Genomic DNA, 144,179 nt, shown 5'->3' with positions numbered 1-144,179 from the left:
AAAATAAAGCTTATTGGAACATTTATATTTGCTCAAATCTTACCATATGTCGAAAATTGTATTTACACAGATTAAATGCCCGATTTAATGTCTTCTATTAGGCTTCTGTCTCAGCATGAATACTAGACATATTCAAATCAAACCTTTTATTCCAGTTTATTACAATTCGATACCCAGGTGTTTCAAATATATTTTAAGCTAGAATATAAAAGCAATACGATGCATATTGACAGTTATTTTTTTAAAAACAAAGTACAATTTGGAAATTCACAGACATCAGAGAAACAAAGGAGTTGAAGTCTATTTTGATTTTGTATTCTTCAAAACTAGAAATCAATATTTTCAGTCTGTAATTCAGACCACGAATTTCATTTTCATTAAAGATAACTTAAAACACAGTTACTTTTGCGTAAACTTATGATGTCAGGACCTGCAGACACTTTCGCTTTGCTGAACTTTGTAAATGGACCCTGAACTGACCATTTTGTGAAATTCCGCACATTATGTTTGACTTACCAAGTACAGGGGAAATCATGAGAACCGAAAGTTTGAGTCTTTAATGTTACAAATTGACTAGTTGTTATTGATGTCATAACTAGAGATCATAGCCATTAGTTCTCAGATAGCAAACAAAGGGTTGCGTTTTGCAATTAAGGCTTGCTTGAACGGAAGAAAAAAATCATTACGATTGGATTTGAGACAATTAAAAGCGCGTGCAAAGTTTTCAAAGAAAGCTATTCTAATAAGCCACTTGATTTTTTTTAAGAAAAAAAGCTTTTGTGCAATTGCAAAAACATATAATTCATAGATCTTTTCAGTCTTTTATATGGTTAGAAAATAACAAAGTTTAATGATTTTGTCGACAGTCTTCTGTTTAACATCGGAAAGAAATATTGTTGGAAAAAGTTATCGTTCATTTTTCGTTACATAATCGATTCTGTTATACACGATTAAATCTTTTAGGACGGGAAATGTTTTTTAAAATCTGAATAGATGTAAAGTAGCTGGAGTGAGATGTGGCTATGTTATCAATGACCCATTCAATAGTTCAAAACAAACGTATTGTTTCATTTCAGCATTAAAGATTTTTAAAGTGGGTAAAACTGCACAACATTTCATGTGTTTCGTTTGTAGTATGTTGAATTCAACAGCTATTTATATTGTTATTGGAAAAATCTTTCACAGTTCGGATTATTCGACAAGAAATTTCAACATTTTCAAACTGAACCGTGAATAAACCTATATAGTACAAATGGTAAGTAAATTCTGAATACACTTTACTTTCAATATAATCTGAATACTATCATAGTTTTTCCTTGGTTTTCTATAGACATAGATCAAACATAGAAAGCAATGTGAACGAATGTAGAAGTCGTATGTCTCCTTTAGTTGACGCGATAAGAAGCAGGCAATATACATGTATGATAGACAAGCTTAACGGACATAGCTTTTTCTATCTGTTTCTTTGCCGACATTATATGAAGTTTATGGTCGGGACAATGTTCGGTATATCCATATATATTTTGTCTCGCTAATGACAAAATTGTCATTTTTACGACGTTTTTTCAATGATGCTAATAGTGAGAATGTACATGTTCTTTGAATAAACAATATTCTTGTTTCAGGAACACTTAATATTCTAAAACCACTTTTCGATTTGTTTTTTTCTTGCTCTCTAATATTTTGGTTTGATAGCTTTTTAAAGATCAACATAAATTAGTTTTATTTGAAAAAAAATTACAGATCTTTAGTATTTGTTGATGGAAAACAGCTTTTTTGGATTCGTGAATGCCTAGTTACTTAAATATAATATGTACTGTTTAAGTTGACTATGTTCAATGTAAATCTATCATAAGGGTTTATTCGAACGACACTAAGCTAGCTTTTCGCTGACCTTAAAGAGAGAAAATAACATACGATACGTCTTTGATATGGTTTTCTGTAACCCCTTGCTCGAACAGAAAATATTGAACGACATATGTACAACTAGGATTGATAGTTGCATTGTCTCGGAATATGCACCATGCTTAACCTAACCAAAGAATTGATACCTGTGTATATGCATTGGATGAACGTTGTTTTCCCATATGGTATTTGCATCAGGTGGCATTTTTTATCTTTCGTAACATGTTTTAACATATTTCATTTTATGTTAATCAAAATGACTTCAAACAAGTTTTGATATGATATCTTTAATATTTTTCCGTTATCAGTTATCTTAGTGCAAACAGAAATACGTTATGCTGTGAAATCGATTGAAAACATCACATAATGTCAAAGTGATCTTGCATTTTTTAACAAAATATCGAGATTATCTAACGAACGAACATCAGTTGTAACAGATGAAAATACATAACAGTACTTTTCCGTAGGATATTAATCGTAATAATAACATAAATTATCAATATAGTTTATCTTGTGATAAAATAAATACAAGAAGTGATCATAAACCAGGCCGTTAGTTTTCTCGTTTGAATTGTTTTACATTTGTCATATCGTGGCCTATTATAGCTTACTATGCGGTATGGATTGAACTCACTGTTGAAGGCCGTACGGTTGTTAACTTCTATGTCATTTGATCTCTGGTGTAGAATTGTGTCTGGCAATTATACACATCTTATTTTATAGTGTTTTCTTAACTTTCTAGATCTTAACTGCTAATAACTACTGTAAACTACAAGTAAAAAGCAATAGTTTATTTATGTTTTACACTGTCAAACTGTACGTAAAACTAGTTTAACCACATTACACGTTATGCCTGTACAAAGTTAGGCTATTTGTATTGTTCAGACAATTCGCTTGAGGTCAATTAAGATCTATTCAGACTATATTCAGATTGTTCAGTAGCTGTTATTTACATGTTCACATCATCGTCGTACTGAATTATCTGAAAAGCTACTGAACAGTACTGAACTGGCCGCAAGCGAATTGTCTGAACATAGATATAAGAAGATATGGTGTGAGTGCCAATGAGACAACTCTCCATCCAAGTCACAATTTGTAAAAGTAAACCATTATAGGTCAAAGTACGGCCTTCAACACGGAGCATTGGCTCACACCGAACAGCAAGTTATAAAGGGCTCCAAAAATGACTAGTGTAAAACCATTCAAACTGGAAAACCAACGGTCTAATCTATATAAAAAACGAGAAACGAGAAACACTTATGAACCACACCAACAAACGACAACCACTGAGCACTGAATTGACCGCAAGCGAATTGTCTGAACAGTACTGAATTTATCTGAAAATTGACTGAAAGACTACACATGACTGAATAATTCATTGTTCATACCTTTTAGATGATGTTAAATTAAAGATCAAAATGGCCGTTTAAGACTTATATTCATTTACTAGTGAAATTTATTTTGTGGTAAAACTACAATATAAAATAAAGAGATGTGGTATGATTGCCAATGAGACAACTATTCACCAAAGTTCAAATGAAGTGGACATAAGCAATTATAGGCAACCATACGGCCTTCAACAATGAGAAAAACCCATACCGTATGTCGGCTATAAGAGGCCCCGACATGAAAAATATGAAACAATTCAAAAAAGAAAACTATCGGCCTAATTTATAACAAAACAACTTACGAAATCAAATATGACAGACAAGAACCAACGACAACCACTGAACTACAGGCTCCTGACTTGGGATAAGCACATAAAGAATGTGGCGGTGTTAAACATGATTGCGAGCGCTCAACCCTCCCCTAACCTGGGACAGTGGTGTAACAGTACAACATGAGAACAAACTATAAAAATCAATTGAAAAAGGTTTAACTCATCAGATGGATACAAATAGAAATACATCCAACAAAAAAAACGTATTTATTAGAAAAAACAACGGTATAGATGAAGTATATAAAAATCAAAAAGCCTAACCAAACAAACAAACACAATTTTCCGTTAAGACAACAAAAGCTATTTATTTACATATGGTGCTTTGCAGAGAAATTTATTTTCTCATGTACGGCTTCTTTTAATATTTTTTTACAAATATTTTAACAATGATTGACTATTAGACAAATGAAAGATTTAGTGTAACATATTTTACCATATTTAAGTCTGTATATATACCAAGTGGCAGTCACAATACTATTTGATCACCATACTGCTGTCCCGGTCTATAAAAGATATACCCATAGAAATAAGGGGATATGTACTGCTTGCTTATATAAGACAACAAACGTGATCAATAAATACCAAAGTAGAACAGGTCACCATTTGGCCTTCATTCATGAGAAAAAAAACGGATAGTAACCTATAAAAGACTCTGGTATGACAAATAGAGAAATAATTCAAAAGAAAAAAGACCCAACTATCTGGTTATACTAAAACAAAGAAAGAAATACAAATATAACCGGCAGTTACAAAAGACAATCACTAGATGAAAGGTTCCCGGTTTAGGACAGGAACATATATATGGCGGGGTTTACATTGTTGTGACCGCTCATCCTCCCTAAAATATTTTTAAAAAGTTTGGACTATCAAAATGAAAGAATATTAGTAAAATGTTATATTTGCTTAGGGCGTATCGACATTTTGAGTTAAAACTGCAAATAGAAATAAGAAGATGTGGTTTGAGTGCCAATGAGACAACTCTCCATCCAAGTCACAATGTGTAAAAAGTAAACAATTATAGGTCAAAGTACGACCTTCAACACGGAGCATTGGCTCACACCGAACAGCAAGCTATAAAGGGCCCCAAAATGACTAGTGTAAAACAATTCAAACAGGAAAAGCAACGGTCTAATCTATATAAAAAACTACAAACGAGAAACACTTATGAACCACATCAACAACGACAAACACCGAACAACAGGGCCCGTATGCATAAAACTACTTAAGTTAACATTTTCCTTAGTAAACACTTAAGTTAAGGAAACTCCGCCCTTTTTACCTAAGTGGTATGCATAAAAAATCTTAAACTAAGTATTTCCTTAGTAAATTCTTAGTTGGTTTAAGTCACGCCCACACAACTTAAGTGGTATGCATAAAACCCCTTATACAAAGAAAACGCCTAAGATTATACTTAAGTAAAAGGGTCCGTATGCATAAAACATCTTAACTTAAGTGTTCCTTAAACTTAGATTTCACTAAGAATTCCTTTAGTTAAGTAAAATTCTTAAGTGGTATGCATAAAATTACTTAACTTAGGAATACTTAAATCGGAACATTACCGTATGATATATGTTAGCTCATCGCATGTACTCGTCCGTGTAAAAGTTTGTTTTGATTATTTACATTGATTGAACAATACATACTTTTATTAACTTGGTTTAAATGGATGTTGGTGTGTAAAACAATTAAAAAATACGTAACCACTTTAAATGTCCAAACAAATAAAAAAAATGACGCATAAGAGAAAAAATATTTGTAATGCAAAACTTCCCCCTACTGTTACTAAAGGAGAGATGAAACGGGCTTGACAGGAAATTGATTGATGTATTGATGCTTGCCTAAAGTCCAATGGCAAATATGTGATGCATCATCAGGACGAGAACAAATAACCAATACCAATATCTCTCTACACAATCCCAATTTAATTCGATATTTTTTTTGTTGATATTTTACATTTATCACGCCATGCATAAGTTGTCCCACTTCTTTTAGATCTCTTCAAAATCTCTCCTCATTTAATGTTCTCTACTTATTAAATTGCTTTATATTTGTTATTTTCTTCTATCCCTAAGAGTGACTGGCAAATAGAAATACGGTCACTTCGGTCTATTTCCGACCGGCAGTAAAACCCTTGTCAAAGTGGGGCGTCCGTTTTTCCAGGATGTATAAGTTCGCAACTACGTACGGTCAGTATTGGGATCGTGTAGAGAGAGATTGGTAATGATATATACAAATCCTTGGACTGACCAACTGATCGTTTTGTGTACACATGCATAACTTACTTTTTGTAAAAATGCAAAAAACAAAATATATATTATTTTATGTATTAAAAGAATAAAATCCATATTGAAAAAAGTAAATGCAATGTGTAATTAAACTGCTGAGATCATTAATAGTAAAGATTTATCATGGTGGGCGGAGTTTTGACCATATCAGTAGCAACTGACTTACAGCAAGGTCAATAATGATATAACATCTCCCGCCAGATCTGATTTTTGATGCATAGGGTGTGCATTTTCTTTATATATTTAGAATTGCTGAATTGGAATGCTTTCTTTTTGGTCAAAACCTAATTGATTTATGATTAAAGGCTAATCCTGAAGTATCCCCATGATACATGTGTGAATTATATTGAAGTTAATGGGGTACAAGTAGGAAAATCCTTATTTATTCAATTGTGACACATTCATTTTTGTCATGAAAATGCAGTTTTAAATGAAATTAGCTCCTAGATGGGTGCCCTATATGCCTGATTTTCACACATGTTGTTCCTTGACCTTATCTTCAAAAGGGTGTCTCAGATTTCCAAAAACATCAATAGAACAAATTTTATACCGAATTTAATTTAGTGATCTTATATGAACTGAGGTTGCAAACTTCATTGAAGGTTTATGAGAGAATGAAATACAATAGGAAAAATCTGAGACACCCTTTTGGAGGTCAAACTGTGTTTCACAAGAATCTATAAAATAGAAGCTAATTTCTTTCAAGTGTGGACATCATAATATAGCAACTAATTACATAATAATTAATTATGTAATAATCATGTCATAATGAAATAATCACAATTTGAAAGATTAATCTTTCTTCTTTCTTTTGGTACCTCATTTATAAAATTTAAAGCTGGATGAAAGAAATTACATCAGTTTAAAGTTGTCTCATTGGAGGTGAAAAAAATCTTTGTATTGTGCTACCTTAAGATAAAATATTTGTATAATGTGATATTTTACAATATTTACCACACAATATTTTTTCCACACAATATTTTACAAAATAATTTTAAATACACTTTTTTTATTACTATAGATGATGATTGACGTTTCACTTAATAACCGGTTTACCATTAATGTCACAATAACTATATCCATAAATAATATAGCCGTTATCGTGTCTGTTGTTTAATGTTTAAGCATTTAAAATGGTGGAACGGAATTGTAAGTTTAACTGGAAAAAACTGTTTTATATCAATCATCAAATGATATCTTAAAAGCATTCGAAAGATTTGAGTAAAACAAAGGGAAAATATAACAAACATTAAAATGCAGACGAAAGAAATATTGTAAATGGAATTTTCTGCAACTCAGCCAAATGGAATAGATTGCTAAGTGCGAATTCTTCGAACAGTAATGAATATTGGTATTTTCAAGTATATTCTCCCAAAATGTCTCAAAAAATTTCAAATGTAAGCTATGGGTCAATGCGATTCTTTTTTCACATTGTATTTCATTGTGCGAAACCAACCATATTTATCAAGTAATTAATTACCACCAACTTGAATATGTTATATTTGTACCCTGTTGAACAATATGTAGATTGTTTAATCTGAAGCAGTTCAAAGGGTATTTATCGAGGATGTACTTTAGTTCCATTATTTTGTTGTTAATATGAAGTGTATATGGTGCTTGATAACCACAGAAAATTGTTAAAATTCTATTTCAATTTAAGCTAGGAAGTGAATAGAATTACCCTATTCATTCTCAAAAAAGTATTGGTATAATTAAATTAAATGCTTGCCATGACCTTTCAAATTACCTCTCTCTGTAACCACAAAATAACCTGCAAATACAATATTACAATTTTGCAGTTAAATTTAGGAAACAAAAACCTGAGTCTGTTTTTATATTTTTATTTCATAAGCATTACTAATGATCATATATATTTTTCGGATTAAGTGCAATGAAGTCTTTTTTCAGTCACCAGAATCTATTTTGTATGAAAAGTGATGACGATTTCAGTTGGTTAACACAGTCATGTTTCTGAAATATCTAAATGTGTCTATTAGCTTATGAAGTTTTTATATTTTATACAATATGCTATACAAAAATTTCTAAGAAAATTGTAACCTGTTGTTACTGAAATTGAATTTGAGTTAAATAACTATTCATTCTACAGTAGAAACTATGTTCTGTCCATTTCTCATTGTGTATTCCATATCTCGTGTCATCTCGTGTCATCTCTACTTGATTCTTGTAGCCATGAAACATTCCGATTAACCAAGAGGTGTAAAACATATAAGAAATAAGAGGGAAAAGTAACTAACAGACTGAAATCTCCTACTTGAAAAATTGATTATGACTGAAAAAAAAAAAAAAAAATCATATCATTGATTACATGGAGGATGTTGATCAGTGATCCACTAAACTGAGGTCAAGGTCAGTTGTCCGTTGTAGGACAGACGTGTAGACCTTACGACACACTTTAGTTCTATAGCTACATAAAGCTTTATAGAAATACAAGAAGCTTATGCATGAGATGCCACCACTGCATAAAATTAACTCGATTGACAAAAGGGTGTGTATATATGTAGATATCTATACTTGCAAACCATTCGATTGTTTATAGTTAAAACATATTTGTTAGTGATACCCATATATAGTTGTAGTCTTTTCACTAACTTTAGTTGTTCAGTGATTGTTTTAGGTTTTAGATTTCTAAACATTTTCATGTCGTGCATGGCTTAAGGGCATCCGATACAGTTTCACGTTATATTGTCATTTTTATAATTTTGAAATATGTTGTAGGCCTGGGCGAGTTATAAAAAAAATCACCAAATACAACATAGGTCACAGTGCTTGCTTTTGCGAAAAATTGAGGCTGAAAATTGGGGATTTTTGCACTTTTGTAAAAAAGTTAAGCGAAGTTACAAAACTTTTGGAGTATATATTCATCGTCACAAATTAATAAGATTGGATTCAATCCGAACCTGTAGTGAAAATAAGGGGGAAATAAACCCTACAAGAATGACTAATTAGTTATTAAAGCCATGCCTAAAATTACCGATAAGATGCTCAAAGTGGGATAATTTTTTTTACCTCAAAATGAGGAAATCGTGAGGTTTTAATAATGTCATATTTCTCATTTTTCTGCATTAACTGCACTTTGTCATACTTTCTCTAAATAGCAAAAAAAAAAATTAATGTCACCGTGCTGGATTCGAAGATAAATAGCGTTTAATCCTAAAAAAATAATTTAAAGACTCGCGGTTATTTAGAGCTAAACATTCCGGTACTGTGTACACACGCGTGTATTCTTTAAGACTATATGTTGACCTCTAGATGGTTTTTTTTGGTTTTGTTGGTGGGTTGCTGTTTCATTGACACACCCCAAAACATCCTTTTATTTACATTTTAATATTTTTTTTTAAGAATTTCACATTTATTCATAAAATCAGACTGTTAATCGGGTGAACTTACAATATTTTTTCATAATTTTTTATCTGCAAAAATGGTTGAATTTATATCTGGATGACGGGACATGTTACCTTTACTTCCCCCATAACTTTGGTTTATGATTTTGTGTCCTTTTTATTCATCTCTCAAATTTCCATTGTATACCGAAATGATTACAATTTTAAAGCAAGTCACTTAAAACATTTATAATCTGGTTTATAGTTGTTTTGTAAATGTTCCGAAATATCACATAATGTTTTAGAAACCTCAAATTATAGCTGTGATGATTGTTGTACAGATTTAAGACCTTTAAAAAAGGCCATCAGTGTGTTTTATATTTATGGAAAACTGGTTTTACCTCTTTTGTTTTTATACTATTATATTTGCATACTTTTTTGTAAAAGCTTCGGTTCAAATCAGAATACTTTCGTTATAGCATAGTTTTGTAAGTAAATAACTATATATATTTTGAAGTTGTTTCATCGTTAATAATGGCGGCATAATATCATTACCTCGTCCTCTCATATTTGACATAAATAAATGGAATAAAATGTTCCGTGAGGAAATTTACTTCTTTTGAAGTGTTGATGTTTTTTTTTATATATATATATAAAAGGGATTACACTAATTAAAACTGGATTTTGGCGCAATCTGAACTTCCGATATAAGATTTTAAATATCGTTGACACAAATTGATATTGACTTTGCTTGTAACTTAAATGCGCTGTAAAACTATTGTTATGCGCTGTCGGACTAACGGGCTGTCAGAAAATCAGATAAAAAAAATTCTATCAGGGATGAATGAAAATAAAATTGATAATTGGCATGCATTATGTTAACACCAAAGAGGTCAGTCGTCGTGAGAATGATCATTGTACGATATTATATTGGCTTCATTGTTGAATACCTAACAGAAGCTTCAAAACGAAGAACAGCAGAAACAGTACTATGTGTTTTTAAAAATTCTTATGATCTAACTAGACTTTTATCCCGTGTATAGATCTATATGCCCAAAATATTAGAATCAAATGCACTAATCTGGAGGGCATAGAAGTTGACGTGTGTGAGAAACATAAAATTGAGCATTCGTTTATACTAATAACATCGTTCAAGCGAGGTTTTTTTTTATTGCTGAAAATTACACGAATGACGTTCCACCAAAAGTAACTTTTCGGGTGAATTCGAACGCTTAACCTTGACACCTATTCAAATGTGCATCTGGTGCAACAAAGTTGTACTCTTAATTTTATTGTTCCTTTCAGTAAATCTCCTGAATTGTTATTATTATGACGTTTAAATAAACAGCAAAATTTCTTACGTCGACGATCAATCTATTTGCCTCTTCATGAGAAGGTTCTAAATAAACTCATCATAGATACCAGGATTGAAATTTTGTATTAGCGCCGTACGCGCGTTTCGTCTACAAAAGACTCATCAGTGACGCTCGAATCAAAAAAAGTTAAAAAGGCCAAATAAAGTACGAAGTTGAAGAGCATTGAGGACCAAAAATACCTAAATGTTTTGCCAAATACAGCTACGGTAATCTATTCCTGAGGTAGAAAAGCCTTAGTATTTCAAAAATTCACAAAGTTTTGTTAACAGTTAATTTATAATTTTGACCATATCAATGATAATTCATGTCAACACAGAAGTGCTGACTACTGGGCTGGTGATACCCTCGGGGAATAAAAACTCCAACAGCAGTGGCATCGACCTAGTGGTTGTAAATAAAAAGCAAATCTTGTATTTTTGAATATCAGAATTGTTAGTGCTTAAACTTAGGGTCAAGTTACATAAATGAACGACGTCACAGATGCACATAAGATTTGGCATTCAAAGTCGACGCTTTAAACTTGAACTGATGAAAAAGAAAAAGAAATGCATTAATTAATCTCTTTAATTTCAAATCAATTATTAAACGAATATACTTAAAATGGATTCATTTTTGTAAAGAATGCACTAAAAGTCGGTGTTTAATGATTTTAATGTTTTCTTAAAATCGTTATTCCATAATAACTTTATTTTCATAAAAAATAATATGTTGCTGCTAGATAAATTTTCTATTAACTGACGTGAAATAAAAAAAATCTTTTCTGGGCCTTTTATAGCCAACTATACGGTATGGGTTTTTCTCATTGTTGAAAGCCGTACAGTTGTCTATAATTCAAGAAAACGAACCAACAGTACCAGATAGAATATTTAAACAACTCTTCACTGGTGGAAAGTTGTCTCATTGGCAATCATACAACATCTTCTTTTTTTTTAATTAAATGTGAATAGAAACCATTTAATTCCATTGAAAAAACATTTTAAAAATATGATTGTGTACTGATAAAACATCCAGATGAACAAGCATTTATTTAATATAATGCGTTCTAGATTACGATTGCATTCTCATATTTATTAATTTTCGATTATAACCACGTGATAACAGAAACAAAAAAAATAACTTAGAATCTAATTATCCTCAATTATAAAAACGTTAATTTCATATTATATAGTGTTTTGCTATTCCTTTAACCCTAAATCAAGTTTATACAAAATGTAGTTTACACTATATTACATGACTCTGGGAATATATTATGTCTCAGCATGACTGTATAAACACGATTGTATAACAGGTTACTACGAAAGCCGGTTAGTGTCAGGGTTGAGTTTTATTTTTAAGTCGTTATAACGACTTAGCTAACTTGTTATAACAACTTAGCTAAGTTGTTATAACGACTTAGCATATCTATCTCGTTATAACAACTTAGCTAACTTGTTTTAACGACTTAGCTCACTCGTTTAAACAACTAAGCTAACTCGTTTAAACAACTTAGCTAACTCGTTAAAACGACTTATCTAACTTGTTTAAACAACTTAGCTAACTTGTTATAACAACTTAGCTAATCTATCTCGTTATAACAACTTAGCTAACTCGTTTAAACAACTTAGCTAACTCGTTAAAACGACTTAGCTAACTTGTTTAAACAACTTAGCTAACTTGTTTAAACAACTTAGCTAAGTTGTTTAAACAAGTAAGCTAAGTTGTTTAAACGAGTTAGCTTAGTTGTTATAACGAGATAGATAAGCTAAGTTGTTATAACAAGTTAGCTAAGTTGTTTAAACAAGTTAGCTAAGTCGTTTTTACGAGTTAGCTAAGTCGTTAAAAGAAGTTAGCTAAGTTGTTATAACGAGAAAGCTAAGTTTTTATAACGAGATAGATTAGCTAAGTTGTTATAACAAGTTAGCTAAGTTGTTTAAACAAGTTAGCTAAGTCGTTTAAACAAGTTAAATAAGTCGTTTTAACGAGTTAGCTAACTCGTTATAACAACTTAGCTAACTCGTTAAAACGACTTAGCTAACTTGTTTAAACAACTTAGCTAACTTGTTTAAACAACTTAGCTAAGTTGTTTAAACAAGTTAGCTAAGTTGTTTAAACGAGTTAGCTTAGTTGTTATAACGAGATAGATAAGCTAAGTTGTTATAACAAGTTAGCTAAGTTGTTTAAACAAGTTAGCTAAGTCGTTTTTACGAGTTAGCTAAGTCGTTTAAACAAGTTAGCTAAGTTGTTATAACGAGAAAGCTAAGTTTTTATAACGAGATAGATTAGCTAAGTTGTTATAACAAGTTAGCTAAGTTGTTTAAACAAGTTAGCTAAGTCGTTTTAACGAGTTAGCTAAGTTGTTTAAACGAGTTAGCTTAGTTGTTTAAACGAGTGAGCTAAGTCGTTAAAACAAGTTAGCTAAGTTGTTATAACAAGTTAGCTAAGTTGTTATAACGACTTAAAAATAAAACTCTACCCTGACACTAACCGGCTTCCGTAGGTTACTATCTATTTACACTCACAATGTATCCTGTTGTCAAATAGAAATTGATAGAAAAACAAAAAATCGCTTACTTTTAAATCAAATTTGTAGCAAGAAGAAAATAGCCAATTTGAAAATAAACTACACCACGTTAATTTTTAACTTTTCATCTTTTTCATGGTTGCAACAGCTAAGGTATATCATCAATAAAAGTATTTTATTTATTTTTTCAAAGCTGACCACTCTTCCGACTAATGACATTTTCCTGTAAGAATAACGGCAAATGTAAGCCATTTAACATCACTGTAAAAAATCCAAATTTGTAGCAAGAAGTTCAAACTTTATTTTAAAACAATTTATATCATTAAAAAGAAGACACATTAAGAATTTTGGAGATTGAAGCAACTGAAAAAACACTGAGAAGAAAATAGAATATCGTCTTGTAAAGATTATTTTTCATATAACTTCTATATAACGATTTTATCCATGTAGGATATCTGAATTCACGCATGCGCAATATCGACCGGACTGATTCTTGACAATGCGCTTACATCCATTTCATTTGAATTTGATGGCTAGTTGTCTCATTGGCAATCAAACCGCATCTCCGTATTTTTGCAATAGGGTCTTAATGACATGTATTTACCGTTTAGTGCTACAATGCATTTTCTTTGTGAATAAACCACCTTGATGGCTTCGTGGTGACATGCTCGCCTCGAGTGCGGGAAGTCGTGTGTTCGTTAAAATTGGTATTTACTGATTCTCCGCTAAGCACGCGACATCAAGTAGTTAGAGCAAAGACTGGTTGGCTCGGAATCAGAATAATGTGTCATGGTAGGGTAACATGTCTTCTTTTGGACTGTTACTTTGTTTACTACATGTTACATATTCGACTCAGCGTGTAGGTCTGGTACAAACCAGGGTTCATGTGTATATCTCATTAATATGTTCCGTCCGTCCTGAATATGCATTACATTTGCCGCTGGACGTTAAACAACCATCCATCCATCCTTCTTTTATTTTATTTTACATCGCATATCTCTCCATTAACATTAACTCTGCTTTGAACGATGGATCGTGGAAAACGAAATCTGTAACCCGATAATTATTTAATATCATTTAAACTAAAAATATTCGGTCAACAACAAATCGTTTAAAATCATAAACTCACATTCAGTGTTGACGACAACTACACTATGACATCATAAACAGGACGAAATTGACATGTTTGACCAAAAATTGCCATTTTACATAGTTTTTGGACAAAAAATGAATGAGCCAAGTTTTTTCCTAAAAAAGATTATCGTCTGTGTTAAATACAATTTGTAACAAAATATCTTTTTTAGTAAAGCCTTGATTCCTTTCTCAATATTAATGACATGGTTACAAATGGAGGTTATTTCGTCAGTTTTTGCAATCTTGCACTTTTTCAAAAATTTGAAGCTTAAATGCAAATATGTAATGAAAACTCCAAGTCTATAAGTACAAATAGCTGTCAGGCTAAGATCTTATGAACATCTTAAGGGTCTTATTAGGATTATTTATTATTTATTTTGCTTTCCGAACTCAAGGGCCAAAACAGTGGCTTTATCATGCCTCCTTCTTTTCTTTGAAAACATCCAATTATTGTAGGAATACAGAACGAATATTGAAAAAAGAGCCCACCTAATTTTTTTTTCAGTACAAACAGTATTTTGAGGTCATTTGGGAAATAAAACTTGTTTTAACTTTCTGTTAAGTAGCATTTGATGACCAATTCAAATTTATAAAAATGCGAAGAAAATTTTAGCTCTACCTACAATAGTCTCGCTAAAAAATGTACTAGTAATAAGCTTTTTGGAACAAGCAGTACAAACCTATAAATTATTTTTTTAAGTGCGCAATAAATATCATTAACTGGCAATTTCCAGTAAAGATACATTTGTTGAAAGATTAATACTATTGTAAAATAAAAACAAGTCATGAATATATTTGATCGATCACAGATTTTAATGTCAATGTTATGAAATCTTGTTACATTACATAATTAAAGATAACATAGAAAAGAAGGAAATATATAATTGCTTCCATTGATAAAATCTGCACTTGCCATATGATTTTCATCTATTATGCATAAAGGTTTAATTTAGAAAAATAATAATATACCTGTTGAAAAATGAGTTGATTATTTTTCATCGTTTGCTTGTTCATAAAATGAGTCAATCACACTTATCACTATAGTTTTGTAAATTTGAATTTGTAGTTTATTTTTGATAGATAAGTAGCTTAATCTTAAGCGTTTACATGTATTATGTACTATTTTCTTATTTCCGATTTCCATGTTTTAATTGACATGTCTTAATAATTTGGCAATGGTACAGCAAAAATAATCTATAATTGACCAAGATCATATAAAGTTTTATCGGGATTACTATGGTAAAATGAATATACGATAGATATCATAGCACTGGCAGATTCAGGGGGCGTAGACAAGCTGTATACATATATACAACAATCGACAATCTTATCGAGTAGACACTTGCAACGTCAGTAAATAATCTAATTTAATCAATTATAATGACAAATATTGGAAAAATTAAAACTGTCTGTCAAAATGGTTCAATATTATGATCAGTATCCGAGAAAAATCCAAATTTTTAATGCATAAACTACTTTTCTCTTAAAAATATCGTTCAATATTACTGTTTTAAAATAGTTCTTAAAAGTTATTTTTATTTAGTTTATTCAGAAACTTTGCAAAAATAGAAATATTTGTAAACATTTGATATTTTGGATCGTGAAAGATCGGGCACCGCATTTTGATGATCATGAAAAGGATCGTGAAAGATCTGTTACCGCTTATTCGTTATTGCAAAAATCCACGAAAACGATTAAATCTTTCTTAAACAAATGTTAATTTATATTTGTAATTGGTATAACAAAAGATTGGATTTGCATGACTTATTCCGCTTCACTTTTGTTTGTAAATAGGGCTATGATGGTTCAATGCCATTGGATCAGACTAGTTTTCTTATAACAATATAAGTTCGTTTGTCCGTCCTGCATAAGTTTTATGCTGTTTGAAAAATTAAGATTGTGTCATCTGATTTCAATGAATTTTTTTATGCAGTCATATCTATTAAACGAAAATCCTTGTTGTTTTTTGTAACAATTGGAAAAAAAACATTGTTTAAAAAACCGAAGGATAACAATTGTCATATTCCTGACTTTGCACAGGCATTTTACTTAGACAATGGTGGGTTAAATGTGGTTTTCTAGCTATCTAATACGCCCACTTGTATGATAGTTGTTTAATATTCCGTAATATTACCACATTGGGTGAGCAACCCAAACAGACTCAATTGGTTGACGTGGCCATATCTGGGATCCAGCAGCCAAATCTGTGCCTCTTAAGTGTCATGTAAGTATAAATATTTTCGTTTGCTGGAGATTTAATTTGGTGAGCACAAGTTTGAAAAATCGTGCACACGACTTTGAAACTCGTACGCACGACTTTCAAACTTGTGCTTATGACTTTCGAACTGGTTCGTATGACTTTCAAACTGGCGTGCATGACTTTTAAAACGCTGCGCACGACTTTCAAAATGGTGCGCACGACTTTCAAAATGCTGCGCATGACTTTCAAGCAAGCGAAAATATTTATTTTTACATGGCACTTAAGGGGCTCCGTAAGGGCTCCTGACATAATGACCTATACACTTTCCCGATGAAATACAAAATAAGTAAATATGAATAAAAGGGTATAAAAATGAAAACAACACTATAAAAACCTCATTTGTCCAAATCGCATCTCTGGACCCACCTGCAGAAGGAACGCCAAAAGCCAAAAACATGAGAGCTTGATGCACTTATACCGAACCACGTCAAGAGTCAAATGGAACATAATAGTACAAAGACAAATAAAGGATAAACTGCAAAGTTGATAAAATGTTAAACAGCACCTTTAATTTATAACCCAAGACCATCATTTGTTATTTGTTAAGTAGACACTAAATATTTAACTATTATGTATTGGTACTTTCCAATTAAATTTTTGAGAAAAAGGACGAAACGTTCTTGCACAAACCCCTAGCTCATTAAATTTTTACTCCGGCACTGATAACGTTTTACAAACTCTGAGTAGCAGCTGCAAGCTCCTGAGAAGTGTATACTCCATTCGCGGATGAAGTTGGTAAATCGCTGCTAAGGTGAGGAAAATTTATCATTTCAAAATTGAAATCATCTCGTTTGTCATATACTCTGGTATTGAGGTGACCGATGTAGTCAAATTTGCGGTATATGTCTTAAAATGAGGCAGAGGAAGTTGTATATGTGGTGTCTGTAATCTCTAGTTCTAAAAGACAAAAAGAAAAAGCACCTTGCGAAATTCTTTAATTTTACTTTCCGATATATTGATGATGTCCTACCATTGAATAACCCTTATTTCAGCCAATACTTGCATCTCATATATCCCAGTGAACTTGAAATTAAGGATACTACTGATACTAGAAGGACTGATTCATATCTTGATCTTTTCCTCAATATTGACACAGATGGACGACTTCACACGAACATCTATGATAAACGGGACGATTTCAACTTCCCAATTATCAATTTCCCATTTCTCAGCAGTAACATACCCTCTGCCCCTTCGTATGGTGTTTACATATCTCAGTTGATACGTTATGCTCGTGCATGTTCACACTATACGGACTTCATATACAGGAGTATGCTCCTAACGCAGAAACTGTTCCAAAAAAGTTATGTGCAGGACAGATTAAAAATGACACTCCGTAAATTTTACGGACACCATCACGAATTGGTCGATCCATACCATGTGTCTTTGTCCAATCTAACTAAGGACATTTTCACCACGTGTTAGATTGTTACCGAACGTGACTTATTCCCGATTGTGACTGTTTTGCTGAGTGTGAATTCGCATTGCTATAAGACGTGTCACGGTACCTTTCTATCCAAAATTCATGTATTTAGTTTTGATGTTATATTTGTTATTCTCATCGGATTTTGTCAAATGTCTTATCAATTGTAGTTGTAAATCTTATTTTTTTCTGTTGTATTCGTGTGTTATGGTAAAGATTATTAATCACCCTGTTCGTTAATTAGGGATCATTCGTAATATTTCTTCCTGTAGACATCACTGGTGTTCCATAAATGGTTGTCGGAAACGTTTTAATCACTTTGACGCTTGAATCGCATTACGTTGCACATGTTTACATTAGTAACCACAATCGACACTCGCTAATTTCACCAAACTAAGCTTCAAAATTGTTGTGTCCCCGGCTGCAATTATTCTGAAGGGGGACCACAGATTCCCAAAAGACCATGAACTTCTTTTGAAATGGAGAGAAGGCATCAAGAGAGTTGATCCACCTATCAAAAATATCTTGGGAAACCCGGCGGAAAATTCGACCAAGTTTGCCATAACCAGCTGATAACCATGTCATGCCAGGAGATTATATAATAACAGGATTAGGTTATTATGTATTTATATTTTTCTTATATTTAGTACATTATTAAACCTCTTTGTTTTATTTTTTTCTCGATTAAACAGACCAATAATTTGACAGGTTATTATTTATTAAAATAGGGGGATCACACTTTGTAAGTTTTTTCCTAGTCTTCACATTTTTTCACCCTTTTACCTTTGTTTGCATTGTAATTAAGAAATAATAATTATGTTGTGCACTTAATTATAGCATGTGAAATATATTTCCCTGACAAAACAATGCATGAAAGGAAGAGAACTACATGTATACATGTATAGGGAAATATGACAATCCCTATATTGCATTCTAAAAAAAACCATGGTACACATGAGCATAATTGTTTTATTTGTTTGTCGCAATAAAGTCTGAATGTTCTAAGGATTTTAAATTACACTTATGGCAAAAGCTGTCAGAACAATTTTTTTTAATTCTTCAAAGTTGGAAATCAAGAGTATTATTGTGAGAGAAAAACTTCCTCGCATTAAACGCTTGTCCTTTATGAATGATAAGAAAAATTTCTGAACCTGCAGTTTATTAAATAACATGATGCTTTGTGGTTTCCTGTTTTAATATTTCAGAAGCCATCATGGATAACAGACTTTTTACCCAACCATGAAGTGATGGATGGGATACATCTTTATGTTTGAAATGAATTCATGGTTAAAATCCAAGTGGCTGCAAGTGCGAGGATCAATACCTCTGTCAGAACCAGATGTAAAAAAAATTTTGACAAAGGTGACAACAAATGGCAAATAGTGGAATTATGGAACAGGATGTATTTACTTGCCAAGACAGTTCCTTATAGTAGCACACAAACTTTTCTGAAAGGGAAATTCCAACTAGATCATACGAAAGTAGTTTGTGATAGAAAAGTGTTGGCCAACCGAATTCACATTAAAAGAGTCCTTGTATTGTCTAAAAGTTACACAAGGGTAAAACTTAATGCCCCTCCTCCGCTATGGCAGGGGAATAAAAAATCTGAAACATGTTATTCCACGTGGAAACTTCTAATTCAACTTGGTTCCAGAATTATCTATGTTTGCTGTGTTCTTTCTAATTTCATAAAAATACATTGTAAATAAATATGCATAAAAGATGAAATGGATTTACATGCAATTGATTTTATTATTTGTTCTAATGTGGTGCTGTTTCACCACTGCTTTCCCAGTTAGCACCAAAAAAAATAGAAAAATGTTGAAAAAATATTGTAGAAAAATATCAAAATCATGCAAAAATGTATGGCGTTAAAAATATTTTCAAAACATTTTCATGATACTTTTAAAACATCATTAAAATGTTACTGAATTTTGACGACAATGTTTGTAAAATGTCTTATAAATGATTTGAATGTGTTTGTTAATCAAATATCCCTGAAACATTTTAAAAACATATAAAAATTCATTTCTGCAGGATAAAATGTTTTGAAAAAGTTCAAAAAATAATTTTTAAATAAATGTTTTAAAAATCTTCATATTCTCAAAAAATCATTAAAAAAAATCATTTAAATGTTATACGAAATATCATTATAAAAATGTTTTCTAACATAATCTTTCAAGTCTTTTTATAAAATATTCAGAAACATATAAACAATGTTTAATATCAGAGACAGATTTAGGAGTGGGGTGCCTGGGTCCCCCCTTTATGGCCCTTATGGAGCTACATTTATGGTTAATTCAGATTTTATTATTACTCTCAAAACTTTGTCTAGTTTGAGGCCTGATGACCCCTTTTTATGCCCCCACAACTGAAAGTTGCCTTGGGGGGCATATTATTTTACCCCTGTCTGTTCTTCTGTCTGTCTGTCCGCCCGTCCCATTATGGGTATATAGTTATTCAGCACAACTCCTCCTACAGTTAGAATCCTAGATAGTTTTCATTTTGATGTCTGTTTGTACATATATTGAAGATGTGCATGTAGTCAGGGTTTTGATTTTTATTAATAATTGCTCTTTTGGGAGATAGTTGAACTTTGTCATTTTTGGGGTATAAGCGGTTAAATGATAAAGTTAAATTTTAAAATAACACTTTGCATCTACCGGGGCATCAATTGTGTCTCCAAGACACAATAATATCTCAAAGAAAGTCCTACATTGACTTTGTTTTAATACAGTTACTTCAGAGTGGAGTGGGGGGGGGGGGGGGTCACTTTATCTAGATTCAAAATACTGGATCCACATTGAGAAAACAACTGCCGTCATACTGGCTTCTGTAAAGAAAATGTTAACAAATTAGTCCTGTTGTTTAGTGAGTAAACTATTGGAGATAATTTAAATTTCATCAAATTACACAAGAAAATTTTATTTTAATCCAGTCTGGTTTCATAAAAATTTATATTGAAAGGCGACATCTAATCAGTGTGGCTGGATTCGGAAGGAATATTTATAGCTATTAGATATACACGTACATCTGTGGAGTTTCAGGTGTATTATTATCATACGAGTCTGTGACGGTAGAGTTCACCAGTACTAAAATAAAACTGTACAGTACCATTTTCCCAAATGAGATTAGGACCTGTAACCTTTACTTGGTCTTACATAATATCAACTCTCTTAATGGTAATTGTATATTTTAACATAAATACATTTTTGTGAAATAGATTGAGGCTATAAAAGGATAAATACCTTCACACAATCTGCTCCTCCAGAATGTTTTGAATCTAAGCTTATAAATTTTGGCTCTTCTAATTGATTCTACAAAAGATAAAAAAAAAAGTCAAAATAATAAATAAAATAGTCAAGAAAAAATCACATTGTACTAGTCAGCTACAAAGGTCACAACATTCAAAAATGAAAGAAATTCAAACAAGAAAACTAATGGCTTGATTTAAAAAAAAAATATTAAGTTAGGTTAGTTTTCATAATTATTTTCTAATCAATTTTGCAGAATTTGAAATGATTCCATATCTAAATAATTCCTTGTTTGAACTTGATTGCAAATAAAACTTCATTATAGATGTACATATCTTTTAAAATTTCCAAAAATGGCCCCATCATGTTATATGTAAAAAGTTTGCAGAGAAGGGCCTTTATATTTTTTTTACAGTGTCTTTTTTTTTTAAGTTGATGAAGCTGAGACATATTAAAAGATTTAAAGCTTAAAACTGTAGAATCATGTCTTGTTTAAAAGTGGTATTGGAGGATTTAATACTTTCCTTGTGTAATTGTCCCATTATCAAAAGTAATAAATTGTTTATATATAACTGGGACTATTATACTATTAGTATAATAGTCCCAGTATATAACAAGTTAAATTTAATTTTCCCTTGCCCAGTCTGCATGGTCTGTATCACATTTCATGGCCAACAGATAACATCTGTATAGAACCCCTATTTTTAATTATTAGTATACAAAATCATTTAAATGTATCGTTGAAAGTTTAATTATACATTCATGACTATTTATATGTTCAGTCGGGTTTTTTTTTCTAACTTGGGGTACATGTATTTGTCACTTGGTATTTCACACTAAATATTTCATATAAAATTGCATATCAAAAGATTATTTAGGGGACATTTCTGATTTGATTTTATGCAACTTGGTACCAACAGCAGAATAATTATTTGTTTATTTTCATTTTCTTCTGAGATAAACATAAATATTAATGTTTATTATCAGAAGTCCATTACTAGTCTAGTAATGGACTTCTGCTATTATAAACAATCTTGCTATATATTTATATTTTAACCAAATTAAATTGTAAAAAATAGTATATATGTGTTCACATCAGGAGAAAATAATGACAGAGCTATGACAAAACAAACAAATACTCTTTATATACAATTCAGCGTTTTTCAACACATATTATTTGTAAAATACAACCATAAATGCCTCCAATAAACGTGTTTTTATATGAAATATATAGCCCAAAAATGTAGGTGACGAAATCTTTTTGGCCATGTACTGTAGCGGCGTTTCCGCTTATAATAGAAGAAATCTCAATATTTTTTAAATACATCGTTTACCTTTCTATAAGATTTATATTTCTGTCTCTTGTGACAGCTCCACGTAACGTTAGTTCTGGAACAGACCAGGTGATGTAATCATCGGATGCCATTGTTTACGTTGTAAATACAGATGCAAGCGTTTTACGTGATTGAAGCGTTCAAGTAACCACTTATGGAACCGCAGCGCCGCCACGCGTGAAAAGTCGTGAATGATTCCTATTAGATTTTAGTTTGGGTCAACTAAATTTATACGATATATTTGGTTTACAGTTTGATTTAGAAGAAACACCGACATAGCTAGATAATACTATTAATTATCTTCTTACTACCACATTTTATATTAATTACTATTGCAATTTTCATTGTTATTGATAAATGTTATATGAGTATTATAAACCAAATCTTGAATTCTATCCTAATTCTATCCTATTTTGGGGAAATTTCAGAAATTCAAATGTGACGTCACCTTTTTATAGCGTTGATCTCTTTGGCTAACTCGGCTGTGAATTTTTATGTGCTGGTTTATGTTGTTTTATGTATCCGTTTTTATTCTGTAGTTAGTCGCCACTTCGGTGTTATCATGTATATCTTTTATAGTCATTTTTATAAATTTACTGTTTACAAAAGTATGAATTAATCTAAATAATTAGGATTTTCTTATCCCAGACATATAACCTTAGCCGTATTTGGCACAACTTTTTGGAACTTTTGGTCCTCAATGCTCTTCAACTTTGTACTTGTTTTGGCTTTCATACTTTTTTGATCTGAGCGTCACTGGTTAGTCTTGTGTGGACGAAACGCGCGTCTTGCGTATTAAATTTTAAACCTGGTACCTTTTGTTAGCTATTATTCGTATGTTTCTTTGTCCTATATGTTCTCCCATTTATTTGTATTGTAGTCCTGTCATGTAATGTTGTCATTTTAATGTTATATTTAACATTGCCATAAAAGCGGGAGGTTTGGCTAGCCACAAAACCAGGTTCAACCCACCATTATTTTCTTAAAATGTCCTGTACCAAGTCAGGAAAATGGCCATTGTTATATAATAGTTCGTTTCTGTGTGTGTTACATTTGAATGTTGCTTTTCTAAATCTACTGTTGCCTTTATTCTTCAATCAGAAAAGTGTGTATTGTTAATGGAAAGAACATCTTCAATACACCTGTATGTAAAATTAAATGATATAGCTTCTTTGATCTAACCCTTACGAAAACAAAAACGTACACATTAAGATATTTATAGGGGAAGACCACCAGACCCTCTCTCGCTTCACTCATTCATGGATGCAATTAGCATTATATATATACAAAGATATTTACTTTTCGACAATTTTCGCTCCTGGAGGCCCTTTTATCTTGGATGTCTTGTTACATAAAGCATTGACTCTTAAATGAAAACAGGTCTAAATATGGGATATATATAATTTTATAGATATCACCAAAGACATGAAAGCATTAATTTACCTTCTTAGTAAGTAATTACATGCTTCAACCATTGAAGTAATATAATAATTCCATGCTTCAAGATATTACAAGTATATCAATTGGTAAAATAAATGTTGTTTTCTGATCATTAAAATAATGCGTTGAGTGATCTTTCACGATCAATTTTGATTAAAAATCAACGAAATTATACTTTTTCAAGTAATAACATACTTCTATTTTACTGGACTATCTGACACAATAAAGATTAAGTTTCAAATATATCATGATATATTGGAACGTGACCATTATAGATACAAAACGTGATTTTTTTCTCAATGATTCTCATAGGATCGTATGTCGCCTTTTGTGTTTTCTTAATAAAAACTGCATTTTTTCTTTAACTAAGTGCACAGTATTATTAATTGAGTTCAATAATTTTGACAGACATCATCTTTTTTTTTTTTTTATTTGTTTCAACTTTTGAAAATACAGTAGATTTTTCACAGATTTTGAAGTAGAATTACACTTAATTGTATTCACGATCCGATACCAGATCTTTCACGATCTGATCGCAATGCTTGACCACGGTTAGTTATTCTTTCACGATCATTTTCTCGATATACCGAATGACATCCGTGAAAAAGGATGGAAATGAAGTCAAACAGTATATTTAAACGTGTATTTCTTTATAACGCGATCAACTATGTATTTAATTTTCCTTTTTTCGATGTCTGACTGTTCAAAGTTTCGGACCAATACATATCCATAAATATTAAATCATGTGCTCATGCATTTGTTTTTAATATATAAATGCCTTTAACACATGTTCCCTTTGTAGGTCCCTCGATACAGTTCGTGCCGTTAGTAAGAATAACCCAATTGGTGATCGTAGAATAACGCAAAGGAAAATGACAACTAATCTGTTCGGTTTCAGTGTCAATTATAAATAACTATGTAGCTGTTGCAATCTGCGTCTTGACTTCTTCTCTAACCATATCATTGAAGTGCAAAATAGATATAAAGCACTGGAATGATTTATTATATTAAAATGTACTTTTAAACATAAACTATGATCAATGAAAAATTATTTATGAACTGATAATTTCGAACCAAGTGGTATTAAAAAACCATACCAGTGTCGTAATAATTGCATACTTAAGTCTACTTCTTTCTGACTATTATTATTGGCGAGGTAATTGTGCATGTTTTGCGTTCTGAAAAAAATACGGTTATCTTATTCTCTGAATGTAATTAGTTTCTGTAAAAATGGCAGAACTTTGATATTATTTCTAGGTAATAAATGATGTTGACAAGTGTCATATTTCTCTATTAAGTTTGCTGTTTTGTGTTAAGTAGCTGTGAGAAATGATAGAATGCGAGTAAAATTATGATAACTTGTTACCGATTCCTTTGTTAAACTGGCAAAAAAATATTTTAAATCTATGAAATGAAACCCAAGTTGGACATCTATCAATTTGGGTGTTCACAATGAACTGCACATAATTTTATACGCTCGTTTACGGGACGTATTATGGTAAACCGTCCGTCCGTCCGTTGTCAACATGTCGGACAGTAACTCAAAAACGCTTTTAACCAATTTTCATGAAACTTTGGTGAATTGTTTAAATCTATTGACGTTAGCTCCATTTCGATTTTTATAGATTTTAGATTTTAGGTTTCCGAGTTATGGGATTTTATTCATAAAAAATGGGGGATTTTCCAGTTTTCTGACTATAACTCAAAAATGCTTTGAATAATTTACAGGAAAATTTGGTGAATTGTAAATATTGACACAAGTTCCCTTTCGATTTTTCAAAATTTCTGATTTTATATTTTTGAGTATTGGGACTTATTCATAAAAAATGGGGGATTTTCCAGTTTTCGGACAATAACTCAAAATGCTTTGAGCAGTTTTCATGAAACTTTGGTGATTAGTTTAAATCTATCAAAATAAGCTCCCTTTAGTTTTTTTTTATAAATTTCTGATATGACTTTGAGGAGTTATGGTTTTTCTTAAAATGTCCTGTACCAAGTCAGGAAAATGGGCATTGTTATATTATAGTTCGTTTCTGTGTGTGTTACACTTTAATGTTGTGTTTCTGTTGTGTCGTAGTTCTCCTCTTATATTTGATGTGTTTCCCTCAGTTTTACCCGGATTTTTTTTTTTTCTCAATCGATTAATGAATTTCGAACAGCGGTATACTACTGTTGCCTTTATTTATGGAACTTTATTTATTGAAAAAGCGAAAAAGCAACGGGCGTATCATGCGCTCATGAGGTTTGTTCACGTTTCTCTAACATTTGATAATTAGACTAAAACAACATTAGGGATTAGGGGGTTCTCTTAAGAACTGGCACCTTGATATTTACCCGTAATTTACCTGTTTCAGTTCTTAACTAAAATATTGTTAAAAGGGGTATTTTTTTAAAGATTTATTGTAAAATATTAAACAAAACATATATTATTATTTGACAATAATTGGTTTTTCATATATTTAAAAAAAAATAGTTTTCCAAGATTTTAAAAGTAGATATAATCTACCACAGTGAAGGAAATTTTAGTTTTACTTTGTTTTCATATTTTTTTCTCTATTTTCCATAATAATGTATAATTGATAACAATGTTGCGATCTTGAATAAAAACAAACATTTTTTTATTCTGAGAGCTTTTGAGAATTTATATAGCTTGAGACATCAACCTTATATAAAAGTATCAAACACTGCTTATTAAAAAGATGTTGCATATTTGAATTATTATTCAGCTTGCATTAATTGTCCAAAGCTTACGTGACAAATCGAGACTGCTTGTAGCTCACAATTCAACAAGTCAGTTCCCTAGTTAAACACCATACAGTCCCCAATTTGTATTCTCCCTTTTTCGTGGAAAAAGTAAACAGATATACGACTGACTCTTCCATCTGCTTAGGACAGTATGCCAAGAACACTGACCTCAGCTCTTATGATATACAGACAGAACGACCAGGTAGATGATATATGGTTCTTCGCACAGAAGAATACAGCTTTCGATGACTATATACGTACATAAAACTTCGTTGTTGTGCATCGTTTTAGATTTGGATATCTACATTTATCATATATTTAGTAGTAAATACAGTAGTTTTGAATATTTGATAAATAGCCTGCTGTTTAATCCGTATCGCTCAACTTTGATGCGCATCCTTTATCACATCCCTTTATCGCATGTCTACCCTTTATCGCACCCCTACTCGGATTTCTCGTTCGTATTCTATACGGAGTCTCTCGGACAGTTCCTATATACTCTCCTGTTTAATATATGATAAAGCGTATAAAACATGGCAAAATCCGTATCACATGCCGTATCACCCTCGACCAATATCATCTCTAGGGCCTAAAGGCCCTCGGGTTGATATTGATATCTCGGGATGATACGGCATGTGATACGGATTTTGCCATGTATTATTCTCTAAATAACACAAATACAAAAACAAATCAAGTAAAAGAATAAATTACTAAAATAAGGTAAGAAAAACAAAATTTTTCTTCAAAAAATCATTGTGAGATTATTTCTTGATAAATTTTCACAGTTGAAGGAGAAATGTTTGAATTTTCCTTGATTCTTTATAGATTTTTTTTGTTGAAAAACTTTTTAATTTTATAATTCAACCAAAAATATATGAAAAACCAAATATTGTATAAAAAAATATGTTTTGTTAATGTTTTAATATATATGATCTTTAAACAACTATATCCCTTTTTACAATACTTTAGTTAAGAACCGAAACAGGTGAATTACAGGTAAATATCAAGCGGTGCTTTGCTTTTGCGCTAATTGGCATTTCATTTGCGCCAAAACAATCTTTCATTTGCGCCACAAACCATATTTCATTTGCGCCAAAGTAAAACATTTCATTTGCGCCAATAATACAGGTAAATACCGGTAAATAGTATAAAACAATAGACTTATTCAAAAGAGACTTTTAATTACAACTTTAAAACACAGTTTTTGTTTGCATAATACAACATAATCATCCGAAATCAGTCATCATAACCATAATGAAAGCACTATACACTAATAAGTTCTTAAACAGAGACTTTTCATAATAATGTTAAAACACAGTTCTGTTATAAATTAACGTGATTATTAAACCTAAAAGGGTAAAATAAAGAGTCTGTTCTATGCACTTTACACTGAAGTAAAACCAAAAGTTTGTTTTGGCACAAGACTTGTAAGCAACGGTCCGAATGTACTCATGTGTGGTCATAAACAAATACAGGCTTAGACCCCGTTCACACTAGCATTTTTTTTTATCGTTCTCATTTGAATCGATCTAAATAGAGCCAGTTAGCGTTCACATTATCTTTACTCCTAACGATCTCTATCGGTCTAATCTGAACCACTGCGTTCACACTACAATTAAAAACGCAATCGATCTGACCTAATTACCCGTAAAACTATAAACATTGTGTATAAATAGAAAATAATTAATAAAATTTATGTGTTAACACACTGATACACATACTTGAAAAAAAATGGACGAAGTTATTGTTTCTGTTGAATGCCAAGTTCAAATTTTGATACTTGTGTTCTTCCAGTTTTTATTCATTTTAAAGCAAACAAGTGTAGCAAGGAAGTTGCAAAATGAAGAAATGCTGCGGTTCATAAAAAGAAAAAAAAACAGCAAAACAAAAGAAGACAAAGATTTCGTCAATATATGCTTCGGCGAAGAAAACTTTTTTTCCGTTTGTTTGCACTTGCCTGTACCCAAAGGTCTGTCCACAGAGGAATATGGGTAAAACAAAGAACTACTGATATATACAGGGATGTTATGAATTGGACACCAAATGATTGGTATGAAAATATACGTATGTCTCAACAATCGTTCAATCATATTTGTGATCAGCTCTCTGTGTTTATTGCAAGAAGGACTACGAAATTTCGATCTCCTCATCCAGTTGGAAAACGTGTTATGGTGACACTTTGGCGTCTAGCAACGAATATTGAATTCAGAACATTGGGTCATTTATTTGGGATGGGACGTAGTACAGCCTGTATGATATTTCATGATGTGGTTGATGCAATTAACTCTATTCTTCTTCCCAAGTATTTTTAAAAAGTTTCCAACAGGACAAGCCTTGCGAAATACTATCGATGGATTCCGCACGAGATGGGGATTTCCACAATGTTGTGGGGCAATCGATGGGACCCATATACCAATCATCGCACCAAAAGAACATCATGCGGACTATTACAATAGGAAGTGCCATCACTCTGTACTTTTACAAGCTGTTGTAGATTATAACTATAGATTTACTAACATAAATGTTGGACATGCAGGGAAGCATCATGATGCACATGTTCTTCGTGAATCATCGGTGTTTCTGAAAGCAAGTGCTGGTGAGCTATTACCCAATTGGACTGAAAATTTAGACAATGTTGAAGTACCACCTTTTATAATTGGTGATCCTGCCTATCCGTTACTAACATGGCTGATGAAAGCATATCCTGGAAGCAATTTATCCCAGGAACAAAAGGTTTTCAACTATCGTTTAAGTAGAGCTAGAATGACCGTCGAATGTGCTTTTGGTAGACTTAAAGGTAGATGGCGTTGTCTCATAAAAAGATTGGACAATGAACTGTACAGTGTGTCGGGGATTGCTAAAGCCTGTTGCACTTTACATAACATTTGTGAAGTGCACGGAGACTTTTTTAATGAAAATTGGCTTGAAGATATCGACAACAATGTTAATGTGCTAGCAAATCGGAATGACGACAATGCAAATACTGATGCTAAACAAATACGAAAAGCCATAACCAACTGGCTCAAGGACTATTAAAACAAACAGTTATTGAAAGTAGTTGTATTCAAAGCTCCCATGTCATCTATTAGTTCTAGCTATCAATAAACTTAACGTCAAATATTTGTCACTGATCTAAAATGAACTCGATCAAACATTAATCGATTATTTTTAATCATATTTTTCCAGAAAGTGAAATGCACAAGAATTTCGTTACTAGTATCAACAATAATCTTAGGAAAACATCAGTATTAGTTGCTCTTTTTAAATAAGTTTAATAATTGCCTTCCTATGAACATCAGAATTCCATTTGAGTTCTCACATTCTTTAAAACATCAGATGTCTGATAATTGCCCATGTTTGACGCTTGCATTGGCTGCATTTCAGTGAAATGTTGTTGATTCGGAGGATTTGTATTGATTTGCGGAGGCGGTGGTGGAGCTTGTTCCTTTTCAGTGTAGTGTGGTTGATACTGGTGATTTAAATTGATAGGCGGAGGTGGAGCTTGTTGCATTCTCATTATATTCATCTGCATTTGCATAAGATTTGCCATGAATTGTCTGTCAGCATTCCTTTGTCTATCTTCTCTATCTGCCTCTTCCCTTCTTCTTTTTTCTTCCTGCTCTGTGTCTAATTTTAAACGTTTTTCCTCAAACTCTCAAAATTGTTTTTCTGATGTTTTCTCCATTTCCAAAAATTGCTGCATAATTTCAGCTGGGTCTTGTTTTTTTCGTTTAGTTGTTTTCATTCTTGTTCCTAGAAATTACAATAGAGTGTAATCATATAAAATGTGCTAGTATGCAAACGTAGTTTAGATTACATTATCTCAACAATGATTTTTTACCTTTTTAAAAAAAAGAATATAAAAAGGTTCAAAACAAAATATGCGCAAGAATGTTTGTCGGGTTATATCATCACAGCATATGATTATTATGTGAGATCTCTTTTTTAATATATTGGCATTATATTTAGAGTGAAGTGAGAGTTTTTGCTCCGCGTGGAAGTCAGTTAAATGAAGAACAACAATTAAAGCGCTGTTTCTTTGCTTTTTGCGATTTTCCCTGTAATTTTTTTTTTGTCTCAAGGACGGATAGACCATATCTTTTCTTTATAATTATAGTACTATATTTCACCTCTGCTTGTTTGCATTCCTGAAGACCCTGGTCTGGATGGTGCTGTAGTTCCAGGTCTTGATGGTCCAGGGGTTTCTGATCTTGGTTGACTCTCAGGTTTCCTGGGCATGTCACTTGTGTCATCTTCGTCTACAAGTTCTGTGTCTAAATATATAAAGTTTCAATTCATTTTATATGGAATACGAAGTGTGTTCATTCATTAGAAGTAACTGTAAGCCCCTAGCCAAAATGATTGTGACATCTTGAAAGGCTAGTTAAAAAAAAGTTATGTGATGCCTTCTATACATAAATGATCATAAATAAGATGTGGTATGATTCCCAATGAGACAATTCTCCACAAGAGACCAAATGACACAGACATTAACAACTATAGGTCACAGTACGGCATTCAACAATGAGCAAAGCACATACCGCATAGTCAGCTATAAAAGGCCCCCAAATGACAAATGTAAAACAATTTAAACGAGAAAACTAACGGTCTAATTTAAGAACAAAAAAATGAACGAAAAACAAATATGAAACACATCAACAAACGATTACCACTGTTAGCCCTTTTGAAGTTGTTTAATATTTATTTTATTTATATGTTCAGATGCGTATCCAGTATATATGTAGTTCTATAAGGGGGTGGGGGTACGGGTACCCCCTTTCGATCCGCTTCTGTTGTTTAATGTGATCTGCATATACATAAATTCCACAACATATGTTTATGAAATTATTAACGGGATGCACAGAAAAATTGTTTTTTTTATGAATTACAATGTAATAATGTTATCACCGAGGATAAGTGCAAAAATGTATTGATATTTCGAATACGCGTTTAAAAATGCAAAAAAGGCAAAATAAATACACAAACCTGCAATTGTTTCATAGGGATCATTTCCCCCGTCAGTATCACTCTCGTCATCCAGGGAATTTAATGAGTCTGATAGTGCGACAGGATTCACAGAAGGTTGTGTCCCTAGTATGGTGTCCATCCTCTCGTGGTACGGGGACGAATTTTTTTTTCCTCCAGACTTTTTATTCTGTCTTTTTACTTGGAAATACTTTGTTTTTAATCTCTAAATCCTCCCTCTACAGTCCTGGGGTGATCGACTGAAATTCGATCCTTCATATCCGTACAAATTCTCCGAAAAACTTCCAAATTACGTCTTGGGGTATTTTCAAAAATGAGAAAAACCCATACCGTATATTCGGCTATAAACGGCCCCGACATGAAAAATATGAAACAATTCAATTGAGAAACGGCGTGTTTGTCTCAGAATTGACAATGTCCATCTTGACAACTCAAACATAAGAACACTATATAATTTTAAAACTAAGTGACTCTCAGTTTTATATTAGAAATGAGTATGAACTTATTTAATTACTAAGGGGAAATATTCTAAAAAAAATTCTTATTACCGATATAGCAATCAATATTCAAACTTTTCTGTTATATGTTATCTGTAAAATGGCGCAAATGAAATATAACCTTGTGGCGCAAATGAAAGATTGGATTTTGTAAAAATTGGCGCAAATGCAATGCGCCCTATATCAAGATGCCAGTCCTTAAGAGGACCCCCTAATCACTAATTTTGTTTAAGTCTAACAAAGATGGTCTGTGAGAAATCTAAAGTAGTGTTATCGTCAGGATTTCAGGTTATTTCGTTTAGTAATCGACGTATGTTCTCAAAAAATTAATGATACATATAATATATACAAACATACCATATATTAAACATATAATATATACAAACATATTATATATTCTACATGTAATATATACAAACATATCACATCTTCTAACAACTTAAGTTCAGTTTATGTTAGAAGCTTATTACATAAACACAATCACAAGTAAATCAAAATTATATTCATCGAAAGTTTTGGTGAAAAAAATAAAATTATAATAATATTAGAACACGTAGTGTACTATGTTTGCGGATAAGCATATGAATCATGATTCACAGTCGATTTAGAGTTAGTGTGTCAAGTCTTACTAGTAGTCTACCTATTTCTCTGCAAAAACAACCACTGGACTAATAATTGACTATAACTGTTACTTAATTTATTCTTTACAATTTTATTTGGTAACCGGCTTCATGTACCTCAACATTATCTTGTATAGTATAACTATCCAGTTATCTCTTGATTGCCCTTTAGAGAAAATAACAGCATACTTACATGTAATCATTAAAATCCTTAATAATTGACACACAATAAATTCAAAATTGTTATGTTGAAATTAATAAATTGAAAAATTGATTTAAGCTTTCCAAGCACTCTATAGCCACGAAAAGAATGATGAGTTAATGAATACTCAATATGTGAATATTTATATATTTTATCACCTCCGTATAACCAAGAAAATGATATTAGATCTAACATAACCTCCTTGGTTTAACTCAATGATAAACGCGGCAACTATATCAATCCTTCCAAACTGTTATATGAATGCTCAGCAGCTGAAGACCGAATCCTCGGTTTCAGATTGTCAGAGTTTGCCTCCTGTCAGAACTGTCTTCCCTCTCACATTTCGTAGGTAGAAGACATGTCCCGTTTGTCGAAAAAGAAACGAAGAAGTTTATTGTAGCATTGAACACATCGTTAGTTGCGGAAAGCATTTGTTTTTAGCTGTTTTCTACTTGACTTTGCATTAAAGGAAATTTTGTATAACTCCAATAGTCATTTCCTGGTTACAGGGAGGAAATCAACAATTTGCATGTCCCGAAAGTGTTTGACAAAAGCCTAAAATTGTATCCGAAAGTATTATGCCGATACACATAGTCTGAAAAGTGCATTGACTGTTTTGTGGCCTGTTTAATATTTTTTTTGCAGAATAACAATGCCCATTTTCATGGACCTTTAGGCATGATTATTTTTATGCTATTGACAGGCTTATAATGCTCGACTTTTTTTGTTATGATGCATTCCAAGTTATTGTTATCCATCCACCTGACCTTCCACCAGATTTAAACCTGGGTATGAGAATTGTTCAAACTTGTATAGAATGTTTACGTAGCAACACCACATTTGCTTTGATTTTAGCTGAAATAGCAATATGCGATGAATTACGAAGAATAACACCTTCAGAGGCCTGTTATACGCGGTTTTCTATATTTATATATTAAAACGATAGTGTTTACTTGTATCTTATTAATACGTTTTTGAGAATTTTTGTTATCTCAAAGTTTGTACTTTAAATATCTAAGCTGAATAATTTGGATTAATGTGGGAAAAAAATTTAATAAGATGTGCGTCTATTGTCATTTTATATAAAAGGACAATCAAACAATTATTAGATAAGTATACAAAACAAGCTAATTTTGTGACTTTAAGCGTTACAAAATGAATTTGTAAAGAACAACTCATCAAAATAATTTAAAATAAGTGTACCAAGCTAGATCATGATGTGCTATGTGAAGTGTTACCAAATAAAATTGTAAAGAAAGAATTAACAAACAAAAGTCAATTATTAGTCCAGTAGTTATGTTTGTAGTCTTTCTATAAGACTACTAGTAAGACTTGTCACACTAACTCTAAAATGACTGTATAATTGAAAATACATACTGGCGCTGTAATTTGTACACTGCATGTTCGATTAACTTTTTTTAAAAATACAATGCAAATGCATTTCTTATCAAGGATGAGCCTACTATCCATACTGACACATCTTGGCCTACAATTTAATACATGTATGTATCGACATTAAAAATTTTAATTGACCATCAAATTCAACGAAATTAATTAAAAATTGTGGTATTCGTATATAACTTTTGAAAGTATCAGAACTCCAACGACCCATTACTTTAACTTGCTCGTCAGAAAAACCAAGCATAGTTGCTGAAGTCGCACCACCGATTTTAAATGAATGCGTCGCATACTTTGATTGGTCAGAACCAATATACCCCAGTGCTTTTTTGAGCATCCCTGAAAACTGATATCGAGTCAGCGGGGATGAGTCATGAAAGTGGCAATATAATTGACCATTAATTGGAGGTCGAATTATTATATATTCTAGCAAAAATTTTACCGGACAAATTTCTTTATTTGATTGTTGGGCCACAATAATTGATGTCCCTCGACCTAGCTGATCTGTTTTTGAAGACGCCAAGTATATTTTGATATGATTAGTAACCTCCACATTTCCAATTTTAATGGCATGATTAGTTTCATTAGACCCTTCCCTGCAAGATGCAGTTTCCATTTCACTAACTCGCAGAAATGCAAGAATCCCATCGAAAAAGCAATAGAAAATAAGAAAACTTCATATCTGGAGATACAAAATGCGGGCAAAATCTTCATAATTTTTCTAATAGATTAATAGTAATAGGTAATATACAGTCGGGTCTCTTTTACTTTGACCTTGCCATTTCATCAATCATTTTTCTTACAACAAATGATTGAGACAGATCTTCGTAATTATTAATCTTATTATAAAAACTGATAGCTGAGATATAACACTTCACTATAGATGGAGCCATGTCCAAGCAAGACATGTATGCAATGAACTGAATAATGTGGATCAATGGTATTGGAAAACTAGGATCTAATTCAAAACTATCCCTAAATTTAGCCAAAGCATTTAAAGCTCGTTGATAAGCTTGAATTGAATTGCCCCGGGTGCAAGGTGTTTTTCCACAGATTCCATCATATTTATAACTATAGCATTTATTCCCATGACCACTAATGTCATTAATATTACTATTAGTTACATTTGAAGATACATTTGAGATAGAATTCACTGGTTGAATATATAATAACCAAAACTCATTGTCTATATTACTCCATAACCTAGATGGTTCTTGAGCTTTTCTTAGTCTGTATTGCTCATCTTAATTTTTCCAGCCAAGCCCTTGGTTTCTTTGTGCCCCAAGACGTATTGTATGCATGTACTTTAACAATTCCCTAAATTGGTTTATGTGCACTGAACAATAAATATAAATAAAAATGATGAAAGCATCTGTCCATTTTTCAATATTTGAAATTTTTGATTGTTGAGACATGGGTTGTAAAATGAATTCCCCGTGGACCCATGTCAGCTTTTGTTTGTCAGAACCTGTGTTAACTGAATTATTTAGTAGACAAGCTAAATCTATGTATTCCCCTTTCAATATTTTTTCTTTAATTGACGTGTTACATTTATGCCTAAATTCTCGTGAACACTTTCAATTCTATTAGGAACTGGTAAATAATCATTAATGGTCACATTGCCTGTTTGTGACACAAACTGTGTGTTATCTCAAGTTGGCTGGGGGTCTATTGCCCGTTTTTGTTGCCATGGTAAAATGTCCGGAATGTGGACGGCGTTGTCCGGATTGCTAGAAAGTGATGGCATCAGCATTCTTGTCGTTGATACTGTTGCCGGTGTTGGTATGGCAACGCCTTCAGGTCCAGAAGTTGTATATATAGCCTCAGGTCTTACATCCCTCAGAATTGATTGTACTGACGTCAGTGACGATACTCCGTTCGAAACCACCGGGGTCCTTCTTACACCTGCTCTGGCTGATGCTGTATTCTTCCTGGTACCTCTTCTCAACATACTGAAACTCACAAATAGATTTATTTATTTACTTATTTACTTATTTCAAATTAATTCGTTTTGTTTGTGTGTGCAACCAACAGTCTCTAATCAATATATCTTAAAGCTGTAGCCGTTCAAACGATGTATGTATCGTTCTTGTTGAATTGAGAGAGTTTGTCGTGTTCTACCAAGTAATTATTTCCGCAGCAGAATCACTGGGTGAATTATTCACCAAATATATAATCACAACAAAAATATCATTGCTTTTAACTTTAGTCGTACTTCAACTTCTAGTCAACTTCTGGACCTGAAGGCCTTGCCATAACAACACCGGCAATAGTATCAACGACAAGAATGCTGATGCCAACACTTTCTAGCAATCCGGACAACGCCGTCCACATTCCGGGCATGTTACCATGGCAACAAAGACTGAGAATAGACCCCCAGCCAACTTGTGATAACACACAGTTTGTGTCACAAACAGGCAATGTGACCATTAATGATTATTTACCAGTTCCTAATAGAATTGAAAGTGTTCACGAGAATTTAGGCATCAATGTAACACAGTCAATTAAAGAAAAAATATTGAAAGGGGAATACATAGATTTAGCTTGTCTACTAAATAATTCAGTTAACACAGGTTCTGACAAACAAAAGCTGACATGGGTCCACGGGGAATTCATTTTACAACCCATGTCTCAACAATCAAAAATTTCAAATATTGAAAAATGGAAAGATGCTTTCATCATTTTTATTTATATTTATTGTTCAGTGCACATAAACCGATTTAAAGAAATAGTTAAAGTACATGCACACAATACGCCATGGGGCACAAAGAAACCAAGGGCTTGGCTGGAAAAATTACGATGAGCAATACAGACTAAGAAAAGCTCAAGAACCATCTAGTTTATGGAGTAATATAGACAATGCGCTTTGGTTATTATATGTGCAACCAGTGAATACTATCTCAAACGTGTCTTTAAATGTATCTAATAGTAATATTAATGACGGTAGTGGTCATGGGAATAAATGATATAGTTATAACTATGATTGAAGCTGTGGAAAAACACCTTGCTTTTATAGCCATTTTTGTTTAAGGTGTAATGGCTCACATCCAATTATAAACTGTCAAAGACAATATAGAAATGTGAGACCACATGTTGGTAATACACAATATAGCACAGGCTCTCAGTTTCAGTTTCGGGCACCAGGGGCTCAGTATAGAGCAGGGCCCTAGTTTCAGTTTCGCCCAAGGAGCGCTGAATCAAGGGTCAGATTTCCCCCCAAGAAATGCCATACAGTTCACACAAGCAAGATCTACACCAAATATCAGAACTATGGCAACATGGTAGAAGCCCTATTAAGATTGGTGTTCTGAATGATATGCTGAGGGCATATCCGCATGCAGGTGTAGCAAAAGAATTATATGAAGGATTTTATTCGGTTTTCCTTTGAAATATTCAGGTCCGAGAATTTCTTTTATTTCCAAAAATTTACAGTCGGCAAATTGTCATAAAAGTTGAAACGTTGGATAAGTTAGAATAGGAGGTAAAAGCGGGTAGGATGGCTGGTTCCTTTTTAGAAAGCCGATTTCTACACTTCGGACTTCTCCTATCGGTCTAGTACCAAAAGAGAAAGGTTGGAGGTTAATATCTCATTTGTCATATCCGCAAGGTTCAGGGGTCAACAATTTTATTGATCGCGATGAATGTTCCGTTCAATATGCATCTTTTGATGAAATTATACAAATGGACAGTGCACTCGGAAAGTCTGCATTGATGGGGGTCCGGGACATAAAGTCCGCTTTTCATTTGCTGCCAGTGCATCCATCAGATTTTGAATTGTTAGGGATTTATTTTGATGAAAAGTTCTTTGTAAATAAAAGTATGGCTATGGGATGCTCAATAATGCAATTTATTCAATAAGTTTTCGACCTTTTTACACTGGTTAGTAGTTGAACGGAGTAGAGTGAAATCACTTGTTCATTATTTGGATGATTTCTTATTTGGAGGCACTGAGGATACACCTGTATGTCAAATGATGCTCGACACTTTTTCAGATATTTGTGAGGAATTAGGTGTTCCGATTGATTCGGAAAAATCAGTTGGACCTGTTACATCTTAAAAATTTTTGGGATTGGACATTGACACTGTTGAAATGGTTTTTAGAATACCAAAAGACAAATTGTTTAAGGTAAAGTCCTTACTTAAACTGATTTTGTTGAATAAAAAGATTAAGCACAAGGACTTAGAATCAGTAGTGGTTTTGATGGCTTTCTGTTCAAGGGCGATTACTTCGTCTAGGGCTTTCCTTCGCAGGTTTTAATACGTCATAGGTTCTATAAGAAATAAAAAGCCTTTTTATTCAATTAGAATGAATAAAAATCTCAGAGAAGATGCAAAAGTTTGGCTGATTTTTCTGGAACATTTTAACGGATATTGCTATCTATCAGAAAACGCATGGATAACAAATGAAACGTTACATTTGTACACTGACAGCTGTGGTAACTCTGCTTTAGGTTGTGGTGCATATTTTAATGGTAAATGGGTACAATATAAATGGCCGGAAGCATGGTCAAATATGCCAATCATGAAGGACATTACCTTTTTAGAGTTAGTTCCAATTGTTTTAGCTATGTTTATATGGGCATCAAATTTCAGAAATCGAAAGATTTTATTTCGAATTGACAATATGGCATTAGTTAGTATTATCGATAAAAGAACTGCCAAGTCAAAGCGTGTGATGACATTTATTCGCCCCCTTGTTCTTTTCACAATTCAGCACAATATTCAGTTTAAAGCACAACATATTGATGGTTTAAAAAATGAAATTGCAGACTCGATTTCTCGATTTCAGTTGCACAGATTCCGGGAACTAGCACCCGGGGCAGAGTCGGTTCCAGAAAACAACCCAGAAGAGTTCAGAGATTTGATATTGAGTCTGAAACAAACAGATTAATTAATTGTTCGCTTGCAATTCAATTCAAGCTTATCAACGAGCTTTAAATGCTTTGGCTAAATTTAGGGATAGTTTTGAATTAGATCCTAGTTTTCCAATACCATTGAACCACATTATTCAGTTCATTGCATACATATCTTGCTTGGACATGGCTCCATCTATAGTGAAGTGTTATATCTCAGCTATCAGTTTTTATAATAAGATTAATAATTACGAAGATCTTTCTCAATCATTTGTTGTAAGAAAAATGATTGATGGAATGGCAAAGATCAAAGTTAAAGAGACCCGACTGTAGATTACCTATTACTATTGATCTATTAGAAAAAATTATAAAGATTTTGCCCGCATTTTGTATCTCCAGATATGAAACTTTCTTATTTTCTAGTGCTTTTTCGATGGGATTTTTGCATTTCTGCGAGTTAGTGAAATGACAACTGCATCTTGCAGGGAAGGGTCTAATGAAACTTATCATGCCATTAAAATTGAAAATGTGGAGGTTAATAATCATATTATCAAAATATACTTGGCGTCTTCAAAAACAGATCAGCTAGGTCGAGGGACATCAATTATTGTGGCCCAACAATCAAATAAAGAAATTTTTCCGGTAAATTTTTTGCAAGAATATATAAAAATTCAACCTCCAATTAGTGGGCAATTATATTGCCTCTTTGATGGTTCCCCGCTGACTCGATATCAGTTTTCAGGGATGCTAAAAAAAGCACTGGGGTATATTGGATCTGACCAATCAAAGTATGCGACGCATTCATTTAAAATCGGTGGTGCGACTTCTCAGCAACTATGCTTGGTTTTTCTGACGAGCAAGTTAAAGTAATGGGTCGTTGGAGTTCTGATACTTTCAAAAGTTATATACGAATACCACAATTTTTAATTAATTTCGTTGAATTTGATGGTCAATTAAGATTTTTAATGTCGATACACACATGTATTAAATTGTAGGCCAAGATGTGTCAGTATGGATAGTAGGCTCATCCTTGATAAGAAATGCATTTGTACACGCAAGAAGTAGAACAGGTGGTGTAAATTTAGGTCTCCATAGAATCGGAGTTAAAATTTGGTGGCAAGGGTATGGTGGCATGGGTTTGAAAGATTTGGAATCAACTATAAGAAAACTGCTGAAATATGAAAAAAAAACCCGAAATATGTTGTCCTTCATATTGCAGGCAATGATTTGGGGAAGACGAAAGTAGGTTATTTAAGAAATGAAATAAGGCCACCTTGGAGAAGGTACACGGTTATTTACCCAATAGTTCGATTGTTTGGTCTCAGATTTTACCGAGAACAAATTGGCGTTATTCAGAGAGTCATGATAGCATGATGGCATGCAGACTTAGGATAAATAGTGCCATAGCATCATTCGTGTTAAAGAATGGGGGACATTATATAAGGTATCCAGATATACTTCCTAATAGTACCTTTTTAAAGGAAGATGGTGTTCATTTGACAGATCTAGGAAATGACATATTTCTGAATAATTTGCAAGTTGCGCTTGAAATGTTTATTTGTTCTGGTTCTTCGACATATCCAGATAAATTTGGTAGTATGTATATATCTTAATTATCTTTGAAAACAGTATTGGCCATAGTCCTATCGCAGCTTCATCCCCAGTTAAGTGGCGGTTGATCCGGTACGGTTGAGTTTGATACTAGTATATACCGTACCTGATCAAATTGGCAACTTCGCTGCGTGTGATAAACTACAGTTACAGTTGTCTATATTTTAGTGCTAAAGTACATTTTGTGGATCGCTGTATCCCAGGATCCAACAGCTAAGTTAGTTGATCGCTGTATCCCAGTATCATATATATATCTATCTATATATATATATATATCTATCTAGTTTATGTAGGTTGCCAGAGGTAACCAAAAAATGATCTATACAAAAAATTAGTAATCTATGAATCTATCTAGTTGAACAATATATATCTTTGAATCAATCTAGTTGAATAATATATATCTTTGAATGTATCTAGTTGAACAATATATATCGTTGAATCTATATGTGTGTAAATATTTAAATTTGAGTTTAATAATTAAAAAGCTGTGGCCAATACTGCCAATAAATCTTAGTTTTACAAGCCATCTCGACCAATACTATTATATGGCAGTCAAATACGGGGAATGTTTCGTATTGATTCAGCTGCATGTAAAGAAGATAATGATTATATATTAGAAAATGTTTTTGGTGAGGATTCCTCTGAAAAAGCTCATAATAGATTTACGAAATATATTCTTGGTGTAAACAGAAAGTCCAGTAACATAGCTGTGATGTCAGAGCTTGGTAGATTTCCTATCTATTTTACTATGATTTTATCCATGTTAAAATGTTGTCATAGACAGGTTTGAAAGAAGGATTATTATTTGATGCATTCATATATTGTAAACAATTACATATTTCTAATGTTAATACATGGTACTCTAGTATAGATTATATTCAGAGAGAGATTAAATTACCAAATTTTGACCAATCAATTGGTTCTTTATGTAAGTATGTTTAAAAATAAACTATGTAAAAGTTATTTAACATTTTGGAATAGACTGAAGTATCAAACAATTAACTCAGAAAAAGGGAAGCTTTGTACTTATTTTTCTATAAAAAAGATTGTTTTAAAAAAGAAAAATATTTAGAACTACAGGATTTAAAAAAAAAAAACAGTCAATTTGTAAATTAAGAATAAGTGCTCACTCTTTAAAAATTGAGACAGACAGATATTCAAAAAAACATATAGATAGATCTGAGCGTTTTTGTTTAAATTGCTTACTAGGTAAAGTTGAGGATGAGCTTCATTTTTTGTTAGAATCCCCACTTGATGATATCCAAAGGGAAGATTTTTTTAAATTTTTTTTTTACGTTTGTTATAATTTTAAAAACTTAAATAAATCTACCAAATTTTGATGGCTCTTAACCCAAGAAAATGTATCTCTTATGGAACAAATGGGCTGTTACATTGGTGAATGTTTTGAATTAAGGAGATCAGGTATGAATATTGACACTAAGTCTAGTAAATAATTTGAGAATGAATGCATATAATGTAATTTTATTCTTTTATTCACCATATATATATTGTTGATGGCTCTGATTCTGACCAATGCTAATATACTAAATATATATTTACATGTACACTGTGATGTTCATTGTTGTAATTACCAATAACGTCAATCAACTGTATCAGATTTTATGCCCTTTATGGACCCTGTAATTTGAGAAATAAAAATATTCTATTCTATTCTATATAAAAAAAGATAGTGTTTACTAGTATCTTATTAATACGTTTTTGAGAATTTTTGTTATCTCAAAATTTGTGTTTTAAATATCTAAGCTGAATGATTTGGATTAATGTGTCCCGTCTATCAAAAAATTCAATAAGATGTTCGTCCTTTGTCATTTCATATAAAAGGACAATCAAACAATAATTAGATGAGTATACAAAACAAGCTAATTTTGTGACTTTAAGCGTTACAAAATGAATTTGTAAAGAACAACTCATCAAAATGATATTAAATAAGTGTACCAAGCTAGATAATTTTGTGCTATGTGAAGTGTTACCAAATATAATTGTAAAGAATGAATTAACAAACAATAGTCAATTATTAGTCCAGTGGTTATGTTTGTAGTCTTTCTATAAGACTACAAGTAAGGCTTGTCACACTAACTCTAAAATGACTGTATAATTGAAAATACATACTGGCGCTGTAATTTGTACACTGCATGTTCGATTAACTTTTTAAAAAATACAATGGGCTTGTGGTTTTAACAATTGTTTATTATCAAGTTTCCCCTAAATTCCTTTCAACATTTTCAGAAAGTTCTTTCAATATATTTTCTATCATTGACAGAATTGATACTTTATGTTTGTACTTTGAGGTTTTTAACAATATTGTGTCATGTTTCTGATCATGTATTAACACAAAATGATTATAAATACTGACAAAGTGGCTCAAAATACAATGTTATAAAAAAAATGAATAAAAAGGAGATAATTAGCCAAAACTGTGCGGAAAGTAAATCTCCGCCTTTCAGTGTATATAAAGTGCATCATAAGCTCTAAAGGTTAGTTGGTATTAATATATGTTTATTGACTATATACGTATGTTTAAATTGTAATATATTGTATTTTATGTACATATACCAAGTTGTACTTTGAAATAAAAACATCTATCTATCTATAAAAAAAAAATTCCTTTTTGGTCAATGATGTCTTTCGGTGCAAAGTTTACAACAAAAAACGGGATTAAAAAAAAAGAAATTATCTTTGACAGCAATATTTAAGTTTAAGTAACATTTTACCTTTATTAATATTTGTAAAACTGAGACATCGTCAAAGTACATTAACTTATTTATATTGCTTTTTACTGAAATTCACCTGGACTAGTTTTCATCAGCTTTCAAATTATTACGACCCAATATATATTATATTCGAAGTCTCACAATTATTTTGATTATTTGTAATAATTATTAAATATAAAATATCGTCCGATACTGTAAGTTTGATTTATTGTGTCTGGTTACATTTTTCTACTGCATTTCTGTTAAGAAATTATTTAAATATAATGCCGTCTATTTTTGTTGCACTGTTTAGACTGAAAGATATTAACAAGTGATAAAGATTATTGATGTGATTCATTGTTACAGGAAACCACATCATTCGGCAATAATTTATCTAATCGAAAAGTGCAAAGAGATCTTCGGCTCTTCTGCAAAGATGTGCTGTTAAACAACATCTGTGGTATCTATAAATAAATTACCCATATGTTTTAGAATATTATATAGGACTGTGAACGCTCGGTGTTAATGATTTATTATAATATTAAGCCATAAAATAATAACGCTTTCAAGTTTGTTTTTTTTTATCGCAGATATCTAAATTTCTCAAAATTATAGATATGACAGTGTACAAAATGTTTAAAATTATTTCAGTGTTCAACCAAGTGTATTCGAACATCATATATAATTGAGATGTACATATGTATTATATCCTGAATTCTTATCATGGTTTTAAACGAATGATATAAAGTTTAATGAATTCCAATGTTCATACTTTTTGGTATTATCCTCACCAAGTTAAAAGCTCAAGACCATAAGCTTGGAAACTAAATGTATAAAGTAACATTTATAAGACGTTTCTTGTCAATATTAGAACGACTACAGTGTATATTTGAGAGCCAACATTAACATGTAAGAAAGGAAGCAATACATACTTTATTGATTAGATCAGTTTATTACAGAAAAACAATAGTTATAAGAAAAGAAAAGTTCTACTGATTTCAGCTTTCCAATTGTCAACTTTCCATTTCTATGTAGCAACAGGCAAGCGATGCTGGTATATATAGAGTATAGCTCTTCCTTTGATAAGTTTTTTCTAGAGAGTGCGTTTCCTATCATGATTTCATTGATAGAAAGGTGTTGCTTATAAGGAAACTATTGAACCAAGGGTTCCAGGTGGTAAAAATTAAGTCATCCCTTTGAATGTTTTACGGACGTCTTTACGAGTTAGTTGATCGTTATGAAAAATTTGGGCCACATATGATCACGAATATGTTCCAATTGTCTTAACCACAACCACTACCTCTTTTACTCAAAAGTAAAATAACAAAATACCGAACTCCAAGGGAAATTCAAAACGGAGAGTCCCTTAACAAAATCAAAAACTAAAACACACTAAACGAGTGGAAAACAACTGTCATATTCCTGACTTGGAACGGGCATTTGCTTATGTAGAAAATGGTCGATTGAACCTGGTTTTATAGCTAGCTAAACGTCTTACTTGTATGACAGTCGCATACAATTTCGTTATATTGACAACAATGTGTGAACAAAACAAACAGACATAATAGGTAAAAATGTCAAAAATAGTGGTTTACCGAATCATACTTACCACCAAATTGTACTTACCAATAGCAACATGACGAGTGCCACTAGTGTATCAGTATCTAGTGGAGCAGTATCTGCTTACCCTCCCGGATCACCTAAGTTAAATATGGGGCTCGTGTTCCCCAGTATTCAGTTTTCTATGACTTGTTTGTCTTTTCGTCGTTTTGTGGTTTTTTTGCCATTACTTTGTCAGTTTCTCTTCGACTTACAAGTTTTGAACGTCCCCGTGGTATCTTCCGCCTATTTTAATAGGGCGCTAAACATTTCTAAAAAAGCTAAATTTATGTTCCATTTCTTCTTAAAGACACAGTAACAAAACGTCAGCAAATTTTTGTTTTGTGCGTATTACAAATAACATCTATACACGTTTCATAACGGGTTTGATATTAAACAAAACAGATGAAACATGTCATATGTATATCATTAAAGTGAAACCGACAAATATTTACAAAGTAATTTTGAATACTAGTATAAAAATGTTTTATTTTTATTTTTGCTAGTCTGAGTTTATTTCTTTTCATTCCATTAGACAAGGGGTTATACTTTCTGTAGCATTTACTATGTTGGTATAAGAAAAAAAGAAAATATGGGTTTATACTAAATTTGAAGATAAAAAGTTTATCAAAAGACCGTTTCTTTCTTAATGTTACAATACATTCAGAGCCTTCTTCAATAAACAAGTCTCCATTTTCCATGTTCACATACGGCAATTCAGAATCTTCTCCAAAACATCCGAAATATTAAGACAGATCCTTGATTACATCAGTTCAAACAATGTTTATTGTTTTTAAATACACAATTCAATGTATAAAAGAAAACTTTTAAACATTTTGTTTGGCAATATAGGTTTGAACCTACGACTTTTGCATTTAAAACTCACTTTTTGGAAATGGATTTTAATTTTTGTAACTTACATGTTGAAATATTCAAGAATCTGTCAAAGATATGAGACACATGAATCTAATACAACTTGTGTAAATTCAATTTCACGGTTATAATAAGATATGCCCATAAATAAATAATATACTTAGTTTCATTAGACAATAAATAGTGTGACAATACCGTAGGGAATAAAACATTATTAGTCGAAGAAAGAAACACCATGGTCAAGAGAAAAAAGACAAAAAAAAAGAAGCTTTAGTCCACAACCCTAAACGGAATATTTAAGATTGGGCGATACAAACTCATCGTTAAAGGAATACACTCGGTTGCTACAGAAGGATAAGCAGTTCCTGCTGCACTAGTGATACCCGCCGTGTTACTCATAATAAGGTCAAATTTGTGATACAGCATCCATCGTGCAATAGAGTCATAGTGGATGTTTCTTGTCATATCCTGAATACACATTACGAAATTCATAACTATCGGCACATTTGAATGAGTTCAGGGCTTCGGAAAGTTCAGTATTTTCTGCTTCCTTACATGCACCCGTTGTGTTACTCATTGCAAGTAAACAAAAAGAAAATGGAAAAAATTCCGTGATTATCTGTGACAGATATTTCGAGAAAAAAATTCAACCTATGTGATGGTGATGGTGACATCGGTAAATCTCTGAATCGATGATTTCAACTTTAACACGAAGAACTCTTGTGTGGTAAGTTTCTTCTAGGCCGCAACCCTCATTCAATGAAACAATAGGAATAAACTCATCATAGATACCAGGATTAAAATTTTGTACGCTGCGAGAAAGCGCAATCTCAAGAATATTGTATCAGTTGGAAGACACATATTCCATTTACACGCTAAATTGGTACCGTTAATGTTATTATGCTAAATTGGTGCCATCTAAAGATGGATATTTACGTCATACTTTTCACCTTTCAGTGATCAGATAAAGACTTGAAAATTCACTTTTCACTGCCTTTGTAGTTTTACTTAGGACGTGCATCTATTCAGCAGTATTAGTGTTGTATTTTTTTCAATTCTTCTTTAAATTTAATCATAATTTTCATGTATAATTTCTTATCAATGATATTATGTTTTGAATGAATAACAAGGTAGAAACGTGAGATTTTTCCTTTCCTCAAGTACTGGCCTTGCAAAATTTAGATTATTTAATCATATTTAACTGTAAACAATGTCGACGGATTTTTTTTTTGATTTTTTATAAATCTCATATAATAATTTTGATTGATTCTTTTAACCAGTAAAATCGGGTCGGCGGATCCGTAAACGATTTATAATCAAAAGACCTTTTTCAAAGAGAATGCCAACATTGAAGTGTAGATTACTGTGAGATTTTGGTTGGATGTTACTTTGCTTAAACAAATTGTTTTAAGACTCCTTTAAGGTTTCTTGATTGTCGTGTAAGAATACCTTTTTGTCCTTCAAACGGCAAAGTCGATGTATGTTGAAATTAGTTACAGGATGTTCTCCTGAAATTGATTTACATTGAATTATGTGCATGTAATTTATTGCCTTTTTTGTATAATATTTTGAAGATTATTTGCTGATACGTGATTATTACAATATTCCAACATTAACCATATGTGACATCAAGGAATATTTCCGAAGACTTCTCATATAATTCTCTCTTATCGTTGAATGATCTATTGGAAGATATAACTAATTCTTTATTTGTTTGGTCTTGCAAAATATTACTAGTTGGTGCTGCATACTTGAAATAATCACACCGAAATTAGTTTGTGTGAAGCATCAAAGTAACAGCTGCTCAACAAGCAAAGTAGGAATAACAACAACTACAATGAAGTCTCAACAATAAATATACAATGGTAAGTGCAGTTACTTCACTCTTTGCGTTATTGTATGCGTTGTCAATGTACTAAGATGTAAACTCCATAAACCACCAAAGGAAGAGATAGGTTAAAACACTATTTTTAGAAAAACAACTTACCTAAACCAAAAACGATTTCATTATCAAAATCAATTTGTTAGAAAGTATGTTGCCAAAAACATGTCATATTTTTAAAAAGACATTGTTTATTTGGGATGTAATGTCTGGTGAACAAGCACTAGTCCATCGTTTAATATTAGATAAAATTGTATTATGCCTTTGTAGTTTTTTTGCCCTATTTTTTTTTTTTTTTTTTGTTGTTGTTGTCCTCTGAGACAAACATTGTAGATCAAACAATGTTTAGGTCTATGTAGATAGTGTAGAATGAAATTGTTGTACCTTTCTTATAAAAGAGGTCAAAATTATGTTTTGTTTCTTTTTTGATTGAAACTATAATAGTATATAATATATAGTAATAACTTTAAGAATTTGCTCTGTGGTTTTTGACAAAAAAAACGTTATCTGAAGTTTCCTCCAATCTATACCTATTATTGACCTTGACACAATCTTAACTTGTAGATCATAAATTCTGGTGAAGAATGCAAAAGAAAACGTTCTTGTAAAGCTTGGTTCTATTTGGCCTTGTTATGCCTCTGAAACACTAAAATGTATAATAAAGCGGACGAACGCAAAACTGCAATGTTTATAAAGAAGACCTATAAAAGACCAGTCGTAAATTTATAAAGGAAGCTTAAAAAACGAAGAAATAAAGTACTAGTAGTCAAAACAAATTTATGAACGTAAACCCTACTAATGGGGTAATACCATAATGGATTAAAATACAAAACTATACCATGGGAATTTAATCACAATGTATGGTATAAAATAAATCCGGACCATTAATAATACTAAATGAGGACGATATTCTACGCTTTTAACAACAGATACCCTGAGGAAACTAATGCCAATATCTGTTGCAATTTAATATTTTGGTTTTTACTAATGAGGTGTCTATATTCTCTCACGAAACAGACATTCTCACTTTTGCTTTTGTTGCACAATTATAAAGGTTATAATTAGCAATGAATTATGAATAGATATATTAGACTAATCTAAACGAAAATTATAAATCTGGATTAAGTAGGGAGTACTACTATCAATAATTATACGAACGCTTAAGTACATTCTTGTTATCATATAGCACCTGCTAGTATATAGATCGTGAAGTAGTATACTTGTTACCTAATATTTTATTACAAATCTGTCTGTTGTAAATGTCTTAGATAAAACAGAAACGGAAGAGGTTAAATACATCTTTTGTGTTGAATTTGATCAAGAAGTAAAAGTAAACAATGATGTTCTTGATTACAAAATTTAAAAAAGCATCGTCCATAACTGTACCATATTGTCTCTGAATGTTAAACAAATTAGGATTTTTTTGCCAATATTGCGGGGTAGCATAGTTCATAGTGTAGTTTTAAATAAAATGGTTTTATGTCTTTGTAGTTTTTGGGGGGTGTGACGGAGTTTTATTGTTATCTGATTTCTTAAACACATCGTCAAAATAAGAGAAGCTAAACGTTAATGAAACATCTGACCATTTAAGAAAAAGCAGCTTTCCTCTTACATATACATTGTATATCAAACAATATTAAGGTTGATGTTAAAATCTGTAGAATGAAATTGATGTAGCATTTGTAATTAAGAAGGTCACATTATGTTCTGTTTCTTTTTTTTTTTTTTTAAACTATAATAATATATAACATAAATTTACAAAGGAAGCTAAAAAAAAACACACCGAAGGAATGAAGTAGTCAAAACAACTCAATGATGGTAAACTTTACCCGATGGGTTAATACCATACTGTATTAGAAATGCATAAATCTACCATTGGAATTTAATCACAATGTATAGTATACAATAAATCCAGACCATCAATAATACTATATGAGGATGATACCTTTGGTTTTAACAGCAGATAACATGAGGAAACTAGAATGAATTTCTTACAATGTGGACATGGGTACCTTGTATTTGAATGTTATTGTGTCGGTCATTGGCTGTCGACAAGAAAGACTTCACGCAATTAAAGTATGTGAGGGACCTCTCAATGGGAATGTACGTAATTACTATCCATATATGTCCATTCATAAAATAAAAGTTTTTGCATGAAAGTTTATAGGAATTTGTTTTGAATATATTTATATACTCACAACAAAAAGTTTCTTTTGAAAGAATGAGTATATTCAGAGTTCATATCACCAAGTAATCAAGAAAAAAAAACGTTATATTTTTTCTTGCACAAACTTTCTGTGGTTCGTTAAAAAATACGAAAACAGTTATTCGTACGAGTTAATGTATAGTAACCTACGATCAGTTTTTTTTCTAAGATTATTTTTGTTGGTAATAAAGACCCAGGACCTTCATTAAAATCATTTAGTCCTCTGGGCTACATAATGTTTTGCATCGAACAAATTTGAATTCCAATCGAAGACTCCAACGATAAGATTTTCGTGAACATTTAAATATCATTCTAACAAAAAATAACTAGTGGAGATATCATGAAGCATATGAATCCGGTTTCATGTACAAAGTGTACGTTGATTGGAGTCTTGATATGTCATTAGGTCAGATATCAAATGCACCATACAAATATCTTGTATTTCGACAGGTACATGATGCTGGATTGGCCTAAACCTTTTTAAGTTTCATTAGCAGTTCTCTTCTGAAAAATCGGCTTTATTTTCAATAAGTTACTCAGAGTAACTTTTTGTTGAAACATTGCTATTCATTTTAGATTTTTTTATTACCTGACCACGTATAACAAAAGTTACGGGATCTAAATTCTTTTACTAGAAAAGAAGCAGGTAATTTCAATGAATTTGGTCGTACTCAACTATTTTTTTGTTATTTGAGGACGCATATTTTAGACAATTTTGCATACATGTTTATTTTATTTTTTTTCATGCTGATTTCAAAGGCCTCTTGCACATCCATCCCCTTCCTTATTTTAACTGAATTAGGAATGGTCTCCTCCTTACAATTTAAAATTGTACTCATTTCTTTTTCGGTCTTTGTGCTTCAATATCTATCCATGAATTTAATGATATGCTCACAATACATCTGTTTTGGAATAATAAATCAAGTACACAAGACTAAACTGGTCAACTGTAACACGCGATAATGTACAGGTTATGATGTCAAAAGAACCCATAACAGTGTAATAATAACCTTTAAACTGGGTGCTATCGTTTAATTATTTTAATATTAAAGGTATTGTGAACATATCTAATGAAACACAAATTAAAAAAAAGTAAGTACAATTCTAAATTTAATTGTTGTGATCCGTCCATTCGTTTTTCAAATATACAAAACAGCTGCATTTAACAGTTCGGACACATTTCCTTATACGGACATGTATTATTTAGCATACTTATACTTTTGCATCCTGGTATCTATTATGAGTTGATTCACGGTATGTATTAGTGTTTAAAACGTTTAAACCCGTTGCATTTGTTTGCACCTGTCCTACGTCAGGAACCTGATGTTCAGTGGTTGTCGTTTGTTGATGTGGTTCATAAGTGTTTCTCGTTTCTCGTTTTTTATATAGATTAGACAGTTAGTTTTCCTGTTTGTATGGTTTTACACTAGTCATTTTTGGGGCCCTTTATAGCTTGATGTTCGGTGTGAGCCAAGGCTCCTTGTTGAAGGCCGTACTTTGACCTATAATGGTTTACTTGTACAAAATGTGACTTGGATGGAGAGTTGTCTAATTGGCACTAATACCACATCTTCTTATAACTATTGTATACAAATAAAGCATTTTTGTTGTCGGGAGGGGGGAGGGGGAGGCAATTGACCTATCCACTGAATGATTTGCAATGAATGATTAACTATTATGCGTTTACAGTTGTCTATAAATGACATACTACTTAATTTTTTACTGATTTCCAGAAAACGATTTTCTTCATTTGTGTTTACATTCACAGAACACGATATATATTTAGTTATACGCTCATATTCGGGAACAGTTGTTTCATTTCTTAGAAAAGAGTATTTCAAACCCATCATATTATGGATAAATAAACAAACATAAATCAGACATTTGTTTATGAGACAGCAATCATACGACAAGAAATCCCTAAAAAACATAAGTTGAACTTACATTCTGTTTTCCAAAACAACGGAAGTAATTTCGTAAAATTTAGAAAACGAGTGACAAATATCCGTAAAATGAACTCAAAAATGTTGTTTTGACACACAATAGATTTTATGATCTACCATTTCAAAAATCAAATTAGCAAATTAGCAAATAAAAGAGTCATGGCTAAAAGACTTCAAATTTATGCACTGATAAGTGCATAACAACAGACAAAAACTGTTTAACTACTGTGACAAGACAAAAAAAGGCCGAACCCTGAAGCTGCTTAACAATTTTTTTTTAAATCTGAGCGTGTAGATTGAAGATTATGCTACAGTATATACATTACATTTATTACACAAGACGAGCAAACAAAAGAAATGTGGAATTTCGAGCTAAAATGGAAAAATAAACCACTTTTCAACCAAATTCCACGTTTTTTTTGGTTGATAGTAAACTCGTAGTAGCCTACAATTCATTTTGTTTCATTGTGTCGATTGGTCAATTTATCATGGACATGTTTACGTTTTGTATTTTTCAAACTACTTTGCAAATACATTCTGACGTTAAAACACTGTTAGTATCAACGTGTGTGAAGCAAAATCTCTTTATTTTTACTATTTCTACATATCCTTTTGTGCATATTATTCTTGTGGAATGCCTAGGGGTGCTGTAAGGCTAATTGAACTATAACCGACATCTCCTTTAGTATCGTCTTGAACATGCATGAAATATTTGCTACTGGACGTTAAACAACCAACAATCAATCCATCTCTTTTGATTATATTATACAGTAATCAAAACCCTACGTCTTTCTCTAAACTATCAAGATATTGTTACAACGAAATTAATTGAAAATAGCAAACCGCGATTTGTGTTCAATCAAAATATCAAATTTTTTTTATAATTTAAATTTTTGCACGTAAACAACCGGATTCATATGCTTCTTGAATAATTTTTCCACGATTGAAATTTTTGTTAGCATGATATTTAAATAATCATTGGAGTCTTCAATGTGTTCCGTACAAAACATTATCTAGTCCGGAATTTTAAAATGGTATTCGTGAAGGTCCGGGGTTCTTATTACAAAAAAGAATTTAAAAAGAAAACTGATCTTAGATTACTTTCTGTTCAACTCTAACAAATATAATTTTTGTTTTCGTATATTTGTAATGAGTCATAAAATTTCAGTTTTGTGCAACGAAACAAAAACTATTTTATAATTACTAGATGATATAACCTCTGGTGATATAATCTTTCTTATGTGGTTATATCAATCATATTTAAAATAATTCCTACAAACTTACATGCAAAAACTTTTATTCTATGAATGGAAATGTGAAAGAAAGTAATTATGTAAATCCCCATTGAGAAGCCCCTAACATACTATGATTGCGTGAAATCTTTGTTGTCGACAGCAAGTGATACACACGATAACATTTAAATACCATGTGTCCATGTCCATGCTGTTATGAAATTCATTCTAATGGCAACATATGCTGCATTTTTATATATTTTGGTGGTTACTTATGAGGTGTCTATATTCTCTCAGGAAACAGACATTCCCACTTCTGGTTTAATGTTTCCCAGACATAACAAGGCTAAATGGAACCAAGCTTCACAATAACATTTTCTTTTGTTTCTTCATCAGGATTTATGATCGACAAATTGAGATGGTGTCAAGGTCAATAGCAAGTATAGATTGGATGAAACTTCAGAAACCTTTTTGTCAAAAACTACACAACAAATTCTTAAAGTTCTTACTACATATTATACACTAATTAATAAGAAAGCTACAGCAATTTCATTCTACAGTGTTTACTAAGACCTAAATAGTGTTTGATTTACAATGTATGTCTCAGAAGAAAGCTGCTTTTTTCTTGGATTCTCAGTGGTTTCATTAACGTTATAATTAGTGTATAATATGTAGTGAGAACTTTAAGAATTTGTTGTTTGGTTTTTGACAAAAAAGTTTTCTGAAGTTTTATCCAATCTATATTTGATATTGACCTTGACACCATCTCAACTTATAGATCATATATCTTGGTGAAGAATACAAAAGAAAATGTTCTTGTAAAGCTTGGTTCCATTTAGCCATGTTATGTCTGGGAAACACTAAAACGTATAATAACGCAGAAAAACGCAAAACTGCAACGTTTATAAGGAAGACCTATAAAAGACCAGAGACGTAAATTTACAAAGGAAGCTTTAAAAAAAAAGAAATAAAGTATTCGAAGCAAATTTATGAACGTAAACTTTACCTAATGGAGTAATATCATAATGTATTAAAATACAAAACTCTACCATTGGAATTTAATTTCAATGTGTGGTATACAATAAACCTGTACCATTAATATTACTATGTGAGGATGATACCCTGAGGAAACTAATGCCAATATCTGTTGCAATTTAATATTTTGGTGGTAACTAATGAGGTGTCTATATTCTCTCAGGAAACAGACTTTCCTACTTTTGGTTATGTTGCACAATTATAAGGGTTATAATTAGCAATGAATTATGAATAAAATATCTTAGACTATTTTAACCGAAAATAACGAATCTGGATTAAGCAGGGAAGGCTAATATCGATAATTATACTAACGCTTAAGTACATTCTTGTGATCATATAGCACCTGCTAGTATCTAGATTGTAAAGTTGTATACTTGCTACCTGTTTATTACAAATTCCTGTCTGTAAAATAAAACAGAAACGGACGGGGTTGATAAACATCTTTAATGTTCAATTTGATCAAGAAGTAAAAGTAAACAACGATGTTCTTGGTTACAAAATTTACAAAAAAAAATCGTTAATAACTGTAGCTTTTTAAACAAATATCACAGTGTAGCATAGTAAAAACAATGACTTCTATTAGTATAAAGTAATTTCATCTTTTTTAATAAGATTTTGGATTAACTTAGTTTTTGAGATTACTTCATATTAGCACATATAATATGTATAGGAAAATGCATGAAATCAAGAAATATATAAGAATAAGACCATAATTTCAAATTAATTACGTCATTATATGCGCATATTTCCCGAAAATGTAGTACTAGAAACAACAAAACAATTTAAGAGTAGCTCTCTTATAGAAATTTATATAATTTCACCAATTATAAAACTGTTGTTTTTCTTAGATGTAATTTTTAATCATAAATAAACTTAAAAGTTGATACAAATAAAAAAAATCAAGTATTCTTACAAAACATACAAAAGTCGTCAGGTTTTGTTTCCATAGAACATGTAACACGCCAAAATGAAATTTTATTTTATTTTCAGAATACCGTTCACTACATATTGCAAGTCACATTAGGTCAATATCAAAATCATTTCTGCTATCTTTTAAATTTGCACTTAATGTTTGCCCAAATATTGACTTTATTTCTGCTACTGCTTTGTGAATCATCGTTCTTTTCATTACGTCGAAACTAGCATGAATTTCAATTGTCCGACAAATACATCAAAAAGGTAACATATGTAACTTCAATATCAAGTTTGTACAACTTGCGCTCTTTGTTTCCTATATCTTAATGGGATTGACATCTAGAAGAATAGGTCAACTTTCACGAAAATCTCTATGATGGTACATTTTTGGTGTAAATGTTAATGTTTATTACAAAAATTCGACAATACTATTTCTATCTCATTTTCACACATTTTATGCATCAACTGGATAATCTTAAAACATAACTTAATGTTGGGGACAAAATTGAACCATTACCGCATCTACTGCTTTGCCATTTATGTTATACATGTCAAAGCAGATTTAAAAAAAGGACACGAATGAAATTCGATAGATGTGTCAAAAGAAAGTATAACAGAAATACTTAACTCCAAGGCAAACTAAAAAAAAAAGGGGAAGGTCATAAAGACAGACAAAATTACACACTATCAATCATCCGAACAAGTGAATACAACTGCAATATTTCTGAGATGCTTTGCAAATCAGTGTTCTTCTAATTACTTTAGACATTAGCATGATTTTCAATTGTCCAAAAAATTCAACAAAAAAGACAAATTAACTTTTCTTTTCAGGAATAGAACAAAATATTTGAACACTATATTGGTTTTAACAGTTACTATATGTAACTTCCATATCAAGTGTGTACAACTTTGCCCTCTTTGTTTCCTAGATCTTAATGAGATTGGCATCTAGGAAAATATGTGAGATTTAAAGTGTGTTTCACTGACTATGGATTTGTTTTTTTAGCTATATACTACTATGGATCTCGATTTCCTGAATCAGCTTCACGTCAACAGTACACTACATTTTTTTTCATTTTTATAATGAACATTCTGTAACCCAGGAATACATTACTGTAGCTGTATTTGTCAAAACCTTTTGGAATTTTGGATTTTCAGTACTTAATTTGGCCTTTTTAATATTTTTTATTCGAGCGTCACTGACGAGTCTTTTGTAGACGCAACGAGGGCCTGGCGTACAAACTTTTGAGCCTGATATATTTGATGAGATATTTACAACACTGAGTTGATGCCACTGATGGTGGAGGTTTTATCCACGAAGGTGTCACCAGACACTTAGTCAGCACTTCTATGCTGATATGAATTATCATTGATAAGTCCACAATTACAAATAAATCGTTTATTTTACCCTAGGAGTAGATTACTTTTGTTGTATTCGGCAAAGCCTTTCGGAATTTTGGGTTCATAATGCCCTTCAGCTTCGTACTTAATTTTGCATTTTAACATTTTTTAATCGAACGTCACTTGTGAGCCTTTTGAAGACAAAACACACATCTGGCGTACAAAACTGTAAGCCTGGTATCTATGATGAGTTTATTTTCAACCACTGGGTCGATTTCACTGCTGTTGGAGGTTAACTACCGAGGGTTTCACCAGCCCAGTCTTCCACACTTCTGTGATGACATGAATTATCCTTTTATATTCGAGCGTCACTGATGTGTTTTTTTGTAGACGAAACTCGCGTCTGGCGTACAAAATCATAAACCTGGTATATCTGCTGAGGTTTTTAATGTATAATTTAAATCATGCTAGTAATCTTACTAGACATTTTCGAAAACTTATCAACACTGACGCTTACACCTATGCCTAGGACGATAGGTAACCTTTTTAGGTGGGGTCATCTCAAGGTCTACAATGAGCACAGGTATTTATAAAAAATATATAAGTAAGTAAGTAAGTAAGTAAATTATTTATTATAGTGACATGTGTAAATATGTACAGATTATAAACATACAATATATGATAAATATTAATACATCCGGCCCAATGGACCTATAAGTCACCTCAAATGAAATTAAATAATTATAAAACAATTATATCAAGTTCTTGAAAATAACAAATTATTCATGAAATTATCTTTTTGTTGACGAATGTTTTTAAAAAATATAAAGATATTAAGCTATTTGTAAACATAATTGCGTCTTTTGAAATATGCCTGTACGATGTATTTGGCTAGTTTTCGAGTATGACTTATAATTAAAAAAATAAGCTTTTCATTATTGTCCATAGATATACAGGAAGTAGTTAATAAAAGTTCACCAAACACATGTTCTCGTATATCAGAATAGAATGTACAGTCTAGTAAAAAATGAGTTTCAGTTTCGGTCACGTCTGCAGTGCAAAATTTGCAGAGTCTTTCTTCTGGTCTTTCACCCATATATCGTCCTGTTTCAATCCTCAGAGGTAATATTCCACATCTGAATTGTGCTTAATGCGAGCGTTCGACTTTGGTTAAATTGATGTGTACATACTGTTCTTGATTAAAGGCAGATTTGAAAGTTATATAAGTACGAAATTTTTATATAAATAATTTACACTTTAAATATTGTACAAAAAATATTTTCAATGATTTGTTGATTTATTGGATCTGCTTAGAAGCTGAGAATTGACCGATCTTCATATTATAATTTTTAAAAAAAGTGGGCTTGTTTTTTACGTAAATTAGTAGAACTTTCCACAGAAAGTCAGGATTCTACTTCGTCAAAATCATCTCTCAATAACGCCAATTATTTTTTTTCAATCGTGAAAATGGAAGCCATTGTAGGGATGACCCGCGCTGTCAACTTAGCTCTTGAAAACCGACAAATTTATCCACCTGGCATAATTACGATCCTTACATGACAGTTGTGTTTTAAAAAACAAATGTATCTACTAGCTACAAAGCATCTCGTGTACTTTTAGGCCTTTTGTCAACTAAAAACTATTGTCTGGTTGGTTGTCAGGGGGAAATTTTGAAAGTTAATAAAAACATTAAAAAAATTCTTTTTAAGTATTATGTGGAAGGGCAGACTAAACATTTGCAGAGGTTGATGAATAATTAACCTAGATGACACACACAAAAATGTTTTTTTTTTTTTTTTTTTTTTTCAGTTATGCAATTTTAAGATCCACTTATAAAGTACGGACTTCTTGTATAAGTCCAAGGAGGAGTGAGTGAACAACATTTGTCCCACTCTTTTTTTTATACATTTCATAAATAAAATAATTATATGCCTAAATTTTTCACTAAAAAATGAGTGAACGAAAGTAAAACAAAATACAACTAAGAAATACACTTCCAGTTTAAACATTTGAAATAGCACGAAGCTTTTCTTATTTTATTCAAACACACCTACTCTGTTGTTATGACACATTAGAAAGGTAATTCACTTGACCCATATATTTCCTGTTTTGGTACCGTGAATGTGTAATGTTATTATATCAAAATGTAGCCTAAATATATAAAAAAATAATGGATCTAAAGCGAGACTGGTGTATCAATATTTTTGCTTAATACGTATTCAGGACACAACAGTCAACTCAAACACGCTTGAACGTAAAAAGGTGTACCCGATTTTCTGTTTTGATAAGATGAATACCCATTTTGGTTATTTTACCTCAAAAACTACATGAAATGTAATTTACTGCTTGAAAAAGATCAATCAGTATAATTCGACAATAAGAAGAAAACAGTTGGAATATCACAAATCATCACTAAAAGAATTCCAAAACTGACGAGAGGACTTTGTGTTTCTAGCTCAGATTTTGAATTAAAAACTATAGAAAACCAACTAACGAATAATGAATTTATATTTTTTTTTCTACCCCTGCTGAGTCAAACAAAGTTTTACGAGGGGAGTCATTTTCTTCTATGGGATATCCATCCTATTTGCAGGGTCGCCATATTAAAAATATATGCGTTTATTTTTAAATATGATTAACCTCGTTAATATAGTTATAAATGTTAAATTAAATTCATTTAGTGTATTTTGACAATTTGATACGGTCCCTCTATTTTTTTTAGTCAGTGTAGGAATCGGTGTCGGTATAAGTGTCCGTGTAGATGACTTTTCGAAAATGTCTACTTATATAGTACCGAAGCACTTGCTTCAGGGTTGATACGTCCCAGTGACAGTAAAAAAATAAAATGATATGATTTCGTGATGTTTCGGGAATAACCTTCATCAGTACTACGCTCGTTACCAAACGTTTTGTAACTCTATGATGAAATATGTGCAAGTAAAATTGAAGTTGTGTATAATTGTCTCAACAGTACTTTATAAACTACGTGCGTCCGATTCATTTTCCTTGGTTCCAACCTAGAGCCACGACTACTGTTCTGGTATGAAAATACGGTTAAGCTGTTATTAAAATTTTCTGTTACAATTTTTTAAATTATTTCAAATTAAGGAATAATGCAAAACTCTGATTCCTTGCCCGGCTTTGACTATACTTTTTGTCTTTTTTGGTTTATAGCTCTTCATTTTTAATAAGTTTTTTATTATGAAAAACATTGGTCTTGAGCATCACTGAAGAAACATGTATTGTCATGTATAAACCTAGTGCTAGCAAATGAAAATAATTCATTATATAGTTAATGCGTCCGAAACGCTTTTCTGGATCTACCCTCAGCCAGAACGCTCAACCCCAAATATTTAAAGGCTTTAAATAAAATACAAAAGTAAAATTAACCTTAGACGGACTTTGATGTTCTATTAATACTGTATTCGGTTTTACAACCTAAATGTTTTATGTTTTTGGCTTTCAACATTTTTGTTCGCGAGCGTATTTGGTGAAGGTTTTTCCAGAAGCACATGTTGTGCGAAGGAAATCATACTATTTGAATTTTCGTTCTCGCGTTTGTACAAATAAAAGTAAAAAGCTATATAGGACATATCTAAGTACGACAGTAACCATACAACACAGTAATAAAAAGAAAAGACGATTGGATGGCAATATACAGTCTTCAACAATTGACGTTACTAAAACCACTGAATCGAGTCAAAAAAAGACGTTATAATTTCGCAATAAAAATCCAAAGATATAAAAAAGTAAAATAACTAAAATACCGAACTCCAAGGAAATTTTCTAGCATTGTTTGCAGTATGCTTACATCTTTACAAAATGTACTAATCGCGGTGAATCCTTGATGTGAAAATCAAGTTTAATAGACGAGCAAATATTGTGATGATCCAAGTATTAAGTACTAGTATCCTAATTTTTGTTTCAAAAGTAATTCTTAAATTGATTTTGTCAAAATGTATAATAATTAGAAAATGAATTTTATATGTTATTTTTGTTAACATTATTAATATATTATCATCTGCCCCCTTTTGTAAAAATAAGCCGGTACGGTTCGTTACGATACATATACAACAAACAGAAAAAAACAAATATAGATTTATATTACATCAAGAAGGTTTTTTGGCATTTATAACTTTTGAATAAGTCGTTAAATTTGAATATAACAACTTAAATTATGATTATTGGAATGCAAGTGCTAGCCTGGCAAATACATAGAAAGTTGTCACACGATAACGTTGAAATTCATAAATTGACAGATTTACTATAATTTAACATTTGATGAAGTACAATCATCTTACAAAGATACTACGAGTATGAACAACATTATATACTAGTAATATAGATCAATATAGTAATCATTTGTTAATAGAAATCTACACGCAAAGAGATTACAATGTTTTTGTAATTTGTCAGTCAATTGGATGAAAATGTGCATTGTTCGAGTTTCTGTACAGATGTAGACATGTTATATTTGGGGTTTTTGTTAGTAAACGTTAGTAAACTATTAATGAAATTTGTACCATTTGTAATCTGAATGGCATTCGAAGCGACTAATCTAAAGCATGGAGAGAATCCGATTGGTAAGTAGATTGTATGCAATTGTTTTATTACTGTATTCTAAGCTTATTTTACATTTTGATATGAAAACTATGCCTTCTTATTCTAAAAGCCGTCGTCGTATTTCTCAGTCGATTTCCTAAAGCGGAGCGGCACAAAAACTAATATAAACAGACATCGGATTCTAAATAAATTCCCTCAATACAAGACGCAAGTAATTAACAGTATGTCTATGCAGCAAATTTCATAATGACCTTTTGATTGGCCAACGGTCTCTAAAAGTTGTAGTTAAGGATCTCCAAAGAAAATTTCCAGTTAGATATAAAATAATACTGTTGTTTGATAAAAAAAAAGGGAAAAAAAAGATGAGTTATGATTGCCAATGAGACAACTCTCCGCCTGATTATTTCTATTTTACTGGAAATTTTCTTTGGAGATTCTTGATTATAACTTTTAGAGACCGTTTGGTCTGTCAAAAGGTATAAATTATGAAATTCTACAAAAGATAGCTATGATTGTAGATAATATGTATTTAGATAAAACAATGATAAAGCAACTCCAGCTTTTTATTGCAATATTATCAGTAAAGCAAATACCTTTAAGTTTATAATTATTCGTTGATATTCGATTTTGGATGAATACGCACATTGCTATATACTGGCGTCTTAAATTTCAGGGAATTTATATAGAATCCGATGTCTGATTATATTATTGTTGGTGACGCTGTAAGAAATCGACTGAGTTTGTTCTCTAAAAGGAGTAAGCATGACAATGAAAAGCAAATCCTTCTTTTCCTCAGGGATAAATTACAAATTGCATTTACACAATCAATAAGGTCTTATAATATCCATGTCACAAGTGTTACCTTTAAAAAAACCCAAACCAACATATTTTTTGGAATTTGGTGTTTCATCCCAAAAAATTACTCTCAAAATTTATGTCTGCTTATATGATACATGAAATTTATCTTTATGCAATCTGAAATGTCAAATTTACATCAACAATACACCACATGATGAATGATAACTACTTAACATCCAGATTAAATAAATGTTAAAATCATTTTTTTAGTAATTGCTGTGAATATATTTTTGGAAGATTTGTGATTTTGTTTTATCTTTCCATTATGATAAATTTTCTCTGATTTGAGTTCAGTCTAGTCAAAAAAATAATAAGAACGGTATGTTGGAAAGGTATATAAAGTTGAAATTAAGTAAAAAATAAATGTCAGTGTCAGACGTTTTAAACGATATAAATAGATCTCACGGAATTTTTCAATTCGTGTTCAAAGAAAGTATTGTCTTTCTCCAATGTTGAAAAGAAGTGTTTCTATTACAACGATTGTGAGATTGAAATCACTGTAAGTTATTCAGTATTTTGAAACAAAACTATAAGAGAAGTATCTTAACGTCTGATTTTAGTTTCTGGAATAGCCCTGATCAGGCACGACGAGACAACGAAGGTTAATCTTCCATCACTTAACATGTACATGATTTTCGAAATTGGCTTGAAATTAAACAGTTTGAAAACTGTTTTCGCTTTTTATAAAACAAATAGAACTTTTACATGATTTCCGAATTGTTTTCGATTGATCTAATATTTCTTTCGTTAGTGCGTAGCTGGAAGAGTGCAACCCTCTTTAAACGTTATCGAATGGTGCGTAAGTGAAATGGTGTAAGGCAAAATTTCTTAGGCAACATAAAACTCTAAAAACGTCTATATCAAGTTCCAAATTAACCGGTGTTATTTCAAGTCGTTGCATAACCTACTCCATTTAACTATTATTGCTTCCCTCATAACTATGAAAAAAATATTTCTACTGAAAGTTAAGCATATAAGCAAATCAATAATAGTGGACGCCTTCATGCAAACAAAGAATCACGCTACTATAGTTTTAGTCTTTAAAATTAATCATTTGGTTGATTTTGGCAATTTGGGATTAGTTATATTTAGGTATGTATTGATCAAAACTTTCGATTTTATTGTCTTGGTCTTGTTTTATGAAATAACATATGCGCTTCCTGTATCTGAGAAATTACAATGGTGATTATAATATTGTTATAAGCATCAAACGTCTCTTTATATACAGATCAGCCCGACATATATACATACTAAGTTGCCAAATATCGGATTTTTTATGTGTCATTACGTTCTATTTCTACCACTGAAATTGGCATACGCATGAATCTGGTGTTCTGTTTTGTTTAAACATTATAACATCACAGTTATTCACTAGTTAGTTCGTGCAGTAAAGTGTCAGTATAGGCATAATCAGACTATAATGAAATTACCGGTAAATAATGGGATTTTTTTTTTAAATCCTGCATAAACATTAAATTTAGGTTCAGGTTATAAAAACAGAATTAGGAAAAAGCAAGGTCAGCTAGATAAAAAGGGGTTCAGCAATGTAAACTGAATCATTAAATAAGTATAACATTTGTATATACTTTTAGCATAATGATAAAAAAAAAATGAAATGTTCTAATGACGTTGTAGACCAGTACTGACAAGTTCTGTTTTTCTTATAAAATTAGCAGTTCTAAAAGAAGTTCTTTGATTGTATACTTTTCGCTGATTTATATCTTACCGATAAGTTTGCTTACAGGAGTCACTTCCAATATTATTGACTTGATTGTTATTGTGTGTGGTATTCAGCGTATTTTCATTATTCCACTAATATAGATAATGTGAGGACTGAAGCTTTGAATACTAATGAAATAAGTGTAAAAAATGTATTAGTGCCTGTGAGTTTTCTTGTCTATTTGGTCGTCCCAACAAATTCCCAAAAATTACAAAATTTACCTGTAGACTCAGAGTGATTTAAACCTTGCCATACCATATGGGCTATTACACTCAACTTTTTCACAGCAGTTGCAAAGCACATTTTCTAAATCAATTTAGTTTTGAATCAAGATGACACAGTCACTTTTTGTAAAGTAAATTGTTTGCTAGAGGTATAGGGGGAAGGTTGAGATCTCTCAAAACATGTTTAACCCCGCCGCATTTTTGCGCCTGTCCCAAGTCAGGAGCCTCTGGCCTTTGTTAGTGAAGTATGTTTTTTTTAATTTTAGTTCATTTATATGTTTTGGAGTTTAGTGTGACGTCCATTTTCATTGAACTAGTACACATTTTTGCTTAGGGGCCAGCTGAAGCCCGCCTCCGGGTGCGGGATTTTCTCGCTGTGTTGAAGACCCATTGGTGGCCTTCGGCTGTTTTACGCTCTTTGGTCGGGTTGTTGTCTCTTTGACACATTCCCCATTTCCATTTCCATTTTCCAATTTTATATTTTGATGTTCTAAAACAATGTGATAAAAATATGACAATGTAATGTACATTGTACAATCATCACCCATGTCAAAATGTGAACAACAGAAAAGTTGATTGGACATTAGTGAAAATTTGTTTCGCCCTCATGAATTGGCGTTCTATGAACGACTTTCAGCCTTCAGCTTTCATTAAAATTATTTCACACACATGTAATAGTTTTTTCTTAACGAAACAAAAATATTTTCAAAATATGTAAAGCGCCTACCGCAATTTAATTATACATGGCTGTTTTGGTTAATTTTATTTTGTCATCTTACCATTGTCTTTGTCTCATTGGCACTCATACCACATCTTCTTATATCTATGTAAATAAGTACATGTAGAAAGACACCGCTATATATCGATATACATACTTACACCAGCAGCTGTCATCTTTTCATCTTGGCGTCAAGGGCCTCTTTAAATCGCATAATTGTATGTGAAATTTACTTATAAACAGCTATTTTCCCAATTCGCGGTTTCCTGTATTTATAAACTAGTGATCTGCTAAATCACTGTCACAAATTGAACAAATATGATAGCTATGATGCATGTGAGTAAATTTACAAAACATAAAACTTAGTTAATGAACTCCGTTTTACAAACACCTGTGATACAAGTAGTCAGCCAATATAAGTATCGGTTAGTTTATGAAAAGGTATGTACTGTAAAATTTTCAGCGAGGGGCTTGCCCCGAGCATTTTTTTTTTCATAGTATATACCTTTACATGATAAGATGACAAGAAAAATTGACCAAAAGAAGACATATATTATTAAATTGCAGTGGAAGATTTACATGTTTAGAAAACATTTTTCAATTTCACAGTAAAACTAAAGCTATAATAAATTGAAACATATAGACTTAAATATTTATCATATATTTATTATATAGGTGGCACATTCCATTCAGACATTATCATGGTTTTTCAATTCATGATGAAATAGATCAATTTCCTTAAGAAAGGTTTTATAAAATCATCCATCAAGTTGCCTTTATTTCCCTTCACTCGGTTACAAAGTACTCACTTTTTTTGTACAACGTAATTGCATTGATGATAAATTACCACAATTATAAGATAGCGTTGTACTATAATCAAGGTATTAAGAACCATATTTGTTATTCTTTTTTGAAATTCGAAGATTTTAATAGAAGGATATCGTGTATTTAAAAATCGATGTAAAAACTAATTACAAACTTTGGGACACATCATTTTATTCCAAATTAGCCAGTGGCAATTTTTGTTTTAACATCTTGATTACAATACAATGAAATCTTACCATTGTGGTCATTCGTGCATAGTGACTTAGTAGACGGAAAAAGTATGTACTATGAAAATTAGAAGGCAAATTCAAGCAATTTGATTAGACGAGAAGTTGTAAGTATGTGCTGAACTATCAATATACTTATTAAAAAATTACTTGATTTGTAAATATGTGCTAAATTGGATAGTCTATGAAAATCAATTTATATATTATGATATTAAGTGCCCAGGGCAAAACCCCTCGCTCTAAATTTCATAGTACATCTCTTTTCATAGACTAACCGATACTTCAATTTGTTTTTGCATTGAACATGTAATCATGCCACAGATTCATAACCTTAAACTATGGTTCACTGACGGTTGATAAAATGTAAGTCTGAATAGAAAAATGAAAGTTTTGTCCAGTACGGGTTTAAAGACTTTTTGCGTATATATTGAAAAAAGTTGGAAATACAAATTAAGCAGGCCTCAACGTGTGCCTTTCAGACGAAGACTAGCAATAGAAGCACTGTTCCTTTGCCTTTGGTTTAACCAATTGCATGTAGGGATTTTGTGTCGTGGATTAATATTTGTACCAATAGATATAAGAAGATGTGGTATGAGTGCCAATGAGACAACTCTCCATCCAAGTCAAAATTTATAAAAGTAAACCATTATAGGTCACAGTACGGTCTTCAACACGGAGCCTTGGCTCACACCGAACAGTAAGCTATAAAGGGCCCCAAAAATTACTAGTGTAAAACCATTCAAACGGGAAAACCAACGGTCTAATCTATATAAAAAACGAGAAACGAGAAACACTTATGAACCACATCAACAAACGACAACTACTGAACATCAGATTCCTGACTTAGGACAAGTGCAAACAAATGCAGCGGGTTTCAACGTTTTAATGGTACCAAACCTTCACCCTTTTTCTGGAACAATAGTTTAACATCACAACATAGAAAGACACACTATAAAATAACAACTGAAATAGCTTAACTCAATCAAAGGACATATTAACACCATTGAACATACACTGAACAAATAAATTTGACCTATGATACAATGTAAATACAAAATATATAAACTAAGGGAAGAATAATAAAAGTAGCATGTTATATCGGTATGAAATGTTAAACAATTAAAGAAAAACAATATGTTCGAAAAAAAATATCAGCCATTTGCAATAACTTTAAACACAGGTAAATGAAAATAATTTTGTTGTTAGGTATACGTGTACAGTTCCAATAGAGAAAGGAAATATTTTTACAAAATAAATAATTTTGATGTTCATAGTACGAAGTGAAAATTTATAGTAGTACCAAACACTTATCAAAGCTGGTATATAGACAAGATATAACCCCGAATAACATTAAATAACCAAAAAGCAATACAATTAGTATCAACAGGTCAAATAAACAAGAAAGTACGATTTGAGAGTACTCGCAGTTACTGACAGCTAGTTAAAAGCCAAAACAATTAATAATACAAAATCATGCAACAGAGACTAAAATCAACTAAAACACATCCCAGGGATTTAGTATTTTAACGTCATGGACAGTCAAAGAAGACATGACTAGTGCAATGCCAAAAATAAATGTATCGACAGACAGTAGGATAGTTAGGAGTTTAACCTCTTTATAGATCAAAACGTATGTTCGTTTTTTATATATCGAATATTTCGTGTACCATGACAGCAATTTGTGCTATATATTATTGATTGATTTAGCCAGTTAAACATACACATTTTCTTTCGATTCCAAGAAGAATGGACATGTATTTTGATAAGGTTGTTTTACTGCTAAATAAAGTAATTCGTTCCAATCGCAATTGTCTCCAGAAAGAAAAACTAAGGTTTAGCTTGCTCGTTCTTCTTTTTGTCGTCCACAGAACATTTTTTTTCTTCAAATTAATCAAATTTCAAGATTTGAACAATTTCACTACTCGGGCGTAACGTACTTTTTCAACTTTCAAGTCTGAAGAAAAGAATTAATTTTCATTGTGTATTTTTCTCTCAGTACAAGATATTTTGTACTTGTGGTCATTTTTCTAATAGTTGTTTTATTTTCAACAATAGGTAATTTAAGATTGAAACAGTCAATTTTTTTCTCATTTACATGAGTATCATGTTTTTCAAGGGAACTTTGATTACATTTAAAATGAAAATTGGGTGATTTATTCACTAGTCTTGTTTTTAATTTGTACTGCTGGTCATTGCCTCATTTACATATATCCTAAGTATCTTAATCATATATGGAGAAAGATAATTGCATCCGAGATCGCATTATGTAATGGACTAATTTTATCTTGTTTTAATGTCCCTACTTTGTTTATCGATTGGTATTCCGCTCCCTTTTGAAAATACTAAATGGAATCTGAAGTACATGCATGAAGAAGTTTGTTTGACGGGGAAATACGATGTCTAATATCTCACGGCTTCATTTACACACACAGTGCACTGATTCTTTATAATATTTTTACGAAATCATTTGAAATTTAGTTTTTCGAAGAAAGGCCAATATTTCAATATGTTACAATAAGTAAGCACATGTAACGTACGTCGACATGCCACTGCATGATAATTCATCATTTTATGAAGGCATGTCAATCTGTCACTAATATCCAATCAACTGTTCTATCGCACATAGATTGACGTACGGTGATGCTTGAAACAATGTAATCAATAAAATTACATTGTCATAGTTTTTAGGACACTGTTGTTATCTGTATATGTATATGTATCAACATCAAAGAGTAATGTACTTTATTGTCGGAGTTTTGGACTACTGATTTAAAATAATGTTGATTTCGACAACGAGCTTGTGTAACGGCGGAAAAAATGTTGAGTGTATTCTTTTTTTTTAGACCAAATTCATTTTGAAGCCAGAAAATTTGTCTAGTGTCTAGTGTATTCAGAGTGTGAAGAATAAATGGATCTCTATGCTTTCAAACCTAAATCATGGAAAAACAAGTGATATGGTGGATAAATTAATGACACAAAAACTATAAGGGTTTCAACACGAGGAAAAGCTCCCACATTACTGCAATTTAAAGAAGATCTCTAAAACTGGTTTGGGTAGAAAATACAAATGCGGGGTAACATGAAACAATTAAATACCATTATGGGAGACCTTCCAATTCCGTCACTAAGACTTTTCCGAAAAAAAATCTGTCTTGTTTTATTATATATTTATATAATGAGTAGAGTTGTGTGTGTTTGGGTGATCAGACTATGTAATTTCTACACTATAATTATCATAGCTTTGATTTTATGTCGTCTTGAAAGTTATCACAATTTTATATTCCTACGGCAACGTGATAACCACTCCACCAGGACCAATTCAATAGGTGAGGTTACCTTTACTGGTTACGTAAGCGGTTATATTTACAGACGAATATACATTGTCATTGCTGTTATGGCCTTGCATTTGATTACTATAATTTCTGCTTGATGCAAAATTATATAAATGAAATAGAAGATACCACTAACACAAGAGATATTTTTAAATTAATCTGTACTTCATATGAATAGGACACTATAATTTTCCTTTATGACAAAATAGACAATGTACATATTTCAAAATGTTAACATTTACTCATTTTTAAAGTAAACTGTCAATAATATCATGTATTCAAATTGATTTCCAGATGAATTACTTTGCCATTTATATAATGTTCTTACTTTTATACAAATAGTTTTCACAAAAAACATAATTTATAACAAATCAACTTTTAACCAAAAAAAATGACATATACAGGAGATTATCATGCTAAAGATCTATTTTAATGTCTGTTACATTTTTATGTAACAACTAAACCAATTAGAAAAAATAGAGATGATACAGTATGTAATTAAAATATTATGTTATATCATCACAAATTATCTTCATTTATTTCCTGAAATAGTAACAAATCATGACCAACAGTCACGTTAGATAAACAATTTAAGTATGATATCCATTTATACTGGTTTCTTTTATACTTAACAAATAACGAAACAGACAAAAGTACAGTTAAGCCTAACTCATCCTTTTTTTACTATATTTTCTAAGGAGAATTTGATTTCCGGGAGGGTGAAGGGGGTATGACGATTTCGGAAATTAATATGAAGCCCTTGTAAGAACTGAAATGGAAAGAAATAAGCCGACCCAACAACAGTTGAAGATGAATATTCCGCTCGAGTGAGAAGACAAATCCGCCTGTGTATGATATAGAGATGACTGCCACTTTCCCGTTGATAATTTTCAATTTCTCAAGTAGCAACGTTCCAACAATCACTGCATTTAGAAAATGAAAATAACACTTTTTATATTTCATGCGTACGAAGAGCTTTTTTTTTTTGGATTTTACCTCATCAGTTACGTTCAAAGCCAAATATTTAAAAGTAAAGAATGTATAAGGATCGAAAAAGTTGAATGACCAAAAAGAACCTAAAAATAATATTTTAATCCATCTATGGTCAAATTTGTCTGAGGGAGTCAAAAACTTACTAGTTTCTTAATAATTATAAATTTATAAATGGACAATTTTACAAATTGTGACTTGGATGGAGAGTTGTCTCATTGGCACTCATACCACATCTTCTTATATCAATTTTAGAAGGTTTCTTATAAATCATGTCAGTACCGAAATACTGATTACTGGGCTGATGATACGATTTCGCATATGGTTGGCCATTACAACTTGAGAATTTGTTTCATAGAAGACAGTAGATGTATTCCGTTGGTCGTGGTTACAATTCCAGCCATATTTTTCTCTCTTAATTTATATCTGGATTTCAGATTTACTGTGTGATGTTTTTTTTTTGAATTTCATTCTTTTTCAGGTCGAAAGTTAATTTGTCTAATTTTTATCTTATTTCTTATTCTTATCGGCAATTTGCATGTTCAAATATTTCGTTTCCAACACCAAGTTTCTTTAATGTTGTTATTTTACTATGTTGGCTGCTACAATATGATATCGTGTCATGTTAGTAAAAAAATTCTAAAAGTACTAGCACAAAGTATTCGTGAAATAATTTAACTTACAATGTGTTTATCTCAAGTTTGCTAATTGTTGTCTTGTCTCCATTTGCTGTTATGCACGATATAAACGAATATTACTTCAAACCGTATTCAATTGAAATTAGAAATAATACGGAATTTCTAAAGACAGAAAATTGCAAATTTTAACAATTCAATCAAAGCAAAACAATTAAGATTTTAACCAAAGCTTGTTGGCACCAATATGTGAATAATTAGAAAAGATAGATAAAAAATATTGCAGGATATCATAGGGAATATTGACAAAATGTTTTCATAACATCCTTACATTAAGATAGAGTGGGGTTCAGTATAAACCTATTAAGAACTTTTCTAGATGGTTCTAGGGTCGTTCTAGGGTATAATTGTCAGAATCATTTCTGGGACAAAACTGTCAAAAAAACCTCATCAAAAATAGGAGGCTTATAATTTGTGAGCAAGACTTTCGACTTCGTCTACAAATGACTCATCAGTGACGCCCGACTAAAAAAGTTAAAAGCCAAATGAAGTACGAAGTTGAAGAGCATTGAGGCCGAAACGTATTCTAGGGTAGAAACTCTCCAACCAATAGAGAAAGTCTATGCAAGTTTTAAGTAGTGTTATATGTTTTTTTTATGTAAAAACTATTATGTAAGACATTTCTATTTCGTGGAGTTACAATATATTTGATAATTTATCTGACAACTGCGTGCAGATTTGCCATGAAAAGTAAGATTATAGTATACAGGGACTTTTCAAATGGCATGAAATCAAACTAACATGCATACAAATACAACCTGACAAGTCTGATTATCTTACACATAATACTCAAGGGAGAAATTGCACATCAATTTATCAATAGAACAATAAATTGATGAAATATACATTAGGGAAGTGTATAGTTCTGTAATTATGATCATGAAATATTTCATTAAATATCTTTCATATGTGATTTTTCACACCAGTTTTATATTTTATTGTAAAAGTTTAGTTTTCGTCAGTGACATGCTAACATTTGATAATTCTATGTACTTGGGTACTTAAATTTCTTTTTTCGCTTCATGTCAAAGGAAATCAAAAGTAGAGACTTGACGAGAAAACAGTTATAGGTAAAAGCAGTGACTAATTTACAAATAAAAAAGTAAAAAAATAAAAATTTCAGATTTTGTTTTCTTCTGGTAAAACTATACAAACTTAAAATTGATTTATAGTAAAGCACCGCAAAAAGGCAATTGCTGCTAAAACGTATGGCATTTATATATTACAGCAAAGACGTTACAGGACATGCTCACACTGTACGGACTTTATTAACAGGGGTGTGATCTTTGCACAAAAATTGCCGCAACAATCGTTTAATCGATCAAAATCGACACTTTATAAATTTTACCGTCTTCATGACGAATTGGTTGACCGATACGATGTATCGTTGTCTCGACTCACTAGCGACATGTGTTCGCGGTCTTAGATCTTTAGATACCCGTATAGTCGTTTGATCTTTAATAGTACCGATTGTGACATTTTGACTGAGTGAGAATTCCTATGGCAGGTGATGTATGCATAACAAGAGACGCTTTCCAAGTCGACGCAACGATCTCGCTCTTTTTGAAGTTCATGTGGTTCATTCAGTTTTCGTTTGTGACCTTGATTTGTCTCTTCCTAATCACATTTTTCATGACAGGGCCTTTAAAAGTAAATTATACGGTATGGGGTTTTCTCATTGTTAAGGTAGTATGGGTGTCTTTTGCCATCTTGGATTGTAAATAACAGAGAACTAAGGTCCAGATTTTCAATCAAGTTAGCAAACTTTGATGAGGAATGCAGAAAGCTAATGTGAATTTTCATTTTAGCACAAATTTCTAAGATTTTAACTTATAAATATTAATATTTTTACAAGCGTAGATAATTTTTGTTTGATTTTTAATGTTTTTAAATTGGCATTTTAAGGGGAAGTAACTCTAAAATATTGCATTTTCTGAAGGAATATACATGAAATTTTGCTATTTTCTATTTTAGCCGGAAAAAATGTACGATGACCCTATCTTTTCTTTTGATATTCTCAAAGCATTTTCTAAAAGCTATCTTCTCGTATTTTATTTTACAATTCTATCATTTAGTTTAGCTTCTAATCACATACTGGTGTTTTTTCCTGTATAATTCATACAAAATGTATCATTATGTCACAACCTGTAGCTTGAGAAAATGCTCGGTGTCCTATAAATTTTATTATATTTTTGAACATATCAAAATATATACTACGTTTTGGCAAATTCTACCATTTTTAATTCATACTCCCATACCACCTTAAAGACATCAACCCTTACCCAAACATAGGACTGTTTTGTAACATTACGTTTAGTTTTCGTAACTGGGTCTTCTTCTCATATACTATAAGCAAAAGGTTAACTATATGTGGTGTATGGTATGATTGAAAGGTGCAACTTGACTTCATTTACACGGATCATTGATTATGTTAAGTAATATGATACTATTGTTAAAATCTTCATATTCTAATAGACTTTCAATATAAATTCAATTATGATTAGTGAAGCAGGCGTGACATTTCAGGGCGTTCGCCCTTTTACCATGAAAAGGTATTTGTATATTTGGTGACAGGAAACGTATATTTTGCAATGAACCCCTATTTTCATTTTAAAAATATATATAAAAAAAAATAGTTGATTATATTGTTTGTGTTGAAAAAGCGCATTTCAATTTTCAAATTAATTCAATAAAATCCTGTAAAAAATTTCCCTTCATTATTAATAACATGTGTTTTATAAATCTGTGCACCTTTTTAAATTGACATATTAAAAGGATTTGCCTCATAAATTATAAATTCTCAATCTTTAGACAATAGAATAAAAACATTGTAGTAAGATTGTGGAAATGAAAATCATTCTATTTTCTTTAGTGTTGTATAATCAACATTCATTTACAGGTAATTTTTTCGATACAAAGATCTTAGTTTCCAGTCCCTTTGTCTATTGGTCCTAGGCTATACACTGCGAAACTGCAAACATAAACCATTTTTAAAGGGATCTTTATCTTGCAATTTTTTCTGTTGAAAAAAGTGAAAACTTTAAACTTGAAGCTGTGAATTTTACTTGATAAGACTATCTAATAGAAATTTTAATGTGAATTAAGTGACCAACTGACGTTGACACACTTTTAGCTCGATTTAACTACTGAAAAACAACATTGCAAGTCTTTCTAAAGAACTACGGTAAATGCAACTATATGCAATAGGACTATATCGAGTTGTTTTTTAACCACCTCTAACACTAAGATATCATTGAATAATGCGTAATCACAACTCTTCCAATCTGCCCTTTAGTGAATTCGATCACTTAATATTTCTCTTACAACCAACTGTCTACAATATCAAGAAAGTATGGTTTTCCCTAACTAATAACTTCTGCGTTTCTCTAAAAAAAAAACAAATCATTACCGCAGCTAAAATTAACACTGTAACCAACATGTGTCTTTTAATAAAAAAAATATATAATGGTTACGGAAATTCTTAAAGTACTGATACCTTTCTTCGACTTTGAAGACATAAACTCTTAGAATAAGATTTCTGAGTATAATTGAATGTATTATTTTAGATAATTTATCCCCGAAATAAGACATGATTAGTCGTGTTTACCTGTAGGTTTTTTTCTTATTTACACGAATCAGTAATCAGTAAATGTTTAATATTTCTTTGTCATTAGCGCAAACGAAGTTATAAATAAACTCATCATAGATACCAGGACTAAAATTTTACACTTACGCCAGACGCGCGTTTCGTCTACAAAAGACTCATCAGTGACGCTCGACTCAAAAAAATTTTAAAAGGCCAAATAAAGTACGAAGTTGAAGAGCATTGAGGACCAACAATTTCTAAAAGTTTTATAAGTAATTGTTTTTACAAATGTTTGAATGCAACTTAATCACAAATGATTACTGGTAAAATAAACTGTCAAATGATTGCCAGATTCTAGTAAACAAATGTTTCCGAGTCTACTTAGTACATCATCAGTGCCAAGTATATCAACTAAACAATAAATAAATGTTTAATACAGAATTATACAGTTGTAGATTAAATTATTTCTCCGCGGCTAATTCTTCATGTTATTAAATGTTACTGTTACAAATGTGACACGAAAAGATGCTAAAAAGACAGTATACTAAGCTTTTAAACAATATAGGAAATACCTGATCACAATGACATGTACTGACCATGACACCTTTATTGATTGCTTAGAAGATTATTTATAGAATTTTTAAAGTCAAACATAACAAATGTTTGCATTTAAATCCTTTTCCTGGTTAATCTTCTTATCCAGGAACGCTCAAGGTCAATTGTTTGGAAAGTTTAAGCTGAATAAATATATTTCAGCAACTTTATTACGTGGAATTTAAAACAAACAGCCAATCTGTTCACAATCTACTGTGGCTTTCGAACTTCTGAAGAAATACACAATGGTTGCCTGTTTTGATTTTCATAGGCTATTTGTATGGGATGTAAACTTTTGAATTCTGTCTCATGAAGACCCGGTATCCTTGAACTTTTTTGAAAGCATATATTGGGTTTATATGTACTGTTCATGTAATACATCAAAATATACAGTAAAAATTCAACAGAAAAAGAAGAAAATCCTATAAGTCTTTGACCATCTCTATCTTGATTGAGAATTTGGAGTAAAGTGAGTGCATAAAATATTTAAAGTTGCTAAAAAAGGTTTAAGTAAGGGAAATAAATTGACCTTTTCGTCCAAGTAATTGAGTAACAAAGCATCAAAGCTATTATTGAATTTAAGTTTAATTTAACTGACATTTGTTTTGTCACGATAATATAGTAAAACTAGTGCAGAGAAACTCTAAATGGAGATTAAAGTTACTACACGGTTAAGAAATAAACGAACGGTTGTCAAGGAAATGTTACATTTAAGCTGCTTTGTATAAAATCCTCAAAATCCAATTTGGTTACTCTTAAGTCAATGATTAGAAAAATACAGATAATAAAACATGTATTAACATTATTTTTTGAATGACTGAAAATACCTTATTCTAAAAGACACAAAAACCGATACCACAATAATGACTGGCCAGATTGGCAAAAAAATGCTGTTGCCTTTGTGAGTACCCATTCTATCAGATCATTTGAAGAAAACAATTATCCAACTAAAAAACGTACAATAACTCTATACTCGAACAAGCGAAAATTCCTTGTTTCAATGATATTGTTAGTATTCGTATGAATATCCATCTATCACATGTGTTAAGCAAAACGATTATTATTAACAGTTGTGAAATTATGCAACAACACACTTTTCCAATCAGATTTACTGTGTTTGCAAGATGAGATATCACCACTGCACAGAAAACCACGACTTATTATTACTTTTTGTATCAAGACAATTATACATCTGACTTTGTAAAAAAATAATGGGGATGATCATGTAGCAGGAGATTTACACAATCCCGTCCTCTATTTACCCGAATGTGACCTACCGAATTAGACTTATCACCGGGTTTGTACTTACACAAGATGTGCCACATGTAGCGTAGGATCTGCTTATCCTTCCTGAAAACCTGAGATTACAGCGGTTTATGGTGGGGTTCGTGTTGCTCAGTCTTCAGTTTGTTATGCTATGTTTTGTATACTGTTGTTTGTCTTTCGGTCTTTTTCTGTTTTTTTGTCAGTTTATTTTCGACTTATGAGTTTTAATATACCTTTGATATCTTTCGCCTCTCTTTTACAGATTACTATATATACCGCAACAAAGGATTTTAATGAATAACCGAAGCTGGGCATTTTGTCTAAATAGTCAAAGCTGTTATGTTCTCAGAGACGCATTAGAAAACTACGATTTACCATGAGCACAATGGTTTCTCCCCCACTTAAAATTTCCGAGGTTGTGAATGATTTATTTTATATCTTCACGACAAATGTACTGTTGTTCCATCAGACAAAGCCTAAAACATTGTTGTTTTTATAAGAAAAAATCATCATTTGGAATGTCTACTTAAAGAATTCGGAATTCGTAGTAAAGTTGGAAATCCCACATATAACCCTACATCATAAACAAAGAAATATATTTTAGAAAGTCTCAAATCCGTTCTTTTCTCCTTTGGTATTGACATAAAAAAGGACGATAGAAATATCTTTTACGATTTTGCAGTAATATCAAAGCTTTTTATTTTCTACACTCTAAACTCTATTTCCATGTTCAGACTAACATACTCTCAATCCCATCATATGGCGTATATATATCTCAATTATTACGATACACTGTTGCATGTTAACACTATACGGCCTTCATTAACAGGGGTGTGCTCCTGACACAAAATCTGATCCAACATAGTTATGTTGAAAAACGACCCAAATCGACACTTTATGAGTTGTTTTGTGGTAACTATTACGAATTTGTTGACCAATAGAATATGCTTGTGTCACAACCACTATCACACGTTTTCGCAGTCTTAGATCTTTAGATATCAGAAATTCGTCTGATCTGTAAATTACCGTTTATGACATTTTGACTGAGTGTTGATAGCCAAGGCGGGTGATTTATTTATAGAAGGAGATACTTACTCTGCCGACGTATCCGGTTTAACTCCTTTCGGGTTCATGCAATACCCTCAGTTTTTGTTGACTACTTTGAATTGTATCTTCTAAGTGGATGTATGAGATTTGAATATTAGTAAACTAAATTTGTAGTCTTATCTTCCTAATGAATGAGATTGATACATCAGTGAACTACTGTTGCCTCTGACGTAATACAAGCGCTACGCAACCGCAGGTAATCATTACATGAAAATAAGTTTCAAGTCTTGAATAAGTTTTGTTATATGAAGTATACTGTTGGATAGCGTAGTTTTAAATATCGATAAAAACAACTACAAACGTGATCTGTTTACTGAAGTAAGAGACTTAAGTCTATAGATTAATTAAGAGAGTAACATAAGTATGTTCATAATCATAAGTGACGCTAATTACTTCCGGTACTTTTGGAGAAAGAGTCAACATTCGCTAGGGATATTGTAGTTATTATATTGTGATGAAAGTGACTTCAGGGTTTATATACAGACATACATTATAAGATGAAATTGTCATTTAACTTTATGCACTCTGATATGCAACTCTATGATATTTAGCAGAGTATATATATTTTCCGTTATAAAATAAAACGCGGGTGAGACAATAGTACGTGTCTACAAAATCAGACGTTAGACTATATAAACCAACGGAACGAACGGAAAACAACTGTCATAACCATGACTTAGTACAGATATTTTATAAAAAAACGGTGTGTTAAACCTGGTTCTATAACACCTGTATGCACTTGTAGATATTTCCTTTATATTGACAAAATCAAAGCTATTTTGTTTATTGTGATTAGAATATTTATCGTCTGTCGTTGTTTCGTTAATGATTGTGTTTCGTAATATCAAAAGAAAATCTATCATACAAATTAACACCATCATCACTTTCGTTTTGTTTATATACCATTGAGTTTTAATTATCACAAGGGGATTGTAAACGCGTGAAACAAAGTCTATACGATAAAAAGATTTTTTTATCCCAATGGTTAATCTACTAATCCTTTTAAAATCTAGTTTTATTATTTGTCTAGAATTAGCAAATATCTGTGATTGCAATATTAATTTTAATACAATTATCTTAATGCTTGTGTTAAGATCTCATATAAATAATATTTGTTTTCCTGCATTGAGATTCTGTTAGTTTGTTTTGGGCTTTGTACAAGTACGTGTTTTCCTGTACTGTATGTATTAAATACACCCATAAGGGTAAATGCTAAATTATAGCGTTAAATTAGCAATTTGACCTTATGTTATGGAAATGCATGATAAATGCAGGATATCGGTCAATTAAATTAAATGAAATCTTTGTGTAAATGATGTTATGTTGGGAATCTGAAGCACAACAACCGATAAGATAGTATAGGTCAGCATGATTTCATATCAGCAGGTAGAGTACTTTTAGCTTGCTTTCAGTTCTATTATTCTGTATGGTTTTTTTTTTAAGTTAAGTGCTTTTTCTGTTTTGTTGCTTTACTTTTCTTAGTCAACTGATAAATACGAAGGTGTAGGATTCAAATGTCAAATTTTAATTCACTTTGAGAATTTGATGTTGATGTCAGAGTTTTGATAGTTTTCGAATTAATTATTCACCACTTATATACGCTCGATCTAGAGGTTGACACCTTATATAGACACATTGTTTATACAATTTTTTTAGAACTTGTCTATTGTTGAAGATTTTATGTTGCTCTCCGGATGTCGTTTGGGTTTTTTTTTTTGTTGTCGTTGGGTTGCTAAGACGGTGTTGTTTACTTCTCATCTGTTTTCAATCATACAGTCATGCCGCTTTACATGTACATATAAGGATGCATTCGGGAGAATTTTTTTAATTGAGAGGAAAAAGTGTTCATAATTACCTATATTTAACACTTTATATAAATAAATTGAGACGTGGTATGATTGTCAATGAGATAACTATCCACCAGAGTTCAAATGACGTGGATGTAAGCAACGATAGCTCACTGTACATCCTATTTTTATATGTCCGCTTTTGTTATATTTAACAGTTGTTCAGATACACCAGTCACGTTCATTGGCCTTTAAGAATCTGCATTACTTTCTCCTATCAATTCAAGCATTCGACTTGAACTTTTTACTGTTAACAATGTTTTCAATTTTCTCTGTGTCATGAATTTTTACTCTTAAACAATGTATCAAGTTTGTCAGTTTTATAATCGTATGCTCCCACTGGAGCAATAAACTAACTTTTCTATTTTCATATTTTGAGGATTGTTTTAATTTTTATGTACTTATGTCGTAATGATTGAAATGAACTTTCCAAGGAAGCTAGAGCTTACTTTGTGTTAACGATCTCATATTGAAAGTGCTAATTAATCAATATTTTTTACAAACCTTCATGCATTTCTTTAAGGAAACTATGTAAACAAAACATGTATGTGAACGATATTACACAAGAGAGACGAAAGATACCAAAGGGACATTCAAACTCATAAGTAAATAAACTGACTACGCCATGGGTAAAAAGAAAAAGACCAACAGACAATTGCAAATAACAGTACACAAAACATAACATAATAAAACCAAAGACATAGCAACACGAACCCCACCAAAAACCGGGTGATCTCAGGTGCTCCGGAGGGAGCAGATCCTGCTCCATATGTGGCACACGTCGTATTGCTCATGTAAGTACAAAGTTTCGGTGATAAGTCTAATTCGTTGGTCACATTCGGGGAAAGGGACGGGATTGTAGTTACGACAATTGGAACATATCCGTAGTCATCTATGAAACAGATATTTCGGTCATCCAACTTTTGATGACAAAAGTCACGATATGTATAGTAACTGGTTGGAATTGTGTTTTTTGAGTGAATCTGTCCACTGTTTTCGAAAGTAGACCGGGTAATTTTTTAGTAAAATTACACACGATCAAATCGATTTACTCTTATTTTGTAAGTATACCAGTATTTCAATACTGTTCAGCTTATTCTAAATGCTATGCAAGTTTTGAACTCGATCAACGCTCTGTGAGTAAATTTTACCATCACCTCGCAGTTTTATGGAAACATAACGACCAATAGAACTATCCACAGGAGAATCATTATTTTTGTATACTTGCTTTGTTTTAAGCTTTAATTATTTATGTTTCCCCGACGTGTTGGATTAATTGATGAGTTTGATACTATCGAATATCAAAAGTTCATGAATATGTTACTTCCAGATATTTTATTATTTCTGTCCTAGCTTTTATGAACAAGGAACAGTTTATAGCTAGAGATGTGGTATAGAAACGTGGATATTGTTTAAGACTAGCTGTTGCTTTCTCATTTAATTTTATTACGCACTTCTACTTTTATTTATAAATACATTATATCTTCGTATATCATTCAAAAAACACACATCAGGGTATATCTATTTGGTTTATGTTGCATTCATCTATTTGGACGTCATATAGACACTGGTTATCGTTGAAGACTAACTGTTGCTGTCTCTTTGAATTTAATAATGCACTTCTCCTTTTATTTGTAGATACATTATGTCCTCGTTTATCATTAAAAAAAAAACATCAGGTATATCAAAATACTGAATGGTGCCTTCATTTATTCGGATGTCCTATAGACACGTGTATATTGTTGAAGACTGACAGTTGTTGTCTCATTGACTTTTATTACGCACTTCTCCTTTTATCTATAAATACATTATATCTTCATATATCAATACAAAAATCAGAGATGTTCATGAACATTCTTGAATGTTTCCTTCGTCTATTCGGATGTCTTTGGCTTGTATTGGAAGCATATGCAAATCTGAAGCGTCTGTAGTGTCTATTGTTATATAAGATTTTGTAAAATAAATAAATAAATTATTTAAGATAGTTTTCATGTTGTGTTGATACTACAAGACCAAGTATTGCATATCCCAGATCGGATTCATCTTTCAAATAATAACTTTTGTATTGTGTTCTTTTTTTCCATTAATTATTAGATAGACAAAAAAATATTTTAATACCTAGAAAACTTTAAAATGAAATTATTATGTGTTTTCTATCAAATTTTGTAATTAAACGACAACTGTTTCAGGAAATTTGTACATACAACATTATCAAAGTCGTTTACAGTTATTGTTGTGTATGTGCTTTTGTTTTGCTTTAAAAGTACTTTATATGAACTTTTTTCATTTTTGTAACGAATTTGCATTAACGATCACATTCTATTTTGGAATTTTAGAATGCTTTATGACTGTCATACATGTGAGAGGTTTAGCTAGCTATAAACCAGGTTAAATCCATCATTTTCTACAAAGGAAATGCCTGTCCCAAGTCAGGAATATGACAGTAGTTTTCGTTTGATGTGTTTGAGTTTTTGATTTTGCCATTTGATGAGGGACTTTCCGTTTTGGATTTTCCTTGGAGTTCGGTATTTTTGTTAGTTTACTTTTTAATAAAAGTAAGACGCTACTCGAATATTTCTCGAAAAAATAAGGATTTATATAAAATAATTCATTTTATAATGACCTTATTCATCAAAAGACAACTATTTCTTTAAAGTGTCTGTAAATGTAAGGATATATAGATTCTATGAATTCATAATTTATAACAAACCTTTCTAAAGCTGTTCGTTTATATAAAAAAAATTATAAAGAAACTAAGGTTTCAACTTCCATAGGCAAAGTTGACCTTAGATTGATTTGGCTATTTTTTAGATCCTTTTTGGTCATACAGCTCTTCAACTGTTTCGATTCTTATACAACCTTTGCCTTCAAATATTCGGCTTTGTGCGTTCCTGATGAAGGTAAATCCAGAAAACCGCTTCGGACGCATGAAATTTATAACGTATTGTTGTCATTTTTTACAGCACTGGGTCGATACCTCTGCTGGTGGACTATCAGTCCCCGACGGTATCATCAACTTAGTAGTAAATACTTCGGTACTGACATGATTTATAACAAACCTTTGTAAAATTGTTCGTTTATAATTTTTCTTAAATTATAAAAAAACTAAGGTTTCAACTCCCTCAGGCAAAATTTACCTTAAATGTTACTTTAATTATTCTTTCCTTAATTTATTTATTTTGTATTTACATTGTATCATAGATCAAATTTATTTGTTCAGTGTATGTTTACTGGTGTTAATATGTCTTTTGATTGAGTTAAGCCATTTCAATTGATATTTTATAGTGTGTCTTTCTATGTTGTGATGTTACACTATTGTTTCAGATAAGGGTGAAGGTTTGGTACCATTAAAACGTTTAAACCCGCTGCAATTGTTTGCACCTGTCCTAAGTCAGGAATCTGATATTCAGTAGTTGTCGTTTGTTGATGTGGTTCATAAGTGTTTCTCGTTTCTCGTTTTTTATATAGATTAGACCGTTGGTTTTCCCGTTTGAATGGTTTTACACTAGTAATTTTAGGGGCGCTTCATAGCTTTTGCTGTTCCGTGTGAGCCAAGGCTCTGTACTTTGACCTATAATGGTTTACTTTTATAAATTTTGACTTGGATGGAGAGTTGTCTCATTGGCACTCATACCACATCTTCTTATATCTATTGTCTGTGTTTTTAGATCCTTTTTGGTCATATAGCTTTTCAACTGTTTCGGTTCGTATACATCGTTGGCCTTCACATATTCGGCATTGAGAGTTCCTGATGAAGGTCAATCCAGAAATGCGCTTCGGACGCATGAAATCTATAACATGTTATTTTCATTTTGTACATTAGTATTTGTATTAAAATGATTTTATTTCACATTTCGAAATAAAATCATTTTAAGGATATATTCAACTTGTATAACTTCAAATAATATGTAGTAAATAAATACTTTTTATCAAATATACTAAAACACCTTTTATGTTCATTTCAATCTCGATTTTACCAAGTCAGGAAAATGGCCATTGTTATATTATAGTTCGTTTCTGTGTGTGTTACATTTTTAATGCTGTGTTTTTGTTGTGTCGTTGTTCTCCTCTTATATTTGATGCGTTTCCCTCAGTTTTAGTTTGTAACCCGGATTTGTTTTTATCTCTATCGATTTATGAGTTTCGAACAGCGGTATACTACTGTTGCCTTTATTTACGTCTTACAGGAAAAGATGTTTGCTTACCACATGGCATCATATTCCCACGAAAAACCTGGACACATTCACTTGAAAAAACACGATTCCAACCGAACACTATATTTATACCGTGAAATTGTTTTCTATGAAAAGGGGATACTTTTTATGTTTATATTTGTAGAGGTACCAGTTAATGGCAAAACACAATTTTGTATTATTTGTTGGTCTTTTTCAAAACTGACTCTGAAGTCAAACTCAAAAGCATGTAAAATTTCAGCAGAAAAAAATCATTTCATGATTAAAATATCAATAAAGATAGTTCTGTGTTTCTTTATTGCCTAAGTATTTGACTCTCTAATTGTATATATACACCTCATGTTTGCGGTATACCATCTTTTCCGCAAGTTTATTGTTTTCTGTTTGGTATTAAATTAATAATTAAGATCCATTTTGTTACATCTTGTAATACGTTTATTTGGCAATCGCCATGGCAGTCAGCAGGGTTTAAGAACATCAGTTGTTCGACCTGTTAGTCAAATGCGTTTTGTTAAAATATACTTTTTTCACTTTTTGGTCTTTTGGAAAATGTTGTTTGTGCTGTATTTAGACCCCTCTACCAAGAAATTTGTTTTGCATGCACACGTATAAAAATTGCGGTTTTTATTCAACACAATCATTGGTTTGAACGTTGTTTTCAATTTAGACTTGTTTACATTTTTTTGTTTGGGCTTGTATTATATTTTCCTTCGGGTTTATATGATCCGTTCATACTATTTCGACTTTTCAAAAATCAAGAGTCTATCCTAAATTGAGGTAAATTATATGGCCTTCCAAATAATGTTAAGATTCCTAACATCACTGAAGAGACATTAGTTGTCGAAATCCGGATATGGTGTACAAATTTTTGCACCTAATGTTAGCGGTATACCATCTTTTCCGCAAGTTTATTGTTTTCTGTTTGGTATTAAATTAATAATTAAGATCCATTTTGTTACATCTTGTGATACGTTTTTTTGGCAACCGCCATGGCAGTCAGCAGGGTTTAAGAACATCAGTTGTTCGACCTGTTAGTCAAATGCGTTTTGTTAAAATATACTTTTTTCACTTTTTGGTTTTTTGGAAAATGTTCTTTGTGCTGTATTTAGACCCCTCTACCAAGAAATTTGTTTTGCATGCACACGTATAAAAATTGCGGTTTTTATCCAACGCAATCATAGGTTTGAACGTTGTTTTCAATTTAGACTTGTTTATATATATATATAATGAAGTTGAAAAGTCATTTAACAGATAATTGACATCTCTTGGTCAATAACTAGAAGGGTTGAGTGCTAAAAAACGAGTTAATGAACATGTGACTGTCCATATTATCAGCAACATCGCCAACGGTTGATTTTAGTTATATCATTTTCTTTTGGGAATTTGGACTTGAAGGCATTTCCTTGACCGTCTCTCTTATATTTATTTATAAAAATAATCAAAGTGTCTGATCAATTTCTTGTATACAAAGTATTAAAGGTAAGAGGCGATCATTTGGTTCCTTTTAAATTTTGCTTATAAACAGAGAGCTGTATGTGAATATAGAAAATATATTTATGTAACTTTTATATTTTCAAGGCGTGTGAATGAATAGAATGCACTTAAATATCATAACAAAGTCTAACACTTTGACTGCAAAAATGGCACACACACACACACACACACATTTTGATCTGAAACGATTATTTTTATCTGAACAGCTCTCAAAAGGCTGAATAATAAATCATTTAGTCATTTTCAGTCTCTTAGTCAATTTTCAGACTTATTCATTTCTGTAAATGAAGTTCTGTTCAGACAATTCGCTTGCAGTCTATATCCAGACTGTTCAGTAGTTGTTTATTACCTGTAAACATCATCATCATACTAAATTGTCTAAAAGGCTACTGAACAATACTGAGTTGACTGCAAGCGAATTATCTGGACAGTACTGTATTTACCACAGTGTATAAGTCTAAAAATTGACTCAAAGACTAAACATGACTGGATAATTTTTGTTCAGACCTTTTGAGATGACGTTGAGATTAAAATGATCGTTTAAGTCTAAAATGCATTTACTAGTGTATAGGGATTTTGAATTGTATGTGTAGCCGTATTTTAAGCAACACACAATTTTAAGTTGTGTTATATTTCGATTGCTAAAAAAAATGACAAGTTCATCAACTAAAGTTAGCCTGTAAATTCTTTTATGAATATGGAACAATTGATTTAGAATTCATTATTTTATCTTCTATGATAAATATGAGATAATACCATACCTAATTAAAAGTTCATATACAACTCCTCTGTATTTAGCTTTTCTACTTGTGTTACTGGAATGAAATAAAGAATCGCCCACTCATTGGTAATGAAATATATCCATCAACAGAATACAAAAGTGAACCATTAACATGGATTTTACAAGAGGAACGTGTATTTGTTTTGTATTAATTTTGATAGAGTGGTGTGCACATGGATTCATAACATATGAGGTAAAACTTTTAATATTTCATTTTCTCTCTAAAAAAAACCATCAGAAATCGATTTCAACATTTATTTTTGCTGGTAACAGTCAATCATATTTATTTATTTTCATTTTATTTTTAATAAGAAAGCATACACACGCATTTTTTCTTATTATTAAAATATTATTAAACTGCATTTACTTATAACAAGCGGAAAACTGTGTATTCATATTGAAAGATGAAGGATTTTAAGGCCACTGTTTGGACTCTTTAAATTTGAAAATAAAGGGTATTGTATAGATATAAGACTTCACATATAAACAATTCATTTTTCTGTCCGATATTTTATATTTTTTTTAATTGTGTCTTGTAGCGTATTTGTTTTATTAGGGCTTCAAATTTCTTGCATTTCATACAAACCTTCAAAATCCTCTGAAATAGATTCATTTTGAGATCTTGTCATTAATATTACGATATACGAGCCTTGATTGAAAGGTGATTTTTTTTCCGAAAACAACGTCAAATGTCAAAAACGTCAATTTCAACATGTATATGATTTCATAGTGAAATCATACATACCCATTGGTGGCCTTCGGCTGTTGTCTGCTCTATGGTCGGGTTGTTGTCTCTTTGACACATTCCCCATTTCCATTCTCAATTTTATAACTGAAGTGTACAGATTTCTTATCGTTTTAAAACAACTGTTCTTGTCATTTCAGGAGCCAAATACTAGCTCTTATCACATCTCTTTGTTAATTGTTTTCAGTTTCAGTTGATTGAAGGCTAGATAATCTTATATTAAGGGGAGGGGGATTTACTAGTTAGGCATGCACATGAAAAATTAAGATGTTGTTTGCAATCGATAATTAAGTTCTTCATTCTATCTTAACCACATGTTTAGTTACATCTAAACTCATTCAAATAGTCAGTGATATGATACATTGTAAATCTCAACTTCAAGTCACATATTATTCTTAGTTTGGTTATAGAACAAAAATACAAAATGTTCTATACGAAATAATTGTTAATAATTTAGAAAACAAATTCTTAATCCGTATCAAATTTATTAGAATTTTCGACCTTCGTGCTTGCGAATTGACGACAACTTTTTACCCATGACCTTATTCAAAATAAAACCACGAGCTTGAAACACAATTTAAGAGTATACAATTGACAATGAATAGTTTTTTTTATGATCATCACTAATATTTCTTTCTGACAAAAACATTCGCTGCACAAAAATATTTATAAAACGTCATTAAAAGCGATTATAAACAGTAAGAAAAATACATTTATTAAAATTATGCAATGTCGAAGTAAGAAGATGTGGTATGATTGGCAATGAGACAACTCTCCACCAGAGACCACATGACGTAGAAGTAAGCAAAGTTTGTTGATAAATATTGTAAAGTCAATCGACATTACATGAAAAGTACAGAAGCCGGTTTATGTGTTCATGAATAAAACAAATATGTCGTTTTAACATCATATGTCCTTATATTGAGACAGTGCCTTAGTTTTAAGGACATTATTTGGACATGTCAGTTCTTTATTTTTTTATGTCGACATGATTATTTCGTTATTTTGATATACGATGTCATATTTATAAGGTGATATGTCGTTAAAGCAAGATAACTATATTCTTATAACAAGACAAATTGTTGTTATAACAATGCATGATTTCGTTAATATGACAAAGCTATCATGTCACACGGTCGGGTCGTTACAACGACATAGCATGTCGCAAAAACGGCATAATTTTGTTTCACAGTGGCACTAATCGACTTTAAAAGGTGTTGTTTGGTTTGAAAAAAAGTAGGTCGATATAAATCTATCAAAAGTATGCATTTTTAAGTGTGACTTTTCGTGTGTATTGAAGGTGTTTGAATGAATAACCTGGCATGAAGAATTAAAATGATTTAAACGTTTTAAATTAATCACAAGTTAGCTTTAGGACACGCAGTCCAGTATGCGGTTTAAATAGAACAAAAGAATTCGAACTCTTGTGTTTAGAAGGTAGAAAAGTGAAATTAACTTTGTGTACGGTTGTCAAGATGACACGAAAGTTACTTTCCGTAAAAACATTATGAATATTTGCATTCAATAAATTTTGATATTGTACAACTGTTAACAATGCAACTTGCAAACAATCGTTTTTAAAACGACCATAAGTCAAGTTGTTACGTCAATTAGGGGGTCTCCTTATAAATTGCTACTTTTTTTTTGCCCGACATAGAAAAAATCTGGGAAAAATTATGAATATTGAGAAAGGAATTATCAATCGGTTAAGACCATTCCCAAAGTGGCACACCTAAATTTGACATTTGTACGTAATTTCAAAGTTGGGTGTTAGATGGCGGGTTTTCCTCATTGATTAACGCATCGAACACACTCCGTCCTATATAAGTAACATCACATGACTTTTTAGTGATTAAAACTATTATTTAAAAATAACATTTGCATGTTTGACATGTTTTTTTTCTTAAACAATAACAATTACTCCGACAGTCATAATTTCTGTATTATTTAAAAAGTTTTGTTACACATTTTGTTACACCTTAGTTATGCGGTAACGCGGATTGGTTGACCATTGTCAAGTTGAGTTTTTGGGGTAGCATGGATTTATATCGTTGTATTCCTCTTGTTTGTGTTAAACAATTGTATTTTCGGAATTATTTTTTATACATCTTATATTGATCTTGTAATTTCTTGTAATTTAGTTTGCGTCTTATTTCATTGGTGTCATGTTTTGGCTATGTTTTTGTTCGATGATACAGTATTGACAAGTCGCCAATGGCGTTATCTTGTTATTTCTTGTGACTCTTTGCGTCTTATTTGTTGATTGCAGTTGGGTTTATTTTGTCATATGTTTCGATCGTATGACGTTTTAAAAGTTGACAGTTGCCCGCCGACATGGTGTGATTTTTTTTTCTTTTGATATGTTTGCATCTTAAAATTGGGATTGCAGTTGTTTCATCGATTTCTTTTGTGTTATATTTTCGATACATTTTTATTCGATCTTATAGCATCTTACAATTGTCCGTTGACATAATGTGATATTTGTTCTTTGATCGCTAATATTATTCATAAGATTTGATTTAATATTATTATTTTTTTTCTTTTCTTAATAGTTTACCCACAGTCGAACATTTGTTAGACATTAAGAGTCGTGCATACGAGATTTTGACTTAGTTAACTGTTTTACATTAGACTCAATTTTATTATAGTTCTTATAGGACTCGATTGTATTATAGTACTTTACTTAAATAACTGTCCTACTGTTAGTTGTATGTTAGTTCTTCATAACTCAGAAACAGATTCAAGAATATTAAAGTTCTTTGCATAAGGACTCACTAATATTAGTTTTTACCTTATACGGTGGCTCGCTATAATTTCAGTTTTTCTCATACATGCTCACTATTACAACTACTAGTAGTACACGAGTGTCTTCATAATTCATGTACTACACATACGTATATATTAGTCTAGTGTGTTTTCATTTTGATTCAAATTTTTGGGGTCCTATTTAAAGCTAACAATGTCGTTACTAGTGCCCCATAATTACTATTGTTTTTGAAAAGATTATTTTAAAGATAATTTAAAAATTAAGTTTTGAAATTGCATTTGTGTTTCATGAAGTAGTCAACAAAAATCTTTTACGTTTTAACCCAAAGTATGATGAACTTCAAATCTAAACACAAATGCCTACTGTGCGTGAAATGTTAGTCAACCAATTATTGGCGGTGTTACCATAACTCATGCAAACCCTCAGATTATCTTCAATTTGGTCTAACAGTATGTTTAACATACGGTCGGATGATTGTATCTGCAATGTATGCAATATAAAAATGGCGAAATTATTTCAGGAAAGCCACCATGTAAGAGACAAAAAAAAAAACAGACATCCGTCAGTAATGTGTAAACATCGGACAACATAACCTTGAAATACTTTATATGTCAAAGTTTTTGGAAGTTATATGGAGGAACATATTATTGAGACGCCAACTAATCTCACCAAAGTTTTTCTTTGCGAATCGCGTTGTAAACGATCGCGGGACACGATACATTTCTTCTCAATAACATGTAGTGTGCCACAATGGTCTGAGAAAATCGCCCGCCAACGCGATCTTCGTCAAATTCCCGACTTTGACGTTAAACTAATTATTTGCTTGCAATCAAGAGGAAGAACATCTTTAATTATCAAAAGAAAGCAACATCTGTGAAACATGCAACAATACTCTATCAAAGCAAGCCAGGGAACAATCCCTCAACAGGGAAGCAACCATTTAATTTCAAAGGGGGTATGGTTTTCTTGTCTGGGCTCGAACATTTTTTTTCCGCCTCCATCAATCAAATAATTTTTTTCAAAATTTAACACTATAAGGTATGGGGAAATCAGAATTCATAATATTTTTTTGGTTTTAAATTTTGCCTGACAACAATATTTTTTCCATCGAATTGGAGATCAGACGATATTTTTTTTTTTAATAAATCTTACCCCTCCCCCTTTTTCACCTTTTGAAGTTGTATGGTCGTTCCCTTATGTAAATAACCAGCACAAAGACTTTCATTATCTTTTTTCTACATTCCAAGACTACCTTTGCACTGTTCAAACCAACCTCGAAAACGTTGTACTTACACATACTTACCTCCATGTAATTGTCTCAAGTCTGATTATTTAAAGACAAATATTTCAGTCTCTGCACCCACCACTTACAATCAACCAAGCCGTCGCTAACACAAAGCTTAAAAGAACAGCGGCTTGGATTTAAATTGTACTTGTAGACAGTTTTTGATAATCTGTTACAGTTTTATACAAGAGTAAGTCCTTTGTTGTTAATAATAAAAACGGAACTATTATCATGTTTTGGAAAATATCGACAATTTGCTTGATATTGACAAATCAAAAATTCAAGTCACATGCTAATTGTTGCTAAAACCTTCGAAATATTTTGTAAGTTCAAAAATGAATATACTGAAGACCTTGTTTGTGAGTTAACATTTCCGGTTGACTGGCATATTTTATAGAATGTACAGCGTGTTTTATTTAAAATTTATTTTGATCATGATGCTGGTCTTAACAAGATAACTAGTGTAAAACCATTCAAACGGGAAAACCAACGGTCTAATCTATATAAAAAAACTGTTCTTGAACAGAACTCCAATCTAAAAAAAAAAGAGTTCAGATGATCAAGTTCTTTGAACAAAGAGAGAGGGGATACCAATGCACTGCTATATCATCTCAGTAATTATATCACAAAAATATAGCTTGTTTTAATAAATATATGAGACAGAATAAAAACAACTGTGCATCTGAATTACCATCAGTATTACAAATATATGAAGGATACATTAACATTCCTTCTGTTATGGATAAATTTGACAAATTCTGTATGGAAAAAAAGACAGTTCCTATTGTGGGATAATTTTATTCATATAGATTATTTCTCCTACATATCTTTATATATTGCTTTCTATAGTTCAAATTGGAATCTCAGATTAGCATCACTTTAAAACCTCTCCCCTCTGTTCTATGCCTTTGGTCGGCATATGTACTTAAGAATAATTCCAAGACATCTGACTGTCAGATGTATAGCAGAACTTCCACACAACATTTAAACGTGCTTTCAAAGTGAGGGCTTTTCTGTCAGCGTAACAGGTAGGGCATGTCAGTTGCTTGCATTAGACGAGGCTCATTAGTCTCTTATACACTGTGATGTTAAGGAATCTATTGGGGAACGATCTCCATAACTTCTTGATAAAACTACTGTCTATCATTCTTTTGGACACTGCAAAAAAAAAAATCAAACAAGTTATTAAAGCGGAGGTTCCAACCACATGTTCCCCATACAAACGGATCTGAACACAGGACTCTTCCCCGGATCTGCCGTTGGATTTATACATCAGATGCATCACAAAATATATACATGTTATGATATATACTAGTATATGAAATAAAGAAAAATATAAAAAGAAAATGTTGAATTATCATTAATGTCTACGAAACCACAAGATCCTACTTAATTGACCATGTTTTCAAATCATATCAAATGTTTCCATTGGTCTTAACATGTTGGGAAAATGTACTGAATTCATTGTTAGCTAAATTATCAATGTTCGCTTTTTGCCTTTTCTTTAGAGCTGTCTGTTTAACTAATGAATTGAAAAAGAGGGGATGGATATACGTTTTTAACATTTGGCTATATTTTCAACATATCTAACAAATATGTGAAAAAAGTTAGGTTTAGATTACGAAATATCTCTCTTATTCTGTAAACAGGTATTGTAGGATTGTTAAGGTATTTCGGTGTTTTAAAGCACCCCCCTTTTTTGTAATATACACCACAAAAAACATTTAGATCTAGTTAGGATAAAGAACCAATAACCAGTAGTCCTATGATATAAGACTTCGGAGCTTCATATCATTTACATTCAACGTTTTTATGGGATTTTTTTTTACTATCAATGTTGAATATAAGACTTCGGAGGTTCATATCATTTACATTCTACGTTTTTATCGGATTTTTTTTTACTATCAATGTTGAACCGTTCAAGAATTATAAATTTAAGTCGATCGACGCGTCAACTTAATAAAAATTATGACCTGTTCAGAGAAAACTGATTAGAATAATGACCATACGAATATAGTGATTTGAAAGGAAAACTTTACTGAGTAGAGACCATACGAATATAGTGATTTGAAAGGAAAACTTTACTGAGTAGAAATTACCAGTAGGACCAATTGAACTGGACAAGCCAGGTAAAATAAGAAATTCACTGAACCAATGAGAAAAAATGTATCATTCTAATCGTGCATGCGGAACCAGCACTAAGTAAAATTAAATGCTAATAGTTATAGAAAACAAATAAAAGATAATTGAAGTTTAATTATGCATTTTTAGAATAAAAATTTTACAATCAACCGTGCAACATTGAAAGTAAAAAATAAAATCCGACAAAAAACGTTGAATGTAAATGATATGAACCTCAGAAGTCTTATATTATAGGACTGCAATAACCCGGTAAATAGAATAATTGAAATTGAGTTAATTGTGTGTGAGAGGCGCTTTCTAGCAACTTTATGACTGTGTATTATATAATGTTACATTGTAACAAACCTATCAAACACACCCGTAAAAAATAACATTATCTCCCCTGGAAATGCTTAACAACAAGACACAACATCTGCTACCTTTTTTTGCCCTATATCACATAATTATTAAAACACATTAGATTGATAGGGGAAACTGTGGTTGTGTACATGTTTGAATGTGAAGGTGGCACACTCAGAACGATCGTCTCTAGATTTTTATAAAAATTTCTACCATCGGTTTCCGGGTTCTCGTAGCAACACGTTTCTTTCGCTTCCAGCTATTCCTGATTATAAAATTAATCTAAAACATGCATTTATCCTAAAGCAACAACTATTAAACAACTCACCTATACCAATGGGGATCGTCTAATTCCTAAATGATTCCTTTAATTGTACCTGTCCTGACGACACCCATCGTTGTCGCGTCTACCATTGGAGGTAGCGAAATTACATGATTTGACAGGAGAGCGAAATAAACAAGGGGAGCAATTTTATCGAACCGCATCCCGGACTGCACGCACCCTTGAAAAAGACATATGTAACCTATGTAAATTTCTTTTCAATCCATTTAAACTTAGAACAGATTTGTTAGTATCAAATACCTTATACAGATCATTCTTCTTCTTTGTAGTATTTCATTTATCAGTTATGTCTCATGACTAATTAATCCGTTATTGTAATTGCACATGTATTTTATATGTCTTTCTGCTGAAGCGCATTATTTGCTTAATGTGTTAAATAATAGAATTGAATTGTATGTTCCACAACATTGTTCGTGTCTGTTATAACGGAAAACCCAATTAGGGACCAAAAACCAATCGTGTCTGTTGTAAAGATAACTCAATTAGGGACCATAAACCGATGTGCGGGAACCTAAAACGAATTAATTGGCGTATTACGCCGTCTAAGCTGTTTTGAAACGGATAATAAGGTATAATGTATGATACAAATCTGAAGGCCCGTCGTCACTATCAAAGTTTTCTTGTGCATTTTTTTATGGATTTTTTTATAGTGACAATTGACAACCGAAACTTTGATCAAAACTTAGACGGAATGGAATAACCTTCTATGTATTCTTTAAACTTAGATTGACTTGTACGGGAATTATCCTATCACAGTGTATTTTTTTCTTTAATCACGTTCTTGATGAAAAACTTTAATATTAACAGATGATATAGTTACCTAGTCAAAGAAAACTTTGAACAAGTTAACTTTGCAAGTGACAACCTGGCATAAGTCACAGTTTTAATTAAAGGTTATGTACTATTCATAACATATATAAGGTGGCACGGTATTATTTGCATTCCGGAATTTAAGTTGCTCTTTTGTGTACCCTACTTAAGTCAATGTATCTGATCAGTGTGATTGGACACTGTTCAGATACATTGACTTTAGTAGGGTATGCAAAAGAGCAACCTAAATTCCGGAATGCAAATACAACCATGCCACCTTATATATGTTATGAATATATCACAAACATACAGTATCAACTGAACATACATTCCCAAACTGAGGGATGAATCAGGTGTAGAAAAATATGAAACATTTTTTTACATACAGGTGAAAATGATTTTTTGAGATTTTTTTTAAATTTTGTATTCACTGCATGATAAAAGACCTAAAAGCACTAGTGGCCTTAGGTTTTAAAAGATAGCAAAAAAAGTAAACGGTCATGATACATATTCAAATTCGTTTTTGAATATTATAATGAAAGTACTTCAGTTAACTGTGTATGTAGAATTTTGAGCAGTGTTAGAAAGTGGTGAAAATTCTAAAAGGCTATCATTATCCCTATGGGCAAGGAAATACTACCGTGCCACCTTAACTGGGATATATATATGTTTACACTAAGTCAATAAAGATAAAATTGAGAATGGAAAAGGGGAATATGTCAAAGAGACAACAACCCAACCAAAGAGCAGACAACAGCCGAAGGCCACCAATGGGTCTTCAACGCAGCGAGAAAATCACGCACCCGGAGGTATTGTTTTGAACTTTTCAATTTGTAAGGTTAGCAATAAAAAGTTGATTAAAGACAACTAGAATAAAAACAGCACTTAAATTCCTCCCCTGGAAGTGAAAATTGCAGATTCAGCAGATTTTGCCTGATTTGTGGGTAATAATTTTAATATTTAACTAGAAAGTAGAACTTCATAATTTTTATGTAACTTGCAATACATTTTTAATTATAAATGCTCGCTTTAACTTTTCGCAGTGTCTGACACATGTGTTACGACTGGAATTTGAGACGCGACATATTTTAGTGGCCTATACGTCCTCTAATTTTCACCGAAATAAATAAAGTCCATAATTTCTTATTTTTTTCCACACAAGTACAGCTATACTAGTTTTCATCAGGTTTAATTTGTAGTTCTGTGGTAACATGACACAAGTATGAGCTTTTTTGGAACTAGTAAGTGGTTAAGGGGTCCTTACTTATTCATTTAGTCCTCATATTTAGCTAAAATAGAGATAGAATTGGGGGTTTCTTTACATTGACAAGACATTTTTTGGACAAAGAATGTGATTATGATTGTATATCAGCAAGATTGAATAGTTTATTCATTTTCCATGCAAATGTCATGAATTGTTTTGATTTTCTGACCCTGAAAGCACAATAAGGGTAAATTGATTTTGTAAGGGGACATAATTTAACTTAATGCATACATGAGAAATAGACAAACAGTCAACTTAGAGACATATTCTAGAACATGTATTGTCAAAAAGATCTTAGAATAATAGTTAACTGCCATCTAAAGAATCTTGTTATGTTGCCTTCGTAATCTGGAAATGCTTAAAGGAATGTAAGGCATGCTGTAAAATGTGGAATGGACTTTACTATTATTTTTCATGATTTGGTACTAAAACTGTTTCTTTCAGTCAGATTAACTAGAAATAGAGTTGGCAATCTAATAATTCCTTCTGAATCACCATGATTTACTTCTGTGTTGATTTAAAACATCATATATTTGGGTTTTGTTCACTCCTTAAGTGAAAATGGTAAGATGAAAAAAAGTAAAAATCTGCTAGCTTGGGTAGGGGTATAATCTTTAATTTTTTTTTGGTAAGAAATAAGTGAAGACTAGAATTCTTTATTGTAATGTGTTTCCTAGTAAGAAGTCTATGCATAATAGGTGACATGACTGGTTTCAAGTTTGTGATGTCTTTGTTAAGGTGGCACGGCAGTATTTGCATTCCGGAATTTAGGTTGCTCTTTTGTGTACCCTACTTAAGTAAATGTATCTGAACAGTGTGATTGGACGAAACATACAGTATCAACTGAACATACTTTCCCAAACTGAGGGATGAATCAGGTGTAGAAAAATATGAAACAATTTTACATACGGATGAAAATGAATTTTTGAGATTTTTTTTTAATTTTGTATTCACTGCATGATAAAAGACCTAAAGGCACTAGTGGCCTTAGGTTTTTAAAGATAGAAAAAAAAATAAACGGTCATGATACATATTGAAATTCATTTTTGAATATCATAATGAAAGTATTTCATTCAACTGTGTATGCAGAATTTTGAGCAGTGTTAGAAAGTGGTGAAAATTCTAAAAAGTCTATCATCATCCCTATGGGCCAGGAAATACTACTGTGCCACCATAAAGTATCACGGATGTCAATCTATCTTAACTCTATTTACAAAATGTCAGATATCTGGTGTCTTTGCCTGGGTTTTTTTTACTGTAAATGAAACGAAATCGGATTTTTTTCTGATGCAAAAGGAGAGCTTCATTTATTTCCTAAGTTTTCACCGGTTAGTCAACAAAATGTAATTACATGAAATAATTAGATGGTAAGTTCAAATTCTAAGGAAAACCTTATCGAGTAACAGAAAACATAATTAACTTTGTATAAACCTTAGAATCTACCTTGCTCGTCGGGTGTTGACTTTCTTGATTATTTGATTTCACAATAGGGTGAAAATGTCAAATTAATATGGCTAATAACAGAAATGGTGAAAAATAAGAATAAGAATAACAATATTTATTGTTCCAATTAGGGGACATTGATGAGCCGCATGACATTCACATACAAAACATTACACTATGATTTCTCAAAACATTTTCTAAATGAAATGAGAAATTAATGTTCATATAATCATTAACCTATCTATATTTCTTCATCTTATATAAATCCTGCACATTTTATTCCAGGCAGGATCAGAACCATAAAATCAGTAAATAGTCATGAATAACCACTATAAACTACACATTATAGGGTTCATGACGTCTTATTTCAATAAAATTTCTGAACCAATGATTCCCTCGTTAATATGACAATTGTGATATAAGCATAATTGGATAGCGATCTACTTCTTCGACAGATAATGACTTGAAAGGATAAAGTGTTACCATATAATAAAACAGTGGGGGTTTTGGGGGGGGGGGGGGTTTATGATTTTGTAATATATCAGAAACCATGTAAATGTTAATTGTCTTAATAGGTTAATAAACTCATCATAGATACCAGAATTAAAATTTTGTACTGGCGCCAGACGCGCGTTTCGTCTACAAAAGACTCATCAGTGACGCTAGAAACAAAAAAAGTTAAAAAGGCAAAATAAAGTAAGAAGTTGAAGAGCATTGAGTACCAAAAATTCCTAAAAGTTTTGCCAAATACAGCTAAGGTAATCTATTCCTGAGGTAGAAAAGCCTTTTTCTTATTTTCTTTGGTATTTCAAAACTAACATATTGGATTGTATTGAATCAACATCAACCTTTTCTAAGGTTCATATTTACCTTTAGGATAAGAAAAGCCGTGTTCACACCGCAAATTTTTTCTGAGTGCAGACAAACCTGTGCTACTGGAAACATTTTAGGCATAGTAAGCCCTAGATATATGATATTCTAATGCATTTTATGTTTCAAAAAAATAACAACTTAACAAGAGTGTGCTGTTCACTTATTTTTCGTACCTCAAATGCAAACTTATCCATTCATTTAATGACAAAACATGCGTCCTTTTGCTTTTAATTTAAACTTTTAAAAGACGATCTGACATATGTGATAATGCTCCATCATCAAAGCTTGGATAGTAAGTCATTGGTCCTTTGTTTCTTTGAAAACCGTTAATGCTATCATAATGAGGATAAAGAAGATTCAAAGTCAAGCTGATTGATAAAAAACAAAAGACACTTGTGCTTAGTAAATAATCTGTTAAAAATGTGCATGAATTTCTTGTTACAAAAGCTTGTGCGATTTTATTTAAATATCAAATGATATAACGACTTGTGTATAATCATGTTTTATGTACAGGAAACGAGTGATGTGATCCAACATCCTTATTGTAATCCTTTGTGGTGGAGAATCATACAAAATTTGCATTCCTTGTTAGTAAGGTTCTAATAGTTTAAATATGTTTTAGCTTGGCATTACTATAGCATAAGGTCCTCCAATTCATTTACAGTTTATGTTTGTACAATTATTATTAAGTCTGGAATTAAACACACACATGTGGTCACCTTTGAAAACAGATATATCGGTATTTTACTATATATTATAATTCACTTTATAAATTAGGAACATCTACTATGTCAGCAGACAAAACCAGACGTCAGCCTTACTTGACTCTTATTTTGGGACTAAGGTTTTATAAATCAGATGTCGTTTATATTAGATTCGCGCGATCGACCTTTCTGATGAACTGCATTTACCCAAGGTGCCTGTTTTCATGCATAGCATAAAACATACAATATTTGTACCTTTTGCAAAACTTTTCTTTACTTGAACTTAAAACACAGACTAAATGAATTACTTAAAAAAATGAATGGCCAACGAATTTTCACACATTATTTGAAAATCAAGCTGTTGGTAAGTACGCGCTACTTCTAGAAAGAAGTTCAACGAAACGGATATTATTAGAATACATTATTATTTTTTTCCCTATATTCGCATGAAGCAGGCGTCCTGTAGATCTGCTTCTCAATAAAGGCAACAGTAGTATACGCTTTTCGAAACTCATAAATCGATTGAGAAAAAAACAAATCCGGGTTACAAACTAAAACTGAGGGAAAAACATCAAATATAAGAGGAGAACTACGACACAACAGAAACACAACATTAAAATGACAAAGAGTAAAAAAACAATTAGCTACAATTTTTTTACTTCATATTCCGTAATATAGATGATTACCGCTTGCTTGATATTCAAAAATTAAGAACAAATCGTGAATTTTTCATTTTAATGTAAAAACATCGCTACAATATTTGCAAAGGTAGTAAGTATATTTCTTATAGTCGATACGATATTTTAGTTTTTATGCTAACTCCATAGTATTTTTGTTGCTCAATCCTGTTTTTCTATTTTATGGTTTGAAGACTTATTGTATTGTCTGTTGCTATCGGGGATTGCTCACTCATTTATTAATAATTTGACTTAGTTCCAATGAACATCATACAGGTTTTTTTTTTCTAAGGCGTTTAAAGTGGTTATATTGCATTTTCTCTAATTCTTCGTCAATTTATCCCTTTCTGCACCCATTGTATAAAAAAAAATTTATTCAACGTGTGGTTCGTTTGATCTCAGTTCTTCATTGGTTTAAATCCGATTATGACGTCGAATTTTCTTGCTTTCCTCTGAATTTCCTATTGTGACGGCACGAAAAAAGGCGACCATGCCTGATGACGTCACATAGAAAGAACACATCTTTTTGCAGATCATTCGAAAAGAAGGAATAATTTTGCCTGCGTATTGTTTGAAAATCATTAGAGAAACAGATTCCACCACCAAATCTCGTGTAATACGATATTTATCCACTCTCGACAGTTAAATTTTAAATATTTAAAACGCTCGGCGAGCCTCGCGTTTTAAATTTTAAAATTTAACTGTCTCGAGTGGATAAATATCGTATCACACTCGATGCAGTGGTAGAATCTATATGTAATGATCACGGAAACATTTATTCCAACAGAGGAACTTTTAAAATATACATATACTCTATTGATATCAGTCTTATCTTGTGTGTACGATAATATGGGGAAAAAAACTTGTTTTTATTTGTTGATGCACACTATTGTCGGTGCAGCTTGACTTAAATGGCTACATACAGGATTTTAATGTATTTATTGCAGTTAAATAAACGTATGAATATATTCAAATATTTTTGAAGCTGGTTGTGTAGAAGTCGACAAATAATTCCTTCGCATAGCCAATTCATTTTCTGTGATAATGAATGTTTCATTTTATCTGTTGACTTGTTGTTTGTTATACAATTTTAAATTATACAATTTATTTATTTATTTGTTTACACGTTTGATCGTTTATACAAATATACATTGTTAATTTCCATTGTGTAATGCAATGTATGCGTACATATAATAATAATTTTGCAGCTGATATAATAGTTTTAGGTAAATAAATTGAAGAAAAACTACGGTTTCTTATTGGTGCATTCTGAATAAAATTCGGATCTATCATAACTTTCATTCGTATACACCTCTATGTCTTGCATTGTTCTGGACATAATATTCAATTTCATGTATGATAATATAGTATCAACATATCATGCTAATCTTACTTCAAGCATACGGATTCATTTCATCTCTATCGGTAGCAGATTCTGCTGAACAAATTGTATTGGTTTTAAAAAATTTGGGATGCCTATATAATTCTTTCATTACCTTTTGTAGTTGAGAGGTTGTTTTATACAATTAACAACTATTATTTTTGTATACAGAATATTTTAAAAAATGTGTTGGCGGATTATATAAAATAAAAGGAGAATGTGTCCCCATGGACACAGATGATGCCCCCGCTTGCATACAACATTATAAAGGGACATAACTCAAGAACAATAAAAGTGACGCTACCCAAATTTGTACTTGATCTTAGTTTTGTGGTAATAAGTATTGTGTATAGGTTTCATGTTTGGTTGGGGCAAACTTAAGTTACAGAACGGAAACTAAAATTTTTATAATTTTTCGACTTATAAAGGGGCATCACTCAGTAATGGTTAAAGTGACACTACCCAAATTCAACTTGATCTCTGTTTTTCCAGTGGAAGGCAAAATTAAACATTGCATTGCATAAAGCATTGATTGTAGTTGATTCAACTATAATCATGGACAAAGGAAGATGATAACTCCAATTTTAAAAATTACTTGTTCAATGGCATCATTGATATTTTTAGAAAAAAAATGAAAAATTTAGCAATTTTTCCATTTGTAAAGGGGCATAACTCTTGAACAGTAAAAGTGACGACACCATAATTCAAACTTGATCTGTGTATTGTGGTGATAAGCATTGTGTATAAGTTTCATAACATTTGGTTGAGGCAAACTTAAGTCAGAGAACGGAAATGAAAAATTTTGCAATTTTTCCATTTATAAAGGGGCATAACTCTAGAAAGGTTAAAGTGACGCCACCGAAATTCAAACTTGATTTGTGTTTTGTGGTAAAAGCATTGTGTATAAGTTTGGTTGAGGCAAACTTAAGTTAGAGAACGGAAACCAATTTTGGGTAAAACTAAATGCCCCCTCCGCCTCGGCGGGGGCATAAAAATATGGAAATAGCATCTTCATCTATGCAGGATGCTGATATGGCTTTATAAAGTTCCATATTGAACACACCAGCATTTGGATGCTGGCATCTAATATATATATAGACTTTGATATACCTTTTGTTTGGATGATGGCATCCCAATTATATGCATGCAGACTCAACTTTCTCTTTGGATGCTGCCATCCCATTAAAAAACTTGGATGTTCATCCTTTAAAGTTAATCTCAGGGATGCTGAAATCACAGTTGTAAGTAAAAGTTATCTCAACACATTATAATTGAATGCTGACAGTCATTTCCTTTGGATGTAGGCATCTGTTTCTGTGAAAGCCGGTGGCCGTTTTGTTTAAAGGCTGACATCTTTGCATTATATGTTTCTTAATATATATATATATAAATATATATATATATTTGACCAGGTGACTTAAGTTAAATCGCTCAATTTAAAAGTCTTTTATCTTTAAAAAAAAATCACATTTTTGGTGTTTGTTTTTTATTTACGGTATATAAAAAATATATAGGAAAAGCGCATAAATCTAAAACTGGTGACTATTATTGTAACTTTTACTTACAACTGTGATTCCAGCATCCCTGAGATTTACTTTAAAGGATGAACATCCAATTTTTTAAGCTCACTTTCAGAACCCCAAACACTCTTTAATACAATATAATATCGTATGTCCAGTGCACGATGTAGTTACGATATCGCCGATATTGTCAACTTCGTTCATGATTTTAAACCTGTTCGCAACATTGTCTACATAGTCCCCTTTTCTGTCTACATCGTTGACATCGCCGACATCGTGATGTTGACAACATCGTGACGACGTCGTCTACATTGTCCCCCTTTCCTGTCTACATCGTTGACATCGGCGACATCGTGATGTTGACAACATCATGACGACATCGTCTACATCGTCCCCCTTTCCTGTCTACATCGTTGACATCGCCGACATCGTGATGTTGACAACATCGTGACGACATCATCTACATCGTCCCCCTTTCCTGTCTACATCGTTGACATCGCCGACATCGTGATGTTGACAACATCATGACGACATCGTCTACATCGTCCCCCTTTCCTGTCTACATCGTTGACATCGCCGACATCGTGATGTTGACAACATCGTGACGACATCATCTACATTGTCCCCCTTTCCTGTCTACATCGTTTACATCGCCGACATCGTGATGTTGACAACATCATGACGACATCGTCTACATCGTCCCCCTTTCCTGTCTACATCGTTGACATCGCCGACATCGTGATGTTGACAACATCGTGACGACATCATCTACATCGTCCCCCTTTCCTGTCTACATCGTTGACATCGCCGACATCGTGACGACATCGTCTACATTGTCCCCCTTTCCTGTCTACATCGTTGACATCGCCAACATCGTCTACATTGTCCCCCTTTCCTGTCTACATCGTTGACATCGCCGACATCGTGATGTTGACAACATCATGACGACATCGTCTACATCGTCCCCCTTTCCTGTCTACATCGTTGACATCGCCGACATCGTGATGTTGACCACATCGTGACGACATCATCTACATCGTCCCCCTTTCCTGTCTACATCGTTGACATCGCCGACATCGTGACGAAATTGTCTACATCGTCCCCCTTTCCTGTCTACATCGTTGACATCGCCGACATCGTGATGTTGACCACATCGTGACGACATCATCTACATCGTCCCCCTTTCCTGTCTACATCGTTGACATAGCCGACATCGTGACGAAATTGTCTACATCGTCCCCCTTTCCTGTCTACATCGTTGACATCGCCGACATCGTGATGTTGACAACATCGTGACGACATCGTCTACATCGTCCCCCTTTCCTGTCTAAATCGTTGACATCGCCAACATCGTGATGTTGACAACATCGTGACGTTGGCAATGCCAACCACGTAGAGACAAGAAGTTTATCAATTTCAATTTCAAATAATATATTTATATTACGCCTGTGTCGATGTTCTTAATAGTCGAACTTATTTGGAAATTTTTTTAATGTTTGCAAATATCTATCCTCCTGTTCCTCCTCCTCCTCTTCCTCAGCATCATCTTTGCAATGTTGATATTATAGATTACGTTGTAAAACGGTGTTTTGACATTGTCTTTTTCGCGATGTCGGCAATGCCAGCAATGCAGGACCAAAATGATGAAAGGATATCCACAAAGTAGTACAACACCATGTCGACATCGTTGTATTCAAAATTAACAATGTAAACACGAGTAATGTGTTACCGATATCGGCAATGTCAACGATGTAGACAAGAGTATGAAATGATATCGACAACGTTGTACACTATCGTGTTGACATTGTTTGCTTCGCGACTTCGTCAATGTCAATGTAGACAAAAGTATGAAACGATATCGACAACGTTGTACAATATCGTGTCAACATTGTCTACCTCGCGATATCGTCAATGTCAACGATGTAAACAGGAGTATGAAACGATACAGACAACGTTGTTCAACATAGTGTCGATATTGTCTACTTCGCGATATCGTCAATGTCAACGATGTAGACAAGAGTATGAAACGATATTGAAAATGTTGTACAATATCGTGTCGACATTGTCTACTTCGCGATATCGTCAATGTCAACGATGTAGACAAGAGTATGAAACGATATCGACAACGTTGTACAATATTGTGTCGTGATTGTCTACTTTGCGATGTCAACAATATCGGTACTACTTTGTACACTGGACATGAATGCTGAAATGATATCATAGACATACACTCTACTATTCAGATTTGTGACTGCACTTTATTAAGGTGCTTCATATGAAGTCTGTAAGCCTGGGTTATAATTTTGTGTCTATGACAAACCCCCATTTTTTATTAAAGTATATATTGGCATTAAATATATAAGATATCATAAGGAGATCTGTCTTCCCTAGTTTCCTGCATACAATAATACACGTACTGCTTTAATAACAATGCAAAATCTTTTAAATGTTTATTTTAATTATCAGTATTGGTCTCTTTCATCTGTACGTACTGGATATTGTCAATATCACTGGACTTGCTATATGCACATTATGTCATGATCTGTTTTCATTTCACAAGGAGATCTGTTTTCCCCAGTTGCCTACATACAATAATACATGTCATGCATGTACCACTTTGATAACAATGCAAAATCTTTTAAATTTTTATTTTAATTATACATACTGGATATTGCCAATATCACTGGACTTGCTGTATGCAACTTGCCATGCGTAGGCACATCATGTCATGATCTACTTTCATTTCAATCACAAAACTTACATTTTCTTTATTACGATCATTGTTAAGCTTTTTCTGTATTCAATACTTATCAATCATCTAATAAAATCGGTTACATGAACTAGAGCTTTCTAACTTTCTTTTATCATTTATTACTTATCTGAAATCAGCTGGAAGCGCAAATGATCATAATGATCTGGTGCTATTTGGATGTTTTGTCGCCAAAATTCAACCTGTCCAATAACTATAAAGTTACAATACATAATACACAACACATGAATAGTAACCAGAAAGGTACAGCCACTGCTTAAAAAACACTGAAACGAGAAATGAAAATCCAGTAGAGGTTTTTAATACAGATAAATATTCTGACCAATATAAATGTTTAAAGAAATTGCTTAAAATGAGTTTCCTGTTGCTTACGTCTTTCATCCACGACAATTTGGGCTCATATTTGTCTCTAAGGCAATTGTACCACATCTCCTTAGTTTTACATTCACAGTAAAATATAAACTGGCCTAAAGCAATCAATGAGTCTATATTCTTCATATAAAATCTTGCAAATATATGACAGATTGTTAATAAGTTTTCGTTGTAACATCACAATACTTTTAAAGTAGATATTCATGTAGAATATGTGTTAAAAATATATTGCTTTCCTCCCAACGTTCAAAATGACTACTCGTGGTTGCAAAAAAAACCTACTTACACCCTCCCATCCTTTTCCACCCCCAAGAAAATGCATGATTATTTGAAGAAAACCTCCATTTAAACTTCACTTTACCAAAGTTTTCCATACCAAGCCTGTTGCTTCTGCGTAGTCAGAGATAAATCTATTAAAAAAACCATCTGAACCACTAATTAAATCGAATTATAATTATGGAACAACACTCAGATCTATACACTATCAATTAAACAGCTGTGCCATGAGCACATGATACGCCCGTTGCTTTTTAAAAGAATAAAGTTCAATAACTTCTGAATGTCATATCAGAAATTTATAAAAAAACTAAAGGGAGGTTATCTTAATAGATATAAACCAGTCACCAAAGTTTCATGAAAACTCCTCAAAGCACTTTAAAGATATTGTCTGAAAACTGGAAAATCACCCCTTTTTATGAATAAAATCCCATAACTCGGAAACGTAAAAACTAAAATTTATAATAATCGAAATGGAGCTTACGTCAATAGATATAAACAATTCAACAAAGTTTCTTACAAATTGGTGAAAGTGTTTTCCGAAAACTGGAAAATCCCCCTTTTTAATGAATAAAACCCTATAACTTGGAAAGTTAATATCTAAATTTATAAAAAACGAAAGGGAGCTCACTTTAACAGATATAAACAATTCACCAAAGTTTCATGCAAATTGTTTAAAGCGTTTTTGAGTTATTGTCGGACATGTTGATGACGGACGGACAGACGGACAACTGAATACTATAATACGTCCCGTAAACGGGCGTATAAAAAGGGTGCAATTTCATCAATGTCATTCGTTTTGGAGAAATATACCCTATTTGGAGATATTTCATGAAATTGCAATCCCATGGGTAGATTCATTTTACATCTTAATTTATGTTCCGTTTTTTGCTTGACTCTAGTCCTAAAACACAAACATTGTGTGGCGATATTTACATTTTCTTTAATTTTTTCGTATTTTCTTTTTCATTCATTTTGCTATTTGCTATTTTCAACTTTTATAATCAAGCTGTCACGAGCTTCAAAATTAAAAAAAAAAGAAGCAAGAAATGAAAATATCAGCTTTAAAGGGGCATGAGCTACGAGATATGGAAAAAATACTTTTCTATTTTGTTCAATCATTAATGAAAGTGAAATAGTGAAATGATAATTCGCTTTTAGCAGCCAGTTTAGTTCCATTTTGTCAAAATAAGCTAAGAAACATCGCTGATTAATTATTCACTTGTAAGTGAATAATTCGACCTCATTAAATCCATTTTTATGTGACCTTCAATAAAACCCCTTAGCTAGAGATTGATTAGGCATAAACTAAGCATGTTCAGCTAATAAAAGGAAAAGAATGTCAATATTGAAACTCAAAAAGGGAAACAAAAGTAAACCTTTTGGTTGACTGATTCGATCAACAAAAACTCATTCTTATACAGGAAAAAAACGATGATTAACATATTTTTTTAACCTACATTATGAAATCAAACAGACCAAGAAAAATCCAATTGCACGTGTTTGCTATCTATTTATATCTGTATTTATGTTTATATCAGGTAACATGACGGTCGGCAGTCTTGGAGGTCACCTCGATGGTTAATTAGAGGCGTCTAGACTAAAATACACACGAAATTTTGATACATATTATCGAGTTCATACATTGCAAATTGTTTATTTAAGACTTTTTTTAAATAGGGATATACGTTTTAGTATGTTATAAATCAAATATGAGAATTTGAGTCACATCGGTGAACATGAATTTGACAGCTTATGCCCCTAAAAACACTAAATAATGAAAAGATGATGCATAGGCATATATATATATATATATAGGACTAGCTTGACCCATAAAAACATATGGTTATAAGTAGCAAATTAATTTCTTCAAGTATATGTATTAGACTAAATTTTATTTTAAGTCGATAAATCTATATGTGCTCCTTTCTTAAACATAGTATTCATAGTGACATTCACCCTTTAATATTCATACATCCTTCATAATATAAGTTCCAAATGGAAACAATATTCTGGAATATTATTTCCACTGAAATAAATATTACAGTTAATGTTCCTAACGGAGTAAATGGTATAGAATATTTGTTCCAACAGGAACAGATATTATTACATTATTTATAACAAAATTTCCAGTGGAACTTCTGTTAGGCGGAACAAATACACGTTGACAGTGCATGATAGGATACATATTTTCAAAATATATGAAAAGGGAAATGGATGTCTCAGATGCTCACCACTACTACAAAAGAATCGAAGTGCTATATGCACATAGCGTTGGCCAAATGAACGACATGTCCTAATGAGTGTTTTTAAAACTTCTCAGGAAAATATTGACGGAAATGAGAAATGAGTAGTGAAAAATAAATGAAAACGGAACGACTCTGATTCTAAAAATGGATGTTAGATATACTGTATATTTGGGTTGATATAGATGCATACGATGTTATATTTTTGTCCAGTTTCCCATGTTAAGTAATTAAAATGAGAAGGTATTTACCTTACAGCTTCATTTTCCGGCGATGCTGGAATGTATAAATGATATAAAACAAGGTAAGCGTCTTGGACCTACTTTATCTCTTTATTCGGATACTTGCGGATATCTTCTCAAATTTCAACGGGAATATTAGAAAAGAACCCGGATAGAACCAAGAAGTTGGGTTTCTATAACCAAACAACCCGGATGTTGAACCAGTTACCATGTCCTAATTTGGTGTAGATAAAACTTCCAAAAAAATATAGACGGAAATAAGGGATGAGTGGTAAAAAATAAATGAAACTGAGTTTCTTTCCGACTGATTTAAACAGAAAAGGATGTGCGATATTTTGTATATCTAGGTCTAGGTTGATGGAAATATCGTAAGATTCTATATTTTTGTCCAGTTTCCAATGTCAAAATAATTTAAATGAGAAGATATTTACCTCAAAGCTTCATTTTCCGGCGATGCTGAAATGTTTAATGTTATAAAACTAACACCTCGTTCATATAAGATGCAAATAGATGAAAGCTGAACCGATAATCTGTCCTGCTTGAACTATTGATGACATGCAACAATAATTTTTCAATTGTAGCATCAGGGTTGCGTTCAAAATCGTAGCGGCTACGTAGTGCTACGTAGAGTTATAACTATTGAACGTGTTGCTAGCCTAGCTGCTATCAATATCTATGTAGCAGCTAGGCTAGCTACACGTTCAATAGTCATAAATCTACGTAGCCCTATGTAGCCGCTACGATATTGAACTCAACCCAGATATTTTGTATTGTGACGTCAAAATTTTACAGGAAACTGGGTGATGTCCAGTAATGGCAGACAAATAGCAATAAGGTGTATAGGAAAACATGACCTAACATCTCGTTCATATAAGATGCAAATACATGGAAGCTGAATGGTTGAATGTGTTCAATATGAAAATAATAGTTAAAATGTCAAAATCACAAATCAGCCGTTCGACTATGAGTATGACTTTTGAGCAAATTTGGAGGGAAATGGGGCGTAGAGGGGTCAAATAGTGTTCAAGGGAAGCAAGTGCTCTTTAAATTATGCGTGTTTCAAAAATTGAGGAAAAATTACAGGGAAAGTTGGGTCATCTTTTCAGACTTCAGTTAAATAATGACTAATGTACTTACCTTCTAATTCTATATATATATAAAAAAAAAATCACAACTCAGAACAGAACAATAACACTATGTCTATTTTACTTTGACTACTGATCTGCAAACCTACAAACAGACACAAAAATATCATAAAATAGTGAAATATAAGATTGATTGCACTTTGTATGGATAATTCCAACATGTGTAACATGGGAAGCCCGTTTGTTTACAAATAATAATGTCACGTGATCGCGCACTGACGTCACAAATTTGCATCGCCCTTACAATACACTACACAATTCACACATACATAACCCATTTAGAATCATGTGCAAAACAGTGTAGACGATACCATTGATTGGCGCGCTAAAATATCCCATTGACTGGGTCAGATTAGGTGAACGTTCGTCTCTAACGCCCACAACTCACGACGTATTTATTACAGACATTTAAACTGTGGGGTTGCGAAAGGGTCTCAGTGCCTAATTAAAATAATTCGAAAAACTAATCAGGAATAACCTTTGTGTTTTGATTTATATTAAATACTTAAACGTTCTTTACTTGTGTTTTTTTTTATGTTTTGATAATCAATTTTTATGATATCGCACGTTCTTTCAGCAAAAAAGGATTTAACTGGCTTTTAAAGTTACAATGCATGTGTTGATTATTATCTTTTTTTCGGACGTCAAAGCGATTTAACAATGGCGGTTGTCTAATTATGTCATCTTTTAACTTTTATCTGGTCACAATTTTATTTTAGAACGAATGCATGATCAACTTTGAAAAGTGTGCAAACACAAAACATATAGACAAAATATACTTTTTTCCTGTCTTTTCTGCTAACTACTATACTTGTGAAAAAACCCTTGGCAACAGAAACATATTCATTTTTTTTAATCGACCCAATTTACATAGTATAAATGGACGACTTCGTACATTTTATGATCGCAAATAAAATATGTATATAATATACTGTGCACTGTAGTTCGTATATATACTTTGGCAACCCCACAGTTTGAATGTCTATAATAAATACGTCGTGAGTTGTGGGCGTTACAGACGAACGTTCACCTAATCTGACCCAGTCAATGGGGTATTTTAGCGCGCCAATCAATGGTCTCGTCTACACTGTTTTGCACATGATTCTATCATGCAAACATGCAAAGTGAATGTGATTAGTTGTCAAATAATACAAAAACATTGCATATACAGTTAATGAAGAAATTAGTTCATCAAATAGATAAGATTTCACTCATGACACAAATCGACTGGGTTGACATTTGTCATTTCTGTCATCGGGGATAATTGATAAATGGGATTAAACTGATCGTCAAGAAGGTCTAGAGAACACCACCTCTGGAGAACCTTAACATTAATAAGTAATACTTACCAAAATTACTCTATATTATTAAACGCTATTTAAATGAAATGTCAGAAAGATTACGATATAATACTGATGCAGGCGGGGATGCAGGTTATTTTGGTGCGAAAAAATATTCTTACTCCTATTGCTTGACGTAATAAAATTTGTATAGAATCAAATTTAACTAAAGTTCAGCGTAAACAAAAGTGAATATGCAGAAGATACCCTTTTGAAACGGGGACACCAGTCACAAGGGTAGAAGTGACTGTGTGTCTACCTTTATTTACAAAAACTTACAACAATAAATTATTAGATAGAAAGTCTTTAAGAAAAATAACATACATGGCATTTGATTGGTCAGTGTAAAAAGATGGTCTCTAAAATCATATATTCAAGGAAATAAATAAAACCTGTAGTTAAAGTAAAAATACATAAAATAATAAACTTCTTTCACATGGTTCATTCCAAGTAACAATTTGATTAAAAATCGTCGAAAGTTGAATAATTCTAAAAGGTAAATTCTTCCATATACATCATTAAATATACCATTTGCATTACTTAAAAAGCGTAGCCAAAGTCGCCAACTAAAAATAAAACTTGTACACTTTGTGACAGTTCCAAGAAACTGGTATCTCTATTATTTCAAAAAGAAAATAAAGTATTCCTATTTAAACCAGATAGATTCAATGTCACCAAATAAAACCTTATTTTTCTACATAACTGTAAATATTCTTAACTAGATGCCACACCTTCCCTTGTATACCACTTTGCCTTAATTTTACAAAGAACCCATCACACCACACTATTTATAACACCTTCAATAAATCAAAAAAGGCTAAGTAGAGGGGTGTCTTAGAAGAACGAGACAATGCAAATATTTGATCTTTGATGCGTCATTCAAACGAAAGGCTCCCTGTTTTTCTCCACGTACTTAATTTTTGTTCTAGGAAGACGTGTCCCAACTCACTAGTTGAACGTTTTCACGGTCTTAGATCTTTCGATAACAGAATTGTCGTTGGTTTTTTTTATTTATCGATTGTGACATTGTGACTGAGTGTGGATACACATGACAGGTGATGCATGAATGCGCTTACCCTTTTGACGCAACCGTTATCGTTCCTGTTGGAGTTCCTACGATTCCTCAAGGTTTTGTTACCTTGATTTGTGTCTTCATACAAGTGAGAAGTTTAGTTAGCTATAAAAACAGTTTTAATCCACCATTTTCTACATAAGGAAATGCCTGCACCAAGTCAGGAATATGACAGTTGTTTTCCATTTGTTTGATGTGTTTGAACTTTTGATTTTGCCATTTGATAATGGAATTTCCGTTTTGAATTTTCCTTGGAGTTCGGTTTTTTTTTTTTTTATTTAACATCGGTATACTACTCTTGTCTCTAATTGGTCGTATGTTTTTGCTTCGGTTTAAGAAGTACAGTTATGCCTCATAATGCACAGTTTGCAATATTCACCGATTTATTTGCGTATTTTGAGTAAATACATTAAAGATGATTAATCGAATCGGGAAATGTAATAAGAGGTGCACATTTGTCTTCATAGAAATTCCGATAATGTGGCGATATAAATTCTTGCCAAAGTGAACAAAATATTTTCTAGCAAGCACCAGGCAATGACCACCGAAAGGTATAAACTAATTTAGTAACATCATCAGATTGACAATTGTAAGCTATAATGTTTCTTTTTGATGTGTGTTTTATTCATTTGAATATTGTGTAGAAAATAGAGCTTAGATAAAGTAAGGCAACGTTAGTTTTCTCATTTTCGAATTTCATAAATCGAATAGAAAAAGAAATCAAGACAAACAACCGTGTCGACCGGTGTTTTAAACTAGTCTACAGGTCTTTTAAGCAGATGTATGAAAGATGCTGATGACGTTTGCTATGATTTATTATTCTGTAGTGAAATCTACTTTTGCGAAGTGTAGGACTTATACTTTCCATGATAGTATCAGAAACCCGTTGTGAAATATTTACCTGACCCAAAACGTAATCATTGATAACAATTGTTGTGTTATTTGAGCTAAACGACAGTTAAATATGATTTTTCATGTACATGTTTTGTTTTGTAATTGTGTAAACAAGGACAGGGTTTTATTTAAGAACCATTTAATTTTATTGTTTCCTTGTTATGCACGCTTATGACTACATTGCATTTCTAGACAGCTGAAGTTATCTAAATGCTATGCAAATATACAGTCTTTGATTCTGTCTACTTATAGATCTCATATAATTGCTTTTCAAGGCTTGTCTTGTATTCAAGAGACAATCGAAGATAATTTACCGAAATATGCTAAAATTTGACAAACGAATTAAATTCACAACGTAGACAAGTGTTTTCCATGTAACGGGTTTTTAGCATAATTATACTCGTGATTGGACAGTACACTTTTCAGCTGTAATAATTCAGGATGCTTTTCAATTAAAACTTGACATTCAATTATCTGGTGATTACCAAATTTCGAATATAAAGTTATTGCTGTCAAAAGATCTTGAAAAGCCGAGAATTCCACGATTTATTGATATATATTAGTTACTGTATAATATAAAAGATGGATTTTAACTACACTGTTCTTAACACGAGGATTGGTATTGGAACGACTATGTGAACAAGATGCATTAGAAGTATATAAAAAGGGAAACATATCTTTTAAACAAATGATTTCAAAATCTGACTTGTTGATTAATGTATAAATTTATACAGTAATTGTCATTTTAAAAAGGAACCTACTCTGTGTAAAAAAATATATGTACACACACACAAACTCACAAACACATAGATATTGCATATGCTCGCGATTTCGCTGGTGTCTTCCGAATAGACTTGTTAAATGTTTTGCAAATAAATATTGATAATTTAAACGGTAAAAAGAATAAGCAGATGTGGTATGATTGCCAATGAGACAACTCTCCACCAGAGACCAAATGACGTAGAAGTAAGCAAACAAAGTTATATATTCTTTTAATCAAAGTGAACTTTCGGGATATAATAATTCAGTATGCAAGACTTTTGCAGTAGTAAAAAAAAAATCTGACTGATAAACTTTTTTCAAAGATATTCCTCATATCAAATCGAAAGACTGATTGAAAGAATTAGCCCACCTTTGTTTCCTTACAGGAAAATGTTCAATGTGATACACATATCTTATTTCAAGTGGCAATTCATACTATGTAATAAACAATTAAAAGGCAACAAACATGTCACGTTTATTGACATGTTTTTCAACAGTGAGTTGTCATTCCTATGGAGAACCGCAAATCCCGAAATATCGATTTCTCAAGTCTATGAATTGGCAAAACGTCATGTTACTTTTGTATGCAGTTAATAACTATGTTATGAAATAGGTTAGGAAAAAGCCAGAAGACCTTAACTGGACAATATATAACAATGGATCACAGCTGGTCGGTCATGAACTAAGAAGTGAATTCAAAAACTACTATGTAGTACGATAAGTGAGAGGTTTAGATAGCTATAAAACCAGCTTTAATCCAACATTTTCTACATAAGGAAATGCCTGCACCAAGTCAGAAATATGACAGTTTATTTTCCATTCGTTTGAGCTCTTAATTTTGCCATTTGATAAGGGACTTTCCGTTTTGAATTTTACTTAGAGTTTGGTATTTTCGTTATTTTACATTTATATACCATGAGCACCCTAATGTTTCCAACCCTTTCAAGAAGCCCGAGGTTGTGGATATTTCTAGCAAACAAAGCCTCAAACAATATTGTTTTAATATCTAAAAATTAATATTTGGAATACCAAATTTTTAAAAATTCGGAATTCTATTCTCCCCTTTTGTATTAATATTAAAAAGTGACGATTTAAATATCCCGTTCCTAAACTACACAAAAATCTCTATCAAGAACGATATATAGCTTTGTCGTCTAGATGTTCGACTCAACATCTTTCTTTCTACAGCAAAAGACAGCCTTCAGAAATATTGTCATATGGTCTGCTCAATATCTTAATCTTTTCCTTGATATTGCCACAGATGTACGATTTCAAACTATTATTTTTGAGAAACGGAGTGCTCTCAGCTAACTTAATTATGAACTTCCCATTTCTCAGCAAAAACATACTTTTGTCCAATCTTATGGCGTTTACATATCTCAATTAAAACTCTACGTTCGTTCTTGCTCACGTTATACTGACTTCATTAACAAGAGCATTTTGCTGACAAAAAATGATCTACAGAGTTACATGTATGAGGAAAAACGAGTGAAATATGAAATTAACACTTGACGAAATCGACACTTCACAAGTTTTAACTTCATGATCCCCAATTGAATAACATATATGATGTGTCTGTGATTCAACTTACTACCAACATGTATTCGTTTGATGTAATCTTCTGAAGTTATATGTCTATTCTAATGTGGATGTTGTTTTCATTTAGTCGGTAACAATGGAACCTACAGCTTTTCGTTGAAATCTCCAAATTTAGTTGCGGAATCGAATACTAGTATTATGCACTTATGCACATCCCATATTCATTTGCACAGTAACATACGATTTATTGAAAAAAAAGGGTAAGCAATGCTGTAATTATGGATATACGGAAACAAAAATTAAAAGATACCAGAACTAATGTTACTTTGTAATTAACATGTTCCAGCATCGCCAATTCTTTTTCTCTTGGTATCTTATTATTCTTACTAAGCTTTTAATTTCATGGATACCTTACGGATTAATCTATAGTGTACATATATCGATTTGTTACGAGGTGGTCCTTTACAACATATGTGATTTGACAAATTTGTGAATGTGATTTGACCTTAATCAAATTCCGTCCTCAAAAATTTTATTTGAAGCCCCGCTTTTTCATGAAAAAAATATTAAGTTTTAAACTGATATACAATCAAGTTGTGTTTTTAATGAACATCCAACTTTACCAATTAAACCTCCTGACATTATATTATTACTTTATATTACGCATATAAGTTCTTAACATGTATATTTTAGGAATGATCAGATTAGATGCATCTACCAATCTTAGTCACTAGATATTCAGCTTTGTAGATTAATTAAAAAATAGTTAAAGTGTTATGCAAGTAAAATTTATTGAAGTGATGCTTTATAAACATGTCAGTCTTTGTTCAAATGATATTTTAAATCTCATGGAGCTGAAATTTAATATTATATCAGATATGCTTTTATAAAATTGAGAAATGAAAACATCAATATGACAACTTCTTCCTGACCGACTTTTTCTTAACAATATCAAAACAAAAATAGCTAAAAATATGACAATCAACTTTGAATAACAATGATATATCTATTTCAACCGTGGATGTTGTAATTATTTAGTCATGACAAAAGGAACAAGGAAACCTGCATCTTTTGTTCAAATATCCTGTCGTTTTATCTGTATTTTACTGAATATTTACAGATGTTCAAATTAAGCTGCGTAAATTGAATTATGCAATTTTACCTATCCCATATTTATCTGAACATTAAAATTCGATTTATTGGAAAAAGGGGAAAACAACACCGTAATAATGGATATACGGAAAATATCACTCGAACAATTACAACAAAAGTGACGATTCTGAACAGTTATACATTTTTCCTTTTACGTACTTTTGACATTTTCTTTTGGTAAAAAAGACAGTATTTTCGGTTTTCCACACACACACACACACACACACACAAAGTTGACAATTATAGAATATAGTTTATTTTGTATATAAACACGAATGAAAGTTATTTTGATGCCATCCTTAACGTTCTGTTTACGATGATTTTACTGTTTATAAAGAATTTTTTTTAACCCGCCCAATATGCATAGAACCCCCAAATTAGCTAATAAATGCGCAGGTGTTCATCGAATAAGAAAACATGTTCACCAAAACAATATGGAATAGGATAAACCGACAACTTTGATAAATTCGGCTTAAAAAGAGATCATCTATTAGTTTTAGCGAGACATGCCAGGACCACGATAAATATAGGAAAACGGTGTTAACAGGAAACGAGATTATGGCGTCAATAGATTTCAATTGGTAACGAAGTTGCAAAAGCGTTACCTGAATGTACGCAACGGATTAATGACTATTGACGTATAAGAATTTACGATTACAATTTTTAGATACACGATGGAGTTGTGAGTGTTTAGTAGAAGTCATATTCATTAATTAAACAATGTTGTAATTAAAAACCAAAAAATAAGCATATAAGGGGAGAATTCACTATAATAAATAAATGAAATCAGCCTAAAAAACCCATTAAAGGATACACAACAGAATAAAACATAGAAATGACAAATCAATATAATATTAAAAAAAATAAGAAACTGCTAAGACAGTCATACAAAATATATTGCATACATTACACCAATTATTTGTTAGATTTTTGATGAATTATTTATTCATTTATCAATTGATTTTTTGCCGATAACATAACAAATTTGCGAGAAATTTCAAATAGTTTTATAATAACAATTACCCCTTCGCCACGCTACGTTTAGTTAAGTAGAAATCATAACCGATTTACATGGGATACTTTTAAAAGAGTGATAAGTCTTCTAATTCAGAAAAGAGCAAATTAGACAAAGAAACAAAGTCAATTCAAACTGCAATTCAAGTCATTATAACTTTTCGTTTTTGTGAACATGTGATTCAAGAATGTCTAGGTCATCGTTCGTGATGTGAATATATATTCCTTCATAATTAATTAGCTCTGGTCAAACATGACAAAACATGAGGGTTTTGCTATTAATTACGTTCATCATAGTCCTGTTTATGACACAATACACATTTTTCCTTGATATCTAACTTTCATATTTTCACGGTTTGTCAGTATTCTTATCGAAACATGTCTTTCGTGTATACTGCCTCTTTAAATATTTCCACATGTTTTCGTCATGTCATCGTTTATAGTTATATTCATATTTATATCCATAATTTTCTCTGTGTTGTCTGTATATAGACGACTTTCGAATTTATGTACTTTCCCGTAAATGTCCTATGTCACAATTCTTATATTATTTCGTCACAGTAAGAACGGATCGATGACCTTGTGTAAAACGGTGTAACTCATTCATAAAAAAACGACTCTAGTTTTCACGGGAAAATCAATATATTGATACAACACTTAGGTTTCCTATACCGCATATGACAGACTGCAATTGTACATGCTACTTTTTAAATTTATTTCTTTGTGTTTCTTTCTAGGGTAAAGTATTCATAAGCCCAGATGACCAGGAAAAGGCTATCCTACGTGCACATATTGACTGTTTATCACAGTCGTCACACAGACCACATTCTAGTAATGGTACTTATTTAAATAAAATAGATACACTTTTTTAGCAATCGAATTACACATATTTGCGTTATCTATAAACATGAAAATAGTGTTTAAATTTCCTGGTTTTTGGAATCTTTTTTCAACCATCGAATCTGTTAAAGTTTTTAAGCAATGCTCTTTGGTGAATACCTGATATATGCCTCTACAGCTGAAGGTGGTGCAGTACACCCGTTATATCGTATATTCAATATGCTGTGATGCTTAGTAATACATAGTTTTGAGTTATCATTATTAAGGTCTTTCCTTATTCAAAAGGGAAACCCTTACTCTATTACTTATGATTATTATTATTCTATTTTTTTCTGCAAAACTTTGGCAAAATTTCCTCCGTAACCGTATGACATGTTCTAATCAACTTCACACTTGTATCCGTACCATCAATACATATCTAGAATTATTAGCTATAACTAAGAAACCAAAGGTCCAAGACCTAAAAGTATAAGTTTGCAAGGACATCGGGGACCAATGACCTTGATAAAGATCATCAGGTGAAAGGTCAATACCACGTCCAAGATAATGAATTGTGTGTGTTTTTACCTTTTTAAAGGGTTTAATTGGTTTTAACGCTTTTTAAAGCACTCTGTGTCTGTATGACTAATGGTTTACAAAATTAAAATAAAAGACCTATCAGTTGTTGGCGGGCAATTGGAATTTTATTTCTTACTACTTCTTTTTATTATCTTTGTTTTAGAGGTATACTGCAATAGAACCTGGGATGGTATACTTTGTTGGCCAGAGACCAAAGCAGATGAAGAGGTTATTCTATCATGTCCGGATTATATCCATGAATTTTATTACAACAGTGAGTTTCTGTATACTATTCATTTACAATATTAGAACTCAAGACGGAATTTGTAATTGTATTGTAGATGATGCACTTTTTTATATAAATATCTGCATATTTTAATTCAAAATGGATCATGATAAAGTATATTTTTATTGATATCAACCTTATACTTATATTACTGCACAGGACAAACCTTTCTAGAATAACCTTCATCGGGTATTTTCTACACAAAACTTTAAGAGTTTTAGGAAGCCAAAATTTGTGAGTATCAAAACTATTAGCCTGTACCCAGTCAGGAATATGACAGTTGTTTTCCATTCGTTTGATGTGTTTGAGATTTTGAGGTTGCCATTTGATAAAGGACTTTCCGTTTTGAATTTTCCTTGGAGTTCGGTATCTTTTTATTTTACTTTTAAGCAGTTAATTTCGTCTATTGACAGCTTTGCCTAAGAAATGAAACTATGTCCTTTTGTTTCAGTTGTGGTATCAAGATGCATAAATAATTGATGAGAAATTTTCCTTCAGATAATGCATCGAAACATTGTATGTCAGACGGAAGATGGTACATTCACAATGGTTTGAATAAGACATGGACAAATTATACATCTTGCTTTAATCAAAGGCAGCAAAATCAACCGACAATGGTTCCAACATTAGTACAGGTAATTTTTAATATTTATCATTACAATAAGAGTACGTTAGATTTGAAATTGAATGTCAGCTGTTTTTGATATTTTATCTCAATAAGAGGCTCATATCCACTTAATGAACTGTTCCAAATTAATCCAGCATTATTGTTTACTCATCTACAGATGAACGAGGGGAAGACATTAAATGATACCTTGACGTCAGTGTCGAGAACTCCTTACAAATATAATTTGATACCGATCGACTTGAGAGGAGTTTCCTATGCAAATATTAAAAGACTATACCACTCTGAATTCTTGAATTGACACCCAGTAGACGAGAACAACGAACATAAACACAATTGTATCCAATTGTTGTGCGTCATTTGAAGATATGCATATATAAGTTTTAAGAAGCATCTATTCTGCTAGTATTTCACCGACAATTGACATTATGTATAATATTCAATTCCAAATTAATTGTTTGTGAAAACAGTATGTGCATATCATTTTCGACATAAAGTATGAATGGGACTGGAACACAATTGTGTACAGTTGTTATGCTCCATGTGTGGATGTGCAAATTTTTCGTTGAAAAGGGGGGAACTTTATTTTGAATAACCTAAAAAAATGACATCTTTTTATGCTAGGATTACAACGTAAATTGATTACCTTATAAAAGTCTTAAGAATGGTGCAGCGATACCGATATATATATAGAGTATTGGCATTTTTGTTTTTGATACTGACTTTCTCAGCAAGAATATCAAGCTGATATTCGAGCTGAGCAAATCAATATCAAAAACTAAAATGCCATTATTCTTTTTGTCGGCAATATGTCTTAACAAATGTTTTTTGGTTGAGGATATGAAATAACATGAAAAAGTAAGTAAAAAATGTTGTCATAGTTTTTCGGTTGTGTGAATGAAGTTGCGTGCATTTCATTGATAAATCGACGGGGATGATAGAAATGAACACGTGACAAAACTGCATTGATACATGCCGTCATTGCCTAACAGGTCCAGTCCATGATCTTACAATCCATTTGGCAGTAAGATCAAAGGAAACATGTACAAAGTGCCGATAAAAGATAGTAAAATACGGAAAAGAGGAGGTATCACCATTGTATTGACAAATATTTCGGCTTCTTAAATGGCCTTCTTTTGTGTCAATGTCAAAATAAGTTAACATTCAAAGTGCTCAAATTTCAATGCCATTTAGTAAATATATAGGCAGAATATGAAATCATAAATTGATTGCTGATGTAAAAATCGGCTCCAATTTCCATAATATCTGTTCACTGTCCTTTTCCAAATGGCATGGTTTTTGATTACTACATTAGAACTCAATGGAAAATATATATGTCGTTAGATATTAAATTTCAAGTTTTGCTTGAAACGCGACATCAGCGAAAATTGATACCCAAGGAACACGCATTGATTTGTTTTTATCAATCATTTGTATATCTGTCTCAAAATAATGCGCAAGATCATTCCCTGCTGATATATCTTTTTCTTTTTTTTTTTAGTTTTTGGTAGGATTCAACGGTAGCCTATATAGCAATGTTTTCGACATTTTTGCCTTCTGACCAGAACAAAATACCAGAATTCGTTTTGTAAATCGTATAATGTCAGAAGCGCTTTTCTTGATTTACCTTCATCAGGAACGCTCAATGCCAAATATTTAAAAGTCATGGATTTTGTATTATTATCGTAGAAAAATATCGACCTTTATATGCTGAATATGACAATAAAAATACCTACAGAGGTAGATGATATTTTCCATGATGAAATTACTTATGATAATTTGATTTTTTTCAATATTTTCAGCAACATTTAGAAAACATCAAAATTATGTACAATATCGGCTATGGTATATCCTTGGTGTCATTGAGTTTAGCCGTGTTTGTTATGGTATATTTTAGGTATGTTTTATGCAGTTTATTATGGGGTTTTTACGGTTCAATTAGAATACTGAATACTAAGACCTGCTTAGAAAAAAAACAGCTCTCAAAATAAGTGGGTATATTTTGAAAACGTTCACATACCAGAAAAATACTCCATTTTTATACGCCCGTTTACGGGACGTATTATGGTATAACGTTGTCCGTCCGTCCGTCCGGCGTCAACATGTCGAACAATAACTCAAAAACGCTTTAACCAATTTGCATGAAACTTTGGTGAATTGTTTATATCTATTGACGTGAGCTCTTTTTCGATTTTTATAAATTTTCGATTTTACGTTTCCGAGTTATGGTGTTTTATTCATTAAAAAAGGGGGATTTTCCAGTTTTCGGACAATAACTCAAAAATGCTTTGAACAGTTTTCATGAAACTTTGATGAATTGTTTATATCTATTGATGTGAGCTCCCTTTCAATTTTCATAAATTTTAGATTTTACGTTTCCTAGTTATGGGGTTTTATTCATTCTAAAAGGGGGGGTTTTCCAGTTTTCGCACTATAACTCAAAAATGCTTGGAACAGTTTCATGAAACTTTGGTGAATTGTTTATGTCTATTGATGTGCGCTCTCTTTCGAATTTTATAAATTTAGATATTACGTTTCCGAGTTATGGGGTTTTATTCATTAAAAAGGGGGATTTTCCAGTTATCGGACAATTACTCAAAAATGCTTTGAACAGTTTTCATGAAACTTTGATGACTGGTTTAAATCTATTGAAAAAGCGACGGGCGTATCATGCGCTCATGATGCAGCTGTTTATTTATTATCCAGTGTCTTTAGAAGAAAGTTTTGTGTGTAATTGTTATCTTCATATGTTTATCCACTTTCTTGTGATGTTAAATCTTCTCATGTGTTTTTGGTTTAAGAGATTTTTTCCTTTTTTTCGAAAGTTCTACTTCAAACGTTTAGCGACTGAACTGATCGTATCTGTCCAATCTGAAATGTACGGCTTCATTTGTAATATAAAATGCACATATATGAAGGATTCTGAACCGCGATGGTACTCCGAACCGCGATGGTCACGCTGTAGTGTGGTGGTTAGATGCTGAAATGCGTTTTTAATCGCACTGAAGTGCGATGGTAGCATTGTGGCGCTATCTTGTTAATAGCTACGCCGAAGTGCGTTAGTGCTAACACTGAAGTGCGTTAGTGGTAACGCTGAAGTGCGACGGATTACATAAACTATATTTTTAATGTTTTTCATAGTCTCATTTCGATGTAGAAGACGATTTGTTTGTTAGAAGCAGTTTTTCGGGTTTTTAAGTAAATCACCGAGAATACCATGATGAATAGTCATTTCATGTCGTATCATAACTGAAACGTTGTTGTTTACTTTGTAAATAGGCTTCGACAAAATAACCCAACGTTCATGCAAGCGTTTAAAAATTGACCACTATAGACGCTATATGCAAAGGTTATTGTTCATTCAAACCAGTAATCATTTTAAATACTGAAAAACGAGGAATTTATTACAAATTCAAGTACTACTTCCTTGGTCACATTAATAACAAGTATATTCGGCTGCTGTGAATGAGAGCACGGAATAAGATAGATTGTTGCATTATTTTTCTGCAATATTTACTGGAGGAAATATGAAATTCTTTGTCGGATCACGAGATCTATCCTTTTATAGTCGCTCTATCATGGTCCCATATCGGATCACCATCTCAAACACTACATTGTACGTTCATGTTATAAGACAAAACGGCAGACCATCGCACTTCAGTGTGACCATCCCATTTTATCGTCCCCATCGCAGATTGATGTGTTTCATACGCGGACTTACTTCACATTTTCTAATCTAAGTCCGAAATTAAATTTGATGTACAATTATTCTATATGGAATTTACCCTTATAACAACAGTATTGGTTTTCAAAAAAAATCTATGTATTTTCAACTGATATTAGGGGTCCTTATCAAAGTCAAATATCTACAACTTATTGTGCTCTTACATATTTTACGCAATTAGTATATTTAGGAGATAGATTTCCAAAGCTAAAACTAAGAATGAAGGGCCTGCCACAAAAATGTACAGCGAAAAACCTATAGATAGGGCTAACAATTTTTAAAGGGTTGAATGTAATAAAAGAAAGGAGGATAAAGATATTGAAATTCATCCACCTTAAATTCAATAGCTATGAATGAATAATAATTTTCATCGAAATGTAGAATATGTTAACTTAAAGTATACATTTTATAAGATCATTATAAAATAAGGTTTTAACAGTATTGTGAAGTTTCTCACATTGTATGTTTTCGTCACTGATGAGTCTTTTGTAGACAAAACGTGTGTCTTGCGCAAATACAAAATTTCAATCCTGGTATCTATGATAAGTTTATTTTCAATCATAACTGAGCAGTTTTATGTTAAACATTTTCGATTCAAAATTTTCAGCTGACTGTACATAAATCGGCGTTTGTATGTCCAAAAAAAAATAGTTTTTTTCTGTATTAATATATCATATTTTAATTGCAGGCGCCTGCATTGTCCCAGAAATACTGTTCACGTAAATTTGTTCATATCATTCATATTACGTTCTTTGGTGACAATTATACGAGACAATGTACTGGTCCAGGGACTAGGTCTGCCAGGGGATGTCGAACAGACTCCTTATGATACTGTGATATTTATAACTAATGGCACGGTAAGGCTTAACGTTAATTTAGCTATGCAGAATTACATGTAACATAATTGTTATATTTGCAGCAATAATCATGTTGCATTACAAGTACAGCCATTAACGAAATGTGGTCTTTCATTTAAGAAATTTAATTATTGAGTGTTATACTAATCATTATTGTTCAAACATCTTATGACATTGAACCGTTGACTGTATTGAGAGTAAAAAGTCGGTTATATCCTAAATATTATATGTAAGTTTATGTTCATCACATTACAATGACAATGTTTCATTTTCCTAGTATTTGGGACTTTCATCAAACTTACTTTGTACTTTTATTTTATTATCGAAGTGAGGTAAATAAGATTTCTTAGACAATTGAAAGAAATAATCAACAAAAATAGATCTGTTTTTGTTTTTCAAACCAAGGAAGACCTATTCAGAAGAAGAGTTCACATTACTATTTTGTAGTTTGAAAAAGAGAGGCGAAAGGGACATTCAAACTCAAAGGTCGAAAATAAACTGACAAGACCATTGCTAAATAAGAAAAAGGCAAACAGACAAACAACAGTACAGGAAACATCAACATAAAAAAAACAAATATTGAGCAACACGAACCCAACAAAAATCTTGGAGTGATCTTAGGTCCTCCGGAAGGGTAAGCAGATTGATAACATTATATTCTCCGATGGGTACATTACAGAAATCAATCGATAAACCATGCAGGTTACCCACCACTTTTATTGTAACTTTCTATGGTCCACTTGTTTGCAACGTTGTTTACAACGATGGTTCTAAAACCAGTTGTTGGCATGATACGGGTTATGTTCTTCACGTATATTTTATGATGGTATGATACTAAACCCTTAACGAGAGGGATTATGCTTGATTTTCATATGATGACGCCATAATCTTTCAATCAGTTTAATTAAAGTCTTGAGCTGGCATGTCAGTAACTGCTAGTAATTCTTTGTTAATTAATGTATCATTGTCATTTTGCTTAATTTCTTTTGTTACCTATTCTGACATCGGACTCGGACTTCTTTTAAACTGAGTTTTACTGTGCGTATTGCTGTGTGTTTGTTTATTCTACATTGGCTAGAGGTATAGGAGAGGGTTGAAATCTCACAAAACATTTGTAACCCCGCCGCATTTTTGCGCCTGTCCCAAGTCAGAAGCCTCTGGCCTTTGTTAGTCTTGTAAGTTTTTTTTTTTTTTTAATTTAGTTCATTTATATGTTTTGGAGTTTAGTATGACGTCCATTTTCATTGAACTAGTACATATTTTTATTTAGGGGTCAGCTGAAGCTCGCCTCCTTGTGCGGGATTTTCGCTGTGTTGAAGACCCATTGGTGGCCTTTGGCTGTTTTCTGCTCTTTGGTCGGGTTGTTGTCTCTTTGACATATTCCCCATTTCTATTCTCAATTTTATTTTATCGTTTAATAGTTAATTTTTAAGAATTCATTTATGTGCTCGTTTATTGTAACGAATCATGATATAGGTTTGTGTGTTGCGTCTTAATATGAGATATATATTCAAGGAAATATTATCTAAATATACTAGATAGATAGATATTTTGCGTGGTGTAAGAAATACCACAAAAAATTATAATTTCTAATAAATTATTTAAATTCATAATGCAATACCGTTTGATGCCCTAACAATATTCAGTGTTCTTTCAGTATTATACCAAATAATATCCACGTGTATTTGCTCAAGTTTCATCGTTTTATCATATTATTTTCATTTATTGAATGGCATAGTTTAATTGATTAGGAATGTCTGAAATATGTATAGTTCATACATAAATTATTCTTGATTTTAAATTTAGTAAGTGTTTTTACACATGTTCCCGTAGGTAAATTCAGTACTGCGTAGGCACACTGTTTAATGTCGATCCTGTTCTGTTATGCAATTTATTGTATGATTTGCCAAAGGTCAATAAAAGCTACCCAAAAAAAACCAGCCGATTTTTACTGAACATTAGTTGAGTGTCTTAACAATATTAAATTATAAGTGGACATCTCTGAACATTGATCGAAAGCCTAACGTATACATGTATTTTAAATTTTTAAGTCTTTTATGGTCGGTGCAACTTAAAATTCCTGTTTCAGTAGATCAAAATATGTATACTAGCACAGGCAATCATTGTGTCACATAATGTTTTCTTGGAAATCTCACATGGTTTATACAGAAGCTTTTAAAAAAAATGAAAACGAAGGCTTGCATTATCTTTTAACTTCAATTCACACTATATAAATGATATCCTTTCACTGAATAATTCACAGTTAGGTGAATAAATTGACTTCTTATATCTCAATGAAACAATGAAATTGAAATAAAAGATACCATAGTATGTCTCATATCTTGACTTACATTTGGAATTATGAAATTGAACATCAAGGTTGGTTGAGAACTAAACTTTATCAAAAAGGGATGAATTCAATTTTCCGTAGGTAAACTTCCCATTTAGTGTAGCAACATCCCAGTAATGACTGCATATGGGATATTATATCTCCCAGTTGATACGATAATCCAAAGCTTGCGTTTCCTATCATGATTACCTTGGTAGAGGATAAATATTTACAAGGAAGCTATTGCGCCAAATGTTCCAAATCATAGAGTTGAAGCCTCCCATAAAAAAGTTTTACGGACGCCATCATGATTTTGGTGACCGTTTCGGAATATCGGTGTCCCAGATGACCATTGATATGTTCCATTAATAGTAACTACGATCCCGAGTAGGACATTTCACCTATATTTTTCTTGCATTAGCAACACGACAGGTGTTACATGGGCAGCATGACCTGCTTACCTCTCCGGGCACCTGAGTTTAACCTACAGTGTTTGGTTGGGTTCTTGTTGCCATACAATCAAAGGACGTGTTTAGTTGTTTTTGTTTCAATCCAAGAAACCAAAATATCCACGATCGATATAGCTGAGTATAAACCAATAGGACAAGTCTTAATGAATACAAAGTATTTTGTTTTAAGTATTTTTTTAATTGCAGCATTGGGAATGTAAACTCCTCTTTACAACGTTTTACTACATACTGTCTGCAAGTTATATGTGGATATTTGTTGAGGGACTACACCTGTATATATTAATAATGGTCTCAGTATTTTCAGAACGGAAATGTGTTAGATGGTATATACTGCTAGGTTGGGGTACGTATGTTTATTATATAATATATTGTTGCTAACAAAGATGCGTTTGGTAAGGGGTTAAACGGGACAAAAAGGAATGTGAGAATTTAAATCGTCCCTTTTGTTATTCATTGTTGCTGAAAGGATGAATGCTACATTTATCAATTTTTCTATACTCAGATGGAATTCCACGAGCTCCAAATGCATTCAAAATTTCATAAAGATCTAAAATACCGCCTGATATTTTGTAGATGTAGTACGTACTACAAACAATTTTTGGTTTGGATATTGGCTTTTAAGCTGATTGACCATAATTCTCTTGTTAATACGATATATAGAAATAAGAAGATGTGGTATGATTGTCAATGAGACAACTTTCCACCAGACTAAATGACGTAGAAGTTGACAATTATATATATCCATGCGTCCTTCAACAATGAGCAAAACTAAAACCACAAAGTAAGCAATAAAAGGCCCCGAAATGACATATGTAAAACAATTCAAACGAGAAAATTAACGACAAGGTGTATTTACAAAACAATAAAAGAAAAACAAAAATGACATACAGCAACAAACGACAACCACTGAATTACAGGCTCCTGACTTTGGACAGGCACATACAGAGTTAAGCGGGATTAAATATGTTTGTTGACGTCAAACCCTCCACCTAATCTGGAACAGTGATTTAAGAGTACAACATCAAAAGAGGTTATTTGTGTCGTTATGTTGCAGTAATATCAATGTATGCCTCATATCTCATTTGTAATCATTTTAAAATTTATTTATGTGTACCATCAATGGTCGATGCAAACAGTATTTTTAAAACTCACGATAATCCTATCATTAAAAAAAACATGTTTATCTTGGAAATGAAACCAATTATCATTATTTAAATACTGCAGATTTGGAAAACGTCATATAATGTTTTAAATATGTTCCTGTGACAAACCGAATCACAGACACAGAACATTGATGCATGGCAAAAGTATAAAAAAAAAAACATTTTCAACTATTATTTCTACATTATAGTTAAGGGAGCTGAATGAAAATCTTATATAAATAAACTCATCATAGATACCAACATTGAAAAATTGATGTCCTCTCTAATCCAGATTTACCATAGTCAGGTTAATATAAAGTTGACCTTAGATTGATTTGGCTATTTCAAGGTCCTTTTTGGTCATAAAGCTCTTAAACTGTTTCGGTCCTTGTAATCCTAATTAAGAAAATCCAGAAAAGCGTTTCGGACGCATGAAATTTATAACGTGTTGTTTTCATTTTTTAATAAGGATTTAACAGTCTTATTTTACAAAAGTAATTTCAATATTGAATGCATACTGGCAATAGAATTAAGCATAAGTATATCTTTCAAATCTGTCATGAAACTCCCAAATGGACTTTGCTGCGTTGAAGACCCATTGGTGGCCTTCGTCTGTTGTCTGCTCTTTGATCGGGTTGTTGTCTCTTTGACATATTCCCCATTTCCATTCTCAATTTTTATTTGATATTGCCAGAACTTTGCCAAAATAATTGCATTTGTTCATAATGATTTGTTACCTTATTTGTAATGTAATACACCATTAGTAACTAAATATTTCTCAGAGGAGATAAAAGGAAATGTCTTTACAAAAGTACGTTTCTAGTTGATTAAATTTAAATGTGGTTAAATAAATTCTTCCTGTAAAATTACATCACTGAATATAAAAATGATCAGTAACAACCGAAAGCAAAATTGTTGTCAGCGTATTACGTTTTTATTGTCATTAAAGTATTGATAGAAATATTAGCAACATTCTAGACATATTAAATAATATGGATGCACTTGATTGTACTAATCGCATATACTTTTGGCTTACTGGGTAGATTATGTGCTGCAATGTGGGAAATATATAAATGTAAAGAGACAGATGATACTAAAGGGACAATCAAAAATCATAAGTAGAAGAAAAACTTAAAACACAATGGCAAAACAAAACGATAAACGATGACATTACACAAGAGTCCACAAACCGCTAAACTGAAAACTCGAGCCTTAGCAACATGTACCCCACCATATATAAAGTGATTTAGTATAAAATTCGGTATGATGTTTTTATTGATAATTGAGGGTTGGTTTTAACTGACTGAAAATAATTATGATGGTGCACATGTAAACGTGTTGTAGATTTTATGGTCTATATATTTGATATGAACAATATATTAAATATTTCTACATAAATAAAGGCAACAGTAGTATACCGCTATTCGAAAACTCATCAATCGATAGAGATAAAAACAAATCCGGGTTACAAACTAAAACTGAGGGAAACGCATCAAATATAAGAGGAGAACAACGACACAACAAAAACACAACATTAAAGTGTAACACACACAGAAACGAACTATAATATAACAATGGCCATTTTCCTGACTTGGTACAGGACATTTTAAGAAAAAAATGGTGGGTTGAACCTGGTTATGTGGCATGCCAAACCTCCCGCTTTTATGGCAACGTCAAACGCCAAAACGACAACATCACATGACAGGACCACAATACAAATAAATGGGAGAACATATAGGACAAAGAAACACACGAATAATAGCTAGCAAAAGGTACTAGGCTTAAAATTCAATACGCCAGACGTGCGTCTCGTCCACACAAGACCTACCAGTGACGCTCAGATTGAAAAAAGTTTGAAAGCCAAATCAAGTACAAAGCTGAAGAGCACCGAGGACCAAAACTTCCAAAAAGTTGCGCCTAACACGGCCAGGGTTTTCTGCCTGGGACAAGAACATCCTTATTATTTAGAATAATGTATAATTTAGCAAACAGTAAATTTTATAAAATGACTATATAATAGATATACATGATATATGAATTTCTTAGAGGAGAAGAATGGCGGCTCGTTACTCTCTCTCTCTCTCTCTCTCTCTCTCTCTCTCTCTCTCTCTCTCTCTCTCTCTCTCTCGTATAAGCTCTTGAGAAATGGTTATCATTGTCAATCAATCAATTCAACTGTAGGTTATGCAGAAAAATGACAGGTATTATGTTCCAGCTCGTTAGCTAGACTGTTTTTCTATGAAATTGGCTTTATTACGAAATTAATATACTAATAACAGATGAAAGCAAATGGTTCTTAACTTTTGTTCGTGTATATTAACGGAAAATTCGATAATAAATATGTTGAAATAATTGTATTATCATGTAAGCGTTCAGCAATTTGTAAGTACTAATAGGTATATATAAGTAACAAATTAAGACTTAGAACGGTCTTTGAACTATATTATTAGTGAAGTTAATTATACTAATCTCGTATACTTTGGCTTAATTAGGAAATAATTATGTTATTATGGTACTTATTAAAAAGGGATGCTGCACGGACATTCCTGTGAACAAATAATAGAAACAGTTTTGGTCTAGACAATTGTAAATTTATTTTAAAAAAAACATCCTTCCATATAAATGCTTTAAACGAGACGAGAAAATAAAATATTGTTTATCATGGTCGGCTTATTATATCTATAAAACTCATTGAAAGCTTATGCTCTTTGCAACATTTTAATTCGTTGTTGAGTTTTGAATTTTCATGTTGTTCCTTTAAATCAATGTATTTATATATTGTTGAGATTAATAGCGGCAAAGGAAAGCATAAACAATTAAAAATGAAAAATATATATTACTAATATTTTCAACCGATATGGTTTGGAACAAATATTTGAATGATTCAGTTCCATAGTCTGCTACAGTGTAAAAAATGATATATTAATAGTTTTTTTTTATGTTTACAGGCTTACCAACGTTGTCTGTATTCCCATGGGTTGGATTAAGGATAACATTTGAAAACAGTCTGTAAGTAATGTTCAGTTTGTTCCAGGAGATTGTAATTTGGACCTTTACTATGATTGGATATAAACGATTCCGGTAGTGATATTTATTTCATGTTGTTTCTTCAGATTTATTCCCGATCGTCCCACTTTTTAATGTTTTAGAGTTCTGATTGTCCCACATCAAATTTTTAATTCTCCAACATTATTTTATAATGTTAAATACCAACTTTTCCCCATGTTTATGTAAAATCTTATAAGTTACATTGCCTAGTTACCTGTCGTTATCAGCTACACACCTATTACACAAATTAAGTACTATCAAAAAAGTATAACAAAAATATCGAACATCAAAACTGTCAAATTAAAACGTAAGAGTTAGTAAACTAACGAAAGAATTTACAACTGTCATACTCCTGACTTGGTACAGGCATTTTCTGATGAAAATGTTGAGTTGAACCTGGTTTGACAGCTTGCTAGAATCAATAATTCCCGATTGTCCAACATTTTAACTTCCCAATTGTCCAACAAATACATATGATACTCTGTATTCCGGTTTCAGATGCAGATGGTTCGGTACATCGGTTATTATTCCTTAGTAGTATTATATATTAGCTACTCCTCATTAGGCTAATGGATATTTCTTAACATGCAGAGAATCGGCAGTACGTTATAGAACTTTCCTATTTCTTCATTTAAAAATTATTTCCTTGATTGCTGAATGAGTCTCATTTTTCAGTTTGTGTGTAGCTAGCACAAAATGCAGAAACATGCATTATCTTTTAATGTATTTACTATTTTTTAGATGTTGGAATACTAATCCTACACCTGGTTATTTTTGGATATTGAGAGGACCAGTCGTTTTAAGTATTGTGGTAATTATTTAGGTTTTAGAATGCTATACATCATTTTTAGAATTGGATTGATTAAGATTGCTAACTCCGCTACATGAATACCGATTGTATTGCACACAACATGCGTTTCTAAAAATCAACTTCTCCAGGTACGCTTTTGGAAAACAGTTTGAATAACTAATATTTGAACAAAAATATTGAGAACACGGAGGCAAACACAGTGGAAAGCGAAAACAAAATGCCGTGCTCAATTCATCTCGGTGGATGAATCTTTACTTAAATAAGAACGTCTTATTTATATACAAAATGAATTTTGAATCAGTCGTTTTAGGTTAATCAGGCAATTATATGCAAACCATTACATTAAATGTACTTATATACGCATTACACTGCAAGGACATTGCATTACAGACAATGCATAGAATTTACAACGATTTCAATACCCTTTTCATTTCTGATCAGTTATTTTTTTTCGGAATCTAATCTCATCATGATACGATCCAAACATTTTTTTCCGTTGAATTGGTGCCACCAAATTCTTCAGATTTTATGTAAACAATGACATTCATCTTAATGATGTGTTTACAACATAATCATTAATGTGTAAAACTTTTCATTTACTCTAGAATTCCTAACACTATATATGAACATTACAATTTTCCACTATGAATGTTACACTCTTACACTTATACTACTTTCTGTCGTAAACTATTTTTTTAACTTTTGAATTTTTTCAACCAACATGCCATTTGTGTGCCAATTATGATTTGAAAAACATTAATAATAAATGAGAACAAACAGCTGATAGCCAGTCTTTGACCAAAGAAGACACAATTGTCTAATCAACTTTTCATTATGTGCTTTTTGCCCCTTGAAATACTTGTTATTTTACGCCTTGCTGTCAAGTTTTGTCATACTAATAATCAGTTCAATTGTTTTAGAAAAATTGGGCATGAAAAAGACAGCGATTTGAGTATAATTTCTTCCTAAAATTCCAATCAAGCCGCATTACGATAAAAAAAACGGTGTGGACTAATAAATGTTGAAAGCATTAAAACAGCTAAATATGATACAAAATGAGCCGGATCTCTTATGAACCTCTTGTCTTTATAAAATTCGTGTTGTTCCATTTAAATTTATTTTTTAGTTTGGGCTTCAAATTTCTTACATTTGATTCAAAACTGCAAATCCTGCCCAAATAGCCTTATTTTGAGATCTTGTCTTTAACATTTAGATATGAGACAAGGCCTCTCTCTCAAATGTATACTATGTCATAAGATGTCTGATACAAGGATATTAATTTGGGTAAAACATCTTTTTGTGTAGGCCTTGTGTCATATGTAAATTGGCCAACAACTTTTAAAATGGTTATTCTATGTCAAACATGTTTATGACGAAATAGTAACAAATCTAAAACATTAAATTCAAAAAATGAAAACAACACTTTATAAATTTCATGTGTCCGAAGCGTTTTTCTGGATTGCTCAAAACCGAATATTTGAAAGCCAAGGTTATATAAGAACCGAAACAGTTGAAGAGCTTTTTGACCAAAAGGGCCTAAAATAATAGCCAAATCCGTCTGAGGTCAACTTTGCCTGATGGAGTTGAAACCTTAGTTTTTATGATAATTTCTTAATTTATAAACGGACAATTTATGAAAGGTTTCATATAAATCATATCAGTACCGAAGTACTGACTACTGAGCTGATGATACCCGTGGGGACTAATTGTCCACAACCAGCGGTATCGACCCAGTGTGTTAAAAAAATGAAAACAACACTATAAATTTCACGACTAATGAATAGTGGATATGCTACAACCTACTGCAGTTGCACTTTCTTTACCATTAAATATATTCCACTTAATATTGATTGTCATTTTAGGTGAACTTTTTCTTCTTCATTAATATTTTATGGTCGTTGAATACTAAGATGAGAAAGGCGTTGTCAAGGTCAGCGAGAAAGAATAAGTACAGGTATGATTTTGTTGTTTTTGTCGCGTTTTATGTACTATACTTTAATGGAATAAATTTGACCGAATATAAGATCTCAACAGACCCTTTTAGTGTCAAACAAGAGCGCCAAATATCCTGGATACCCTTCGAGATCCGTCAAGGAAATAGCAATTTATTAAACAGACAGAGCTATGTGGATTTCCTCCTTTTTATGTATCATTGGATATAGTATATGTACAGTTTAAGTTTTGTAATATTGTATAATTTTTGTATAATTTTGAATAGTTATATGTCTTTCACGACTCAACGTCTGGTGTTCGACGGAGCTACACCAAGTATTATTAATATATTCAAAGCATTCAAAAGTTCGATGCATTTATCTATGCCAAAAGTATACATTTAAAAGCTACAATATATAGCATACCTAAATTTCTTTAAACCACATAAGATGGATCGTTCTGGCACCAATAACTTTACAGTTGTGGTTTCGGTGTCATATTTCACCCAATAAGTTATGTATTGTTATCACGTTTTGTTGTTTTTTACTTTCAGGCGTCTAGCAAAATCAACATTAGTTTTGATTCCATTATTTGGAATTCATTACATAGTATTTATAGGAGTGCCTGATGATATTCCACCTGTGGCAGAAGTAGTCAAACTTTACTTTGAAATGTTTTTCAGCTCATTTCAGGTAATTTGCTTTATTAGTAGTATGTATTAAAAAGTAAAATAACAAAAATATCGAACTCAAAGGAAAAATCCAAAACGGAAAGTCCCTTATCAAATTGCAAAATCAAAAGCTCAAACACGTCAAACGAATGGTAATCAACTGTCATACTTCTGACTTGGTACAGGCATTTCATTATGTTTTTATAGATAGCTAAACCTCTCACTTGTATGACATTCGCATAAAATTCCATTACATTGACAACAAAGTGTGAGCAAATTACATTACAATTTAAATTACAGTTATAAAAATTACAAGGGCAGCTTGTAACGTTTGGTAAAGGCTTTATATGAATTATTTCAACATGATATGGACACAAAATTGATTGAATACATATTCACACAGGCTTATACGTTTAAATGCTAACATTTTCAAGGTTTATAAATTAATTTGGACTGTGATTGGAAGAAACCTTTTCGGACGATAAGTTTTCTTTGAGGAAATATGATCTGGCTTTATAATTGTACAGACAAAGAGAACAAGTGAATCTGTGAGCTACTGCTCACTAATGATACCCCTGCCCCGCTAAAAGTATAAGGTAAACAGGAAGTTGTTGAGTGATGAATCTGAAAACGCATCACACGGTATAGCTGACTCATATAAACCCTGAAACCAAATTTCAGAAATCCTTGTATTGTAGATCCTAAGAAAAATGTGACGAACATTTTCAACTTGGCTATCATGTGTAAAATGATGCAAGTGTTCGGTAAACAGGAAGTTGTTAAGTGATGAATCTGAAAACGCATCACATATACCCTGACTCATATAAATCCTGAAACCAAATTTCAGAAATCCTTGTTATGTAATTTCTGAGAAAGATGCGACGAAAAATATTCATGGGACAGAAGGACGGAATGACGGACTGAACAGTATACCCCTACTTTTTAAAGCGGGGGTATATTAAGAATGTATTATAATAGTTGTTTTTGTCAGATAATTAAAAACCTGATAATAATTAGGAGGTTCATAACACTTCTTGATTTATTTTATATACTTATTTTTTATTTAGTTTAAATATCATTATGATTTTTCTTGATATGCTTATAAGTTGTCGGTCTCTATCTTCTTCGTTATCATCGGACTGCTTTGTGATTTTGTTTTCTTATTCTCTTTCATTTGTACCATTTGATTTGGCTTCTGTTTGTTATTAAAAAAACAATACTATTTATTTCTACTTACTTTTTCTTTTTCAGGGATTAGTGGTAGCAATTTTATTTTGCTTCATGAACGGAGAGGTAATTAAGAATAAACAAAATACACAAATCTAATGAATTTAAGCGGTAAAAAATTAGTCTAATCAAGGAATGACGGAAAAATAGTTTTTGTCGTTGACGTCTTAATTTGCTACCGTAGAATGCAAAATCAGTAGACGTCAAACTGGGAAATGTATCGTTGTCACAAAAATTCATTGATATTTCATGCAACTTTGGTCCATGTTGTCTTCCGTATAGTCTTCTAAATAATAAAATCGGTAATTCAATCTTCATAACAATTTTAAGCGAATCGATCGATGAGAATAACGACAACGTGTTTGTCTTCATTCCTGGTTTTGAAACGCTTATGGCAGTTTGGCAAAGTTTATTGCGAATATGCATTGTTTTGTATGCTTATTCAGTCATAATAACACTTTATTTATTTTTAGGAAATTGAAGATCTCCTATTTTATTGTACTAGCCATTATTACTTCTCGTTGCTACAAATTTCTACTGTTTTTGGGGGCCAATACACTAAGGTATATGAAAATCAGTGCATACAAAATTCGTAATTATTGTGACTTTACACTTGTACCCTATTTCAATATAAGGAAATGTATTTATATAATGTTTTTGCTCTTTAGACTTTGGCATCTGATCACAACCCTCGTTTATTGTCAATTCCCTTATATATTTCAATGTGAATTAGATATATTATTAATACCTATGAAATAGTAACCATAAAAAAACACCCACACAAAAACAGAAAAGAATAAATGCTTACTCTTAGTTATCAAATCCGATGGTGATTACAGTTGTCTGAGAAAAAAAATCATTTTAGAATCATTTTTTGGAGAAAGATATTTGGACAAAATTCATATGAATATTCGTGTTGGCTTTTTTTCACTCGTGTTTATTTTGCCAGGTCCTCTTTAAATGTGAATGAAGTTTAACCCTTATCAAAATCTTGACGAGCTTTGTATTAGGAGGTGGGGTTAATATCAGAATTATGTGATTCTATGGCAAAAGACGTACTTTTAAATAATATGAACAAAAAGATATGACAATATAACGACAAAAATAACAAATATGACATCTAGATGGCATCAAACAGACATTGTGTCGAGGGTTGAATCGTCCTAAGTCTAAAATAATTTGTTAATAAATTAAACAGGAACTATCATAGATTGGCCATCCACAGTTTCTATAGACATTTTTTACAGTCACATATGGAAAATATTACCTTCATGGTAAAAATGTTTTTTTGTATGTACATGTACTATTTATAACTTATTTTACCTGAAACTTCTATAATCCTTTCCTGATGCAAATAATGTTATACATTTTTACAATTCTCTTTTGGATCTGTAGAAATAATGAAATATTTTATATCATGTCGTTCCTTGATAAGACTTACAATGACAAATGAACAAAGTACCACCTGATGTATACAACACACCTCAATACCTATCATTTAGAAAACTATGTAGATCACCTACAGAACAACGTATAGATATGTTGGTTTAACAGTAAAGGCGGCATTAGCTGTCAAGTTCATGCCCGCCACATTGTCTTTTCAACTCTAAAATTTGATGTGTTACATATTAAAACATACATGGTATATAAATTATACATGAACATTAATGGTCCTACATCCTGTCGATATTAAATACTTATATTTTGGCATTGCACAAGGTCGTGTTTTTTTTCAGACTGTTTATGACGTTTTTACACAATTCTGTTTGTTGTGTACTGAATGATACTTATTTCTGGGAGAAAATGATTGTGTATTAGTTGTTATTACTATTATTTGAATTAGCTTTTAGTAACTGCAAGTAGTCTTAGGTCGATACTATGTGTCTTTTGAATTTATGTTAGTTGTGTAGGTCGATACTATGTGTCTTTTGAATTAATGTTAGTTGTGTTTTGTGCTATGTGCCGATCTGATATGCTTGTTCTTATGTTGTGCTATAACACCACAGCCCCAGGTTAGGGGAGTGATGAGCGCTCGTTATCATGTTTAACCCTGTCACATTCTATATGGTATTGTCCCAAGTCAGCAGCCTGTATTTCAGTGGTAGTCGCTGGTTGTATGTCATATTTGTTGTTTGTTTAATGTTTTGTCATAAATCAGGCCGTAGGTTTTTTGTTTATTTTGTAACACATTTTTTCATGTTGGGCTCTTTCAGAGTTGACTTTACGGAATGGGTTTTGATCATTGATGAGGACCAAACGGTGACCTATAGTTGCTTAAATCCGCTTCATTTGTACTCTGTTAGACAGTTTTCTGATTGGCATTTATACCAAATCTCTTTATTGTATATCAGATTTTAAATAAAAATCCATATAAACAATAGTATGCAGAGAATCAATATAAAGTATCAATTGTTCGTGTGTATTGTGGAACTGAACGCCGTCTAATATACCATCTCAATAGGTATTATATATATGTACACAAAAGTTTGGTTCTCCTTTTTTCTTTAAGATTTCTTATAAGTCCTCACCATAAAAATCAAACGGTTGCTTTGCTAGGGTAATGATCACTATACACAATTGCAGCTTATGAAACAATAATGAAATAAGTGAACAGGGTAAAAAAAGGAGGTAACAAAAGTGCAGGATGAAAGCAACAATAATTTCATGCGTCCGAAGCGCTTTTCTTGATTTACCTTCATCAGGAACGTTCAAAGCCGAGTATTTGAAAGCCGAGGATGTACAAGTACCGAAACAGTTGAAGAGCTTTATGACAAAAAATACCAAAACAAAATAGCCAAATCCATCTAAGGTCAACTTTGCCTGAGGGACAACACTACAAGGTAGAATAAAATTGGATAAATTAGCGTAAAAATAAGAAACTGGTAGTATTGCCAATTAGATACCTATCTACCAGACTCTTAGTCCAAATGCCGTGAATGTGAATGTTAGCAACTAAAGGACAAATTACAGCCTTTAACAATGATCAAATACCATTCCGTATAGTAAGCTATAGAAAGCCCCGACATGGCAAATATGAAACAATTCAAACAAGAAACCCAACTGACTGATGTGTGTAATATAATCAACGAATAACAAAGCAACGAACGGCAAACACTGAATTGCAGGTTTCTGATTTGTAACTGGCACATAAAGAGTTTGGCGGCTTTAAACTTTTTGCCCAATCCTCCTAAATACTTATCTAATTTAATCGTTATTTCTGCAAATACCTCTGGCATAATTATTAATGCACATACACACACACACACACACACCTGTTTTTATTTTTATAAATATTTAAGGTTCATTCAGCCTGGTGAAGAGTTTAACTATATATTCGAGTTTTATTGTTTTTTATCTCTTAATTTTAGGTTCAATCTGAGATCTTAAAGAGAGTATGTCGGCGAAGACCATACAACCACTACCTTCGATATTATAGGTCGGCTCGATTAGCATCTCAAGAACAAAATTCATGTTCGGACCGGGCACAGTCGGGCATATATGACAACTTTGAAATTCGTTCAACAGGAACAGTAAACGAGACCAACAAAAATTCTTTGAACACTCAGTCAACGGACATTACTACAGATAATGTTCCACGGAATGTACGATCAAGGATTTTCAAATGGCACATAGACTCTAAAGGCCATTTATGTCGGCATTACATGAAGAGAAATGAAAACAAATACTGTAATTTACAAATCAACCTTAGACGAGCCCAGAGTTGCCTTTAACGTACAATCTATATGTAACTGTTTTGTTGTTTGAAGGGATTTGAATACCAAAGAGTTATATTATATATTATAATGTAAAAGTAATAATGACCATCACTCTGAAATGATCGACATAATACACAAAATATCACAACGTACGGACTGTTTGCATAAACATCACTGAAAATCTATTATTCTGAAATAATATTTACCAAATTTAAATTTCATGCCAATATATGTTGTTTTTCTTTCGTTGAAACGACCACTCTGTGAAATTGATTTTTTGTATAAATAAAAATATATATTCGGACAACGTCAAAGACAAACAACACTATTATAGATTGAGGGAAAGAATAAATTACAAATATAAATAAGAAGATGTGGTATGAGTGCCAATGAGAAAATTCTCCATCCAAGTCACAATGTATAAAAAGTAAACTATTATAGGTCAAAGATCGGCCTTCAACACGGAGTCTTGACTCACACCGAACAGCAAGCTATAAAGAGCTCCAAAATGAATAGTGTAAAACAATTCAAACAGGAAAACCAACGGTCAAATCTATATAAAAAACGAGAAACGAGAAACACTTATGAACCACACCAACAAACGACACCCACTGAACAACAGGCTCCTGACGTAGGACAGGTGCATACAAATGCAGCGGGTTTAAACGTTTTAAGATGCGCCAACCTTTACCCTAACCTGAAACAGTATTGTAACATTACAACATAAAAAGACACACTATAAAATATTAATTGGAATGGCTTAACTCGATTAAAAAGACATATAAACAAAAACAAGTTAACATATACTGAACGAATAAGTTTGATCTATGACACAATATAGATACAATATTAATAAAAAAAAAGATGTCGGAACAATGTCAAAAAGACAACTCTAACCTGGGACAAAATGGCGTTAAATAAAATAACATGCACAGGTATATTTAAATATAATAATTTTGTTGTTAAGAGTACGGAAACATTTTTTTACAAAATAAATAAATTTATTTTTCACAGTTCGAGTACAGAAGTGAAAATTTATCGTCTTACTATATCAAAGATGGTACATATTAAAAATAGTGAGACGAGATATAACACAAAATAAGTAAACATTGAATAACAGAAATGCATTACAAATTGTGTCAAAAGGTCAAATTAAGCCCATATCAAATGGCATGTGTATGATAATAAACCATCATCAACGATTGTTCAAAAGAAAACTGATTTATTGCTGGTAGCTTTGGTAAGATGATGTTCATGAAACATTATGTATCTTGTTGTAATTTAGCGTTTGATAAAATAAGAACTCTGGTGAATCAGGTTGATACCCATCATTATAGATATCACAAATGTGTCCCAATTTTGACAGATAAGGTCCAGTGCGACTTTATTTACCCAGGATAAAAATTTGGTACTTTAGTATACCGTATACGTGATAGACAAAAGGTAACAATGTATAACTAAAAAAAAAGACAACAGCTGTCCAATGATAAGCTAAATAGGACTGTAAAATGGTGTATCCTGCTAAGGTAGTCTCTAAAAAGCAAAACAATAAATTTGGATGGAAAATAACCAAGAAATTTTATAAAAATGAGACAAAGTCTCTTTTTCTACCCCCTACGTATGCATAGTACGTTACTAAACGTATTCATCAATATTGAACAAATTTGTAAGGAAGGAAACGACTGATATCAATTTGGTGAAAGCATTGCTTTAAAAAATTAATACCAAGTGCTTTACCGTCTACTTAGTATTCCAGATAATCATTTAACTTCTTTTATAAAATAATCAAACAATCAAAAGAAACAACTAACAGTGTCAAATGAATAAAAAAATCAAGGAAGATTATGGAATATTGGATTGAACAATTAGATATTCAAATAGCCACGGTTTCTTATTGTAAGCTTTATAGATTTTGGAGAAAAAAGTTCAGAATTGTTTATGTAAGGATAACATTTATTCGGTGATCAAAGTAATTGTATCAGATTGAAGCCAGGAAATGAAAGTAGTTATAATGTACGAAATCGTTGCGTTAGACACCTGGCGCTTTCAGACGAGTCCTGCATTTAAACCTTGAAATACTAATTGCTTTCTATAAACTTTGAACATTTATATTGTAGCACATGATCTTTGAAGAATCATCCAGGTCTGTAGCTGTTTAGATATTTGTCACATTAGTTATCCCATTTCATTTTAAGAGTTAGATCAGGTATTTTAAGAATATCTACGATTTTACTGCGTTTATTTCAATATGTTGCAAAAGAATTAATGAAGAACATTTTAGATGTCCACAATTCAACACCACCAATTGAAAAAATGTAATATTTAAAAGGTTTTTAGTAACCCATAATTCTTTATGTGCTTAATTTCTAGTGACACATATTTCTATATATATGTAGAACAAAAACAATTGTACATTAAAATTAATATGGCATGTCTGAAAAGTAGATAGAATGATAGAATAGTCGTAAAATTTTGAAATGTCTTTAGAATATGACATGCTAAGCATGACTAAAGATTGTGTCTAGAATCAGAACCTCAAGTCTTCTTGAAAGGGTTTTATAACGTACTTAGAGTCTGGTCATCGATCTTTCAACGCAAGGCATCAGATCTAGCATTCCCGTTGACTATTCCCGTAACAGTGTGGACAACCGTGACTTCTGTTGTTAATAATACTGAATCATTTACCTTTTATTAACTTGTTTGTCATCGGCTATCGGTAACAATGATTTTACGCTCACTCAGTCTGTCAGAAGCCCTCCAGTGGGGATTTAAATAAGCACTTGTTACACATTTCGATACCTAAAATGAAACTCTTTTCACAAAACTTTAAAGGAATTTGTTTGAAATATTCTTTATATCAGCACACACACAACAGTCTTATTTTAGAGAATAATAAATGTCCAGAGCTAATATCATTAAATAATCGAAAAATACATTTACACATTTGGATTTTCATTGTTTGCAAGATGCCTTTCTTTTTGTCTTTAAGAATGCTCAGTATATATATTCGTTCTACTTCATACATGTACAAAATCACGTCAGCCAGTAGGAATGAACAATTAGTATCCATTGGAATACAGACTGTCGGTTGAAATGTTAGTCCATCAAACTCAACAAATATGTGGTCGATCAAAAATTCCATTATTTTTCTTATCAAATTCGTTGTACTTGATGGAAATTTTTTTTCGCGACCTAAAACAAGGAAATTGTATCTACTTTATAAATATAGCACAGACACTTCTCCTTTACACAGATCCTTCGGACAAGCGGAATAAGATCAAACAGACTAATACTGAAATGTATAGCTTTTTAATTTGATAAAATTGAGAATGGAAATGGGAAATATGTCAAAGAGACAACAACCCGACCAAAAAGCAGATAACAGCCGAAGGCCACCAATGGTTCTTCAACGCAGCGAGAAAATAACCTTTCTTTCGTAAAGCGATCCCATTTTACTTAAAAAGTCGAGGAGTATATCGATAACTGTCTCAACTGTCTCGAATAAGGGTTTCCTGTGGATTTACTTCGGACCTTAAGCCACTCTCGCACTTCTCAAGTCAAAAATTTTGCTTCCACTCTGATGCAGTAAGGTTATAAAATTAACAGTACCAATATTTCTTCACAAGATGATGCACGTTTCGACAATATATGTCTCTTCAGAGATGCTCGAGGCCATAATATTTGTTAATTCAAAACTTATTTCAAGATGAAAAGCTTATAAACCAAAAAGGACAAAAAGTATAGACAAAGCTTACTTAATATCATAAACTAAAAAGAAAGACATAGAACTACAGCTTTGGGACTTAAGATCGGCAATTATAAAGTATGTGGCATTGTTAAACATATTAAGAGATCTCAACCATCTATTAACCTGGTTTGAATTTATTAAAATGTTGCATTATGGATGTAGGTTAAAGGCAGTTTGTGTGTGATCTTAATAACATGATTTTTTCAGCAAGCATGGTTATGAAAATAGATGAAATGCCACCAGCATATCACGGTTCAAGAGAATATTTTACAAAGTGTCAATGCCGGCAAATACTGTTGAAACTTTTGCTAGGACATCATGATTACGTCACATTGTGATTTCCGAGAAGAACAACATAAAAAGGAAAGTTATGCTTGAATATCAATATATGATCTATACATACATAGCAACTCGAAAACGTCATTTTGTTTTGCATCTAAATCATGTGATCAAAAACGTGAAGTGGAACTTTCCTGTGTCTGCTGTACAACATTGTGTATACCTCAGTTATAAGAGAAATTATAATTCTATTATTCTACTGTAACGTGTTGTTATAATACCTGTACTCTATAATTTAGCCTGATACAGACACACGCCACACTGTACCCCAACAATCACATAATAACTATAAATCAATCACCTTTCATACATTTATCTGTTGGGCCAAACAAAATTCTTCAGTTGTTTACTTCATCAATCCTTAATAACACCAAGAATGGCTTCACAACAAATTTATTTATTTTGATTAAATCACTTTTATGCTGATTAATCTCAATATTAATAAAAGGAAATATGAAGTATACATCAAGGAAACTTCAAACCAGTTACACAAATACCCAAAAGGCATGCGAAGGTAAAGATAACCATGAGTTTCTGTTTACCACTTTCAAAATTGTGTATGACTACTTCATTTGGCATCTGTATAGCCATACCTTTATATCCAGAGGCTATTACGAGTCACCAATAACAGCAACATATCAACCAAATCAAAATTCAAAAATACAACGTTTCAAGGATGTTATGACTTTGAATAAGTTCTAAGGAAAGAAGTATGTTACATGCCATTTATACTGCAGCACATGATCTTTGCAGAATCATCAAGGTCATTATTTGAAATCAAAAACTCCAAGATACATATTTTATGAGAAAATTATAAAAATAAAAGTTGCAAAGTGGTTATAAAATTACAGAACAGTTCAAAGTAACAACCCCAAAGTTTAAAAAATAAAAACTAACAGCACTAAAGGAACACAAGGCAATCTCTAGAAAAGGCAGAAAACAAAGACACAATAAACTGAGAATAAAGTGTCAATACTAGGAAAGGACAAAACCACAACTAGCTTGTTTTCTTCTTCAGGAAGCATAAAAACATAAAAATAATAATTTTATTGGCAAATAAACAAGGATTTCTCTAGCACCCAACATAAATTACAAAAAA

At 31.9% G+C, this 144,179-nt stretch overlaps 1 protein-coding gene across 1 annotated transcript; it reads left to right on the top strand.

Annotated features, from left to right (window-relative positions):
• The first annotated feature begins 61,186 nt into the window (after positions 1-61,186).
• On the top strand, positions 61,187-139,088 carry LOC127727716 (secretin receptor-like). The gene is made up of 13 exons (XM_052234831.1): positions 61,187-61,204; positions 117,496-117,595; positions 118,320-118,430; positions 118,941-119,077; positions 120,870-120,964; positions 123,480-123,648; positions 126,634-126,790; positions 130,538-130,598; positions 131,379-131,448; positions 133,311-133,402; positions 133,934-134,072; positions 135,302-135,343; positions 138,646-139,088. The coding sequence occupies exons 1-13, from the start codon at positions 61,187-61,189 to the stop codon at positions 139,006-139,008; spliced, it is 1,554 nt and encodes a 517-aa protein (XP_052090791.1). The 3' UTR covers positions 139,009-139,088.
• The last annotated feature ends 5,091 nt before the right edge of the window (positions 139,089-144,179 follow it).

The sequence above is a fragment of the Mytilus californianus genome, unplaced genomic scaffold (assembly GCF_021869535.1).
Source record: "Mytilus californianus isolate M0D057914Y unplaced genomic scaffold, xbMytCali1.0.p SCAF_2, whole genome shotgun sequence".
Classification (NCBI taxonomy): Eukaryota; Metazoa; Mollusca; class Bivalvia; order Mytilida; family Mytilidae; genus Mytilus; species Mytilus californianus.
The sequence above is the reverse complement of the archived record's forward strand: the minus strand, read 5'-3'. Positions and strand labels throughout refer to the sequence as shown.

What these genes read in the sequence shown, in the direction of transcription:
- LOC127727716 (XM_052234831.1), top strand. An exon ending in CCATGAATTTTATTACAACA is followed by an intron (nt 118,431 to 118,940) that starts GTGAGTTTCTGT and finishes ATTTTCCTTCAG; the next exon opens with ATAATGCATCGAAACATTGT. An exon ending in TGGTTCCAACATTAGTACAG is followed by an intron (nt 119,078 to 120,869) that starts GTAATTTTTAAT and finishes CAATATTTTCAG; the next exon opens with CAACATTTAGAAAACATCAA.